At 39.2% G+C, this 144,179-nt stretch overlaps 3 protein-coding genes and 2 long non-coding RNA genes across 13 annotated transcripts; 4 read left to right on the top strand and 1 right to left on the bottom strand.

Moving 5' to 3' along the window:
• The first annotated feature begins 17,552 nt into the window (after positions 1-17,552).
• On the top strand, positions 17,553-38,146 carry LOC148870117 (ankyrin repeat-containing protein ITN1-like). Its single transcript, XM_088972553.1, has 4 exons — positions 17,553-17,799; positions 17,975-18,448; positions 25,727-26,136; positions 36,861-38,146. The coding sequence occupies exons 1-4, from the start codon at positions 17,781-17,783 to the stop codon at positions 37,686-37,688; spliced, it is 1,731 nt and encodes a 576-aa protein (XP_088828679.1). The 5' UTR covers positions 17,553-17,780; the 3' UTR covers positions 37,689-38,146.
• A 12,023-nt stretch (positions 38,147-50,169) lies between these two features.
• Positions 50,170-55,650, top strand: LOC148870116 (ankyrin repeat-containing protein At5g02620-like). 2 transcript variants are annotated; one of them, XM_088972142.1, is made up of 4 exons: positions 50,170-50,434; positions 50,918-51,451; positions 51,538-51,947; positions 54,622-55,650. In XM_088972142.1, the coding sequence occupies exons 2-4, from the start codon at positions 51,121-51,123 to the stop codon at positions 55,483-55,485; spliced, it is 1,605 nt and encodes a 534-aa protein (XP_088828268.1). In that variant the 5' UTR covers positions 50,170-50,434; positions 50,918-51,120; the 3' UTR covers positions 55,486-55,650. The 2 variants fall into 2 exon arrangements, with proteins under 2 accessions (XP_088828268.1, XP_088828266.1); XM_088972140.1 differs by having other exon boundaries at positions 50,206-50,434; positions 50,510-51,451.
• Positions 55,651-60,051: 4,401 nt separating this feature from the next.
• Positions 60,052-65,957, top strand: LOC148870115 (uncharacterized). The gene is made up of 4 exons (XR_016106919.1): positions 60,052-61,468; positions 61,564-61,693; positions 61,964-62,031; positions 65,389-65,957. It is a non-coding gene; the product is annotated as an uncharacterized LOC148870115 (long non-coding RNA).
• Positions 65,958-67,288: 1,331 nt separating this feature from the next.
• On the bottom strand, positions 67,289-141,451 carry LOC148870113 (uncharacterized). Of its 8 annotated transcripts, none has more exons than XM_088972513.1 (18): positions 140,985-141,451; positions 138,779-139,000; positions 137,121-137,216; positions 136,177-136,229; positions 134,588-134,684; positions 134,295-134,368; positions 127,762-127,879; positions 107,452-107,562; positions 106,716-106,792; positions 94,047-94,113; positions 80,413-80,478; positions 69,447-69,554; positions 69,218-69,348; positions 68,980-69,046; positions 68,804-68,871; positions 68,589-68,685; positions 68,172-68,242; positions 67,289-68,094 (listed from the first exon to the last, which is right to left on the bottom strand). In XM_088972513.1, the coding sequence occupies exons 1-18, from the start codon at positions 141,132-141,134 to the stop codon at positions 68,085-68,087; spliced, it is 1,683 nt and encodes a 560-aa protein (XP_088828639.1). In that variant the 5' UTR covers positions 141,135-141,451; the 3' UTR covers positions 67,289-68,084. The 8 variants fall into 8 exon arrangements, with proteins under 8 accessions (XP_088828639.1, XP_088828634.1, XP_088828637.1 ...); XM_088972508.1 differs by having other exon boundaries at positions 67,289-68,048; XM_088972511.1 differs by having other exon boundaries at positions 67,289-68,105; positions 68,589-68,682.
• LOC148870114 (uncharacterized) lies at positions 77,324-79,552 on the top strand. Its single transcript, XR_016107835.1, has 3 exons — positions 77,324-78,791; positions 78,872-78,947; positions 79,417-79,552. It is a non-coding gene; the product is annotated as an uncharacterized LOC148870114 (long non-coding RNA).
• Positions 141,452-144,179: the final 2,728 nt, after the last annotated feature.

Genomic DNA, 144,179 nt, shown 5'->3' with positions numbered 1-144,179 from the left:
AGTGCACGAAGTGGTTATAAAAGACCATTTCCCCCCCCAAGAATGGAGGTACGTGATAACTTTGCGCCATCTGGTTTTTATCTTGCCTTTGAGAAAATACTAACTTGAGCTTCGGAGCACTCTCACCGGGTTCCTCCCCGGAGACTACTCGCTTTCTTCCCCGTTTCAGGCACCTTTTGCTCCAGTCAGAGGCAAGACCGTTGACAAATAGGACCGACCGGGTTGCGCTCCTTCAGCCAAAAAGTTGAAACACGTTATGGGAGGCTCTGTTGGTCAAGCTTTTCTTCATCTCCCAAGTTGTGAGACCGAAAGGAAGTAATGAACAGCAGCGATATTGTACAAAGATGTGGTGATTGAACACATGGAGTGAAATGAAGAGTTTCAGCCTTTCAGGTGTTAATGCACCCATGCCCATATGGATATTTGTTTCAGATCATGAAAGAGGAACTGTGATTGGGCGTCCGAGTGATTTTTCTGAGTTGTAGATAGAATAAAGAGAACATGAAAATAAACCGCAAATTTTACCATTTTCCCTTTGTTGTATATTAGAAATAGAGTTTATTTTGAGAAATCAGGCAAATCATTTTTCTGAAAACCTTTAGGTTTTTTTTCTCGTTTTTGTTTTAATTTATTTTAATATTTAAAAAAACAAAAAAAATGGAAAATTGCCCAACATCCATTAACTGGTTTACACATCTAAAAGTTCAAATATATAATGCTGACCTGGCATAGGATGTACAGGAAATTTTATAAATTGATCTCAACACTTGCCCAAAATTTAGAATTCTATATAATTGATCATTATCATTATTATTTATTATTATTTTGGTCTCATATTATAGGTACTCTAGTCTCTCTAGTCTAAAGAAATGGTTGGAGAAATTATTGATCGAGCCAGCTGCCCCTACTTAGCAAGCAGCAAAACTGGTCAATAGCATCCTTTTTATTTATTTATTTTTCTTTTAATTTGTTGATTTAGGGTTTAATTAAGAAGGTCAGCAATATTAGGTTCAGTGTCATTTAGTGGTTGTTCGGTAACGTGGACATATCACGATATATCACGTTTTGAAATGTACTATACTAAATTAATGTGTTCGCTTATTCTGTGGTGTGGATTCATTCACCCTATCTCATGGATGAGTCTATACTATAATTCAATTTTTTATTTACATGTTTTTGTTGTCGATTAATTCATGACACCGTGGAATTTTTTATCAATAATAATCTTATGTATGTTTTATTCAATTTATCTTACATTTTTACTAATGTTTTTGAATTGCCGTTGATTTAGATGGTCGAACCGTTTTGCTTGGGAATTGTCTAAGCAATCGGTTCCGTTTTACCTCAAACTTGGGCCCTAACCAAAACCGTTGTATTGGTCAATGACCTGTTGACCCAAGCAATTAAATCGTCGACCCATTAGACCCATTCAATAGTTTTTACCTGTTATTATTATTTTAATTAGTTTTTTATAATTTAATTTTGTTGTTAGAACGGACCGTTCTTTCGAACTAGATAGTCGAACTGTCAACCTGGGAACTATTACCGGTTTGCTGACCAAATCAACGTTTTTGGCCAAAATCCGATTTTGGCGAAAAGCAAAACCATTCACCTGATCGGTTCCTGGTTTTTCTGGTCCGACCGTCTAATCAGGTCCGGCTTTGAAAACCATGGAAAAAGTAATAACATTTAATTGGATAAATGTATATTTTATTATTATTATTTTACAAGGTTTTTAAAACTGACCCGGAGAACGAACCGGTCAAGAGTCCGATTCCTGAGTCAAACGGTTAACCCATTTTGATAGAAAAAATAAAAAAAATAAAAAAAAAACAAAAATGATCAAAACCATTGAACAATTCGAACAATTCAACCACCCATGTCAGCGGTTTGTTGACCAAATCAACGTTTTTTGGCCAAAATCTAGTTTTGGGAAAAAACAAAACTGATCACCTAACTAGTTCTCGGTTTTTCTAGTTCAACCGTTCGATCAGGTCTATTTTTGAAAATAATGTTATTTTACATAAATAAATCGTAGTAATGTCAAATTGTCAATAACTTCATAAAACAATATTAGTAATATTTTTAATATTTTTTTATTAATTAATATGTTTTGAATATTATTTTTATGAATATTATTTTTATGAATATTATTAATCATTGTTAATTATTAGTAATTAGTAACAATATTATTAATTATTATCAAATATTATAAATATTATTATTATTATTATTATTGTTAATTATAGTTTAATGATCAATGGAAAATTGATCTGAGGTGTTTTGGAATTTTTCTCTCATGTTGTTTGGTTGTTCCGATGTAAAACTATCAACCTGGGAACCACCACCGAGCAATCACTGTCGAGCAATCGTACCACACTCTTCGAGTAATGCAAGCTACCTTCCTCGCAAATGACACAGAGGGGGGTCCCCCGCCCTTCTTTTATCGCCACCAGGAGCACAGACCGAGGAGAGATCAACTATACATATGAAGCACCTCTGACAACGCCTCTAAAGACCAATCGACGCGACTGATGATGCATGCGCAAAGCATCAGAAACCGAAGTGGCCTCGACATGCAACGGTTACGACCATTAATTGCGTGATTCGACCATCAGTACCGGTCCAACCATCGACGCGGATCCTTGGTGGGCCACCCAAGAATGCCAGCCCAACCAAAATGCTTAACACTGACCGGAACCGAGCCCCGACACCAGACAAGGCTACATGACTGCGCAATAGTTCGGCCGAGCATTCCCCCTCCTCGATAGCAGAACTGGAGGAGTGGTTCGGGAATCGAAACTTAGGTTCTTATTTAAGTTCTGCAGTCAACGATCGGAGGATTCCTCGGTAACAACCAACACTACGCGGACAACAAAAGAACCAAACAACAGCTCGAAAGTTCTTCAACCGAGCAATGAACCAAGAGAACCTCATCCCTCGACTTCAAAACTGGGGGAGTGGTGTTGGGGTCATGGTTGAGCTAGCCCTGAGAGACACATGGCCGCCCAGTCATTGCCCAGCCACGTCGGCTACACACCCCACAAATAAGCTCAACTACGGATAGGTGGGGAAGACAACTTTGCTGAAGAGTAGGACTCTACCTCGGTAACCTTGGCGGAGAGCTCCATCCCGATCTCCCCGGAAACCTAATCCGACTAAGAGACGAAACCTCGACTATAAAAATGTGCTCCATGCTCAAGGTAAGGGATTCAGACCTCTAGCACTCACATTGTTATCTGGCTCAGACTAGCAACCTCATTGCTCGGCCCGACCATTCATTGCCCTCTCACTGACTTGAGCGTCGGAGTGTCTACCCGGGGACAATTCCTCGGGCCTCTGACTCTTCTCTTGATCACAAGTTACATAGCGCGGCATTGTCCTTGTAAGCTCGGCACCACCTAGTCAGCAAGGATCATTTGGTTGCTCTGCTCAATTCGTGCACCACCTCGGATTGAGCAGCATCACCCATTACACACAAAGCATGTGCAATTACCATATTGAGGTGCGGAGGAAACTATTGAAATGCAAATGAGCACAAATATCGTCAGAATTCAAGCTTAAGGCCTAAACAACTCTGGCAAGGAGTAGAACCGTAGAACATGTTGATGAACATAAAACAACAAATGGCTAAGTAAGAACTTGGATTATGAAAATAACATTTCACATTTCATGCCAAAGAACAAAAAGATTATCATAGAAGAATATCCCTCTCATCAAAATGCAACTCCAAGAATTTGGAATAATGAAAAGTAGAGTCGATAGAAACAAATCACTGGAAAGGCCATAAGAGAAATGCCCAAACCCTACAAAGGAATATTTTACCCAATCCCCTAACAAAAACTAAGGACTTGTTCGTTTGCTCTGAAATCTAACATCTGAAAATGCAATAATTTCATTAAGAGGTACACTAGTATTAGTGAACTTTTCTTTCCTCTGAACTCTGAATGCAGAGAATGTTATTATGAATTTTGAATTCTGAATTCTAAAAATTATCAAATATCCAGTTTGACCCATATATGAGAGTTTTTGTTTGTCTTTTTGGTGCATAATTACACTCTAAGAAAAAAGAGATAAAAGGAAACAAACAGGCCCTAAGTTGGTAGAATATCCCTCATTCCATCCAAGATTCCGTATAGATAATTGCCCCATTATAGTATTCCCTCTATCTTTCTCCTCTTCCCTCCTCACCGCTACTACACAATAAAGAATCATAGAAGATGGTTGCCCATTTTATCGATGATTGTGATGGGGATCTCCTACAGTACAAAGGTACAATTACGGTCTGAGCGAATAAAGTGCCTGGAAGATTGCAAGATGAGTTTCTTAGCTTATCTTGCAAGAAATTTTTTGTGCCACTCCTAAGCGTCACAAAGTGAGACCTTAGTCTTTCTGTGCCTCTATGCTTTCTCAAATAGGGAGTAGAGAGAAGGTTAGATAATGCGTCGCTTCAATGTATTAACGATGGCTTGATGGAAAGTAAACCCTTAGCTTTTCCTACACACAGTAGCTGCCGCTTTGCGTTCTTGGCTCTTCCTACTCCTTTGCTCTGACCCTGATCGGAGAAAAGTAAACCCAATCTCTAATCTCTTGAACACCCAAAACCCCTTGAACATCCATAACCCCTTGGTGACCTGCGACCTTCCCGTTAGTGTTCCTAGGCTGGATTTTGGTCTGAATTTGCTTAATGCAGCAAGGAGAGCCAGAGCACGTTGACCCTTCGCTCTTGGACAACAATGGCGGCTAGGGGTTGCGACTAGGAAGTTGATGAGAGAGATGTTATAGGTGTAAATCTTGATTGAAGAAAAATAGAGACTCACCTCTTTCACACAGGGGAATGATACTTGATGGGTTGGGAATATCACCGGTGTCCAGAGTAGTTTTAGATGTAGTTTAGTAAGAGGGAGGGAGTGATGACCTAAAAAATGAACTAACACAGTGTGTTATAGAGAACGGTAAGTTGATGGATCTATGGAAAAGATAGGAGTGTTGGGTCGGAGGTGTAGAATGCAGTGACGTGTGACGTGGGCCACTAACATGCATAGTTGAGCCCACTAATATAGTTGTCTTTCGTAGGGGAGGGACGTGTGAAGTGTTCTAAATAGTTGTATTTCATTAACAGAGCCCACAAATATGCATAGTTGAGCTTCATAATGCAGTGACGTGTGAAGTGGGAAACTTCCACTCTCAATTTTTTCTTAATAAACCAAGAAAGTGGAAATTTGAGCAGATACTTAAGGAAATTGCTAACTCATAAAATAACAAACAAATGGCAAATTAATGCAATTGAAAATACCAAAATTTTTGCAGAGAGCTCTGCAACTGAAAGATATCTGAAACTTAGAGAACTTCATTAAACCTTAAAACCTTCATTTTGTTAGTACAGTAAACATTTAGTGGTAGTTTACCAAGTGAAGTTCGAATCTTTCTTCATATTACTCTTCAACTTCAGAGAACCTGCAACCGAATAGTGTCTGCAACTCATATAAGACTGCAATCTTAGAGAAACTGATTCTATCAGATTAGTTAAATTATCATCCTTGGTATTTTATTAATGTTAGAGCAATTAGTTGCTATTTTTTTTTGTTTGTTGTGTTTTAATTTATGTTCAGGAGTTAGAATTTAATCAATTATTTTTTAGATTTGTAGTTTGTTGTTAGTTACATGTTCATATTCTTTAAAAACCACCAGCAACCACGGAAGGTATACTGCTTTCTCCTCCGGTAGTAATACCAGCCTTTTATATATATATATATTTTATGGTGTACTATAATCTTCCCGACAATAGTACTTACAAATTACTCATAAAATGTTTTTTTTTTAATTTTTATTGTTCCATTTATTTTATCTTAAGTTTTTTTTTTATATATTTTTTACAAGTTTTTTTTTTTTTTTGTTGAAATGGGTGGTAAACTACCACTTTCTATGCTGTCAAAGTAGTTCTGTTTGTCTTGTGTGTTCGTTGCTCTAACGAGTGAACGAATTTGATTCCGGGTAAAGAAGGTGACCTTAAATGAGTTATCAGGTTGGGCATTTACTTAGTCCAAATTCGTTTAACTTAAAATACTATTGCGGACTAGTCCAAGAATTCAGTCAACCTGATTTAAGTAAATTCAAATCAAACTGGTTTAACTAAATAGGAACTTATTAATTCGATAATTACTGTTAATTATTAAATTAATAGAAATTAATGTTTTATAATTAATCAATTACATCTATTAATTACTAATAATAATTAATTGCTGAAAATAAAAAATATTGATAACTGAGTACCGGCCCGGTTTAATTCATTTAAAATCAAACCTGTTTCATTAAATAGGAAGTTATTAGTTCGACATACTAATTAATTACTGTTAATTACTAAACTATTACTAGTTAATGCTTTATAATTAATTATTTTCTTATATTAATTACTAATACTAATTAGTCACCGATAATAATTAATTATTGATAATTTTTCTTATAACAATTACTGCTAATACTTAATTGATGATATTAATTATTCACTGATAATATTGTTAATTATTATTTAGTAATGATAATTAATATCGATTTTCATAAAGGTACATAATAATTCATAAATAATCATTTTATATTTATATTAACTCATTTTATATATATTTAAAATAAATATTTAATGTTAATTATTATATTATCATTATTATCTGAAATTATAATTCAGACTTTTAGATGAAATAATTAAATATATTGTTATTATTATCACTAGTTTTAATTAATACTATTATATTAATTAATTAATATTATTATTATCAATAATGATAATTGATTATTATTACTAATAATGATTTGTGATTATAAATACTTACTGAGTACTTTAATAATTTTTATTATTATTTGGGATTTAATTTTTTAAATTTATATTAATTCATATAAATATAAATATAATTATATATTTAGTGTTAGTTATTTACAATATTATTATTATAAGTAATTATAATTTATAATATTATTTTTCTCCAATAATTATTTCATTTAGTGAAAGTTATATTATAAATATTTCAATTCTTCAATATTGTAAAACTAAAAGAAATATTACTGCAAATATTATTTCATGAATTAACTAAAATCTTATTTCTAACAAATTATTTACTTAATAATAATATTAATAATAATAATAAAATAATGATGATAATAATAGTATCATTAATAATTTATTAGTAAAATTTAATTTCTTAAAAATGTTTGTTGAAACTACCCGTTTTAATTCAAACAGATTATTAATTAATAATTTCAATTTCTTAAAATTATTATTTACTCACTATTTTTAATTACTCTTTGGTTAACGACCTTATTTTTGAATAATTTGTTTTTTATGTTCAATAAATATTTATCTTTTGCAAAAATCCAAATGATTTCTCATTTTCAATACAAACCATTTTATTTTTCTCTTATTCAGTTTTCCAAAATATAAAAAGAATAAATTAATGATATTTACATATTATTATCAAGCCCAATTAATCACTGAAAATAAATAATTACTAAAAATTGAGTATCAAACCTGGTTAAATTCATTTAAAATCAAACCGATTTCATTAAATAGGAAGTTATTAATTCGACATGCTAATTAATTACTTTTAATTATTAAACTATTACTAATTAATGCTTTCTAATTAATAATTTCCTTATATTAATCACTAATACTAATTACTCGTTGATAATAATTAATTACTAATATTTTTTTCTTACTGCTAATACTTAATTGTTGATATTAATTATTTACTGATAATATTATTATTTCGGAATGATAATTAATATCGATTTTCATAAAGGTACATATATATTCGTAAATAATGATTTTATATTTATATTAACTCAGTTTATATTTTTTTAAATAAATATTTATTGTTAATGATTTATATTATAATTATATTTAGACATTGATATGAAATAATTAATTGTATTATTATCACTAATTATAATTAATACTATTATAATAATTAATTGAATTATTTTATTATTATTACTAATAACAATTTGTGATTATAATTACTTACTAGTAATTAGTTTCTTATAATAATGATAATTATTACTTTGGAATGTTAATTAGTTAGTGATAATTAATAAGTATTTTAATAATTTTAATTATTATTTGGGATTTAATCATTTTAATTTTATAGTAATTCATATAAATATAAATATAATTATATATTTAGTGTGTGTTACTTATTTACATTATTATTATTATTATAAATAATTATAATTAATAATATTATTTTTCTTCAATAACTATTTCATTTAGTGAAAGTTAAATTATAAAATTTTCAATTCTTTAATATTGTTAAACTAAAAAAATTATTACAACAATTATTAAATCCCAAATAACAACAACAACAATAACAACAACAAATAATAATAATAATAATAATAATTGATGTAGCGCGATCCGGTCACTCATAGCTGGCACTAAGAGTGCAGATAGCGCGTTCTCACTATACTTTAGAGATTAAAGGTCTCAAGAAATCGTTTCTCTTCTGCCCTGAGGGCTTTTATAGGGACATTTACGTCAGGTCGGGCATAATCACCACTGGGCTCTTGCCACAACCGTTACCTGCCAGGGTTGCGCAGGCGGCCGTTGTGGCATACGTCTCGCCCGGGTGAATGACACGTCTCCGAAATGACAGGCATGCCCTTGCTTTCTATGAGACGTGGACGCAGACTGCCAAAAGGACTGAAAATGCGTCGTCAGTAAGGGATGGCGCAGTCTGACCAGTACGGTCTGTCAATCGAAAGCTTCTTGGGGCGTGCTTGTGCGGTTCATTCGCAAGCTATTCTATAGCAAACTTGGAACACTCCAGGGTTACCCTTAGTAGAATTGGCCCTGGGGATGGCTTGTCTGCTTGGGAGATCGGACGAGCTAATGACTTTAGCTCACGAGTTAAAATTGCCTCGGAGTATCTCTTCAAAGGTAGCTTGGGGAGCCCGGGGTTTGCGTCGCGGCGAACTCCTTTCGTGAGCTACAATGTAGCAAGTTGCGTTGTAGGCCTGTCACTTGGTCGTACCAAGCTACAACGCTGAGCTATCGCTTGTGCTGAGTCAGTGTCCATGTGTCGTCGTTTCATAGGTGGGGGGTCAAATCACCCTCCATCAATTGCCCCCCACTCCTTGGGCTAAGAGCACTGCCTTAGTGCGGGGAGTTAATGAAGCGCAATGAATTGATTTGATTGAAATTCAAACTTGATTGACTGCCCACATTAAATGCATTTGCGAGAATCAAGAGATTTTCTGACTTTTCGAATTCTGAAAACGTGTTGAGGTGGCTTTTAACCCCGAATGTCATGCAGCCGCAATTACCTTAATTACGGAAGACGTGCTGCCAATCAATCACCTTCGGTTTTCAGAAGGCGTGCGGTTGCCTTGATCCGGACCGTTGGATTTGCCTTGATCCGGACCGTCAACTTGGAAGGGTGGAGACTATAAATAGGGGGGCCCCTTGGGCCTCGCTTTCTCCCACACCATCTTGCTGTCTTCGAATTCTGAGGTCACGCACTTCATCTAGTCTACCCGAATTCCTCAGTTTGCTTCGCTTCGTCTCTTCTGGTGAGTCACAATCGCTGTCAGCCATGTCTGGGTACCCGTACCACACCTACCACAGGGGCGATAGCCAGGACGACGATGCTCCCTCGAGCTCGGGGGAGCCTGGGAGCAGATCCCGGAGGCTTGGGAGGCCTTCGGCGACATAGCATCTACTTCTAGGGGGAGGGAGCCTGACACCTTTGGCCCTTCCTTGATGACAGCGGAGAGACTCAGATCTCTAATCCGCTACTTTCGCCTCCCTGGGGACCTGGTTTACAGCCTCCCTACTGGCAACTTCCTTTGGGAGCATGGTCCCAATGACATAGTAATCTTCCAGGAACAACTCAAGGCTGGCTTGCGTCTCCCCCTACACCCCCTTGATAGTGGAGGTGTTAAATCATTTTAACGTCACCATTGACCAGCTTCATCCCAACACCATTCGAAACATGGTTGGGACTATATCTTTGTGTTATGAGTATTGTCTTCCTCTAGACCTTGATATTTTTGCCTCTATCCTCTATATAAAAAATGTTGCTCCTGGGGTTCCTCCGGAGAGGCGCTTTTACTACCTCTCTCCCCATCGTGGCTATAAGCTCTTGTACGAGCTATCGAACAAGATTCCTGCCTGGAAGCATGATTACTTTGTGGTCCGTAACTCTGAGGGGTGGCCCTTCCCAACTGCTTGGAGGGGCGCCATCCAGGACCCTGAAGTTCGGAAAATGATGCTGTCCTGGGCATCGGTAGGCTTTCTTTGCTCGGACTACTTGGCCGAGGAGAAGCTCTTGCAGGCCGGCCTGAGCCCGGGTAGGCTGTCTTTTTAGGTTGCATGGTTTCTGTAACGATGTGGTACTCACATTCACATGCATTTATTTCATTCTTGTCGGACTACATTGATGCTCTTCTTGGCAGCCATCATGTCCAGTGCCGATTCACGCCACCTTCTCTCGAGCAGCCAGAGGCACCATGCGAAGAGAACACACCTCGACCGGGCTCCCCCCTCAGGAGGTACTGAGTTTGGGCCTACCGAGCCGGTTTTATCCTCCCCTCTGCCCGAGATTCTGGCACCCCCACCCGAGGGAACTAGTGGGGTTGACTTTGGAGGGGACGAGCTTCCTCAGTAGGGGGAGGCTCCCTGTAACCCCCTCCAACCATGCCCTTACCCTCGGTTCCCAATGGGGAAATGGGAAGGGGTGAACAACTACCTCATGGCTTGCCGGAGGAGCCGGAAGGCGATTACTAACGATGAGGTCGCTCAGTGGGGGAATATGGAGCTCGGGGACCTCGCCGTGTTCGCCTCTACCCACTACATGGTGGTAAGTGACTCCTTTCCTTTTTCTTCTCTTGTTTTGCTTCTCTCCACTGTCCTCTGATCTTCTCTTCTGTCGACATGTGAATTCCGCCATCCATGCCATGGCTCTCCAAACGCGTGTCCATCGTGTCGATGTCCTCGACCAGCAGGCTGCTAACAAGAAGCTCTAGGGCGAGCTCGATCGGATCTGGGGCGAGCTCTATCACACTCGCAAGGGGAGCGAGTCTCAAGAGTTGCTCGTCCACGACCAAGAGGCTCAAATTGCCCGGCTTTTTGAGGAGAGCGCGCGTTACAGGGAGGAATCGTCGAGGATGGCGGTGGAGAGGGAGCTCCTCAGGTAGTAGGTGCGGGACTTGGAGTCCACTCTTCTAAATCGGACTCGAAACTTTGATAAGATGGTGGAGGCTGAACGAGAGAAAGTGGTCTGGGATTTTAAAGACTCCCAGGAATACCACGACGTCCAGACGGAATATGGTTCGAGTTCTACCGCTCTGGGTTTAAGCTTTGCCGGTGGTTGGTTCGAAAGAAGTTCTCTGGACTCAACCTTGACGGCATCAATATGAAGGGTCTGTCTCCTGAGACGGCGGACCAAGCGGAGGAAGAGGAGCCTAACTCCCCAAAGGATGAGGAGGCGGTGTTTCTTTGGACTTCTGGTGGCTCTCGGGTGCCATAAACCCGGTCTTTCAAGGGCCTTTGGTTGGACGGTTGTGCCCTATGATAGTTAGACTTTCCCGAGCTGTTTGGCTCGATTATCGCATTGTTATTTTTCTTTCTTCTTTGCATTTTTTTTTGAAATGACAATGAAAGTTCTCCCTTTTTTCTTCCAAGTATGATGTGCTCTCTTTATCTTTGCTAAGGCAATCTCAACACCCTAGCTATTAGAGCCACATGCCCGAAATAGGACTCCTCGATAATTGTTATCTCGAACTATTCTTTAAACCATTTAAGGCATCTTTATGGTGCACGACAAAGTGATTACCATGTGTGCCCGAACTATATGTTCGTTGGTTATTCTTTAGTTCGATCATCGTACTAGAACAAGTTATGCTTGGTGGGGTTTAAGCCCGAGCTGTTTACACTCCTCTCTTGAAGTTCGCGCATGTCATGAAGACAACTGTGTCTGATTGCGCTGAGATCGTGTTAGCTCGGCATTTTGGCCCTTAGGCTCTGGGAGTGATTTATAGTTCACTTTTGAAGTTCGTCCATGCCTCAAAGGTGACTGGGTCTTATTGCACTGAGATCGTGTTAGCTCGGCATTTTGGCCCTTAGGCTTTGGGAGTGGCTCGTGGCCTACTTTGTTGTTACAAATAGTATTGTCTTAAGTTGACAATATTCCATGCCCGAGGTACTTGCTTCCCTTCGAAGGTCTCGAGCTCATACGTTCCTTCCCTGAGTACTCGTTTCACTCGGTAAGGTCCTTCCCAGTTAGACCCAAGCTTTCCAACATCGGGCTCAGGTACCATAACCTTTCGAAGAACCAGATCGCCGATGCAGAGGTTCCGCTTCTTGACCCTGGCGTTATAGTACCGAGCTACTCTCTGTTGGTAGGTTACAGTCCTGATATACGCAAGGTCCCTTACTTCATCGAGTAGATCGAGGTTGGTACGGAGCTCGTCTTCATTCGTCTGATCACTGTATGCTTCTAGTCGCAGCGTAGGTACCTCGATCTTTGTGAGGATCACTGCTCCAGTGCTGTAGGTGAGATTGAAGGGTGTTTCTCCCATGGCGGTCTTCTCCATGGTCCGGTAAGCTTATAGGACGCTAGATAACTCATCTGCCCACAACCCTTTAGCCCCGGTCCAACCATGCTTTCAGTCCACGGAGGATGACTCTGTTCGTGACTTCTACTTGACCATTTGCTTGAGGGTGCGCGACTGAAGTAAAATTCTGTCGGATTCCCATGTCTCGGCACCAGTCTTGGAATTTGATGTCCTCGAACTGCTTGCCATTGTCAGAAATCAATACTCGAGGTAACCCGAAGCGGCACACGATGTTCTTCCAAAAGAAGTTTTGGATGTTCCGAGTTGTGATCGTTACAAGGGGTTCGGCTTCTACCCACTTGGTAAAGTCGTCCACTACTACTACTAAGAACTTCCTTCCACCCGTTACTGGCAGGAATGGCCCGAGTAGATCAATGCCCCACTGTGTAAAGGGCCACGAGCTGGTGAGATACTTGAGGTCGACAGCGGGTTGGTGGTGAATATTGGCATGATTCTGGCATTTGTCGCATTTTTTAACAAGCTCAATGGCGTTTGCCTTCATTGTTGGCCAATAATACCCTTTGTCGAAGTGCCTTCTGGGCGAGGGCCCTGCCCCCCAAGTGTTCGCCGCACAATCCCTCATGAGTGTCGCGGAGTACGAGCTCGACTTCGGTAGGTCGCAAGCAATGCAGATAGGGGAGTGTGTAAGATTTCCAGTATAGTCGTTCGTCTATCATGACATATTTGGCTGCCTGGCGCTGCACCCTTCTGGCTGCATTGCGATCTGCAGGGAGGGTCCCGTGTAGCAAGAAGCTCACGAGCGGGTCAGTCCAACTCTGCTCAGCTTGAATGACGGGAGCGGCCTCCTCTGCCCCCCCGAGAATGCTAGGCCGAGGCAAGTCCTCTATGTACACAGTTCTCATGGTGATGTCGCTGGCGCTGGCTAATCTGGACAGGGCATCAGCCTCAGTGTTCTCCGACCTTGGGATTTGCCTGACAAAGTGTGACTAGAAGTTGAGTAGGGCCTCTCTGACTTTGGCTAAGTAAGCTATCATGGTTGGCTCGCGAGCTTCGTACTCGCCAGTGACCTGGTTGACCACGAGTTGCAGATAACGATGTGCTTTGCTTTTACTTCTCTAGCTAGGGATAGTCCAACTATCAACGCCTTGTACTCCACTTCATTGTTAGACGCCTTGAACTCGAAGCGTAGCGCATACTCCAGTTTCATGCCACTTGGGCTGTGTAGAACTATTCCGGCTCTGCTGCCCTATTGGTTCGAGGAGCCATCTACGTGAAGGATCCAGAGCTCCTCATCCCAACTCGCAGTTGGCCGAACTAGGAGAGACGCCACACTGGCTGCTACCTCACGGGGTTCGGACTCGACCGGCCTGGGAGCTTTGGGCTCACCCGAGCTGGGAGCCTTGTGCTCAATCGGCCTGGGGACTTCGGATCTGAATGTGCATTCGACTATGAAATATGCTAAGGCTTGGCCTTCATGGTAGTTCGCGGCTTATACTGGAGGTCATACTCGTTGAGCTCAATGGCCCACTTCGTCAACCGACTAGAGACCTCAGGCCTAAGTAAGACTTGCCTCAGAGGCTTATTAGTGAGAACGATAACTGTGTGAGAATGGAAGTACAGGCGAAGCTTCCAGGCTGCAATTACCAATGCATAAGCCAACTTTTATATCTCTTGGTATCTCGTCTCTGCTCCCTGCAATACTTTACTAACATAATAGATGGGTCGTTGAACCCGATCTACTTCTTTTATTAGTACCGAACTGACCACTTTGTCGCTCGCCGAGAGGTACAGTTCTAAAATATCACCCTCCTCAGGCCGGGTTAAGATCGACACACTAGCGAGGTATTTGTTGAGCTCGTCAAATGCGAGCTGACAGTCTTGGGTCCATTCGAACCCTTTGCTTTTGATTTCCTTAAAGAACGGCAGACGACGGTCCGCCGATTTGGACATGAAGTGGCTCAGGGCGGCTATGCGGCCATTCAACCTCTGAACCTCCTTCAACTTCTGGGGTGGTCCCATATCTAAGATGGTCTTAATTTTGTCCAGGTTGGCCTCAACGCCGTGCCGGTTAACGATGTATCCTATAAACTTGCCTGAGGTCACATCGAATACACACTTATTTGGGTTCAGTCTCATATTAAACTTACGCAAAATTTCAAAAACAGAATGCAGGTCTTGTATTAATTCATGTGAGAATTGAGTTTTGATGACCATGTCGTCTACATAGAATTCTACTTTTCTGCCAATTAGTGGCGCAAACAACTTATTTACAAGCCTTTGAAAGGTTGCCCCTATGTTTTTCAACCCGAAGGGCATAACCTTGTAACAGTATAGACTGAACTCCGTGATGAAGGCAGTCTTTTCTTCATCCGCTGGGTCCATCTTGATTTGGTTATAGCCCGAATAGGCGTCCAAGAAACTTAGCAACTCATGCCCTGAGGTTGCGTCCACTAAGCGATCAATTCTGGGGAGCGAGAAGCAGTCTTTTGGGCAGGCCCGATTTAGGTTGGTGTAGTCGACACACATGCACCACTTGTTGTTGGCCTTCTTCACTAGGATGGGGTTGGCTACCCAACTAGGGTAGTGGACTTCTCTTATGAAGTCAGCAGCGAGGAGCTTCTCGACCTCCTCGTCAACCGCTTTCCACCGCTCTAGGGCTAGATTGCGTTTCTTCTGTCTAACGGACCTAATTACAGGATCAATATTCAGCTTGTGAGTTATGAGTTCGGGGTCTATACCGGGCATCTCTGTTGTGGACCATGCAAAAATATCTAAATTTTGAAGTAAGAAGCTTACCAGTTTGGATCGTAGAGGTTCCTGGGTGGAAGCACTGATCTGAAGCATCCGACTCAGCTGTTGAGGTCGGTACTGCGACTGTTTCTTCCATGGGCGCGGCTCGCTCCTCGCTTTGCTCTGTAGGCCGCTCCAGTTCGAGGTCGTCGGCCACCTTGGTCTTTCCCTTCAAAGCGGTGACATAACACTTACGGGACTCGAGCTGATCGCCCCGCGCTACCCCCACACCGAAGTCCGTTGGGAACTTCATAGCCAAATGGTAGGTGGAGACCACCGCCCGTAGGACATGGGTGATTGGTCGACCGATTATGGCATTGTAGGGGGAGAGGGTCGCGACCACCAGGAAGTCATGTTTGAATCTAACCACGCAAGGCCATGTGCTGACTTCCACAGGTACTGTTATTTTCCCAAGGGGCAGGACTTCTTCTCCGCTGAAGCCCACCAAAGGAGTGTCCATAGACTTCAGGTCGCTTCTTTGCAGCTGAAGTTTGTCGAACACAACTTTAAAGAGGATGTTGGCTGAACTGCCTTAGTCGACAAGTACGCGTTTGACCTTGAAGTCGTTGATGCTCAACTTTATCACAAGTGCGTCATCGTGGGGGTAGTTGATCCCTCGCGCGTCATCTTCTGTGAAGAAAATTGGCTCTTATGTCCTCGGCCGCTTTGGAGGGTTCTGCTCTTCTCGGGCGGCCTCATTAACTGACGTCTAAGCTGCTGCTGAAGTACAACCCACGACGATCGAACCTCCCACTATTATGTGGATGGTTCCCTGAACCGGCCTCTCTTCTAGAGGTTGCCTTTGTGGCTGTTCGGTGGAGTTATTCATCTCTGTGCTTCGTCCGATGTTGCTAGAGGAAGCCATGAGCGTTGAGTTTTTGGAGAGTAAAAAGATGTAAAAGTTTAGAGAGAGGATTTTCGAAGCGTTTCCCACAGACGGCGCCAAAATGATGTAGCGCGATCCGGTCACTCCTAGCTGGTGCTCACGTGGCTCCTGGAAGGTACCTGAGATGAGGAAGAAGAAGAATCCCCGGGGAGTTTACCCAGTGGGGATACTCCAATGCTTAAGTTAGTACTATGTAGGAGAAGCAAGAAGGAAACGAAGGCTAAGAGTGCATATAGCGCGTCCTCACTATACTTTAGAGATTAGAGGTCTCAAGAAGCCATTTCTCTTCTGCCTTGAGGGCTTTTATAGAGACATTTACGTCAGGTTGGGCATAACCGCCACTGGGCTCCTGCCACAGCCGTTACCTGCCAGGGTTGTGCAGGTGGCTGTTGTGGCGTATGTCTCGCTTGGGTGAATGACACGTCTCCGGAATGACAGGCACGCCCTTGCCTGCTGTGAGACGTGGACGCAGACTCCCGAAAGGACTGGGACTACGCCATCAGTAAGGGATATGGCACAGTCTGACCAGTACGGTCTGTCAGTTGGAAGCTTCCTGGGGCGTGCTTGTGCGGTTCATTCGCGAGCTATTCTGTAGCGAACTTGGAACACTCCAAGGTTACCCTTAGTAGAATTGGCCCTGGGGATGGCTTGTCTACTTGGGAGCTCAGACGAGCTAATAACTTTAGCTCACGAGCTAAAATTGCCTTGGAGTATCTCTTCAAAGGTAGCTTGGGGAGCCCGGGGTTTGCGTCGCGGTGAACTCCTTTCGCGAGCTACAATGTAGTGAGCTGCTTGGTGGGCCCGCCACTTGGTTGTACCAGGCTACAACGTTGAGCTGTCGCTCGTGCTTCGTCGTGTCCATGTGTCGTCGTTTCATAGGTGGGGTCAAATCACCTTCCATCAATAATAATAATAATAATAATAATAATAATAACAATAATAATAATACTAATAATACTAATACTACTACTACTACTAATAATAATGATGTGTTAATTTTATTATCATTTAATTTAATAATATAATTATAAAATATTAATAGCAAAATTTAATTACTTAAAATTATTTGCTGAAATTACCCTTTTTAATTCAGACCGATAATTAATTATATTTATATTTTCTTAAAATTATTATTTACTCAATATTTTTAATTTCTTTTTGATTAACAACCTTATTTTTCAATAATTGATTTTTTATGTTCAATAATTATTTATTTTTGCAAAAAAATCCAACTAATTTTTCATTTTCAATACCCGTACCTAGTACGGGTCATTCACTAGTAATAATAAGGGAAAGAAACGATAAGAGAATCATAAAAATATGATGGTAAGCCAGTTTTGTTTCTTTTTTTTTTTTTTTTTTTTTTTTTTGCGTCCTTTGAGCACCAGTTCCTTCTTCTCCGGTTCTTCTCTCCCTATCCTCGTCTCCGCCTCTCTGTCCCTGTCATTGTCTCTCCTACTTCACTCTACAAAACCCTAGAATTTGCAGCTCCTGTGTGTACTGGGGATGAAATTCTAAGGTTTTGGTTAGAGGAGCATAGATGGCGTTGAGAATTCATGGTACGTATGTCTTAAGCTTATTCCGTTCTTGTACGATTACTAACCCATTTATTATTATATTATTGTCTGGAACATCGGTTTAACACCAAATGTGTCAAATTTTGTCGATATCTTTATCGTAATGTTCTGCATTTATGCATCCAATGGCCTCTGCTATCCATGGTTGGTTGTGCAGTAAAGGAGAGGGATTTGGAGAAGGGACTCAACCCTAACCCTTTTGCTGAGCCATTGCCTTCGCCGTCCCCTACGCCGCGGGCTTTGGTTCTATCCAATTCCTGTAAGAGGTTCGATCGGGCAGGGAAGAAAAGATACGTCAAGCAGGTGACGGGTCGGCACAATGACACCGACCTGCATTTGGCTGCGCAGCGCGGCGATCTGGCGGCGGTTAAGCAGATTCTCGGTGAAATCGATGAACAGATGGTCGGTACGCTTACTGATGCGGATTTTGATGCTGAGGTGGCGAAAATAAGGTCGGCGGTTGTGAACGAGGTGAACGAGTTAGAAGAAACTGCTCTATTTACCGCAGCCGAAAAGGGACACCTTGATGTAGTGACGGAGCTGTTGAAATATTCAACTAAAGAAAGCACTTCAAGGAAAAATCGATCTGGCTTCAATCCGTTGCATATAGCTGCGAGTAATGGGCATCATGGTGAGGATTTTCGATCAGCCTTCTTTCTTCTTCCTTTAATAATTGATGGAATTCCATTTTTTATATGTTTTTGGTTCTAAATCCGTTCATAAGAATCAATAGGCTAGAAACAAGAGATTTAGTTGGGAGAACAGCCAAACAGGGGGATGGCTACAAGAGAAAGGTGGCTGGTATTGTGTTCAGTTAATACTGATTGGAAGTCACCGATGGATTAATGAGTGGATTTTGCTGATTGAACTAGGTTCTTGATCTTGGAGGCATTGCTATACTGGGTACTAACGATGCTTAGTATGGAACTCTATATGGGCTTCCATTTCTCTGTTGTGGGGGATTTAATGGCTCCATTTGTGGATACATTTGTTAATGTAGTGTAGACTTTTGGGCTCAAAAGTGTATCTGAGGTCTGTTTTCTTTCCTTCTGTATGAGGGTTTGTTTTGTTGTTCATCATCATCATTATCCTCCTCCTCATCATCATCCAAGCCTTGCCCCAACTATACGAGTCTGGCTACATGAATCCTGTTTTTCCATTTCCTTCTGTTTAATGCCATATTCATTGTTAAATTATCGACACTTAAATCATTTCTTACTTTTTCAACCCATGTCATTTTTGTCTACTACTCCTTCTAGCCCCTTCTACTATTTCAACTATAAATCACTTCTTATGGTGCTGTGTCAAAGGTCTTCTATGCACGTAAGCAGACCATCTTAATCTACTTTATCTCATTTTATTAACTTTTTTTTTTTTCATTCGTCCATCTCAGCATGCACATTCACATTTCTGCCATATGCATTTTTTGTCATGTTGTTTCTTGATTCTGCTTTATATAGTAGCTGGCCTTACAACTGTTTTATAGAATTTTCCTTTCAATCTGTGTGGTATTCACCTATCAAATAAGAAATTGGATGCACCCCTCCATTTTGTCCATCCTGTTCTAATTCTATGGGTGACCTCTTCAATCTCTCCCTTGTTATGAATTATCAAACCAAGGTACTAGAAAAGGTTGCATTGAATCATGCCTTTGTCTGCAATCCCAAGTGTACCTTCATTTGCACTATTATTATTAAATTACATATCATATATCCTGCATTTATGTTTGTCCTACTTATTTTAAAACCTCTTGTTTCTAAGGTATTTGTCTTTTGGTCGTGAACTTAATTTTGCATTTAATCCTTCATAAGTTTCATCAATTAAAATAATGCCATACAAACAACATGCACCATGGGACCTACTTTGAATATGTCTAGTCAGGTCTTTTTTTTTGAGAAATGTTAACTGATTTCATTGAAGAAAAAGAGAGGGGTACACAAGAAGGTGTACAAATACAAAACAGGGGTCAGACCCCTAAAGATTACAAAGGAGGAATTTTGTCACAATACAATGTCTCTAAAATAGCACCTAGTTTTGCTAATCCATCTGCAATGGCATTTAAATCCCTTGGAATCCAGAACAGAGATGCATTCTTAGAAGCCAATAAATGCCTTGCCTCTGCTAGGAAATGACTAAGTCTCCATGGTCCAACCTCCTGCTTTCCTAACCATTTTATGGTATTTTCTGAGTCACCGTCAATGTTGAGGTTCTAAATACCCAGTCTGTTGACTAAGAGGATCCCCGTAAGAGCGGTCAACACTTCTACCTTTGTAGAGTCGGCTATACCAATTGGTCCACTGTACACCCAGCCGATGTTCCCATTTTCATCTTTTAAAGCTTCGCTATGCCAGCAACTCCAGGGCTACCTGAGGCACTTTCATCAAAGCTTAGAGTCCAAGCTCCTTCTCTTCTTAGAGATGGAACCCTGGAGATGTGTGGGGAGGATGGGGAGGAGAACAGAAAGTTAACAACATTCCTGTTAAGATTGTTAACATTAATTCCTCTGAACACATCTGAGCTAGAAGCCCACAAATTGCAGTGGTAATTTATATGAGAGATCAACTCACTCTTGGAATTAGCCTTGTTTTCAAACAGATGATTGTTCCTTTCCTCCCAAATTCCCCAAAGCACAACATGTAACACTATTTGCCAATATACCTTACCTCTCCTACTCAAACCTTTTCCTTGCCACTGAAAAATCAGGTCCTGAAGATGATTTGGAGCTACCCAACTATACCCGGCTAGCTGCAAGAAGTAATTCCAAATTTTGTTGGTTTCCTGGCAATGTATTGAAAGGTGATCAACTGGCTCCCCCTCTCGAAAGCAGAGGATGCAGATGTAAGGAGAGATATAAAGTCTGCCAAGATTCTTCCTTTGCAGTAACTCACAGGTGTTTACTCGGTGCAGACAGGCTTCCCAAACGAAGAAACACACTCTTGAGGGTACGAACTTGCACCGGGCCTTCTTGAAAGGGAAAACACAGCCTCGTTTTCTTGCAACAAGAACCTCAAAGAAAGACTTGGAAGAGGACTCACTGACGGAGTGGGGTTTCTAGACATGGGTGTCATGGGAATTTGGGGAAATGTAGGCTTATTTGAGAGAGAGGAGGAGATCAGTTAGCTCACTGATCTCCGAGTCCCTTAAGGGTCTTCTAAGACTCAAATTTATGTCGCTTTAAATGGGAGAAGTGAGGAGACACTAGGAGATGGTTGCTTCTTTGTTTAGGGTGAGATTGAAGAGTCTAGGATAAGATTCTGCCAGAGTGGAATTGCCCCACCACAGGTCTGTCCAGAACTTTACTCTAGTGCCGTTACCCACTCTAAACTTATGGAAGAAAAAAAAGCTATTGTAAGTGGAAGTTATACCTTTCCAAGGATTTGAGGAAGCTAATCGGTTTGAATGGAGATTACAGTCCCAACTGTTTGCGTTTAACCCATACTAGTGATGGCGGCTGCCCAAAGAGAATTTGTTTCAATAGGGAATTTCCACAACCATTTTTCGAGGAGAGAATTGTTCTTCTCTTTTAGGTGTCCAATCCCCAACCCTCCAGCTTCTTTGGGCTTGTAGACCTGAATCCAATTTATTAGATGGCTATTTTTCTCACCTACACCTTCCCATAGGAAGTTTCTTTGAAGTTTACAATCTGTAATATGGTTTTGGTAGGGATTTGGAACATTAAGAGGAAGTAAGGGTAAGTCTACGCCCTTTGGAGAGATAATAACGCTTCCAAGAAGCTAACTTCTTTTCACATTTTTTCACTACTGGCTCCTAGAAGCTTGGGCTTTTTGGGTTCCCACCAAGAGGCAGCCCCAAATAAGAAAGGGGGAATTTTTCCACTTAGCAATTCAGAATTACCTTGAAGCTTTTCAAAAGGGTTTCTTCAACTAAGTTTATAGTGACTAGACTACTTTTTGAGTAATTTACCCTTAAACCAATGACTAATGCGAAGCAATGTAGTACCCTTTTCACATTAGTGATATTCTCCAAGTTAGCCTCTAGAAACAGGATAACATCGTCTGCAAATTGGAGATGGGGGACATAAAGAGTATCTCTTCCTACCTCAAAACCTTTGATTAAATTTAGGCTTTTGGCTTTTTCCACAAGCTAGCTAAAAACATCCATTACCAAAGTGAAAAGGAAAAGGGAGAGAGGACAGCCTTGTCGGAGTCCTCTACTTGCTTTAAAGTAACCTTTGGGCTCTCCGTTCAACATGACCGAGAACCAAGTCGAGCTAATGCAGCCTTTCATCCACTGCAACCATTTCGTGCCAAAGCCCCTCAATTTCAGAACTTGGAGAAGGCAGTCCCAATCTACTTTATTGTAAGCTTTCTCAAGGTCTAGTTTAACAAGGAGGCCCGACCTACCACTCTTCTTTCTTCAACAATTTCATTTGCTATTAGAATGCTGTCCACAATTTGTCTACCTTTCACAAAGGCAAACTGGTTTGGAGAAACCAGCTCTCTTAGGACTTCTTTAAGTCTTTTTGCCAACACTTTTGCCAAAATTTTGTACACACTCCCTTCTAAACTTATTGGTCTGAAGTCTTTCACTTCCAAGACACCATCTTTCTTTGGGATGAGGCAAATAAAGGTAGAATTGTTTCCTTTGTTTACAACAGCCGAGGAGTGGAAATCCTTGAAAACCTCCGAAAGATCATCCGTTACTAAATCCCAACAGATTTGGAAGAAGAAAATGGGGAAACCATTGGGCCCAGGGGCTCTATCTCTGTCCATATCAAAGACTACTTCCCTTATCTTGCTCCTCGAATTCTCTTTCAAGCCAAGACCTCTTATCTTCTGCTAGAGTCAGCCCATCCCAACTTCTTAAAGTAAACTTTCTAATACTTTCCTTAGAGTAGAACTCTTTGAAGTGATTAAGAAAAGCTTCTGTAATTTCATCTGCATCCTCCACCTCCCTTTGATCCACCTTGATTTTTGAGATGAAAATTTTCCTATGCCTGCCCGACGCGTAACTGTGGAAAAATTTTGAGTTATGTACAAATAAACAAGGACTAAGTGCTGGTGAAGACCCATTGAAACTGTAAAATCTGATATCTCTCCCATAGGTGTTCTAATATAGGTTGTTACACCTTCATACATATCCTTAATTAAGTCTATATACCTATTTCTATTTGGAACCTCTTTTTTCCAAGATCCACTATATTATCTCTCAAGGGACTCTATCATATGCTTTCTCTAGATCAATGAACATCATATGAAGATTTCTCCACTTCTCTCATAACTTTTCTATCAATTGTCTCAAAACAAAGATACATGGTTGATCTCTCTAGCATAAATCCAAATTGGTTTTCTAGTATACTTATTTCATGCCATAACCTTTGCTCAATTAGTGTCTTCCAAAGGTTCATGTCATTTGTTTTGATGTTATACTTTGTATTAATTTAACCAAATCTTCTTTGTATGTTACTGATCAATATATGCATGTAAGTAATAGGCATTCTTTTCCCTTAGCTGCCAGCTTATGAGGCATTGGGAGTGTCATATTCAAGAACTCATTCATGAACTGTAATTTTTAATGCATGCTCTTACTTTTATACAGTCTCAATATACTGTTCTTTGGTGTACATGGTACTGACTTTTTGTATTCACTTATTGGCATACTGCATAGCAGCAAGATGACATGTTTTTTTTTGACAATTAACAGGAATTTTTTTTATTAGAAATGGTAACTTTCATTAAAATTAGCAGTTAAACACATACACTATCAATCAAAATTTTAAAATGTGGAGGTGTGATGCAAGGCGTTCCACTACCTAGAGGTGTGAGCCGTAGTTCAAAACGCAAGAGGCGTAAGCCTCTTGAACACAAGGAGGAGAAAGGGGAGGAGGATGAAGAGGAAGGGGGGATCTCATTTTTTCTTTATTTTTAATAAAAATCTTTTATATTAAGAAGAACAAAGATGCATAACATAAATTGAAGGGGGGGGGGTCTTGTCACTTTCTTTCCCCTTATCTTTTCTTCCCTTCCCTTCCCTTTCCTTTCCTTTTCTTTTCTTTCCTTTTCTCTTTTTTTCTTCTCTTTCTTTTTCTTTCCCTTCCCTTTCTTTTCCTTTCCTTTCCTTTTTTTTTTTCTTTTTTCTTTTTTTTTTGTCTTTTTATATAAGATGTGCATGAGGTGTATGCCTCATGAAAAAAGCGCATGAGGCATACACCTCTTGCACCTGAGGCGTATGCCTCAGAGGTGTCAGCGCCTCTGGCATACGCCTCAGGGCGTTTCGGGAGCACCTCGCCTGGAGGCACCTCCCATGCCTTTTAAAACACTGCTATCAACCACTCAGAGCATGAGTGTTGACCCCAAACATTGGCTGACCTCCTTACCCACTTGAAGATTACTCCAGCTTCCCTTGCCAAGCAAAGTATTTCCCTCATTTGTTGTCTAAAAGTCTATACACCCAAGCTTTTTGTCTACAGCCATCCTATTAACAGTTTAGAATCTCCCTCTGCCTCAATGTTTTGAAATCCCCATTGCTTGCCAGCCTCAAACCTTGTAGTAGGGCCATAATTTCAGCCCTCCAAGAATCTCCTGCATCTATGTGGCAAGAGTAAAGTGCTATCAGCCTGCCCTCCCCATCTCTGACAACTCCCCCAATTCCAGAGGGCCCCGGTTACCCAATGAGTTTCCATCAAAGTTCAATTTTACCCTTTGTTGTGCTGCAGGTGTCTAATGAGGCTGAACCACAACCTGTGCAGTTGAAGAATTTCCCACTACCGACCATCCCCTAAGCATATCCTCAGCTGAAAAGTCTTTGAACAAGTCAGTTGCTTTCAGCCAGTGTATGACCTTAATGACTATGCAGTCAATGACTTGCCCTCTAGTTCTTTCTACCCCTTGGAAAATTCTGTTATTTCTCTCTTTCCATATTGATGAAAGGATAGCTGCTCTTGTTGCCCTCCACATTACTCTGCCCCTTTTCTTAGGTAGTGTGAAGAAACTTGGGTCAAAAAGGCTTGCCACATCTGGAGGAAGGGTCCACCTGCAACCAAAGAGTGAAGAAAACCAATTCCACACAAAAGAAGCAAGAAGACAAGATATTAATAGATGTGTAATTGTCTCACCACAGGCCAAGCAAAGAAAACAAACATGAGGGGAGAGGCAGGAATTTGGCCTTCTTCTTTGTTGCTTATCCAAAGTGTATTGACAGGAATTTCATTATGAAGTATGATTTAATGTACACTTTACAATCTGTATTTAGAGAGGCTGTCACCTCTCACAATCATTTATATTACAAACTGACAAGAATCCTTGATTCCTCAATGCCCCTTGCTTAGCAAGGGTATCAGCCATAAAGTTAGCTGATCGATGAACCCACTGTAGTCTGTACTTTTAATTCCATGTTGCTTGCCATCCATCTGATCTGTTTGATTTCATTTCTGTAGGTCCAAAGAGATTGTTCATAATTCTTCAACCATCCTATCACCGCTTTTGAACCCTCCTCCACTATTAGCCTTTGAAACCTCTTTTTCTTGTTCCACTACAGTCACCACTTCTTCCCTCAACGAGTCCCCAACTCCAATTGGCCCTGAATACATGGCAACAAAATGGCCATTTTCATCTCTAATCAAGAGGATATTATTTCCGAACTAACTCATAAAAAAGGATGCTATTCCTAGCTTTTACAGAAAGTCTAAAAGCATCTTTGTAAGGAATGATGTCAATCCTCTATTTTTTCATTGTGTTCTCGTTTTTTTTATCAATTTAGATTTCAGTCTTCGTGCTACAATTCTCATGTTTGTGTGAAACCTAGAAGGTTGATTGCAGGAAAGTAGAGATAATTTATTGAACATGTATATTTTAATTTTCTGTTTTCAAAGCTCCTCTTTCTGTTTGTAAATTTGGCATATTTGTACAATACCAGGTCAAGCACAGCTCTAGTGACTTTTTCTAAACAGCCATTGTTCAGGTGCTACTAGACCATGACCCAGAACTAATCAAAACAGTTGGTACATCAAACTCAACACCTCTTGCAACTGCAGCTTCAAGAGGGCATACGGCAGTAGTTAATGTATTGCTATCAAAAGATTCTAGCTTACTAGAGATTTCCCGGTCCAATGGGAAAAATGCATTGCATTTGTCTGCCCGACAAGGTTATGTTGACATTGTAAAAGCATTACTTGAAAAAGACCCACAATTGGCTCGTAGAACTGACAAGAAAGGGCAAACTGCATTGCATATGGCTGTTAAAGGGACTAGCAGTGAAGTGGTAAGGTTGCTCCTTGAAGCAGATGCAGCCATAGTGATGTTTCCAGACAGACATGGCAACACAGCATTACATGTGGCAACCAGGAAAAAGCGACCAGAGGTATTATCTGGGCTTTCTGCATTTTCACTAATATATCCACATACTTTTTCTAAATATCCATTGGCCTAATTCTGTAACAATATTTACCATTAATCCACTTTCAGAAATTTATACATTTGGATTCTATGGACAAGTGATATTTCAATTTCTTCCAAAGATTTTGTTTAACTTGAGCATGCTTGAAGTTGTGTTGATTCATTTTGTCTTATCCCATTCCTGATTCTAAGATTGATCCTTAGACTCCCACCCCCAAAAATAAATAAACAAAAAGTGAGCTCATCATCCCAAAGGACAAATTAAAACCCAAATTGGCTAAAAGAGAGTGCAGTTCCCAATGTGTGAATTCTGTTATAGCTTTCCTGCCCAGATCAGATCTGAGATCATTAATTCACATAAGCACCAATTTGAAGGAGAAATGGGACAGTCCTGATCTTAGAAGCATTCATGGTGAATATTTGGGGATTTTGCTGATTCATATCTTCCCTATTTACCTCAACCAACCAGACTCCGTCCACCATGGGGGTTTTTCCATATTGGTTGCAGAGAGCTTTATAGGAAAGCAATTCAAGGGACAATTCCTAAAGAATTGGGTAAATTGAAGAAGCTAATTAATAGTTTTTGGCTGTCAATTCATTCAGAGCGAGCCTTTGATTCTTTCCTTGCATCTTAAGGTTCACTTCCTTTTCTGCTTCCCATGATACATGCACCTCGTAATTCTTTTCTTTTCTTGTTTTCTTAGTATTGTGCTTATATCATTAGATCTTTAAATTAAATCCAAGAATACTTATTTCCCGTTATTTTCCCAGAAATTCATGTTTATAGATAGTTTATGTTGAAATTCAATGTTGACAAAGTGAAGAGATTGAAGCTTCCCATTGACTTTCATGTTTCCACTTTGCATGCTTTTAATTTCATTATGCACTCTGCAGATCATTTAAACAACTGTCTATAGAATTGTTCATAATCTCATTCTTGAACAGAGAGAAAGAAGGAAAACCACTAAAAGCAATTCAGGACAAACGAAATTCATTTAGAGTACGTCTCTGAAATTCATTATTCATAATATCATTTTCTTTTAACCTGCAGCAATTCTGAACAATTTTCCAAGAAATAGTATGTGGCCTTAGGCCATTTATATTATGTTTTTGGAGCTTCCCAAATCACCAAAAGCATTTTTTCTTTGCTCCACTTAATAGAACATGGCATTTCTTTTTCTGACTATCATTTCTAGTTTTTCTTTTACTTCAACTGCAGCCATTAGGAGATTCTCTAGAGTTTTCAGATCCGCTTTTGTAGCTGATGTCCTTGTTAAGTGCTTCACTGGAGGCGGCACTCTCCTTAGCCTTCTTTTGGTTCTCTTTATCAAGGTCAGAAGAAAAATCTTGAGTCTATCACCTCACTCTCTGCCTTTAATGTAATCAACAAAATTCTTTCTTTATCCTTCATAATTGGTTGCTTTTTCTGCCTTAAAGAATGTCTATCTATTCTGGCTCAATGGTAGAAATTTGTCTTGCGATGGTCTTGAGAGTGTTCTCTCTTTTTCTTTCTCTCTATGTTCTTTCAACAGGTGTCTCTGTTCTCCTCGTTTCAATGGCATGAATGCATATAATACATAATATGCCAGAGTATCCGTATCTGGAAATCTATTTTTCTGCTCTTCTGCATCTATGCATGTTAACCAAACTTCCCTGAGAACATAAACCTAAATTTAATAATATGAAAACAAAATGGGATTAAATTTTGAAGCACCATTTCAAGGAGCTGATAATCTCTTTTGGGTATTTATTATTCAGTTTTTCTGAATTGGTATCTTATGTGAGTTCTTTTGTTTTGAATTTAGGACTGAGTTTGGGAAGAATGCAAATACAAATATGTACAGTGCAAATGCAAGGTTTTGAAATACCACACACAAGGTTTTGCATTGTACATATTTGTATTTGGACTCTTCCCAAACTGAGCCTAGTCAAAACTCTGCTTCTTAGAGATGTATCATGTTCTTCAGTAGTTGCTTCTGCCCTCAGAAGAATGACTCACTTTCGCTGTTGGTGCTTTGTGGAGAAGAGGGCAAGAGAAGAAGAGGATGGTTTTGCATGTAAGGGCATACTAGTCCTTTTCACCCTTCTGTTACCTAACGGTGAAGATATCTGACAAGGGATGTCTTAGTCATTTCAGAAAAGAGAGGGGAGGTTTCTAGTATATGTCAGAAACCTCAGGGGAGGTTAAGTATTTTTCCCATAAAAACAGTAATGAAGAAAAAAATTCCAATTTAGGAGTTGAAATTGAGAAGGATCAGGGAAGTGGTTGTAGTTCTAAATTTCATTCTTCTATAAATGTACTATTCCTAGTAAACAATGAAATTAACATTTGTAGTAATTTTGGACTTATTATTTATAGTAAATCCCATTATTAGTATTTATAGTAAATTTGTGATTTAATGTTTTTAGTAATTTATGGTTTCTTTAGATGAGTAGCATTTCTTATTTTAAAAAGTTTGTGTGCGGTTTGATATTAAAATTTTCTTGGGATTGACCTTTTTTCCTTGGCTATTAAGTATTTGTGTTTGTTAAGGAAAGCCTTGGCCTGGTCTGCCTTAGAGTTTTATAAATCTATTTAAGGCTTCACTTATGAGATGGAATGAATATAAATTTGATTTAAAGTTCTGTCAGCTTCACTTATGGGATGGAATGAATATAAATTTGATTTAAAGTTCTGTCCTATATTGCCTTTTGAGGTACTTTATCCCCTCTCTCTTTTATCCGTTTTCAACTTGTGTGCTGTGACAGAAAACACTTCTTGCTTCTCCCTGCTGTATATCATAGCCTAAACAACTATTTTAGTTGCAGTTGGTGCTGCTAAAGGTTGCACATGCAGTTGGCTGTCTCCCCTACTTAATACCTTCAAAACTTCACCTTTTCTCCATCCTAAACCCCCCAATATTTTCCCTAAACATACCCAGTTATCATCATCTAAGCCTTATCCCAACTATATGGGGACTACTTGAATCCTGTTTTGTCATTCCTTTGTGCTTAGTGACACATCCATTGTTAAATTATTAGCACTTAAATCATTTCTTACTACTTCAACCCATGTCTTTTTGGTCTGCCCCTAGTCCTTCTAGCCCGTTCAACTTGCAATAGATCATTTATATATTGCCCTAAACATACTACCCAGCCTAAACTATTTCTTGAGCATTTACTAGCTCATCTCATCTGTAATCCATCCATACAATGTATTGCTTATTTTCTATTCAGCCCTAATGCAAGAACTTAGATGTCAAAACTAGGATTTTCTGAATTGTTATGTATTTATTGGATAGTAAGGTTATTGTCTTACTTCTTGAGGAGTTATACTAGCATGTCAGAGTTGTATTTACTAGGTTAGAGTCATAGTTACAAAGTAGGACTATAAGAGACCAATGAGATGCACAGGCTGGTGTTAAAAAGATGCGTATATTACATTTAATTTTTTTATCAATAACACATTTCATTAATCAACCGGAAATAATAATTACAAAGAAGGAGATAAACTTTCTTATCTCCCCCAACTGAGGCTTGAGCCCCCATAATAGGAATTAGAGTTACAACTGAGCCCAGAACATAGATCCCCTCTCCACCCCTTGCTTAGCTAACCCATTAGCAAACGAGTTAGCAGATCTCTTCACCCAGCTGATCTTGACTTCCATGTCTTTAACCAGTCACCTAAACTTTCTCTTTTCATTGCTGTAATTCCATAACCCAGTATTGTCTTTATTCAGCCACCCTACAACCACCTCTGAATCCTCTTCAATTACAAGTCTTCTTATATTCATTTCCTTTGCTCTGAGAGAATCACCCACCCCAATTGGACCTGAGAACAAGGCTGAAACATTGCCATTCTCATCTCTAAACACACCCCAACCCCTGAATGCCCAGGGTTCCCTCTACTACTACCATAAAAGTTCAGTTTCATAAAGCTAGAGGGGGGAGGGGTCCAAGACAAACTCAATCTCATTTTGACCTGGGTGCATTTAGCAATCTCTCCCCATTTCTTTAACAGATCATCCACTGTATAATCTGTAAACAGCTCTGATGATTCCGGCCATTGTACCGCCCCTTATATGAATCATATCTCTAAGGTTTTCAGCACTTCTCTCTATTTCGGAGAAGATCCTAGAGTTTCTTTATTCCCTTAAAGACCAACATACTGCAGTCCTTAGGCATCCCCACATAGTCCTACCCCTTTTCAGATGCCACCTGAAAAAGGAAGTAAAGCTATCCAAGTTCAATGGAGGGGTCCAACTACACCCAAAGAGGGAAGAAGCCCATTCCCAAATAGTCTTTGCAAACTGGCATGACACCAATAGGTAAAACCAGTCTCCCCACCGCAGCCCTTGGGTCTCTTCTTTTGAATCAGATCACTAATTTGGTTCTTTCTAGAAATGCTTCCCAACAAAAACTACCAACCCTAGGAGGAAATGGTTTGCACCAAATCTCTTTAATAGGGAAAGGAAGGCCTAGGGAGCTGGTTGGTTGAATTAAGACCTTGGAGAAAGAGACACAAGAAAGAGCTCGTAGGGGTGGGGGTCCAAATTCTAGTGTCTTCCTTTGTGGGGTCCAAGAAGATATTTTCAAGACAAGATGGTGTTTAGGTCTGTATCTCTAACAGCCCTCCTCAAGCCCAAATTCCACCCAAACCTAGCTCATTTTACAAGCCGGAGAGGGCGTATAAGGCCCAAATTCCCAAAATTTTATAAGGTTGCCTGAGTTTAAGTCATACTTGATAAGAGGGGAGAAAACTGGTAACAAGTCATGGATGGCTTTCCAAGGTGATGCAATTGTAGTCCTTGCTCGAATTCCAGGATCCCATCCGTTGTCCTCCAGCCCATGAATGCTAGCCACTATTTTAGCTCATAGTTTCTCCTTCTCTAAAGATAACCTCCATAACCATTTCCCCAGAAGAGCCACATTCCTTTTCCTAATATTCCCAAGCCCCAACCCACCCAAGTTTTTACTCCTAGTCACCACCTCCCAACTCACCCTATGGTCCTTCTTCTTCTCTCCTGGCTCCCATAGAAAGTCTCTCATCATCTTTTCCAATCTATTAGACACCTTTGCTGGGATTTTGAACACTAACAGGAAGTAAGTGGGTAAATTGGCTAAGGTAGCCCTAATTAGTGTAATCCTCCCACCAAGAGAAATGTAGTTATTTTTCCAAGAGGCAAGTCTCTTCTCAAATCTTTCCACCATTGGATTCCAAAAATTCTCTTTCTTGGGGTTGTCTCCCAAAGGCAATCCTAGATAATTCAAGGGCTAGCTTGAAGCTTCACATACCAATAACTTTGCACACTCCCTAACCTCCCCCTCCTCCATATTCACTCCCACTACACAACTTTTCTCAAAATTCACCTTAAGGTTGGACATTTGTTCAAAGAGTTGTATCACCAATTTCAAGTTTCTGATCCACCTCAGATTTCCACCTTCACTGAACAAAATTGTGTCATTTGCAAACTGTAAGTGGATTAGGGGGTTTCCTCCCTTCTTAGTTTCCACCCTCGTAGAAGATCCCTTGAATCTGCTCTATTAATCAATCTCCCCAAAACATCTGCAATCAATGTAAAGGGATAGAGTGGGTCCCCTTGTCTTATTCCCCTCATGGTTGGGAAGAAATCTACCACTATCCCATTTACCAACACAGAGTAATGGCAATTTCAAACAAACCCCATAATCCATTTACACCATCTTTCTCAGAACCCAAATTTAACCATAACTTTCTTCAGGAAAGACCAATCAACCAAGTCATAAGCCTTTTCCAAGTCCAGTTTGCAAACCACTCTCTTCTTTCTAACCTTTTTGAAAATTTCCATACTTTCATTGGCATTTAAGATTTGATCAATTATTTGTTTTCCACGCACAAAAGCTCCTTGATTTGGTGCAATGATAGATGGCAAGACTTGCTTTAGCCTCAACGACAACACCTTTGCGATTATCTTATACAAACTATTTACCAAATTGATTGGTTTGAAGCCCTTTGGTTTGGAGGCATCTTTCTTCTTTGGGATTAATGCAAGGAAGGTGGAATTCAATTCAGGATTAATTACTCCTCTCCTATGAAATTCCTTAAACGCTAGCATTAGATCTCTTTCTAAGATATCCCAACAATATTGGTAAAAGGCCATCGTAAAACCATTTGGGCCTGGAGCTTTTGTTTTGTCCATAGAAAACACAGCCTCCCTAATCTCCTCCAATTCAGACCAGGCCTTTCCATCAAGATTTAAAATGCCAATGTCGGTGGAAATGTTGATCATCCAAATATAAGAAACGTGTTGGAAATGTTGGAAATATCGTATGGAAATACTGTAAAAATTATAGACATGGTGGAAACATTTTAAAATATGTAAAATATAGAAAGATGTTTTATGAAATGATAAAAGAAGCATAGGCACACCTTTTTAAATTATTATCTTGTTGCAAATCATTAAACAAGGTTAAGAAACTAAGGTTATAAATAAAAGAATACATTCTGAAGTTGCCCTGTAAACTTTAAGATTCAGAGCTTCATGATAAAAGGAGTTAAAGCAAAATTTTAACTCAGAAAATGTAAATGATTGTAATAGATCAACCAAATAATCTATTACACAAACAAAAAACTAATATTTAACTTCATGTGTGAAATGAATATTGAGCTATCTCAAAGTGGTAATCATGTAAGTTAGGCGGACAATAAAATTGTTACTTAACATATTTACAATATTGTACCAACTTATGTTATAACACTATCTCTTGGACTCCATATAGTACTGGTAGTGTTTACTGGGACATATGTTGATTCTAGTAAAATTTCATGTCGCTACCCATGGAAGTGGAAATGGAAAATATGTTGTGGAAACTATTTGTTGTATTCCACATAGTGTTGGTAGTGTTCATTGGGGAAATGTCGATTCTGGTAAAATTTTGTGTCGCTACCCATGGAAATGGAAATATTAGGGAAATTAGGGACATTTTAAACCATGTGCCTGTTTGCTGCCCCTAATTCTGGCCATTCCAATCCTTCTAACGCCCCCCCCCCCTTAAAGGCCTTCTAAAGATGGAATTAGTGTGTTCTACAAAGGCTCCTGCTATCTCATCTTGTTGTGTTAGAATAGATCCTTCAACTTCCAATATGGAGATAAAGTTTCTCCTTCCATTTGCCACAAAATGAAAAAATCTAGTGTTTCTATCTCTCTTTTAACCACTTGCATCAGGATTTTTGTCTCCAACTTATTTCCTCCTTGTGCAGCCAATCCTCCAATTGTCTTCTCAAACCCCCTCTCTGTTCCTTGTCTCCCTCTTTAAATTCTCCCCTTTCTTCTTTCAAATCCAAAATCTCAATTTAGTCTATCAAAATTCTTTTTCTTTCTTCTAATCTACCAAACTCCAATTGCTTCCACTCCTTAATCTTTGCTTTCAGAAATTGGAGTTTCTTGTGAAACCTCATACCTTCCCATTCCACTAAGGGATTACACTCTTCCCACCACTCTCTTTCTTAGTAAACCCAGGATGAAGTAGCCACATATTGTCAAACCTAAAAGGGGCAGGTCCTCCACTCCTCCTTTCCTCCTTGCAAATCACTATAGGCCAATGTTCTGAAGTCAATCTAGGAAGTGCTCTAGATGTTAAGCTCCCCCAATGTTCTTCCCAATCTGTTTAAGATAGAAACCTATCCAACTTAGAATAGATGGGAATCGATTGGAAATTGGACCAAGTGAAGGTCTTGTGAGCTAATAGCTTAAAAGCATCCACAAATAGAAACCTATCCTCATGCTAGTTGTTACACTATGATTAGGATTATTAGTTTTTTTTGTAAACCTGACCACATTGAAGTCCCCACCCACACACCAAGGTCCTTCCCATAGGCCCCTGACATCACCCAGTTCCTCCCACAACTTCTCTCTCTCTCTCTCTAATCATTTGGTCCATATTACATTCGTTAGCACCCACACATAACCATCCTCTAATTGCTTAAATTTCATGGATACTGAGTATTTCCCAATCAATTCCTCCAATCCTTTGAGCACATCCCTCTTCCACGTTTTTTTTTTTTTTTTTTTTTTTTATAGATTCCCTCTTCCACACTGTTACTATCCCTCATGAGGCTCCATGATGGAGCAGCCGCCCAATTGATCCCCCTGGCTCTCCAAACACTCTTAGCCCATCTGCTGTCAAACTCAATTCTTTTGGACTCCTGGATTAGCACTATGTCTGGGTCAAACCTCTTGATCACTTCTTTAATTGTTGCTCTTTTCCTTGCGCTTCCTAAACCCCTCATATTCCATTTAAGAATCTTCATATTCACTTCTTACTTATCTCCCTCCTACACCTAACCTCTACTTCCCCCCTTTCCTTCTTTCTCCTTTTACACCAAACTTTTTGTCATCTTCCACATCTCTTTTCAACCTCTCGACTTCACTCAATTTCCTCTTCTTTATTTTGCACTCCTCCTTCCGTAGGGCAACTTTCAAATTATTCAGAATTTTCATTTTACACCTTAATTTTCCCACAAATTCTGCTATAGAGTCCTCTCTATTAGAGAATCCTCCACTTTCCTCTTCAATTCTTCCAGTCCACTCACCCTCTCATCCCTTACTCTCCCCTCGTCAGAATCTTTCCCTCTTTCCCATTTATATCCTTCATAACACATTTTGTTCAACTTCACTAGTTATTTTTTCAATGATTTTCCACACCTTCCTACTCCTATTCCTTTCTTCCACCAAATCCCCACTATATTACACTCAATTTCTTAACCGAATTGGTTGTGGGTGAGGTTAAATAGCCCTATATTTAATTTTTATTTAAAAATAAAAAAACACAAAATTCTAAAAGGGTTGGGAAGCAATATGAGGAGTCTGACGTGGATAACTGCATTTTAGTATAGTATAGATTTGTCTGCACTCAAACTCCTAGTATTTTGGTAATTAGGATATGCCTTGTTTCTAATTAGTGTATTAGTAGTGTTTATTAGTTGTTTTAGAGTAGGAAACAAGGGAAAATGGTGACTTCCCCCTCTTTGCTTATAAATAGAGTAGGAAACTGTAGTCCCACTTGGACCCCCCCTCCCACCGGATTCATAAAACTGAATTTTGATGGATGTAGCTTAAGGAATCCGGGGCCTTCTGGGATAGGGGGTGTTTTCAGGAATGAGGAGGGGTATATTACTGCCATGTTCTCTGGGCCATTTGGAGAGGGTGACTCTCTTAGGGCCGAAATTCTAGCAGTTCTCGAAGGAATCCAAAGAGCAAGAGAGTTAAGCATCAGATGCTTAGTGATTGAGGGGGACTCAAAGGTGGTGATTAGGTGGCTGAAAGGAGATATCAGTGGCTTGTGGAGCTACAGCAATGAGAAGAAAAAATTTAATTGGCTGTGTAAGGACTTAGAGGTGCAATACAGCTGGGTGAAGAGAAGTGCTAACTCAATGGCTGATGGGTTAGCTAAGCAAGGGGTGGCTAAGGATTCATTGTTTTGGGCACATTTTCAGTATTTTGTTGTCATTTTGATGTTGGGGAGTTAAGATAGTTTACCTCCCCATTTTCTGTAATTAATTTTCACAAGTATTACTCATTAATAAAGATTTCTGTTATCGATAATATATATATATATATATATATATATATATATAATCCCCCCTCATCTTGATACCAGATGATAAAGTTTAAGTTTTCTACTTCTAATGTTGGAGTAATTTTAATTTTCTTTATAGTGTTGATTCCCAGTGGTTCCTATCAGTGATAATTCCTAGAGGAGCCTATGTGCTAATTCCTGGGTTATTTTATTTTCTCTCTTTTCTTACAAGTCCCCCTTGCATCATATTGACATCAGAGAAGCTGATCCTGCATCAAGCCGATTTGTATGACTTTCTCCTATCTACTTCAATTTCATTAATAGAAAATCAATGATAGAAAAGAAGGTGAAGAGATTCACCATGAAAAGAAGAGGAAATACAATTACCAAAAATACAATAAGAACACTAATGAGTTCAGATATAAGATTGAGCAATAATAAAAAACTAACAGCAAAATATTTCAAATTCAGAATAAACTTAAAACCGATACACCATCATAGAATACATACCAGCAATAACTCTTCTACTACTATGACGTAACCTTTCATCTGTACCAGAGGTGAAAGTAATGTACTTAACCTAGACTTCAAATTTTTTCACCTTTATTTTTTGGGTTATTTCATATATACAGGACCTTCCACCATTGGGATTTAGGAGATTCTGCAACTGTTGTTTGTATGATAACTAGTATGCCATTGGTTATTCAGTTTTAATACCTCTGCATTTTTCTTCCTTTATATCTGTTCTTGTCTTCATTATATCATTCACAATAATTTTTACATATTTTTTTGATAGGTATTTACTATAATTTATATATTACTGATTAGAAAAGAAGAGATAGGAAGATGCAAAAATGGTAGTTAGGGGATTTCTCTATGTTTTCACACTTTTAGCTGCTGTCAGTTGGCTATGTTTCATTCTACTTATACCATTCTGTTGTTCTTATGTCATCATCATTGTTGTATTGAGTATTTGGCAACCCAACTATGATCTTACAATGTTTGACTTGGATGGTGTATTTCTCTGTACTGAAAGAAATGATAACTCCCTCTTGGAAAGCAAATCATGGACCTAACTTCTTTATTTTTTGACAAAGAAAGGTTCTTAAAAGGTACAAATTTAATGAGGCTTTTACCTATTTTCTTTTGCAGATAGTAGGTGAGCTATTGCTTCTTCATGACACTAATGTCAATGCACTGACCCGAGACCACAAAACAGCCTTTGACATAGTAGAAGGACTTCCTCTTTCTGAAGAGTCCTCAGAGATAAAGGAATTATTGGCCCGCTTTGGAGCAGTCAGGGCTGATGAACTTAACCTACCAAGGGATGAATTGAGGAAGACTGTGACGGAGATCAAGAAAGAAGTCCATTCCCAGCTTGAACAAGCGAGGAAAACCAACAAGAACGTCCACGGGATTGCTAAGGAGCTTCGGAGACTGCATAGGCAAGCGATTAACAATGCTACCAACTCTGTAACAGTAGTTGCTGTTCTCTTTGCTACAGTGGCTTTTGCAGCTATCTTCACTGTACCTGGTGGAAGCTATGATAGTGGGATGGCAGTGGTTGTGAGCCATACATCTTTCAAGATCTTCTTATTATTTAATGCTGTTGCACTTTTCACATCCCTGGCGGTGGTGGTTGTACAGATCACGGTAGTTAGAGGGGAGGCAAAAGCAGAGAGGCGGGTTGTGGAGGTGATCAACAAGCTGATGTGGTTGGCATCTGTGTGCACCTCTATTTCATTTATTGCTTCATCTTATATAGTAGTAGGCAGGCATAACCGGTGGGCATCCATTCTGGTTACAGCTATAGGAGGAGTCATAATGGTAGGAGTTCTTGGCACCATGACTTACTATGTAGTTAAGTCCAAACGGACTCGAAAAATCAGGAAGGAGAAGTCTTGCAGAAAGAGTGGGTCCTTCTCGTGGCATCATTCGGAGTTTTCTGATTCGGAAGTGAACCCTATTTATGCTATCTAGTGTGAGGAAGGAATGCCCAACGGCGCTGTATTTGCCCTTTTCGTACTTAACATCAACAACAACAAGAAAAAGTTTCTGTTGCACAGTTCACTGTATATATTAACTTTTATCTCTGGGGAATCAGGATGAAGTCATAAAGATATGAGCCTTGCCATGTAACTTTGTGGTAGAGGACATAGGAGGTAATTCTGCAATTCTGCATGAAGCCTTCAAGGGATTCCTGGAGTGGTAAACGTTTTCAGTTACCGAAGCAAATCATTCAATTGTTGTTTGACAGTTTTTTCTTGTCGTCTTTATTCTTTTTTTTTTTCTTTTCTTTTCTTCTCTTTTTCACCTCCGGGATGTGGTTGGTTAAATCCATTTCCCCTGTATATAAATTATAAAGCAATCGGAACCTTAGGGTTCCTTATTTCATTTTTTTTTTATAAAATTAGCATGAAGGTATAATTTTAATTCTCTATGTCCACGAAGGATAAACCAAGAAACTGTTTACATTAATTTTCCTTGTTTCTAAGGCTCGGTTTGGAAAGAGTACAAGTGTAAATATGTAGACGTAAATACATACATACAAAATATAAGGCTTTGCACTCTACATATTTGCGTTTGTACTCCTTCCAAACTGAGCCTTTACACTACAAATTTGCATTTGTACTCCTTCCAAACTGAGCCTAAGGCTCCATTTGGAAGGAGTACAAATACAAATATGTAGAGCACAAAATCTTTTATTTTACATTACATTATATGTATTTGTATAGTACATATTTGTATTTGTACTCCTTAAGACTACAAATATGTATAGTGCAAATACATGGAAAATAATACAAAATACAAGATTTTGCACTCTACATATTTGTATTTGTACTTCCAAACTGAGCCTAAATTTACATGTTAATACATATAATAAAATGACTTTTATTGAACTTAATGTTTAAATGCAAATAAAAAACAACATACATTTATTTTCAAAAACTTTAACTATAAATTGAAAAGAACAATATTCAAAATTAGTATTTTATAAATCAACGGAATAAATAGTTTATAAAATCCATATAAATATATATAAAAAATGAATTTTAATTTCAAAAATTTATACAAATAAAAATTTCATAATAGAATAATTATTTTAATATTTAAATTTTATAAATTTGCGTATAGTATATATATCTTAAATTTTTATTAATTATTAATTAATATTTTAATTTGCATTAAATAGCAATGCATTTATTATTTACAAAAATAAAAGTATTGTTTACAAAGTATTTGAAAATATAATATAAGTTGAATCTATCAAATCCACTAATCTACATTTTATATAAAAAAATAATTTTTAACTTTGAAATTTTATAAAAACAAGATATAATAATGGAATAGTTATTTTAGTAATTAAAATTTATGAATTTTCATGTGATATGCATTTTCAAAATTTTAATAGATTTGATATATTTTAAGCTAATATTATATATTTTTATAAATTATTAATTGGTATTTTAATTTACATTCTATAATAGCATATTTATTGTTTACAAAAATATAAATATTATTTATCAAAAATTTTTTGTTATATATTTTTAGTTGAATTTTTTGTTAATGTTAAAAAATAAAACTAGTAAAATAGAAAAATGATATAATAATCAAATATAATAGTTGCATATGCTTTATGCCTTACACTTTAATAGATAATAAAATAATATTGGTATTTTACATGTATTAATTTGTAAAAATCTATATAATATTTTCCTTGGAACCTTAGCTGAAGCATTATTAATAAAATTGTATAATATCTACATGTCCTGTTATATTAATTATAATATATTTCTTTATATATATATATATCATTTAAATATACAATTCCTATATATTTATATATTATTTATAGTTGTTTTGACATTATACTTAATGCTATTAATATATTTATGGAATTTGTGTGCATTTTCTTAGCGTATCCAAGCGTTTCCATGTTTTTCGTTTGTATCCATATGTTTCCCAAGCATATCAGTATCCGTATCCTAATTGTCTGATATGATACCCAATATCGATACTTTAATCTTTTAACAGTATCGGACATGGCATCGGTGGATAACTAGCTTTCTTTCTCCTCCTCTACCTTCATGCCAGTCTTCGATGTCCGACTCCTTCCACCAACACTTTTCTTCCACTATCAATTCATCCTTTTTCGATCAAAGTCCTTTCTCAGAAAATAGTACCGTATTATACTAGTGGATGTGGATCCCCACTCTCCAACCTTTCTTGTATAATTTGTATTGCGGAGGCACATAAGAAGATCTGGCAAGCCGTGAAATGCTACCAACACCAGTACTAGCAGAAGAACCAATAGCTGGCTTCTCTGTTGCAGATTCGACAACATCAGCCCATGAAGTTCGCATAGGAACAATCTGGGATAGGATTGCCTGAATAGGAACAAAAAGGAAGCGACTTCGGACAATTTCATGCCCATGCACCAAGCAGAGACCTCCACATCTTTGAATGTTTGACTGGTTTGGGTTGTCGCCCACGGTCTCTCTTGCTACAACTATTCAGCCTGGGGAGACAGAGATCATTGTTGTTAAGTCCGTTTAAGTCCGTCGAGCTCTTGCGGTCTGAGTTCTTGCAGAGGGAGTAGAAGATTCTTTCTTCTCTCAGGTGTTCTCGTATTGTTGGGTATAGAGGCTGTTCGCTATAGCAACATGTTGTTCTAGCTTGCTTCTTTGCCAAACAAGCAGCACCAACAGCACCTCTAGACTCCAGTCCTCAAGGGAGATGAGATGTTGAAGAACATCTTCTTGGAGGTTAAGAGGAAATTTGATGCAACCTTGGGTGTACTTTGGAAGGAGAAGATTAGAATAGATCCAGTTGAAGTTGTTCAATATGCAAAGGTCATGAAGACTGAAAGAAAAGGTAGACTTGTTCTCAGAGTCCCAACAGATTCAGTACACAATTCAGATACACACAAGGTATTCGAGATGCTCGAGTATATCTGTTGACATTGAAGGAAATACGAATCGCCTCACTGATGACTTGGTGCAGAGGCTCTAGAAGCTACTCCTGAGGTCTGACAAAAAGGGAATGGCTCTTCTTATGGGTTCACATCTCCGCCCCACAGCACATCCCCGCCGTGTATTGGGAACATCTCCCGATGATAGTACCAGTCCCGATGATGTGGGGCATTTGTGGGGCGGAGATGTGAACTCTCTTCTTATGGTCGAATTTGATAAAATCAATAAGAAGCTTGGCATTTGGAGGGAAGATTTGCTAAATTATGGCGAACAATTAGAACTTAAAATTGCCAAAACCTAGTTGGAGGAGTTAAAAAAAGATGCTCTTAAGCTATGGAAACTCAGAAGAAATGGGAGGAGTAAAAGGACGAGACAATACTTTTTTTTGATAAAACCAGAATGGGGCTACATAGAATGGGGGGTAGCACGTCCCCAGAAATCAAAACAAGCAATTACATTAAGAGGAATAGGAATGGAGTTCAGAGAAACTTTGTTGGTGTGTGCATATTTAGCTAGACATTCTGCAACAATATTTCCTTCTCTGCTGATGTGTTGATACTTAATCGTTCCCTCTACTCTTTCTCTTAGAGCGTTGCAATCTTCAATAATTGGCCGCACTCTCCATGGGGGACTGTAATTCCTTTTCAAACAATCAATAACTAGCTTTGAATTTCCTTTGGTGATGATGTACTATTAGAAAAGTTAAGACTAAGATTGTGGGCCTCCCACGCAGTCCACACTTCATCTACATTAACTATAGTTTTACTTAGTTTGTAGGCCTTGAGATCTAGAATATGACCGAGGTGGTCCTTGGCAATACAAGTAACTGAGCAATCCCCATTGATACACGAGGCATCAAAATTAATTTTAATAGCCTCGAAATCAAGGCTCTTTCATCTAATAGGGACAACATCTTTCTTACTCAAACAACTTTCATCTCCCTCCTTCACCCCTTGGATCTCCAAGAACGTATTAGATGCCTTTTCAGTGATAATATAGGGAGGAAAACTCCTATTATTGAAAGCACATTCATTATGATTTTTCCAAATTTGCTAGAGGAGGAGAACAAATTTCTCCTTGCTATAGGCACCACCTGGATCCATTCCGTTATTACTCGAGATGAAGTTCCACCATTCGCAAATATTATTGCATAAGTCAATGGGAATCCAGAATGAGTCTTTAGCAATATTCCATACTTGCTTATTAATAGGACAATTTATAAAAATGTGATCCGTGTCTTCTTCCTCTCCACACATCACACAGGATCCATCAATGTTCATCCCTCTCATAATTAGCATTTTCTTTGTTGACAGCTTTAGGTTGAGAAGTAAAAATAAAAAATATTTGTACTTTGGAGGGGTATTCATACCCCATATTTTTTTTTGAATCACTTCAAATTTTGAGGATATTGTCATTCATAATGCAAGCTTCATTGTAGGTTGATTTAATGGAAAAACTGCCCTTCGGGTTGGGTCTCCAAATTTGTTTGTCCCTAGCATCCCTAGTTGGCATAAAAATTGCCTTAATTTTATTCCAAGATGAAATAGGGACCAAACTGCAGATTTTTGTTTTATCCCATATGAGTCTTTCCTTGTCAATTACCTCACTAACTTCGAGATTAATATCAGTAATGGTATCTTTATTAACTTCATTAACAAGGGGACCCCCCTCAACCCAGTTATCCAACTAGAATATGGTAGTATTACCATCACCAATGGTAACACCAATACCACGTTTAATAAGGGCTCTAGCTGAAAGAATACCTTTCCAAGTCCAAGAATAACGTTTCTTGTTGTCTAGGTCCCAAAATTCCTTCTTAGGTATTTCTATCTTATAACTTAGACCCTAAGATTGTCCTCTTCATTCAAAATTCTCCAGCCAAGTTTGGCCAAGTTGGCTTGGTTTGTCCACCAAAGATTCTTTAGTCCCATACATCTCCATTGTTTTGAAGTGCAAACTCTGTTCTAGCTAATTAGATGAATAGGTTTCCTACCATTGTTATTTTTTCAAAGAAACTTTCTTTGCTTCCTATCCATCTCCTCTAAGGAATTTTTGGGGATTCTGAATGCCCTCATGATATATTGGGGGATCATACTTGTCAAAGACTTGAGGAGAGTGATCTTTCTTGCAAGGGACAAAGTGTTTCTTTTCCACCTAGCAAGTCTTTTCTCAATATTTTCATTAAGGAAATTAAAGGTTTTCTTACAATAGTTGTTAGAGAAGACAAGGGCTCCAAAATAAAGCTCATTCTTATTGCCAAGTGGGACTTTCAATATTCTAGGCAGGATTTTTTGTAACCTTGGATGAATATTCTTTGAAATGATGATGCTTGACTTAGAGAAGTTAGGAGCCTGGCCAGAGGCCTTTGCAAAATTATCCAAAATATCCTTGATAATCAGGCAAGTTTGAATGTTGGCTTTTGCAAAGATTAGGCAATCATCTGCAAATTGAATGATCGAGATGCACGACCCATGTCTTGAGGCTTTACACACAATAAGATCCCTTTGACTATGAGAAGCTTCCTGCAGCTTCCTAGTTAATGCTTCAATACAAAGCACAAAAAGATAAGGAGAGAAAGGGTCTCCTTGCCTAATACCACGAGAAGGAATGAGTTCCTTGGTGGAAACACCATTAATCAAGATTTGATACGAAGCCGACTTAAAACACTCCAACACCCAACCTATTCACTTAGGGTGGAAACCATATCTCCTAAGGATAGCCTCAATAAAACTCTAATCAAGTCTATTATAAGCTTTCTCCACATCAATCTTACAAGCCATAGCCCCGGTATGACCTTTCTTATTCTTCATACAATGGAGAATTTCATGGGCAATCAGAACATTGTCAATGATTTGTCTACCCAGGATGAAGGCACTCTGGAAAAGGGAAATGATGTCCTCTAAGAAGGGCTTAAATCTATTAACAATACTTCATCTGATACAGGAGGTGTATTCCAGTAAGACAGGAGAAACTTTAATGGCCGACATTCTTTCCGATAGGCATTAGGCATTATTGTTGATGCAAAAATAACTTTCGTCGGCGGTGTTGTCATTTTACTGGCTGCACTTTATCAGTTGGATTTTATTTTGTAATTTTGAAAAATAAGGAAGGACAAATTCAATATTTCACTTTTTTCGTTACTTCTTAAAGGGATGCCGGTTAGAAAATGGAGGGAAATTTAGCCTTGTAAATAAATAAGTAATGAGTAAATAAATAAAATAGGGTTAAAAATGAAAATAAAAGAAGGGAATTTTGGGAAAATTCCCGATCAGTACCCTGTACTTTGGCTTGGTGACAATTTGATCCTCGAACTTTAAGTGGCATTTGAAAAGTAAAAAAATGCCCCTCGAATGTGACAATCTATAGAAATTCCTTATTAGTACTTTGGTTTGTGTGACAATTTGACCCCCAAATTTTAAAATGCAATAATTCAATACCCGAACTTTCAAAATGTGACAATCTAGTACCCGAACTTTCAAAATGTGATAATCCAGTACCTGTTATTAATCAGCCGTTAAGTGACATTTGAAAATTCGAATGCCATCTAATTCTCTTTATCAACCATCCAAACGTTGACAAACAAATTGAAGAGTCCCAAATCCTAGCCTCTTCTATTCAAAATAGTTGGTGATTGTTTAGAAGAATTTAGAATCTGGGACTATTCATTTTATTGTCAATATTTGGATGATTGATAAAGAGAATTAGATGGCATTCTTAGGGCATTTTTAACTTTTCAAATGTCACTTAATGGCTGATTAATAACAAGTACTGGATTATCACATTTTGAAAGTTCGGATACTAGATTGTCACATTTTAAAAGTTCGGGTATTGAATTATTGCATTTTAAAATTTGGGGATCAAATTGTCACACAAACCAAAGTACTAATAAGGAATTTCTATAAAGTATAAACAAAAAAAAAAGGCTTATTTCGTAATCTGGCTTGAAAAAAGGCTATTGGTTGTCTAAAAACTACTTTTGAAGTAGTTAGGCATAGGTTGAATACAAAGAGGACCTAGTGATACAAAATTTCATGTTCTGCATTCTCTAATGGAAAGCATAAATCATTGATATGAATGCCACAATCCACACTGTACTAGGATGTGAAGCTGTCCTATTCCATGGCAATGGTATAGACCATAATGACTTAATGAGACTCTTATTGTAACGTCTGATATTGCTGTCTCGAATGAGGGAAAATTATTTAATATACTTCGATTTTTTAACAATTACTAAAACTTTTTGACTCTGGATCTCTTGTCCACAAGAATTTTATCCATGTCTACCCACAACACACTACCGAGTTCAGATCTCCTGCCCACGAGAACTCTATTCACGTATATTGCAGCCACACATGGAGAATATCTCATAGAAGATGTTTTCAATTCAGTATTGTAGGTAGGCGTGGGCAGAGTTCTCGTGGGGAGAAGATGCAGAGTCCACACTATCTCTAAGCATTGGGACATCTCCCGTGCAGGAGGATGAGATATTCTCCATGTGTGGCTGTGATGTTATGTGAACATGGGCAGAATTCTTGTGGGTAGGAGATCCGGACTCAAAACTTTCTACAGTACTATAACCTTACAAAATTGGACCAATTAAACTGTTATGTCAAACTACCATTTTTAATGTAACGGAAAATAATCATGTGATGATTTCCTCTGTCTCTGCTCTGAGAGAGGGTCTGTCGTCCTTCTTCCTCACTGGTCGATTTTGGGGTGACTCCCTTCGGGGAGTTACCCCTCTCCTCTGTCTTTTCTTCCCTCTCTTCTCCGTTCTTCTCCCCTTCTCCCTTTCCCTCACTCCTCTTTCTCCTCCGTTCCATTTCTCATTCTCTCACTTGTTCTTCTCCTTTCTTTCTTTTTTTTTTTTTTGTTCTTTTTGTAGGGATTTTGGTATTGACGGCTAACTCTTCCTGATGATTTTGGTGTTGGGCGGTGGCCACCATTGCTACTTTGGTTTCCACCTTGGTGGCTGTTTCCCAACTATATTTCACCAATGTTCACGGTTGCGGGTGGTTACAGTTCTGACGATTACCGTTACAGCGGTTACGGTTCTGGGTGATTCCAACTTCTTGGTGCCGGTAGCAGTTCCTTGGTGGCCGTTGCTTTTCGCCTCTCATGCCTTTTCGAACTCTCTGTGTTTACCTTTGCGAGGCGCTACCGTCTTTATCCCTCACTTTCGATGGTTGGAGATGCGTTCAATTGTTTCTTCTGTTGGTGATTCTGGCTCATCCTATGTTGGTTATAAAAATTCCTTTGTTTTTTTCTCCTTTATCCACTGTGTCTATTTCGTTCTTTCTAATTTCTTTGATACTGTTTTTACTTCTCTATTCATACAAGTTTCTTAAATTGAATGAAATTAGAAAAAAAAAAGAAAATAATCATGTGATTGTTTAAGTATTTAAAAAAAAAAAACTAATTTTTCCCGTGAATAATAAGACAACAAACAGAAGGACAATAATTATAGATTGGATCAGTTTGTAGATGGGGAAGGATAAAATAACCTTTCTCGGTAGTTTAGCAAAGAACTCATTAATTTTATCAGTCTCTCATGGTCATATCTCCTCCCACCACAAACAACCAAGTTGTTCCTTGTTGGGTTTTAGATGAAAAGTATGAAGCAACGCCCCATCTCAAACCGCAAAATGAGGAGGAAAAAGATACAGCTAGAGAGAGGAAAGTGCAGGTCAACCATTTCTTCAGATCCATTCAGAGTGGGATTCACTTTTTTGTGCAGGATATTGATGGATTTATGTCTTAAGGAATGTTTCCAAAAATTAAGAAGCATGGCATACAAAATTTTGGGAGCATTCTTCTTTGCATGAATATAATTCTCTCTGGTTTTAATTTGTAGTGAAGCGACTTCTATACTGGAGGAATATAGAACTCCTGGAGGAAAAGTGAAAAGCAACCAAACACGTTCAAGGCATTGAGGGTGCAGACTCTATATCACAGAGCTAAAGAATTATTGCTTAGACCTGTATTCGTAATAAAAAGAATATGACCTAGTTTTGTTTCAAAAGAACTAAGTGAGCAATTTGATTAGTTAATTAAGACATTTCTGTCATAATAGGGTTTTGTATACATCAGTCGTTTGAGTTGATTTAACATATGTGATATTGGCCATGGTTCCTCAACTTGCCAGATTGCAGAATGCAGTTTAGGTTGCAAATGCTTAGAATAATAGATATTTTCTAGGTTAGATCCAGTGTACCAGTATTGAGCCATGAGACAGATTCGTTAATTTTATACATGCATGCAGTCAAAATTGTCAGTGTATCCCTATCAAATCTAGAGGTTGTGTCTTCTCTCATGATTAAAAATTAAGATAAGACCAAGAGACGACTAGCTAGCCTTGTCTCCACTTGCCTGTTTTCAGATCCTTTGTCTCGTTACCATCTTTTTCGTTCACAGAATTGAGGGATTTATTGAAGTAGATTAGAAATGAAATTTGGGGTTGAGGGGTTCCCCAGGCCACTAGGTACCATCATTTTTGTTCTTCTTCAAATGTCTATATTTTGCAATTAATCAAAATTTCCTCTCAGTCTGTGATTAAAGCCTTATACTCAATGCTGCTTAGCATTAGAGGGAGAATGGCATGAAAATGGGGGTAAAGGAATGGAAGAACTACATAGGACAGGAGTAGATTATATTGAAGCTATCTCATTTTTTACTGTCTCCAGCTATCTATTGTTTTCCCCTTTGGCCCTTCCTCCCCTTTCTTCTTCCCATATTTTTGTATTTTTCTTCTGATTGTTGAAGCTTTCTGCAATAAAAACGTTCGTTCAAAGTTTTGGCACTGCATCTGCTCTCCTTGACTTTATTGAAAATTCAAATTTAAGACTGATTCTAATGTCACTTATTATAGAAAACTCTTCTTCTCTAGGGTAGAGTAGAATCTTGAGCAACTAAACTAAACAAATAATGGTGATCGGGATTTAGGAGGATAAGCACTCTTTCATTTGTAAAGTCAACAGTCGAAAAAAAAAAAAATCAAACTCCAACAATTCCAATTTCATGGTTAAAGCATTAATTAATAAAAGTGACAACCAATCATGTGGTACTTAGGGGAGGTTTTGATTGGTGAAAGCTCTTCTTAGGTATTTTGTCTTTCTGGGCATCATAGATTTTCCATTTTTCCTTACTAAAAAGGATAAATTGCTAAAACCTCCCATGAAGTTTATGATCATTGCTGAAATTTCGTTTGAAGTTTAGTAATCCCAATTACCTCCACCGAACTTTCTAGCACAGTTGATAGCATATCCCCTTTGTTAAAATCCTTTCACAAGAGGTACGGAAAATGTTCAAAATATCCTTTCAATTATTATTGAGGCTGATTTTTATAGAAAAAAATACACACTTTATAAATAATAAAAGAAAATAAGAGTTTAAAATTGCAGCTTTACTTTTAAATGACTGATATGTAGGGTAAATTTGAAAAATAAATCAATTTGAAAAAATAGATTGAAAAGGTCTGGAGACAGGATTGTTATGAAGGGTAAATTTGGAAAATAAACTAATTTAAAAAAAAAATTGAAAAGGCTTGGGGTAAGGGGACTTGTACGAAGTGAAAAAAAAAATTGAAAATTAGACATTTTGATCAAAAGTAGCTTGCGAATATTTTAAACATTTTCTGATTAGAGAAATGTAACAGAGGGATTTACTTACAACTGAGGAGAGGTAATTGCAATTATTAAAATTCAAGAATCGAGATAGATTTCAGCAACGATAATAAACTTCATATGAGAGGTTTTAACAATTTATTCAATTAAAAAACTTATGCCCTTAGGCCTTAACATATGCCTGTGCCATCCACTAGAGCAAGGACCAGCGGTGCACATTCTAACTTCTAAGACTGTTCTCCAAGGGTGAGAACGTGGGACCACTTATTTCGCATTTCCCGAAGCATTACACGTGGGCAGACGTGTGGTGGATGATTCCCGATATTGTCGTGGTAAGTCTGGTATTATTGATAATTGAAATCCCCTTTTAAGTTTTAACAATGCATCTTGGCTTATAAGTATTCTTTTTTAATTAAAACAGTTCATTAGAAAATACTAAGATTCAATCAAATATATTCCGTCCCCTTTTAACTTGTTTCTCTAATTCCATTCATCATTGTTCGTGAATCATCTCCATCATTTACAATTAATTCCATTGTCTCGTAATTTGTAAACTAAAGAGAATTCCGATGTTTCCAAATCACGCTCACGCATCCTCCTCATGAAGTCTTGATTGGATTGGCGACTCTTGAGGGCATTTTGGTAATAAACGATGAGTGAAAATGCCTTATCTGCTCTGTAACCTGTAGTCGCAGGAGCTGCTGTCTGAATTCCGATGAGAATGAGATGATGATATCGGCTATTATCAGGAGAGGGGGTCCCACTGTCCCAGGCGTCCCCACCCATCTGATGATCCATACTCCATACTGACGAGATCTTCGTCTGCTTGGCAGTTGGCACGGCACATAATGCATGCACGGCTTGCTCATTACATGCCGGACTTTAATTGGACAACCGGCAAATTATGGGTCCCACGCATGTCCACCTGTCCTTTAGTCCTGTGTCCGGATTAAAAATCATGGGTGGCCGTTTTTCAAAAAACCGGTGCCATAACGAATTTATATAGGCGTTTCAACAAGTGTTCATATATCTCATTGTTTGATTTAGTTGATTATTAAAAAATTGGGATTTCACGTTAAATTTGATGAATCATTTTCCTCAATGATTGACTGATATATACCCTATATAATGCCTATCATCAACATATATATGAGAAAGGGTGATAAAGTCATCTTATCAAACAATATAATGTTGCTCATTGTCTAGATAGTAAAAATGTATTTTTTCTTTTGTAAAAAACAAGTCTTGAAATCATAGACATTGTTTCTTGAAATCTATCCCAAAAAACGACCACACTTCCAAACACCATCTAATGCCGACCGCCCCGACCCTTTTTATTAAATCGGGCCCACGTATGCATCTTGGCCCCACGTTTGTCCCTGGGTCAACGGCATCCCCTTCACAAACACACCCATCCCCCACTTAAAGATCCTCTGAACTCTAAAAAAGTCGTCATTGATGGAAGAAGGAAAGGCATTTGGTGATGTCTGTCACGTTAGATATTGCTGGTGGGGTCACTACCAACCAACCGCCAGTAACTGTGACTCTGTGACTGTGAGTGAGCCCATCATCCGGATTAGCTGATGAGTGTGATTAAATTAATTTCCAACAGATCGATCAGATGGTCATCTCGAGCTGGGCCCTGAACGGCTGAACCTGAACCCTTCTTTCCAGACTGAGGCGCAATTGCTGGTGGATTGATGATCAGGTGTCTCAGAATAGTTAATCAGTACGCTTGTGGGCCAAGGGGCACTAAAATTAGAACTGTATCTACCTATCGCCTCATTTCAATTTTCTATTATTGTTATTGTTATTAATTGGATATCATCGACTGTATTTTATTGCTTGGAAGAGAAACGGCCTGTTGCTGTAAAATAGCCAACCATTCATCCCTGGTTTTGTTTTTCTTTTTAGTTTTTTACTGTTTTTTCTTTTCGTTTTCCTTTTTTCTTTATTTCTTATCTCTCAGGCTCAGCCAATGTCGTCGTCACCGGCTTTGCAAAAGGTTCTCCTTTATTGCATCTTTAAGAGCTCCGAGTATGGTTTACATTCACAACCAATATATAAACATCTTCATACATGTCTGTTTCATGCCTCGCTCTTCTCCTCAGCCCTGTTAAGTGAATGACAGGTAGAAAGTTGGATTTTCTTTTTTATTCTTTGAGTTGTATTTGGCTTTGGTTTGACGATCCCATTTTTTCTCTAGGACCTCCTGTTCTTATAAATCGTTTGTTCAGCTTTTAATGGGCATTGGCTAAGGACGGCAGAAGAAGGAGCTCTGTTCTTCAAAAGAACGGGTGCTATGATTGATTTTGTTATTTGCCTTCTTTCTTTTATTTTTCGCTATGTTCTATTTTTTTTTTCTTTTGATTTTTAATGGGTAGGACAAAAGCCAAATACCCATCTTCCTTTTTATGTTTATAGAATGGATGCTGGCATTTCAGTTTGGGAGCCATAGCTCTTTTTCAATGTAGTTGTGTCTTTTTTTTTGGTTGTGCTTGTATGATAATGATAATGGTGTGGTAATGATGATGGAGTTGGTGAAGATAATTGGAAGAAACCCAAGTGGGAATTTATTCCAAACAGTTAATATCCTGGGTGTTACTCTGAACAGGGCGTTGATTTGGGATGCAAGAGATGTCCGAATAAGACGATAAATATAGGAAACAGAATAAAACCAGAGGTTTCTCATGAGGTCACTTTTTAGTTGCTCCAGATTAGTAAAGAGTTCCTATTGATCTGGGACTACCCAGGAAGAATAGATTTTGGCTTATATATCAAGTTAGCAAAAGGAAGAGCTTTTCTGCAACTGGACACATGGAGTCTTCTAGCCAGACAACTGCTCGACGGAAGAAGATGACAAAGCAATTGACAGGGAAACGCAATGACACCCCGCTACACACTGCTACAAGAGGGGGACGACTAGAAGTGGCTAAAGAAATACTCTCTGGGGCCAAAGATGAAGAGTTGAAGGAATTATTGATAAAGCAGAATCAATCAGGAGAAACAGCCCTGTATGTTGCTGCCGAATATGGTTTTGTTGATGTAGTTGAGGAGATAATCAAATACTATGATATTGTATCTGCCAGCATCAAAGCAAAGAATGGCTATGATGCCTTCCACATTGCTGCCAGACAAGGGGACTTGGGTATGCCTCTAAATAACTCTCTGTTTCTACTTCTTGTATCGATTTCTGTCATTGGGTGTTAAACATGCTACTTCAACATGTTGCAGAGGTATTGAAGGTGCTGCTGAAGACCCTTCCAGAGTTATCTATGACAGTGGATCTATCAAATACTACAGCATTGCATACGGCCGCAGCACAAGGCCACATTGATGTGGTAAATTTCCTGTTAGAGCAGGGAAGCAGCTTGGCCACGATAGCTAGAAGCAATGGGAAAACAGCCCTGCATTCTGCAGCAAGAAATGGGCACTTGGAAGTTGTGAAGGCCATTCTAAGCAAAGAACCATTTGTGGTGACACGGAATGATAAGAAGGGGCAGACGGCACTCCACATGGCAGTGAAGGGACAGAAACTTGAGGTGGCGGAGGTGCTTATCAATTCAAATACGTCTTTGATCAACATGGTTGATACTAAAGGCAATACAGCATTACATACAGCAACCCGGAAGGGTCGAGATAAGGTGGATTACTTTCTCTTCATCTTCTTCTGTAGTTAAGCAAGAAGTAATTCCTTTTTGTATAAGATGAGAGACTATTGCTTGTTTGGAAGGTGATCCAATGATGGGTGCTTTCTAGATTTTGGAACAAGAAATAGAATAAAGAAAAGATGACAACAGTTTCTCAACAAAGAAAAAGATTCTAATAATAATGTGGATATTACAAAAGGTGGAGACCTGATTCAACAAGTCCGGATCTGCTGACCACAACACATTGCTGGCCCGTTCACCCAGCCACATATAAGGAAGATATTCTCAATGCGCGGCCTGGATGAGTGTGGCCAGCAGTGTGTTGTGGTCAGCAGATCCAAACTCTGTTTCAATCTATGCAACCTCTGAGGGTTGCATGAGGTTGAAATTCCTCTACCTGTAATTGAATTCTCTTCCAAATAATGCATGGATAAGGCCATTACTAGTGCTAGTCCTAGTTATCTTCAGTCTTGGAAGGAAAGGCCATTACTTGTAATATTCAGTTTGTTTTATTCTTACAACCATCCTTTAGTCAACTAGTGCATAAATTATCTGTAATGCTTCAAACTGCAAAATTTTCTTATCCATGTCACTGTCTTTTGCTTGGCTCTATGCTAGAGCTTTTACCCCGGTTGGAATCATGTTGTGCCAGTAATGAGATTGAGTGTTGACCATTCGAGAAGCTTCTACAATGACTATTATGATTGAGCTTATTGCAAGGAACATATAACAAATCTTGGTTAGTTCAATTAGAATTGCATTTATGTTCTAGGCCTATAATTCTGATCCTTGTGCAGATGAATCATGTCCATGGCATCATAAATAATTAAATAGAAAAGTGAATAGTTTTGTATTTAACATTGTTTCAAAAGGTAGGCATCTGTATTATGCTTTTTGACAATGATTAACATGAAGTATTTCCATATAAAAGAAGGGAATTCTCTTTTTTCTTACAATCTTTATCAAACTTACCAAGTCAATATTGGTTCTCTTGAGGCGTGTTATAACCAAGAAAATAAATTAGTTTTCTAATTAGTTGAACCCCTCATCTAGCTTATAACTTTCCACTCCAAGCCCAGCATGGATAGGCTATTATGCTTTTCAGAAAAAGATACATGTAACACTCTCTTATAAAGCTAAGATTGCAAATGCGAATAACATCCAATGTTGGTCCTCATTATCTGGGATCTTGGGAGGGGTTGACTGGATATGGACCTAACCTTTGGATTTTTCTTTTTCACAAAGTGGCCACTATCAGAATCAAATTCACATTCTCACTCTTTTCAGCCAAAAGTTTTACCATATGGATTATTTATTACTGTCTTATTACTGATAAGAACATTATTATTTTCACATCCTGGTATGAGTCAATCCAAAGCCAAAACTACCCTGTCTCTTATCTAAAGTGTTAGCTTTCTTCCTGCTTCATTCCACAATGGTTAAATGTGGTTTTGATCTCCAGTCTCCTCTTCATTTAAATGAGTTGTGTTCCACAAATTGTCAACTTCTGTAACACACAACAAGGTTGATTATTATTTGCATCAGAAATAGTTAATGTTTTTTCACATGCTATAAGGTTAGAATGCTTCAATTTCTCGATCCATATACAGCTTCTATTATGAAAAGAAGGGGCAACAAATTTGTCCTGTAAATGGGTCTGAAATTTTTTTCTATGCCCGGCTCATGGGTGGGGCTAAAAGGTACTAATGTAACTTCAAGAAGATGGATGGTTACTATTATGAACTTACTAATATGGATCCTAGCTCTGAAGTCACTGCGACATTTTTCTGTTATCAGTGTTTATACATACATTTAGCAAGTCATGCCATTGTTAGTTGATTTTGAATTGAGTATGTATACACAGAACTCTTTTCCTTGGTTGAAGGCCCTCTCTTGCTCTAGTCCCTTTACTCACGCTGAGGGGGTGGCAACCAGGTTTTTGGTTAATGTGTTGGGGAGAGAAGATGTGCTGAAAATACAGGTCAGTGATGTTCAGATTAGCAAAGTTTACCAAGCAAGCTGGTATCTAAAATCGGACAACTTGTCTCAGAGAAGCCCCTATTAATACCTCTGTACAGGGTTTGAAAAAAAAAATCTTAATGCATAAAAGGAAACACACAAGGGAGGGAAGTATCTAGGCTGGGAAGAAGGTTTTCTTCCTGCTTTGCTCTTCTACATGTGAACATGTTCGTACAGTTAGAATTTTCCTAAGCCAGGGAAAAGCAACACAGACAAAAGAAAACTCAATCTAATGAACCGTAATTGTTCATCCTATTCAGCTCAGCTTTGTGGCAGAAACTGCATGTGCTTAATGATGATTTACTAGAAAAGAATCACAAATTTGATGGTTACAATATACCCATATGATCTGGTCAGTTTTAGGTATAACTAATTTCCTTGGTTGGTCTTGGATGGATATACTTGATAGGTCCTCCGTCTTATTTTCCTTGGTTGAGTAAGCGCCTAGAACTTCCACCATTCTGGCACCCTAACATGAGGCACAAAAGTTATATAATATTCAAACATGCCATTTTGAATGTGAAGCTCTTGTGTGTGTATGTTGAAGCCGTGATTTTTTAAGCTTGCACTAAATTAAAACATATTCCATCTTAGATGCTGAAAGAAGAGAATAGCTCATGACTAATGTTTACTCCTACTGTTTGTGCAGATTGTAAAGAAGCTTCTAGATCATAAGGGTATTGATACCAAAGTCATTAACAGGTCAGGTGAAACTGCCTTGGACATAGCTGAAAAGATCGCCAACTCTGAACTGGTCACCCTCCTCAAGGAGTATGGTGTCCTGAGTGCAAAGGCCATCAAACCAGAGACAACGAACCCAGCACGAGAACTGAAGCAAACAGTGAGTGACCTGAAGCATGAGGTTCATGACCAGCTGGAGCACACCCGCCAGACAAGGAAGCGGGTGCAAGGGATTGCCAGGCGGCTGAACAAGATGCATGAAGATGGTCTCAACAATGCAATAAATTCCACAACAGTGGTTGCTGTTCTCATCGCTACAGTTGCTTTTGCTGCCATCTTTACTGTCCCCGGACAATATGTTGATGACCCTGAAAATATTCCCCCTGGTCTCTCCCTTGGGGAAGCAAATATTTCTCAAAGGACACCATTCATGATCTTCTTTCTCTTTGACTCTGTTGCGCTCTTCATATCTTTGGCTGTTGTAGTGGTGCAGACTTCAGTTGTAGTCATAGAGAGTAAAGCAAAGAAGCAAATGATGGCAATTATCAACAAGCTAATGTGGTTGGCGTGCGTCCTTGTCTCAGTTGCATTTTTGGCATTAACATTTATAGTGGTTGGAGAACATGAGAGATGGTTGGCAATTGGGGTGACAATCATAGGGACAACAATTCTGGCTACAACCTTGGGAACAATGTCCTTTTGGGTTGTGATGCACCGCATTAAGGCCTCAAACCAAAGGAACATTCGGAGGTCGTCGCTCGGCAGGTCACAGTCCTGGTCCATGTCTTTGCTGTCAGAAACAGACCATGATACTAAGATGTATGCAATTTGAGAACATGCTACGCCTACGCCATGTGTTTGTTTTTTTCCCCTTGCTTGGTGTATATATAATATTTCTCTTCTTCTTCTTCTTCTTTTTAATGTATATATATTCTTTTTGATAGTGACTTCGTTGTATATATTCCTTTGATTCCAAATGAACCAGTATCTGATTCCTGCTCTAGCATGCTAAGGATGAAACTTTAACCAGTTAATGGTCAAGAACATGATGAGTTCTTTATTCTTACAATGAACACTACACCAAAACCCCCACTTATTAATAATCTACTATTACTGGTGCCTTAAAGACTCATTTTCCATACACTACCAAAAGAAAAAAAAAATATTAATGCCATTGCCACTTTTGGGGGTATGCATGATGCATCCTTCTTTCACATGCACCATTAATGTACAGGTGGAATTAGAAATTTAGAATGCAACCCCCCGTGCAGACAAATCCTTCTCTGCCACCCTAAGCCTAAGAAGGCTAGGACAAGATCCAGCGGCAGCCAGCTGCTTTGGGTGTTCATAGGGGAAGGCTCCTACCTGGTTAGGAATCGAAAGGATTTAAGCTTTAGATGTGAAAATCAATAGGTGGTCGACCATGGTAGGAACCAATCAAGTATGCCCAGAAGAGGGTTGGTGAAGGGAATATTCGGTTGGAAGGGGAGATAAGGAAGGGAAAATAGTAGGAAAGAGGGCTTATCGTAATTGAGGACTATTTATTTTAAAAAATTAGAAAAAAAAAAGAAAATAGAATGAAAATTTTTCTGAACAGTACCCTCAACTTTTGGGGTTGTGTCAAGTCGGTCCCCGAACTTTAAAATGTGTCTTTACTGTACCCTAAACTTTCAAATTGTCTAATAGATCCCTACCATTAGTTAACTGTCAGTTAACACCGCCATGTGGCATCATGTATGCATTAAATAATTTCAAAATGGAAAAAATACCCTTTATGATATTTTTCTGACTATTTTACCCATTCCGTATGAGTGTTAAAAGAAGGAAAGGGGAAAAAGGGTTATGAAACCGAATAGATGATCGTCCAATTACAGTTGGTCTTTGAACGAGGGAGGTTGAATAGGGGAGTGGGAGCTTCAACAATTGATTGGTGTCTGATTTTATAACCCTTCTTCAAAATTCAGTAAAAGGAAAGCTGTTTCCTTTTTTTCTAGTAAAAGGAAACAACTTCTATTCCATGTCTTGATCCTATTCTTTATTTTTATTTCGACCATTTTTTTTCTCTCTTTACTAGAGCTAATCAAAACATATTAATTGTTTTGGAAAAATGTGAAAATGTAACAATAGATATCTTTATATGCTGAGTGTCAAAAATGAAATTAGCAAGGGGCAAATCATTAAGTTACCAAATATTTTTGGGTAAATTACATATAAATACCCTATACTTTGGGGGTAATGTTAGATAGGTACCTTGAACTTTTAATTGCAACACTTGAGTATTCTGAACTCTCAAAAATAGACATTTGGGTCCATCTATTAGTATTCTGTCAGTTAAACATTATATAATGTCAAAAATACCCTTATATATTTTTTAGATCATTCTATGAAGTAAAATATTCACCAAAAAATGCCATCGTGGAAAAATTTGAATCCATTATTTGATGTTCATGTGAGAATGTCGTGGGGAGACGAGAAGAATAGTTTTGACATTATGTAATGTTTAACTGACGCTAATGGATTAGAGTTCAAGATATTCAAGTGTTGCAATTGAAAGTACAGGATACCTATATATTAATACCCCAAAGTACATGTACCAATTTGTAATTTACCCAATTTTTTTTTTTTTATTTAAGAAGTAAAATTATAGTCTTGTACTGGGGTTTTTCTACAATTAATCCACAAGATGGTCTAGTCACAGTACATGGAAGACTTGAATTGGACTTGACTGCATTAGATTAAAGCATAACCATAAAATCTTAAACCAATCAACTGTCTACACTTGTCTTCCTAACTCTCTCTCTCTCCAATCATCATCCAGTCACAGAGTCCCAAGTTCACAGAGTCACCGTTCTAACACCGTTCACAGAGTCGCTGATGAACCTTCTCACGTCAGTAGAGCACCCGAAGTACTTTTTTGGGTTAAGATGCCTACTGATAATCCTGCAAGACTAGGAGGGAGAGATATTGCAGGAGTGAAAAGGGGTGGGGATGGTGGTGGAGAATGGAGTGGTTGAGAAGGATTGAGATATCACATAACCTTCTTATGTGATCTACTACTGTAATCTTAAAATCTCTCTCCCTTTCTCTAGTTGTGAAGCTTATGGGAATCTGAGGTCTGTGATTGAGAAGGATTGAGCATACTTCAAAGTGGGGGGAATAGATGGTGCCAAATCAGAAAAACAAAAACAAAAAAAATAAAATAAAGAAAATGACGATTAGGGATTTTCAGTGGATTGGGGACTAGGGAATATTGAATGCTTCCAAGGAAGTTCAGAAACTTGTGGTAAATTATTCCATTGGGCCACCCTTGATCCTTAAATTTCTTTTCATCTTAAACCGTGTGGTTCATCTGTCCCAACTTCTCCTTATTTGCTTCCATCCAACTATGCATTAATATATAGCTATCTAAATTTAGAAGTTGAATGTGAAAACCTAACAATATATTCATGCAAGAACCAAATATTTTTCTTTTATTGATTGTAAGGTCGACCGGTATTGGGTTACATCTATTTAAAGGTGGGTCCTGATCATCTTGGATATGATTCAGGAACCTTTCTATGGTATACAGACTTTACCCCAAGGTTATGGTTCTTAATAACTTTCCCTCAACTTACTTCCTACGTCTTTTTATCAAATCCAACATCATAGTAAAAAAAAAAAATCGCTCCTACCTACAAAATGAACAAGCCTTCTTTTTGTTCTTTTTCTCCTCTACAATGCTGACATTAAAGAAGCGCGAGCTTTCATAGCTGGACTCCAAATGGTGAAGATCTCTCTCATATTCACATCGAAGGAGATGCTCAAAATATAAAAGATATCCTGTTGGATGCCTCTGGAGATGTTTCTTGACGTTTTCACACAATTATTGCTGATTGCAAGAATCTTTGCAAGAATTTCATTATATTTTAATCTCCTTATCTCTGATACAAGCAATACAAGCAATAGAGTTGTCCATGTAATTGCAAAAGTTGATTGTCCTTTTGGGTTTCCATGTTTTCTTTCTTTGTTCGTTCTTGTCTAATAAAATTATTTAGGGTGAGCTTCATTTAACTTGATATGAAAGAACAAAATCCCTTCTTTATCAACGTTGAAGGGTATTCGAGGTAGGGGTGCTCAACCGAACCGTGGGTTTTTTTTTTTTTTTTAACTAAACCGACTTGATCAATTTTTTAAAATTTTAAATCGAAACCGAACCGATGTAATCGGTTAACCGCGAATCGATTTTTCGATTTTTTTTGCACTCAAAATTAAGAAGAAATTTGACGCCTGTGTTCTTGTGAAATACTCTACAGACGACCCATTCATCCTGCAAACACAGAGAGAACAACCAGAGTTTTTCTTATATATATTCTTCTTAGAAGTGGGCAGACGGCCAGAGAGAGAGAGGGCATGTAGAATATCATGCGACAGAAAAAGAAAGATGATGAACTTTTGAATTAGGATAAAAGGGGGGAAAAGAAAAAGGAGAAAGGAACCTACCTTTGCAGATTTAGGGAGGTTATAATAAGAGAATTTTCCTTCCAATCTGTATTCATGCATGACCGTTGGTTTTATCCCCCTTGGGCGCTCTCCCTCTGTATAAAACAAGGGTCTTCTTCATCCCAACAAGACAAACTTTACCCCTCTAAATCTCTTTATCCTTTCCAGTAGCCTTCTAGTACCCAGGTTTAGTTGCTATATTGGTTCTCATGCTCGTTGGGTACTTCCTATCTCTAGCAAAGAAGTATCATTCCTTCTCTCCCATCTTCACCTTCTCTATACAATAATCAAATCATATAAACTAATAAAAACAAAAAAATAAGGAAATCCTGTAACAGAAGAATCAAATGAAGCACCGAAAAGGTTATAATAATCAAATCATTAAAGAGCCTTGAAGACCTGCTTACACGCTATTGGATTAAAGAGCCTTGAAAAGGCCACCGAACAGAGTGACAAACACGTGCCAGGTAAGGTTTAATGGCTTATTCGATTTTAAAACATAAAATATAAATATATACAGGTTCGGTTCGGTTAACGGTCGATTTTTGTATGAGATTAACCGAAACCGAACTGAATTTTTCGATTTTTTTAAGAATATCAAACCGATTGATTCAGTTAACTAATTTTTCGGTTCAATTGCAGTCGATTCGGTTTTTGGTTTTTTTGCTCACCCCTAATTCGAGCACCATCATCCAGGTTTGGGGTTCGTGGTTTGAGAATTGGCTACACCAATGTAAACTGTAAAGGAATAGAGATATTATTGGCTTATTTTCTAAATTTACATTTGAAATATTATTTGCCCAAGTAGTAAAGAACATGTCATCCGACTTTAAATTGTGGCATTGAGAGATCCATCCAGCTGTAACCCACCAACACCATATTATTCTATTTCTGTAACTCGGTCAGAGACTGCCGGCATAAAAAACTCACAATATTGAAAGGGAGGAGAGAAAGAGAGAAGCATTCCATCTCAGAGCTCTAGGTTGGCAAATATGCACCACTGCTTCCTCTAACTAGATATTTTGAGTTATCTAGTTAGGAGGAGATGACAATTCCATAGACTTCTTTACAGTTTGAAGTTCCCACTGAAAAAGCGTCCACCCACGAGGAAGTATAAAGCACATTAAGTAGGCAACCAACTCATCGATTCCAGCAACGTGATGCTTCAAGGAGATGAAGCTATGGCACCGGCACCACAGATTGAAACATAGTAACAACGGGACGATGACGTAAATCAGTATTATTATGGGTTAGAAAACCCATAATACCAGTTCAAAATTCAACCTCTATCTCTCAGTGTGCAAGCCAGATGTTAATCCTCTGCTTCGTGTAGGACATGACATGTGCAATTAGTGCATGCAAGCGGCTGAACGTAACAGGGAGTATCTCTAACTCAATCGTTTCTTTCATAGTTAGATAGTTCTTTAAGTTAAATATCAGCGATTGTTATATTGTTTCTTCATTCTCTCGTAACTTTCTAAATAGGTAGTTAGCTTTTAGTCAATTTGAAACTGAAAGAGTAATTACTTAATATTCATTTATAGTGGTGTGGGTTTTTTGTCTTATTAGGTTTATTACGGCCTGGTGTTTATTTTAGCTATAGTAATTACTGTCGTCTTCCTCCTTTCCCTCTTCTACAACTTTTTTCCTTTTCTCTTCGCACTTAGCTTTAGATCTTCCTTTTCCTTCTCTCACCCTTTTCTCTCTTCCTCAGTGATGGATAATATCAACGCTTTAAATGAAGCTTTCCAACAAATGTTTGTATGAGTTTTGGAACCTTGATTCTAACAGCTTACTCTTGGATCCCTTTCATAGGGGTCACTTTCGTCTCAACTTTAGATATCTAGAGGACTATGATAGAATCCGTAACAATGGTCCTTGGACTTCGAACGACCATTGGATTCTTATGCAGCAGTAGGTTCCTGGTCGCCCTCAATATGATTGGAACTTAGAACAAATTGAGGTCTGGGTTCATATCCATGATCCTCCTTTTGAGACCCTCCCCTCTCTCTTCGAACGTATAGGTCCTATTAGATTCATCTCTGTTAACCAAAACTTCATCAGAGTGAAGGTTACCCTCTCTGTAATGCAACCTCTGAGAACCAGTTGTTTTGTCAGTATTACCAACTGGATAACTTATCGGTATGAAGACCTGCCTTGGACCTGTTACATCTGCGGCAAGATAGGCCATCTGTTCCGATGCTGTTCCCAGCCTTTACCTCAAACAGGGGGTAGATCGTTTGACCAATACTTACGCCATCGTTCAATGAACAATCCAAGTCAGTGGCTTCGAGCTGAGCTAGCTATGAGGCGTTCCTAGAAAAGACCTTCGTTCGGTGAGTTTGTTCATCTTCCGGTTCAAGCACCACCGCCCCCTTCTAATCTTAACAATGAAGTAAATCCCACTCATGTCGTCCCAATTCAACCTCAGGATCCTATTCACACTCCTGTTACCTCGATTCCTTCAATCTAACGTCGTTGGTATCAGTGGAAGAGCGTTCCATCCCTATTGACTGTCAACTTCCAAAGCACTTGTCAGGGAGTCAGAAGATAATGATTCGGTAAGCTTTTTATTCCCTATTATTTCTATGTTCCTTTCCTTTCTTTACTACGGGTGGAGGTAGCTGGCCCTTATCAGCCCCACCCGGCTCAAAGTTTTAAATTGGAACTTCGCCAGACGTCCCAACGTCCCAAGGCAGTTCACGGACTCGGGGATTTTGTCCATCGGTTTAACCCAGATTTTCTCTTCTTCTGTGAGACAAAAATCCCTAACAATAAAGTCTATAGTATCTCAAATTTTTTACGTTATCCTAATTATCACATTGTTACAGGGCGAACAGGAGGACTAGCAGTTTTCGAGATCGGGGTTTTCTGTTTCTGTAATTAACTGGACAGATAAGTATGTGTTTCTTAACATTAATACTACCTCTGCTTCCTGGATGTTAGGATTTATTTATGGTCTCTCAATTAAGCACCATAGAAATAATTTTTGGAGGAATCTAAATACTTGGATCCAATCGTTATCTATGCCTTTATTATTAATAGGAGATTTTAATGAGGCTGCCTATTGTAATGTTGTTGATTACTTGTTCTCTAGTGTTAATTCAAGTTTAACCTCTACTGAATAGAGAAAGTTTATTTATGACTTCAATCTTTTGGAATTAAATATTCAAGGAGGAGGAATTTCTTGGTCCACTAAAAGGAGTAAAGGCTTCATTATTCGAACCTTAGATAGAGCAGTAATGTCTCCAGAATTATTTGAATTATTCCCAAATGCTGCTCTTTCCCTAGGCAAAAAAATGGAGTTCTGATCATCACCCTCTATTATTAAACTTGGATACACCCACTCAGAATTTGCCTAAACCCTTTAGGTTCTTTGAAATGTGCCTCTCAGATCAATCCTGCCACCAGCTTATTGAAGAATCTTGGAAAACCAATAATAATGGTTATGCAACCTTTAAGCTTTCCAAAAAATTAGATGCCTTGAAGAAAGATTTAATTCATTGGAAGAAAAACATATTTATGGAGGAAATTGGAGGATTAAATTTTAAATGCGGAACAAATGAACTCCTACCAAAATCTGAAAGAGCTTTATCTAGAGTATGAGAAAACAAATTGCCAATTGGAAAGCTATTGGAGACAAAATTCAAGACAAACTTGGCTGCAGTTAGGGGATAGAAATACCAACTTTTTTCAGAAAAGTACTCTTTTTAGAAAAAATATAAATTTTATTGAGGGTATAAAAAATGGTCAGAAGATTTGGCAAACTTTGCATGCAGACATTACAAATACCTTCCTAGATTACTTCAAATCCCTCTATACTTCTCAACATCCAAATGAATTGGAAGAGCTTTCCCAGGTTATTTCCCCTGTCATTACTGACCAAGAAAATTTAATGCTCCTTCACCCTTCATCTCCTAAAGAAGTTAAATCAGCCCTTTTTTCAATAGGAAACCTCAAATCCCCAGGTCCTAATGGGATGCCTGCCCTGGTGTTTAAACAATTATGGGAGTTTATGGGACCGGGTATAATTTCAGTAGTTTAGGAGTTCTTTCAAAATAAGAAACTCGTTAAGAGACTGAATCACACATTCGTCTGTCTCATCCCTAAAAAGGTCGATTGTACAAAAGTACAAGACTACAGACCCATCAGTCTTTGTAACATAATTTATAAAGTGATAGCTAAGCTGATAACTAATCGGCTTTGCTCCATCCTGGATAAGTGTATAGCTCCCAACCAAGTTGCTTTTGTCCCAGGGTGTCAAATGTCAGATGACTCTATCTTAACTCAGGAAATGTTTCTTTTTCTGAAACACAAAAAAAGAGGAACAGGTTATCTAGCTATCAAACTAGATACGTCCAAAGCCTATGATAGATTAGAATGGAATTTTCTCCTCAAAGTTATGTCTCTTCTAGGCTTCTCTGACTCTTTTTGTGATCTCATCAATTAATGTATTTCCACCGTTTCCTATTCCTTACTTGTAAATGGTACTTCTGAGGGTCATTTTTATCCTTCCCGAGGCCTTCGTTAAGGAGATCCTCTCTCTCCTTACCTGTTTATTTTAGCCATGGAAGCTCTTTCGAGACTTCTGTATAACAAGATGGGAAAATCCAAGGATTCCCCATTACTTCCTCAACACCCAAAATTTCCCATCTCTTTTTTGCTGATGATGTGATGCTCTTTCTAAGAGCCCACAGGGATGAATTTGATAATCTCGGGCAACTACTGGAAACATTTCAGGATGCCTCTGGTCAAGTCATCAATTTTGAAAAATCTAGAATCTATTGCAGTAAAAATATTCATCCTAGACTTCAACACATGACCAGTAGGCAAATAAAAATTAGGCCCTTGAATCGACACTCTAAGTATCTAGGTCTCCCTCTTTTTTGGTTTAAAAATAAACATGCCAACCTGAGTTGTATTCTAGAAAATCTTCAAGCTAAATTAAGCAGATGGAAAGCTTCCGCCATCAGCCAAGCAGGGAAGGCAGTCCTTATTCAATCAGTCCTACAGTCAGTCCCTCTTCATGCGATGTCTTTAATTAAGTTTCCCCAAAAAACCATTGATAGTATTGAAAAGACCATCCGAAGCTTCTAGTGGGGTGTCTCAAATACTAATAAACATCCCTATAGATGGTGTTCCTGGAATACCCTCTCTTTACCTAAATCTCATGGAGGACTTGGCTTTAAAATACTCAAAATAGTTAATCAAAGTTTACTGAGAAAAGTGGCATGGAGATTTCTTAATGAAAAAAATAAATTATGGACACAAATTTGGAAAACAAAATATCTCAAAAATACTGTGTCTTTCCCCTACTCTTTCCCTTCTTCAGGTTCCATTTATTGGAAAGCTATTGGTCCCCAATTAATCGATTTAGCCTCTGAATGTGGACAATTGGTAAATGAAAACTCCTCTTTCCCACTCTCTGAGTCCTTGGATTCAATCTGAGAGTCAATTCTTTTGGATCTCTCAGCCTTTACCCCGCCACCTCAGCAATGCAAATATCACAAATCTTATATAAGCAGGGAACTGGAACACTGATCTTATTCAGTCTTCTTTTTCTATAACTGAAGCCTCCAGAATCCTCAAAGCCCACATCTACCCTTCCCTTAATACTTTATCTTGGATTTGGGTCCACCATAATTCTGAAAGGTATTCAGTCAAAGCCAACTATTAAAAAGAATTGCAAGCATCCTTGCCAAATGTCAATCCAGATTTGAAATTGTGTCTTGCAAATGTGTAGAAGTTATCTGTGCCCCCCCAGTTTCAAATGTTCTTAGGACGTGTATTAAATAATTTTATCCCAGTAAAAGAACTGTTAAGCCTCGAAGAATCTCAGAAAATTTGTGTATTTTGTAAAATTGAGGAGGAATCTTTATCTCACTTATTCCTTCACTACCAATTTTCCCAAACAGTTTTTATTCACAAATCCTTGGAATCTCCATTTTCATAATATGCTCCAAAACTCTTGAGCGTCGGACATTAAAAGATTGCATAATCTAATAAATGACCATGTTCTTTTTTTGCAAATTCTCAGCTGGCTTGCTATTGCTTGGTACTTTATTTGGCATGCTAGAAATGAACAACTATTCCAAAATAATTCTATTGCTCCTTCCTCAATTGCTAAAACTGTGAATCAACTTTTTCATCTTTCTATAAATTTTAATGATGATTCTCGAGCTTTTTTTAAATCCTCCTTTGAATAATCATTTAACTCTCTGCTTGTCTCAACTAATAGATTATTTTATATTTACAGATGCAGGAAGGATTTCGAGCTCTCTATATACATTTGGAATCATTATCGTCTCCAGAAATTTACCTTGTTTAAAAATCATTGGAGGTCGCACTTCTTTAGTTAATTCAGTTCTTCAAGCTGAGCTATTTGCTGTTTTGCAGGCATTAAAAGAACTTCAAAGCTGGAGATTTGAGGAAGTTTGTATATGTTCTGACTCTCAACAACTGATAAGCTCCTTGAAAGATCGGAAAGAATACCCTTGGTCATGCCACTGGCTTTTTTTTGAAATCAGAATTGTTATTAAGGAGCCTGAACTCAGTAAAGTTTTTGTATATAAATAGGAAGTTTAACTTATTAGCCCATGAGGTATCCCAAATGGCCAAAACTCACTTGTCTCCTTTTTTTTTTTTTTTTTTGTTAGTTGTAATTATTTACAAGGGATACCCAGGGTTGAAGACTGTATTTTCCTCTCCTTTTGCTAATATATCTTTTACCTTTAAAAAAAAAATAAAACAGTGTGGCATTGACATAGATGCGCTGCGATTATGCCAGATTGCCAGCGAAACTCGATGTTGTTTCTTTTTTGATAAGTCAGATGTTTGTTTCTGCATTCCTTTTTACCTGTCTCGATCAGGTAGGTACACATTACGAGTATATTGAGTAAGCAATTGAAAGCTTTTTTTGACACCTATTCCTTAAAATACCCCTGACCTACCTTGAAAAAGATTAAAATCAATTTTTGATACAGGTATCATTGTGCTTACAATGCTGTGCCTATTAGATTGGGACTCCCTTTTTATTACCTATCTTTTATCCTCTGTGGAATTTTAGTAAAGAGTGAGTTCTATGCAACTCTTAGTCTTGCAGATTAGGTGGGCCCTGAATGAAGGAGAGGATGGGATTTTGTGAGTAAACCTGTTCATGAGCTGAGCTTTGAGCTAGCCTATAAACATTTATACAACTTCCCAGGCCTGGTCCATTCAAATCTTAGAAAAAGCTAAGCCGGAGCCTAGCCCATAAACAGAACAGGTTTATTTGTGAGAAGGGAATAAGAGCTCGGAACTCCTATTCACATACTCTTCCCACAATCCTACCCATATGCTACTATAACCCCGGATCAGAAACATCTCCCTTGTGGGCAGCGATGTATCAATGTGCCCAGAATGCCGATGGCCCAGTCGTAGAGACGGTGTCTTTGACGTCATTGTGGAAACTGTCTTTTGATGAGATTTTGGTTTGGGGGAGTATAGTCTTGCACCCTTGTGCTGAAAGATCAAAATGGACTGAGAGTGGTGGACAACATGAAAGAGTACTTTTGTATATTGTCATTGATGTGGAGATGTTTCCTATGTGTAGCTGCAGTGTCATGTGCATAGCGTATTCATAGCATTTGCAAACGGCAATCTGATTCCATTACGCAGCTATTCCCATTTGGAACAAAATGTCGACACAACCAGCAAAGGTTCAGCTAGTACAGGCTGTATTTTCAATCTCTAATCCGCTATATTACAAAAAACCATTTAACAGAGCTGACCAGATTACTCGGTATTCGTTTTCTATATTATTTTAATATTTTCAATTTTTTATGATGACATCACAGGTTGATTCATTGACCCAGATGATCAAATCGTTCTCATTAACCCAGAGGAAAAGTGGTTCAACCTCTGGGCCGTGTTTTAAAACACTGAGGGCCTTAAAGATGCTATTTTGGCTGATGGGAACACTGGCTCGGGAGTTGGGACTCGGGACCCTTCTCTAATACGACTAGTTGCTTGCAACTCAACCGATAATGAAAGATCAAAATGGACTCAATCTAGTGTTCTAGACAATTCGGGCATGCTGAAATTATTAATTATTCAAATGTCGTGACACGGAGCAAGAGCAAGATAGCAAGATTGGCAACCTTAATGCAAAAACCCAGTTTGCAGAATTTGCAGTGATTGTAATAACATTGACTGCCCTCCAGCTGGACCTGGAGAGAGAGATGTTTACATCCAAAAGCTAATGTATTCAAAACAAGGAGATTACATTGCTTCAAGCAATCCATGTGATCATGTTACATCATCACATGTTTGCAAATTTGTATAAGATTCAATGTTATATGATCATCTAGATTCACATTAAAAATAAATAAACCCATCCAAAATGCATCCTCTTCAGCTGGCGTACCCAGACATCAACAGTTGCATACAACTTGCATCTTCTCTACTTGATACACACATACAACTCATGTCTTCTGTATACAAATGTTCTCCCTGGTAATTATATACCACAAGGGTGCTCATAGCAGCAAAGTAGATCCAATCTATTTGTTTGTTACTGAAGCACCTGTTCTCAACTCCTCAATATCATCAAACTCCCACTCACTAATCTCCTCATTTGAGTAACCCTTACTTATCTTCCCAAACTCTGACTCCAACTTTTCCAGTTGTGCTTTAGGGTCCAATGACTGTTCTGCCTTAGCTGACGGTGATTCCAGTGAATCATCATTCTTAGGTAACATTGTCGCAATGGTCTTTGTGGGAGGAGGAGATGAACTCTTCTGTTGTACATTGTCAGATAGTGTCTCTGTATTTGGTGTTGGAGTCTCCATATCCAGTGTTGGTCTCTCAATGGATTGAAATTCTTCTTTTATTTGTTCAATAGCCTCAAATAGTTCTTTCGCCCTTGGTTCATCTTTCCTGTATGATTAGGGACCTTCTTTCATTTTCAAGAGATCAGGTACACCTAAAACCCATCTGAGAACTATATTCATATGCCCATTCACAACAAAAGCAAGCAGCAACAGAATACCATAATCTTACCTTGAAACTTTCCCCTTTTTACGATAAAAGTACTCTTTCATGTTGTCCACCACACTCAAGGCAGTTATGATCTGAGAAAAATGAGAAGAGATAGTATCAACAAAAGTGATAATGGAAAGTCAATGTGTCCTTAAAAATAATCCATTGTTCTGAATCATCTGATAACATGACTCATGATCAAAACGACAATATTCATTTAAAATAACAAGCAAATATAAAGATTTGATTGCTATAAAACTAAAAAAAAAAACTCTTTAAAGAACAATGAAGATTCAACTAAATTCAAACTTTCCATCTGAATCATAAATTTTAATCAATTTTGAAACTGAGCTGAAAATAAAGAAACACAAGAAAGTAAGCAGACTCAGAGAGGAAAAGGACAAACAGTAAAATATAAGAACTCAAGTAGATTCATACCTTTGCTTCAGAATCCAGATATTCTTCCTCAAGATTATTTCTTGAGTTTAATGCTTTCGAATCATCAGTATCTACACCAGAAACCATCTCTTGCCTGCTTTGTGAAATAAAGAAAGCAATAAAAGGTTTCTTCTGGGGGTATTAGTAAAATACTTAATTGTAGTCCAGTAGAAGTGACAAGTGACAACCTCTTCAGTTCAAGAAAACTGCTTTACCTGTCATCTAGATTTTTCAAGTTTTCTGCAAATTTCCTGATATGGATGATAGAAGGACCCAATGCTCTCTGTGCAAGTGATACAAGTTGGGAAAGAATATCATCTATATCATTCAGTGGTAAGTGGGTAGGATAATATTTTTTCAATACATACTGATTTGTTGATTGAACCAATACCTTATAAGCAGAAAGATGATGGATAACCAAGTCCACAAAATCTTGCTCGTGTTTCTCCAGCTCATCACTTGAACATATATGAAAAATAGAAAGTAAGAAAATGGATATTCCATCTGATGATACAATGCTAATCAGAATATGAACACATAAATCTCAGAAAGATGTCAGGCATTCACCCCCTTCAAGAGGAAAATGTTTGCATAAGATTTCATATGCCAAATAACATAGACATGCATACCTTGCCTGTTTTTCCTTCTGCTCTGTGTATGAGGTCTGGAGAACCCACATATCTTGAAGGAAATTGACCCACATATTGACAACATCTGCTTCTACTCTACATGAATAAATGGATCTTGACAGATCCTCTTCCTATTATTTAAATAAATGTTAGGCAAGCAGATATAATCACATTGAATGATGAAAAGAAGATACCAAAGTACAATATATTAATTCCAAACAAATCAGACCTTTGTTTGCAGGTGTGCAACAATCTGATTGCTTGCCTCTTCAAAGTGCTCCCTTTCTTCTCTGGTATTTTGAAGGCGTGCACGAGAAGCTACCAAAGATAAGTTAACCTACAATAAACGCCCCAATAAAAAAGTATTATTCTTTCCATAGCTATCAAGGCTATTCCAAGGCAACAAGGCATTTTCTGGGTGTACCTTTATACTATGCCATATTTGAATACTTAGACACCCTTCTTGGGCAAGGAAGGGCAAAGTTTGCACCTTACCATATGTGTTTGTGTGTATATATTATTATGCTATCCATTACATATTTGCTTCAATTCTTGGTGCTGTCGCTTAACTTTTTCGAATCAATTCAATATGTTGTAATACTCATTACTTGGATTAACTATGTTATTGACTTGTTGCTTTACTTTTTGGTTTGAATTCTTGATATATGAAAATCCATGATTATAAACATGCCTTGATACCTTTCTGAATGGAATTCATGACATAGCAGTCTGAATCTCTCTCATAATTCAGATCATTAATTCCCCATCTTTACCCACCACATTCAACCTAGGACTTTTCTCCTTTTTGTCATCAGTTTGGTACTACTAGAACAAAACCCATAGGTATCAAAGAAAGAAAAAAGAGAAATATATCTGGCTACAACCACAATTGACCAAATCAAACTTTTTATCGAATCAATTCTTCTAATTTCAACTACAAGGACTCTACACAGATTCAAGACGAAAATAGAAAACTGAGTCATAGTTGTCAAGGCCTCATCTAAGCACCAATCTAGGCAACAAGATAACCTTGTTTGAGTGCCACATCCGAACATCACAGCTTATATTAAAAAAAGAGCCTGTCTAGGTGACAAAAATCACTAGGTGGGTGCTTTATTTCAAGATTACTAAGGATATTACTATTTGTGATGATACCTATCATATATTACATATATTGTTTATGATTTATTTGAATCTTTTAACATTACAATACAAAAGATCCAATGCTTTAAGAAAAGGAAAAAAAAACAAAGAATAGAAAGCTAAAGAATTTTTCCTCTCTCTCACACACACACTAAATGGAAAAAGGCTCTGCCCATTAATCTTTTCCTTTCAATTATTCTCTAAAAAATTTAGTATAAAATAATATCCTTCTTTAGTTGATAATAATTTTTTAACATGTAGTTACTGTATCAAATGCTTACTATGCCATAGTGTTATGTTTTAATGTTGAAGTTAACTTATTTAAGATGCTATTGTTTTTAGATACAATGGTTTTCTATGATTTGAGAGGAAAATTAATATTATTAGCAATGAGCATTGCTATTTTTTTAATTCATATGCATAATGATTAATATGTAAAATTAGGCAATTAACCTATGATCAAAGTTTTGGTTCTCCACTGTCACCCAAAATCACCTATACACTTTTAAGAACCATGAAACTAACACAAAACAACTATTAAATAATTTAGAACCAAGGCAAAGCTATAGTATATGGGTAACTCATAGGGACACTAAACTAAAGTCCAACTCTTAAAACAACCTTAATGCAAGCCCTTTTTTTTAGTTTTTTTTTTTTTTCAACAATAGGTCAGGGGGTAGGTCTTTGGAATATCCACACCCTGAAATGGGTCAAAAGGCCAAAAGGCCTGTATTTCATGTTTCAGACACCCATGGATACGATATGGTAACGACCAATACGGGGAATATCATATTGAAATTTTGAACCTTGTTCAATTGCAGTCACCTGTTGAGGTACCATCCCTCATCCCTCAATTTAAGATCCAAATTCCTCTTCCCTTTGAGAGGATAATTTATGTGGAGAAAGTGGTTTAAAGGTGTGGTAGGTGCCTCTGGGCGAAGCACTCCCAAAATTCCTGGGTGTGCATAGAGCTCCGAAAATGTGCATATTAGAAGCATTGAAACCTGTGAGGCGTATGCCTCTTATATAAAGGTGCACGAGGCATGTACATTTTAATGCTGCATACTCAAAGTGTACGCCTCACATGCCTCATTTTAAAATAAAACACTCCAAATTACCGTATTATTTCTAACTTGTAATTAAATTGGTGGACATGGAAATGTTGTGGTCCATGCCATATGCTATCATAAATTTACAAAGGGGGAAATAACCCTCCATTCGACTTTTTTGCAACGAGAAGAAAAACCCAAACCAGGGCTTGAGTTGCTCAGATGCTGCAAGCCTGCACCTGCCTCCAACTTTTTTTTTTTTGATCGGTAACAGTGAAATTTTATTAATGATAAAAACAAGATTACAACGGGATGAAGCTAAAAGGTCTTAACTCCAGTTACCCAAGAACTTTCTGATCTTGTAGTGATTACAAAACAGCCCAGAATAATGTCTCTATTTACCCTTTGCCTAGCTAGACCATCAGCCAATGCATTTGCACTTCTCTTTATCCAATTACATTGAATTTCCATGTCCCTGGTTAACCATTTGTATTTCCACTTTTCATTGCTGTATTTCCACATCATAGCACTGTCCTCTGTTAGCCATTTCACCACCATTGCAGAACCACCTTCTATAACCACCTTTTTGATCTTCATTTCCTTGACCCTTTGAATTCCTTCAATAGCTCCAAGAATCTCAGCCCTCAATGAATCTCCCACCCCAATCGGCCTAGAGTACATGGCTAACACGTTCCCTGTTCCATCCCTTATCACACCTCCAATTCCCGAAGGCCCTGGGTTGCCTATGCTGCTACCATCAAAATTCAGTTTGGTGAATCCAATAGGTGGAGGACTCCAGCAAGCTTTTAATAACTTTCTACATAGGCCTGAATCTGCAATCTCCTTCCGATTCCTTAACAACTCATCAACTGAAAACACTTTGAACAGCTCCAGTGTTCTCAACCATTGTGACATTCTAATGTGAATGCTCTCTATAATTTCTTCCATACCTCTCTCTTTACTTGAGAAGATCCTTGAGTTCCTCTCCCCCCACACTGTCCAACATACTGCAGCTCTACCACACCTCCACATGATTTTAGCCCTTTTAGTTGGCCAATTAGGCATCCAAACAAAGAAGTAAACCATACCCAAATAGCTTTAACAAACCGACAAGAAATTAGCAAATGATATTCAGACTCACCGTCAGACTTACAGAGAACACACCAATGAGGAGACAAACAGCTGTTGGGTCTTTTCCTTTGGAGTAGATCCCCTACATTAACTCTTCCTAGGAAGGCTTCCCAACAAAAACTCCCAATCTTAGGAGGTATAGGTCAACACCACACTTCTTTAACAGGAAAAGAAAAGCCAGCGGGATGAGAGGGTAATAGTGCTTTGAAAAAGGAGGCACAAGTATAAGAGCCCGAGGGAGTGAGTGTCCAGATTCTGCAATCTGCTTTAGATGGATCAATAAAGACCCCTTCAAGGATAGAAAGTAAGGCTATGGTACAGGCAATCTCTGTGTCCCTAACACCTCTTCTCAAGCTTAGGTTCCAACCAAACCTAGAGGTGAATTAGGAGCAATAAAGGAAGAAATTGGTTCATTCTTGAGAGAGGACAAAGCAAAAAGGCTTGGAAATTGATCTTTTAGAGGGAAGTCCCCAACCCAGACTTGTTCCCAGAATTTGATAAGGGTACCAGAATGCAAGTCATACCTGATCCATGGAGAGAATAAAGGCAAGATCGCTTGAATGGCTCTCCAAGGGGAAGCTCTTGTGGCCCTTGCTAGAATTCTTGAATCCCAACCATTATCTGCCAGTCCATGTATACTTCCCACTACCTTAACTCACAACCTATCTTTCTCCAATGAGAATCTCCATAACCATTTTCCTAATAGTGCCAGGTTCCTAGTCCTAATATTACCAATACCCAACCCCCCCTCCACTTTAGCTCTACAAACCACCTCCCATTTGACCCTATGGTCCCTCTTCTCCTCCCTCATCTCCCGCAAAAATCCCTCATTAGCTTTTCCAACCTACTAGCCACCTTCACCCGTATCCTAAAAACTGACAAAAAATATACAGGAAGGTTAGCCAATGTAGACCTAATTAGGGTGATTCTCCCTCCAAGGGACAAATAATTTCTTTTCCAGTTGGCCAACCTCTTTTCAAATCTCTCCACAACAGGGGCCTAGAAATCATCTCTCTGAGGATTATCTCCCAAAGGTAGGCCCAGGTAGTTTAACGGCCAATTAGACACTGCACATCCCAAAATATCTGCAAACTCCCCCATCTCCCCTTCCCCCATATTGACTCCAACTATACAACTCTTTTCAAAATTCACCCTAAGATTTGACATCTGTTCAAAGAGCTGTATAGAGTCAAATTTTTAATCCAATTGACATCCCCACCTTCGCAAAAACATAATCGTATCATCTGCAAATTGTAGATGTGTAAGTGGTACATTATCCCTTCCAACTCTCCACCCTCTTATAAGCTCCCTGGAGTCTGCTTTAGATATCAAACCCCCCAGCACTTCAGCTACCAATGTGAACAAAAGGGGGGATAGAGGATCTCCTTGTTTGATCCCCCTCAAAGTTGGGAAATAGTTGACCACTGTCCCATTCACCAAGATAGAATAGTGACAATCCTTGATGCATTCCATCACCCAATTGCACCAGATATCTCCAAACCCAAAATTCATCATCACCTCCAATAGAAAGGACCAATCAACCATATCATAAGCCTTTTCTAGATCTAGTTTGCAGACCACTCCTCTTCTTCTGGATCTCTTGTAATCCTCTAAACTCTCATTTGCTACCAGTATTTGATCTGTTATTTGTCTCCCCTTCACAAAAGCTACTTGATTATTCGAGATGATAGATGGTAGCACCTTTCTGATTCTAATTGACAGCACCTTCGTGATGATCTTATAAAGGTTGTTAAGTAGACTAATCGGCATGTAGTCCTTTGGGTGGCTTGCCTCACTTTTCTTGGGAACTAAAGCAATGAATGTGGAGTTTAGTCCCGGGTTAATCACTCCTCTGGTATGGAATTCATCAAATACCAACAGTATGTCCTCCTTTAAGATCTCCCAGCAATCCTAATAGAAAGCCATCGTAAAACCATCTGGGCCCGGTGCCTTTGATCTATCCATCGAAAATACTGCCTCTTTTATTTCTTCCAACTCAAATTTCTTCTCCAACTAATCCCTCTCTTCTCTCTTCAGTGTTGGCCAATCCAAGCCCTTCGACCATACCCTATTATTCAGTGGCCTTCTATATATGCTCCTAAAATGATCTGCAAATGCTCCCGTTATTTCTCTCTAGCTTGTGATGTTGTTCCCTTCAATTTCCAATCTAGTAATAGAATTCTTCTTCCTTCTGCCACAAGCCAAGGCATGAAAGAATTTAGTGTTCCTGTCCCCCTCTGTTAACCACTTGCATCCTGACTTCTACCTCCAACTTATTTCCTCCTGAAGCATATAATCTTCTAATTGTTTCCTCAAGCTCCACCTATGCTCCTTGTCCTCTTCAGTTAGGCCTTCCCTCCCTTCTTTATTGTCCAGGTCCACAATTTGTGTGATCGCATTCTGTTTCCTTTCCTCCAATCTCCCAAATTCTAGTAGATTCCATTCCTTGATTCTCCCTTTCAAATACTGGAGCTTCTTATGAAACCTCATTCCATACCACACCCCTGCTGGATTGCTCTCTACCCACAACTCTTCAACCTTCCTAATGAACCCCAGATGCTCTAACCACATGTTCTCAAATCTAAATGGAGTTGGGCCCGCACTACACACCTCCTCCTTACAAAGTACAATAGACCAATGTCAGACGTCACCCTTGGGAGTGCTCTAGAGTTCAGATTCCCCCAATGTTCTTCCAGGTCGTTTGTAAATAGGAATATGTCCAACTTAGAGCAAATTGGATTGGTTTGGAGATTGGACCAAGTATAGCACCTCTGTGACAATGGAATTTCTTTTAATTCAAAGGCTTCTATGAATTGGTTAAACCTCCTCATACTTGTGGTGCTCCTCTGCCTAGAACTATTTGTTTCTCCTAGGAATCTTATTACATTAAAGTCACCTCCTAGGCACCATGGACCTTCCCACAAACCCCTTATGTCTGTCAACTCCTCCCATAATAATCTTCTTTCTCTGTAGTCATTTGGCCCGTACACATTGGTTAATACCGATTCAAAACCATCTTCCACTTGCCTACATTTCAATGAGACTGTGAATTGTCCTACCAATTCCTCTAGGCCTTCCACTACCTCATTTTTCCACAAAGTCACCACCCCCCTTGCTGATCCCCAAGATGGTGGGACCACCCAACTAATCCCCCTACTCCTCCACACACTCTTTGCCCATTTGGTATCAAATTCTGCTCTTTTCAATTCCTGTAATAGTACCACATTGGGGTCCATTTTCCAGATGACTCCTTTTGTTACTGCTCTTTTCCTTGCACTACCCAGTCCTCTCACATTCCAACTTATAATTTTCATTACTCTTTTTATGTCCACCCCTCGCCCCTTTTCCCTCACCTACTTCCTCCCCTCCTAGCCCCTCTAGTTCTAATGCCTTTGTCACTTGCCCCTTCCTTCACCTTGCTTCCAGCCTCATTCTCCTCCTCTCGGCCTTGACTTCTTCTCTCTTTTTCTCCAGGAATGCTTTAAGCTTATTTGGGTCCTTCAGTTTACACCCCAGTTTCTGTACAAATAATGCCACAGAATCCTCACTTGCCAACTCTTCTTTCTCCGATTCTTTCATTTTATCTCCCTGGCCCGTGTCCCCATCTGTGCCTTCTTCCTCCTTGTTGTACCCTAACCTAGTCTCAGTATCCCTTCCTTTCAACCATTCATTCTCCTCCCCCTCAGGTAACATATTCTCAGTCTCCTAAGGACCTGAGGCTACTGTTTACTTCCTTCTCTCTTTCGACCTCCCACTCTAACTCCTCTCTACCTCTACAACTAATACCCGGCCCCCCTTCTCCTACACAGACTGCAGCCTCTGAAATGGGAATGGAATCTGGCACACAGGACACAGAGCAACCATTAGTACCAATAACTGAAAAGACACTGTTACCTTGGTTTAGCTGGAGCGGACTGGAGGCATTGGAGTTAGAAGCTATCGGATCCTGGAAGGTGTGGTTGTCGGAAAGCTCCTTGGTTCGGATCTGTGGAGTGAACCTTCCTGTCTCTTTCGTTTTACAGTGGTCCCTCTCTGCACCCAGCTGTTCGTCCCTCCTTGCTATGTTCCTGCTTTGCTTCAGAGGAGACATGGATAGTTCCTTACTAAACTCTCGCCCATTGTCAAGCTTTGGTTCAAGAACCTCTAAGTCCAGATCGTCGTTGCCTTCCCCACCCTTGTTCTCCTGGTGTATAAGCCGATCCAGTCTATATCCTTCCCCTGTGTCTTCTGAAAACAATGTACTAAGTTGCAGGGTTGCAGCCAAGTCCGCCTCTGAAAGTTGGTCTACCTCCGTACTGCCTATGCTGGACTGGTCGTCCGAGTCCTCTTCCAGTTGGTAGTTGACCCAGCCCTCATCAACCCCTTCCTTTTCCGCGCCACCCTCTCTTACATATCTGGGATTCGGTCGGTCTTTCACTGAGCTGCTTCCTTTTGAATGCTCAGACACCGATCTAGGGACCCATTGCAGAGGTTTCGTTTTCCGCCAAGCCAGAATAGGGTCTCCTGCGCAGGTCTTCTTCGAGAAGGAAGAAAATAGACTCTTTTTTTTGTCTATAGTCCCCTTCAGTTTGTCCTGGGCCACGTGCTCACTTAAACAATCACGTGGCCCCAGGACCGAACCTAGAACCAGCCCGGGGCGGCCCCTCCTTCAATCGGTTCAGACCCTCCAGCCCGCGATAAGCCATTACGTGGTCCAACCCTCTTCTTGACCACGTCAGCAAAGGATGCTCGAGCCTCCCCACTCCGAGACACTTCAAAAGATTTTAATTTTTTTTCTTGAAATGGCTTTCTTGTCTCTTGGTTTTCCAGCTGCCGCTTTTCAGTTACCTCCTTAGGCCACTGTCATTCCACCTTCAGGTCCGCCAACACCTGTCTGCCACGTGGGATCGACCCCGCCACATCCCCTTCGTCTTCTACCTCGGTTCTTCTTCCCCAAAGCTCCACCTCCAGCTCCGAGACCAACCATACTCTGTACCAGACATTGTCAACAAGTATTTCAAACGTCTTTAGAATCGATTCTGGTGCCACCCCTTTAACTTTCACCTCCACTGCTCGAAGATCCTGTAGATTGCAATCTTCCAACACTCCCCCCAACATTTTTACCAGGTTTTCTATGACTAATCTATTCCAAAGATGAAACGGGAGTCCGAACATTCTCAGCGTGAAGCTCCCTCTGAACGGCTCCACCTCATTACACAAGGGTTTCCATTTCTGGACATGGATCAACCCCTCTTCCCACTCGAAAGCTGCAAATCCCGTCAACTCCATCTCCGACGCTTAGTATTGCCTTCTTATTTGCAAATGGCTCCAAGGTTACCTCCGAATCTATCTGCAAGTATACACTACCACTCTCAGTAGCTTCCTCCAGTCTTGAACATCCTTACTGGCGGAAACCACCATTTTCTTCTCCCAATCCTCCAGTTCAGCCTCAACCCACACTTTCAGTCCCCTGTTTGGAAACATTACTGCCTTGCCGTAACTGGTTGATTTTTGTTTCAATGCCTGGAACGATGACTCAGTGGTACCCATCTTGTTGCTCTGTTCTTGTTCTTGTTCCACTTGCAGGTGATTAGCCGCAGCCAGGAACTTCTGCAACTCCATCGCAAATGACTTCCATCCTTGACCTTGTTTCCCTTCCGGTATACATACCATTTGCTTTCGGTCACCGAAATGTTGTATGATGGTAATGAACCACCGTTTTTTATTCCATCTGAGTTCCACTTCATATTTTTTCTTTTCCAACTCCAGTACATTCCTCCACCCTACGGTTTTCGTGGACTGAAGTGCTCCATCGATGAAGCCTTTCAACCAGTGAACAGCTTCCTCAAGAAGGATTAATGTCACCCTTCTACCTTCTCTTACCTTCAGCAAATTCTTACTTTACGATTTTCCGCCTTCCATAAGGAACCTTTTCGCTTCGATATCCAACCCAGCCCTCCATCTATTCACCACCTGAAACTCCTTTTCGTTTTCTCCTCCCATTTGAAGAGGACACACGAAAGCCAAATATTATCCTCCACTGGGTTCCTAGAGATTTAGGTGTTCAGTATCTTGGTTACTGTGTTCCAATGGGTTCTGGAAGACACCAAAGGTAATATCACAATATGCATTCCTTTCGGCATAAGAGAACCAAAATCTCCCTCTGCTGCATTAATGCATCTCAGAGGTTTCTGGATTTCATAACCTCAGCTACATTAATGCCTCCAACTTCAAGCTTCAACTTTCTACTCTCTTCTTCAAGCTACTTACAGGTACATATATTTATTATTTATTTTTCTTCTTTCCCCTCTAACTTTGACAACAAAACAGGGGTTTGCCCATTCTTCTTCAGACTCTCTTTTATTTCGGAATACCGTACACGGATCTGCTTTCTGTGAAATCCAACGGCACAAAACCTGCAGCTACAGGTACGTGCTTTGATGCTTAATGCTGACCACTAACTACTAGCTTCTTTTTTATCTGTTTTTTGACAATATATATATATATATATATATATAACTTCAATGGTTCATTATCAATTTTATTTAAAATTTAAACAGAAAATAAAAATTAAAAATAGATGGATTAAAGAAAGACTTACATGTGGATAATTCTTGAAGTTGGATTATTAATTACTTAATTTTTTAGTGTTTTCACTGCTTTTTGTCTTATATTGGAAAGAAGCAAAGATCTTTTTAACTTGCAAGTTGCAAATTTCAATCTATTATTTTAGTGCTTGTTGAATTATTAATTTGACAATTGAAATAAGTTTTATTTATTTATGATGCTTACAATATCTGCTTTTATTTGAATATGATGGTTTATTATTAGAAGTTTCAACTTAACTTGCGTTTGCATTCTGAACTACACATCAACTTGTCTTGTGTTTGCATTCAGATACAAGCAAGCTGCAAAATTGTGGAGCATATTTGATTGGTATGTGCAAACATTGTTCAAGGACCCAAAGGTTGACAAGTCAGACATTTCTATTAGAACTATGATTCTTGTATTCCTCCAAGGACTCAAGTTGATGATTTTCTTGGGCTCTGACAGTAGTGATGGAAGGTGAAGAAGCCTCCAGCTGTTCCCTGGGCTTTTCATCATTATGTTGGAGAATTTAGATCTTTGATTTCCATGATGAACATCTTATTTAGACGCATCCCAGAATCAACCAACTTCACAGTAGATTCCCCAGCTAAGGGAGGGATTGGGAGGAGAGATCTATATGGGGGAACTATCTATCTGGATGCTATTGTTATTTGGTCTGGCTTTGCAAGGATTTTTTATCCTTCCTTTATTTCCTTCAATTTACTCATGTCAGACATTTACACTCTCCTCTTTCTGCTTTTTAATACAGTTTTCTGCTATGGATCAGAAATTAGGAGACAATAGTGTTAGAAAAAAGTGATCCTGGGGGCCAATGATATAAAGTTATACCATGGAGGATTATGGTGATGAATCCACGACTATTAACTACAAATCCATGCAAGGTATGAAGAGTCATGAGTCCAGATGTATTTCATATGCTGGAAAAGTTAACTAGCCAATACACAGATGTAATTGTGTCATAAATTCAAATTTATTCAGTCAACGACTGTTTAGCAAGTTGTCCTTCTCTTCCAAGTTATTTAAAAAGTAGTGCTGTATATTCTTACTTTTTATTATCAATGAAATTCACTGTTAATGATCAAAATAAACGTGACCATATTCAGAATAGTGGAATTTTCAAGGACTGGAAAACAACCATCATGATTGAAATGAAAACAAGGCAAAATACAATGGAAAATCACTATTTATTTGTAACGAGTTGGGCAATAAAAGTTGATTTTCTTTTTTGAAAATTGAGTATTGAACATCCAAATCTTCCAAAAGTGTATGTATGGGAAAATTTACCTTTTGTAACTCAGCTTCAAGTTCATCCTTTTGCCTCTCTAGAGCTAAAATCTCAGCAGCTATTTCCTGGAAAATGGACAAGAAAATAAAGGCTTACCAACATTTTCCTTACATGGTGGAAAGAAAGAAAAAGGACCTAGTCTCGATCATATAAAAAAAACAGAAAAAAAAAAACCTATTAAAATACATATAAGGGCCCATTTGGGACAGCTAATGAGCTAAAGGGTGAGGGTGGTAGCAATCCACTTAAACCTAGATTATGCAAAAATCAGCTGTACACTGAAGCTCTTGGGATGCTTGTTCTGACAATCCACTTCTTGGCTTAAAGGCAGCTGCACCCTTGACAGCTCAGAAAACCACCCCAAATAGCTATATTCTACAAACATTTAGGACTGCTAGATGCAGGGTCTCTTATTTTCATGAGAATCTAGATATGATTCAAAATTCTCTAACTAAAGCACTATTACATACATACATATGAAGAGGGAATCACAATTACTTTCTTGGAGAAAAAAATGAAGCCACACTGGAGTTGAATATCTTTGTAGCAGGGAAGTATGCACATGATGATGCACGTTAGGACCTCTTGATCTTATAGAGCATAAACCTTGTGGCAAAATGATGCAGGATGAAATGGGGGTACAGCCATTATTGGAGAATAGAGATCAAAGCCTTGGATTAATCAATCTAACCAATACTTATATTAACAGCCCTATAATAATTATCCAATCTAATGTAGAAACAGTGTGACTTGTAATGGCATAACATTGAAAGAAAGAAAGCCATAATGCAATGGCACATTGGACTAATATTGGCTGTTCTGAAAACCTGTTCATTTTTTAAAGAGACAGCATACTCGAGTAGTAGTTTTGGATATAATTTTGAGTCTTAAATGGTCAATGCACAAGGGATCAAGACATCACATCTTAAAATAATTTCTAAATTCATATTATTGATTCACCACCAACAAATTGTGGAATGTTTACAATCTCATAGTAGCAAACTTCCTACTTTTAGCTTAAGCCCAAGAAAGCAACAATTTGCACACCTAACTAAATTTGTAAGTGCACCCAGGTTCTAAATAAGGAAATGAAACACTTACCACACATCTAAACCCCCTATTAACTAAAGAATCCAAAAATAGTAAAAGAAGGCAAGGGAGAAGAGAAGAGAACAAGAGAGTGGAAAGAATTAGCTGAATTAGACTCTCCCATCTTTTTCCTTTATATAGAGCACTCTCTTGATCTAATTAGAAGTTGATCCAAATCAAATTTGGATCATGAGTTTATCTTTAATTGATAAGCATTATCTTCTTAAGAGGATAAGTGCTCCATACCCATATCCATGCCCATTTTCAACCCAAGTCAAGTTGTCATGTGATCACTTAACTAATCATATTAGTAATGGGCCCTAGGCCCATTTTCTCTAATGGTTCACGCCCCAAGGTGTTTCATGGCCACTTTGGCCCTGAATATTGTATGGCATGGGACCCACAAAGGTCTCACACAAGTCCATAAGGGTTCGGCCCCACCTCTAGTAGAGGTTAGGCCGAATTCACTACTCAGGGGTAGTGGACCCCTGACCCAATCAGCTTGGGTTCAGTTTGGGCCCAACAGTTACACCTAAATGATCCTTGGATTCAGCGACCCTATGAAGACCCAAGGATAATGGGCTTATGTAAGATGAAGTCCATCAGGTAATCAGCCATGTAATGGCCTCTTATAGCTAACCTCTCGGTCCATAATCATTAGAACACTGGCCACATGGAAGGACTTCTTCCCTGACTACAAAATGCAATGTCACACTCTCTTGAATGGATACCAGGATTAAAACCTTTTTCATAAAATAATAATATAGCATATAAATATATTTTGCAAATCAGATTTCAAATACAGTTGAAATCCACTGCCGGAAGTTTAAATTTCCATTAGAGAGAGTGTAAAGCATGATATTTGCTTTATTTGACAAAGGGGTCGATCCTATCACTATGATCACCCAGTCAAGTAATTTCCCAAACTGTCGTAACATGCTTAAGTATTTGACCCTTGATGGATCTCATTAGTTGGCACATCAAAGGCAGCTCAATCCAATACCTAGTATTAGGGTTGTTCACGGGTCAGGTTGGGAAGGTTTAATAGATTTTTTTCAACCGACCCGACCTGGTTGGGTTACTTAAAGAGCAAACCAAAACCGACCTACCATTAAACAAAATCGACCCAAACATGAAGGGTCATTTTGGCATTGTTTGTGAACAGCCCTATATTTGGTGTAAAATTTCCTACTCAAAAAATGTAAACAATCCTAAAGACAAAAGTAATTATAAGCAATGTTTAATTGTTCTTTAATGTTAAAAATAAGTAACTAACTAGAAAGAAGAAACTAGGATAGGGATTTACCTAGCTAGCGAAAGACTAGGAAATCAGAAACTAACTCGGTTCAGTTTTGGTTTTCACACATGAAAATCGAACCCAAACCAAATTATCGGCTTATCCCTCTTCACAACCCGAACCTGACCGGTGGTGAAGAAAAACCGACCAAATCGGGTTGGGTCAGGCCGGTTTGGTCGGTTTGGCATTGTTTGTGAACAACCCTACCTAGTATAGTATCATAATCAAGTTTGGGGTTAAGAGCAACTTTCTGGTTTTTTCCCATCTACTTCCAAGGTCCAGGGCATAATTGGAAATTGGTCCAGGTTTAGTGTTTCTTCTAAACACCCACCGGTTGTGCTTCAGGTCTAACCCCAACAGTTGAGACAAGTTGCTCCACCAGTTCGGCAGTACACCAGTGTCGGCCTTATCAGAATAAACTCCCTAAGTCCATCCAACGGCTGAGAACATTCTAAACTAAAACAAGTCTCATATGTGTCCAATTTAAGGAATAATTCACAAAAACACAACAATAAGAACATGAAACAATAATGTACTTTATTCATTTACGAATAAATGTTTATGTACATCAGTCTAATTGGAGCTAAGGGCATACACTATCTAACAACCAATGATTTCATGGTCTATTAAGTCAAGGTTCCTCTTGAATCACATTGAGTTGTATTACTAAGGTATTTGAGTTTCTTGCATGTTTGAACTTGGAGTATGAAATAACTCATTCAGATTATGGGCAAAGGAAAAACACTAGTCTTAGCTATATGCATTTCTAAAGGGTGCAAAGTGAAGGATGGTCATGCTGCCTTCCGTTGCGCATTCGGATATAGTATCTTGCTTAGTAATAAAGCCAACAATGAAAAATCTGACCAGGCAGGAGATCATAAGGATGATGTTAACCTTAAATATTATAAGAAACCATGATATACCGAGGCTTTCTAGAGACTACATGGATGGCCAGATTCGAAATGGTGGAAGGAATGCAAGAGTGGATAGTTCACAGTTATAATGCTTTGCTTAGGAATCAGATGGAGCCCAATGCAATAAAAGGTGTTTGGGAGAAACCATTTCCTCCAAGAGTGGAGGTTTTTGCTTGGCTGGTTTCAAATTTTCAATGGGCAAGTATTCTCACTCAAGATAAGTTGAAAAAAAGAGGCCTTCAGTTCCCAAACAGAAGTGTGCTATTTATGGTTGAGGAAAAATATTCTGCACTTGATGTTCCAATGCAGCGTTGTGAGAGGAATTTGGGCCTACTTAAAACTGTTGAGCATGGCTGGTTGGGCACCCAATGGTTATACTGAGATCTTTGGAAGCTGACCAAGAATCGTGGGGAATGCTAAAGAAAAAATTATTTGGAGTTGCATCCCCTTTCCAGTGTGCTGGGAGGTTTGTAAGGAAAGAAATAGAAGAATTTCTGAAGGGAATTTGAAAAGCAACGGAGAATTAGGGGCGTTAGTCAATTAAAAGATAATTGGATGATACTTCCAGAATTCAAAGGCCTCAGCAAAGAAGACTTTGGAGTGGATTTTGGAGTACCTTGAATGTTTGTCTTTTCTTGTATTTTGACTTGGTGATCTGATTTGTGATATGTTTTATGTCCTTTTTATTTTCAGTTTTGCTTGATGAGTGGTGACTCCTTGTCACTTAGAAGTTGTATCTTGCTATATTTTTCAATAAATTTTCTTCTTTATTTATCTTCAAAAGAACTACATGAATGGAAGTGTTGTTTCATCCATATACTGTTGTTAATCCAATGGAAATGTTGTTTCATCCACAGAAAATTCTGATTCATCTCATGCTCCTCTTCCCTGGGAGACCTAATAACCCTAGTTACAAACTTACTGTTGTGAGACCTAGTTTGTAGTCCTGGGCCTTAGTAGTCAACTACTATTAGTATACTATCCTTAGTAGTCGACTTCTATCAATATTCGGTTGTTAATAGTTGACTACTATCATTATACTGTTCCTAGTAGTCAACTACTTGACAAAGAGACTTCATAATAGTCAACTACTAGGACACTGTTGTAAATTCTGCCACACTAATTTTCTGGACAAGTTCCTTGACTGCCCAGCACTTTGCTTCATACAACATAGCTGGCCATACAATTATTTCATAGAATTTTCCTTTTAATCTATGTGGTATTAGCCTATCATTTAAACTCCAGAAATTTTCTTTTAATTCTATAGGCAACATCCTCCTCAATCTCTCCCCTGCTAGAATGAAATTAGTACTTAATAACATATTATATACAAAGCACATAAAAGGCCAACTCCTTTTCATGCACTAATTGAAGGGTTAAAAAAACTGAACCACCAAGAGGCATCTTCAGGCCCTCCAACAGGCTTAGAAATTTTCCTTGAACCTCCACCAAGTAGGGGTGTAATGGGTTCAGGTTTGTGACCTAGACACCAACTCTAAATGCAGTTATTTCACCATTATGATGCAGGGGATTTTAGGCTCATCACTCCAAATAATAAGTAAAAATATGGTATATGAAAACCAACATTTTATGGAGAACAGTACACATTTTTTCATGCATGTAACAAAAAAAGAAGGCAATAAATGAACTTAATCGGTTCCCTTCCATAAATATAAAGGACCATGTTGTTAGTTTTAATTATGTTGTTACCATGCTGTCAGCTAAGACTGCTGGCAGCATGTTCTTTTCTTTTGTTTAGGGTGTGCCACCAGGGGCCTATGAGAAATTTCTTGTAACTGTTATAATACAAGTTTAAATAAAAGAGAAGCTGGGCACCTCCAGCTCTCATCTTTTGACTCTCTCATCTTTCTCTTCTTCTCCTCTCCTCTCTTCTCTCTTCTCTCTTATTCCTCTTCCTTGTACGATCACATGGTATCAGAGCAACAATGATTCTGGACAATATTTTTTTTCTCTTTTCGCTAAGGAGTATTCACTCAACCCAGGCGTCAGTTTTTTGTTTTGGACTGTGAAGACAAAAAACTTCAAATCGGACTGATCAGAAACATCTCTTGTTACTTCTTCTGGGTTCTTCCTTGGTCGTAGCACCAAGGTAACCCTCACTGGTGGAAGCCAATGCTGTGAAGTTTCCTTGTCCTCTTCGACTGATGCTGTGAAGATCCAAAATACCTCTTTTTTGACCCTCGGCTGATCCTGTGACCTTTGGCTGGTGCTGTGAAGGCTTGGCTCCATCGACTGATGCCGTGAAGCCCAAAAAACTTCCTTTTTTGACCTTCGGCTGATGCTGTAAAGGTCTGGTTATGTTTTTGCACCTTCATACAGGTGCTGTACAGGGGTGTGTAATCCCCTGTGTCCAGTTATGTGCTAAAATCAGTGTGTGAAGTGTGGAATTTACAGCAGTTTTCTTCTCTTCCTGGACTGTTTATGTGCTGCAGAAGTGTGTATATGCTTTCGGAAGTAGGGTGTGGTGTTTATGCCTTAACTGTGACTATTAGAAGTAGTACTGGTGCGAGTACTGGTCTTGTGCACCTGCAGTGTTTTGTCCTGGCTTGTAGACCTACCTTTGAAAATGGCGAATGATGATTCTGCATCATCTGGGGTTACATCAACCTGTGGTACAGCAAGTATGGGGACTGAAAGCATGATGTTCCCTATGCCGATCACTCCTTTGAATGGTCTGAACTACCTAGAGTGGGCCAAAGGTGTAAAACTTTATGTAACAGCAAGGGGAAAAACTGATTACATAAATGGAAGGGTGAAAGAACCCAAGAGTGGGACTGCTGAACATGATCGATGGGACCAAGAAAACAGTATGGTGATGTCCTAGCTTCTTGCAACCATGGAATCTGATGTGAAAAAGAATTTTATGTGGGCAGATACTGCAAATGAAATATGGGAACAAGCCAAAACAACCTATTCAAAGCAAAGGCACTTTGCTAAGATCTACCAGTTACAAGCTGAATCCTCAACCTGTAAACGGGGAAACCGCAACCTATCAGCCTATTATTCAGCTCTTACCTCAGTGTGGAAAGAATTGGACCACTATCAAGCTATAGAATGGAAACATGAGGATGATGTTGGAGCCTATAAGAAGCTGGTTTCTCAGCAGCGGGTTTTTGCCTTCTTGTTGGGGCTAAACCCCATATATGAACCCCTTAAGAGTTCAGATTTTAGGAAGTAAAGAGTTACCCTCAGTCCAAGAGGTGTATGCCCTTGTTTAGTCTAAGAAAAGTAGGAGTGTGATGGTTACAACTGAGGAGGAGCAACCGGTAGCATTAGTTGCAATGGGTGGAAATAATATAGGAAAGAAAAATGATTCCAAGAAAACCAATGATAAGGATAAGTTATTCTGCACTCACTGCCATCGTTCAAGACATACTCGTGACACATGTTGGGAGCTCCATGGGAGACCAAAGTGGGCTGTAAAGAACCAAGAGCAGGATAAGGTACAAAGTCAGAGGAAGCCTAATACAACTCACAACACAGCAAATGTAGTAACCCAAGAAACTCAGTCTGTTGGGGTGCCAACTGATACTGCTCGAGAACACTTCATTGGTTCTGACCCCAAGGAAGACATTATGAACTCCTTCTGTAGTCACTTGGAATCATATGGTAGGGTCTTTCGCCAGATGGATAGATCAGCCATTGATAACCCTTCTACTTCATTCGCGTTTACATCAGGTAATGCAGCTTTTTCCTTCCATGTCTCCACAGCCACAAATTCCCCCTAGATCATTGACTCAAGGGCTTCTAATCACATGACTGGTAAGTCAAACCTATTCAATTCTTATAACCTTTTGTCAAGAAGGGATAAAGTGAGACTTGCAGATGGCTCTTTTTCTTCCATTGTAGGTCAGGGATCAATATTCCTCCCTCAAGGACTTAACCTGAACAGTGTTTTGCATGTCCCTCATCTTCCTATCAACCTTCTTTCTATTAGTAGTATCACAAATTCATTAAACTGTAGTGTAACCTTTTTCCCCGATTCATGTATTTTTCAGGACCTAACTTTTGGGAGGAAGATTGGTAAAGGAAGCTTAGTGGATGGTCTCTACACTCTCGACAGCAAAGCTGGTTTCTCGGTGTCATCTTTAAAGTCTCATAGTCGGTCAAATAAGGGTCAAATTGTTTTGTGGCATAATCGGTTAGGTCACGTGTCCATTGAAATAATAAAGTCTTTGTTTCTGTTTTTATTTAAGTCCTATTCAGTGTCAGATTTCCATTATCAAACGTGTCAATTGAGCAAGCAGTGTAGAACAATATTTTCTTCAAGTAATAAAAGATTAAGTTTCCCTTTCCATATTGTTTATTCTATTGTGTGGGGGCCTACTACCATAACTTCGAAGGGCGGGTATAAGTACTTTATCACATTGATTGACGATTTCTCCCATTATACATGGGTTTTTTTCCCATGCGTAGCAGAGATAAAGTCCCAAAGATCGTAAGAAATTTCCAAATTGATGGTGTTTACACAATTCCATGTGAAAGTTCATACTTTCAATCCGATAATGCGAAGGAATATTTCCATGGTGAGCTAAATAAGTTCTTTGCTTCCCATGGATCGATTCATAGAAGCTCATGTGCAAGAACACCACAACAAAACGGTGTTGAAGAAAGAAAAAACAGATACCTCCTTGAGGTAGCCCCCGAGGGATGATGTTACATATGAATGTTCCCGAACGATTTTGGGTTGATGTTGTACTTGCTGCTGCTTATGTCATAAACCGCATGCCCTCTAGAGTGTTAAACTACAAGGCCCCTCATCAGTTATTGTTTCCTCAGTCTCCTCTATTTTCAATTCCCATGAGGGTGTTTGGTTGTCGTGCCTTTGTTCATGACTTGTCCCCGTCCCATGGTAAGTTGGATCCTCGGTCTATTCCATGTGTCTTTCTGGGGTATCCCTCTTCACAAAAGGGTTACCGATGCTTTAATCCCGTTGGCCATAAGTTCTTTGTCTCCATGGATGTCTCTTCTTTTGAGTCTGAACCGTTTTTCCCTGCTTCTCCTCAGGGGGGAGAGTAATGTGGAAGAGGAGAAGCAGGCCCAAGTGCATCAAGTCTCCCTTCCTTCTATTCCGGATCTCGCTCCTTTTCATGTCTTGCAACGTCAACGCTGTAGAGATCAGCAATGTGACAAGGATGTGGAGCCACCAAACATTGAGCAACCAACACTATCTGATTCCCAGGAGGTAAGTCCAACACCTATTGATCCCATAGCCGCGTTTCAGTTGTGGGTGACCTTGACATTCCTATTGCTCATAGAAAAGGGGTCAGGTCATGCACTACCAAATGCCCCATTACCCATTGTGTGTCCTATGACCACATTTCTCCCTCTCATTGTGCCTTCCTATCTACAGTTGATAGTATCCCCATACCTAGAAACGTGACAGAAGCTTTAAAATACCTTGAATGGATAGATGCTATTAAGGAGGAGATCAATGCCCTCCACAAGAATCAAACATGGGAGTTGGTGGATCTTCCAACAGGGAAAGACCCAGTGGGGTGTAAGTAGGTGTTTATAGTGAAACACAAGGAAGATGCGACAGTTGAAAGGTACAAAGCAAGGCTGGTAACTAAAGGGTACACCCAAGTTTATTGTGTTGACTATGATGAGATATTTGCCCCAATAGCCAAGATGAACTCAATAAGGGTTCTTCTATCATTGGTTGCAAACCTTGACTGGAAATTGCATCAACTAGATATTAAGAATGCCTTTTTAAATGGAGATTTAGAGGAGGAGGTGCACATGGTTCAACCCCCTGGTTTTTGTGCGAAATGAAGTGAAAGTAAGGTGTGAAAATTAAGAAAGTCGCTCTATGGCCTAAAACAATCTCCTCGAGCATGGTTTAGTAAATTTCATATGGTAGTTCAACAAGTGGGGGTTTAAATAATGTCAGTCTGATCACACTCTTTTTGTGAAGAGATATCAAGAACAAGTGGTTGTGTTAATAGTGTACGTAGACGATATCATCATTACAGGAAACTGGAGCACAGAAATACAAAAGTTGAAGGAATTCCTAGCCTCTCAAATTGAAGTGAAAGATCTGGGTCCCCTAAAGTACTTTCTTGGAATTGAAGTTGCCCGTTCAAAAAGGGGCATCTTCATCTCTCAAAGGAAGTATATCCTAGATCTGTTACAGGATACAGGCAAGTTAGGTGCAAAACCAGTCAATACCCCTATGGATGTTGACCACAAACCGGGAAATTGTGATGGTGAACCACTAAAAGATGTGAAACAGTTTCAAAGACTAGTGGGGAGGTTGCTTTATTTGTCCATGACTCGCCCTGACATTGCTTACTTAGTTGGGGTCCTAAGCCAATTCATGCATTCCCCTAAAAGACAATACATGGAGGCAGCAGAGAGGATTCTTAGGTACTTGAAGAAGTATCCAGGAACAGGGTTACTATTCAGCAAACATAATCATTTGAAGGTGGAAGTCTACACAGATGCTGACTGGGCAGGCACTGTGGATGACAAAAAATCCATAAGTGGGTATTGTACCTTTGTAGGAGGAAATCTAGTGACATGGAGAAATAAGAAGCAAGGTGTAGTGGCAAAGTCAAGTTTTGAAGCAGAGTATAGAGCTATGGCACATGGGGTGGCTGAAGTTATTTGGCTGAAGAACCTTTTAGGAGAACTTGGGGTTATGATCCACAATCTTATGTCCCTCTACAGTGACAATAAGGCAGCCATTAACATTGCTAGTAATCCAATCCTACATGATAGGACCAAGCACATTGAGGTGGACAAGCATTTCATAAGAGAAAAGTTGGAAAAGGGAGAAATTTGAACCCCTTATGTCAAATCCAAGGAGCAACTTGCAAATGTTCTCACAAAAGGGCTTCCACACCTGCAGCACAATGAGCTATGTGACAAGTTGGGCATGATAGATATATTCAACCCAACTTGAGGGGGAGTGTTGTTAGTTTTAATTATGTTGTTACCATGCTGTCAGCTAAGACTGTTGGCAGCATGTTCTTTTCTTTTGTTTAGGGTGTGCCACCAGGGACCTATGAGCAATTTCTTGTAATTGTTATAATACAAGTTTAAACAAAAGAGAGGCTAGGCACCGCCAGCTCTCATCTTTCTCTTCTTCTTCTTCTCCTCTCCTCTCTTCTCTCTTCTCTCTTATTCCTCTTCCTTGAACGATCACAAACCACATACTCAATACTCACATATGTATATTGTTTATCTACCAACCATGTCCAGAATAAATGGATCTTTAAAGTATGGGCCATAATTGTAATTGATTATGATTGAGCGTAATATCTATGGACCAATAGTTTTTAAAAGTGCAAGGTGCAAAAAAGCACAAGCGAGGCATGCACATTTTTTAAGCAAGATGCAAAAAAAATGCAAGAAAAAAGCCAAAAATTCACAAATTAAAAAATATTAAACATAATATTTATTAAAAGTATAAACTTAAATTTTAAAATAAATGTTTAAGAATAAACCTATCATCTCAAATTAAAATACATGAGCATAACATGTAAAACATATTAAAAATCATAAAGGATATTTTTAAAAGACAATTCAAATTATAAAATCATTTTTTTGTACGGATTAAGAATTTAAGACCCTAACATGGACTTGTTTGGGCTTAACTCAAGGGGCTTGGTCAGGGATCCAGGGGCGGAGCTTGGATTGAAGTGCAAGGTGCATCAAGTGCATGCCTTTTGAAAGTGCTGCTCCTGGGGCCTAGGTGAGGAGCATACTGTAAAATGTGCCTCACTTGTGTTCCTAAGCATGCCTTTTAAATCCCAAACCCTAGTAATCAAGGAAAGTATGGAAGGCATACGGATAATTCACCCTTAAAGGAATAATTCCCCTCTCTTTATGCCCTTTCCAATCATAGGGATGAGTCTGAAATAAGTAGTGTTTTGACTTTGCTCCAAGGTCTTGAAGGGGAGTTCTTGGATCCTTCAAAAAGGGATAGCTAGATTTAGACTCTTTCCTCCTCTGGTTCCCTTACTTGTACCTCATTATTTTTGTCCTTAATATATTCAGGTCCCCTTGGAGTACCTTTTCCTATAAAGGAGGTTTGGAGCAAGCCTATTCCGCCTAGGGTAGGAGGTTTCTACTCGGAAGTGTTTCTAGAAAGAATTAACACCTACAATTTACTTCAAAGAAAAAGACCTAATGGGTGCTCATCCCCCCACTAGTGTTCTCTTTGTAAGAACAATGGAGAGACTTGCTATCACTTATTAATCTCCTAACCCCTTGCATCTTCAATTTGGGAGTGGTTTCTTTCTTTGTTTGGGTGCAAGTGGAAACCCCCACCAAATGTACAGTGCATGTTTGCCTCTACCTTTGTTAGCTAGATGAATAAGAGGGGAAAAACTTTATGGAGGTGTACAAGGGTGGCTGTTTGTTGGACAATTTGGGAAGAAAAGAATCAAGGAACATTTTTACAAAAGGTGAGGAGTAGGGATTCCCTTATTGAAGCCATTACTATTAGAGTAGTGCATTGGGTGAAGTCCTTGAAACTCTTTGAGGACATTCCAGTTGGTGACTTGATGAAAAAGTGGAAGTAGCTGACTCAGCTCCCCTCAAGGCCTTCATTAGGCCCATCTTGATCCCCACCTTCTGGTGGATTCATAAAGCTGAATTTTGGTGGAAGTAGTGAAGGAAATTTGGGTCCTTCAGGCATTCGAGGAGTCTTCAAAAATGATGAAGGAAGAATTATTGCTCTTTATTTAGGTCCAATTGGTGTGGGTGATTCTTGGAGGGCTGAAATAATGGCTATCGTGGAAGGAATTCAAAAGGCTAAGGAGCTGCAAATCCGCAAACTGACAACTGAAGGGGATTTAAAGCTAGTATATTATTAGAAAGAATCAACACTTGTGAAAGAGGCCTAAAAGTTGTTTTTCTCTTCATTGGTGTGTTCTATGCAAAGCTGAAGGTGAGATGTTTATCATTTATTAATCTCCTGCAATTTTGCTAAATGTATTTGGGAATGATTCTTTTCTTTGTTTCGGTGTAGGTGGACTCCCCGCCAAATGTGCAATGTCTGTTTGCTCCAACGTTTTTTAGATGGCACAATGAAAAGAGGGAGAATTATGCGAAGTGTAAGGGTTGTGGTTTGCTGAACTTTATGGGAAGAAAGGAACTTAAGAATCTTTTCAGATAAAGAAAGAGGGCTACAATCTGCCTTGGAGATGATTCACATCTGAGTGGAGTGGTGCACTAGCTGTATTGTTTAATGACCTCTCAATTGATGATTTGCTAAGGAATCAAAAGGAGGTTGCAAGATCAGCTCCTGTGGTGGTGCCTTCTTTACATGCTTGGGCTCCTCCTCCTAGTCCTAGTGGATTTACCAAGTTGAATTTGATGGAACTTTTGTTGGGAATCCAAGGCCTTCGGGCATTGGGGGAGTTCTAAAGAATGAGGAAGGAAACATAATTGCTCTTTTTTCTGGTCCAGTAGGAGTGGGTGATTCTCTTCGGGCTGAGATCATGGCAGCCTTGGAAGGTGTACAAAGAGCCAAGGATTTGAATATTACTAAACTGGTTACAGGAGATTCCAAGTTGGTGGTGGGCTGGCTAAAGGAAGGGATAACTGGTTTTTGGAACTGTAGCAATGAAAAGAGGAAATTTAAGTGGATGGCAAACGATATTGAGATTAAGCTCAATTGGGTTAAAAGAAGTGCCAACTCTTTTGTTGATGAGCTAGCTAAGCAAGGGGTGAATAGGGATGCTTTGCTTTTGATTCTTTTGGTTGGGGAGTTAAGAGAGTTTATCTCCCCTTTCCTTTCCACTTAATATTATTCTTAATGAAAGTTATTTGTTATTGATCAAAAAAATGCTAGTTATAAGTTGGCTTCAAAAGGAGGAGGATGCCAGTTGGTGGGGCTACATTAACAAAAAAAGGAAGATCAAGTGGCTATCACAAGGAATGGAGGTTAATCTACAATGGGTGAAAAGAGATGCTAATTCCTTTGCTGATGCATTGGCTAAACAAGGGGTGGGAGGGAACCAACTTTTTTGGGCTTTGTTGTAAACATGGGTTTTTTTTTTATTAAGGGAGAGCTAAGAGAGTTTATCTCTCCCCTTCTCATTGTATTTCTTCATTTTAAAATGAATGATTCTGTTTCATTTATTGATAAAAAAACCTGGGTAATTGGTTACCCCATTGACACCTTTAAAGCCAAAGCTTAAGTTTGACTTGCTTTTTTAAAAATTAAAGAACTACTATAGATACCCAAATTCAACATCTTAATCTAGCTCTGCAAATCAACATATTAATTGTCTAATTTCCAATGGCTCTCAAACAATTCTCTAACAAGAAAAATCAGAAACTCCTACAAGCATCATACCTTCTCAGTTTCTCCAACCTCAGCGGATTTAGTAATACGGAAGTTCAGGGCTTCTTCCTTTTGTTGCCTGCTTAGAATGCAGAAGAAAAAACTTAGGAAATATTACAGTAACTTTCTGGCCCATGGATGGAGACAGGTCAATTTTGAAGCAGAAGCAACTTATGTAATGCATCCAAAATAAAATTGGATTTATATTTCTTCTATTTATTTTCATTTCAACTAATCAATTGTATTCACCAAAAAAATTCCAGTACATTAAGAGTAATAATAAATTAATTAAAAACTAAAAAGTGTCAATACATGGATGAAAAACTTGTATGAGGTATAGGCATATCATGAAAGTTTAACACATGGTTAGCATATATTTTCTGTTTAGAAAGTTGATGGTAGATAAATATCATTTTTTATAACTGTAAATATTTATTATTTGTTTCAAAACAATTCTATGTGCATAGTCTTATTCAGAAACACCCCTCATCATTTGGGCTAGTTCTACTAGACACCCAACACATGCATTTTGTACAAGTCCCTTATTGGATATATTTTCTGTTTAGAAAGTTGATGGTAGATAAATCTCATTTTTTATAACTGTAAATATTTATTATTTGTTTCAAAACAATTCTATGTGCATAGTCTTATTCAGAAACACCCCTCATCATTTGGGCTAGTTCTACTAGACACCCAACACATGCATTTTGTACAAGTCCCTTATTGGACCAAACCCCAAAAAGCTTGTTCCCTGTTTAGTTAATCCATATGCCAACCTGTTGGCAACCCTTTGTCTCCACTTGTAGAAGATTCTTAACTCTGCTGTCAGTTGTTTTATCTCCCTTAAAATGCTTCTACAGATCCATAGACCAGTCTCCCTTTCTCTTAGCCATCCTACATTTTTTTATTGGAAACAGCATAGGCATCCTACAATTGTTTGGGAGTCAATTCCACTAACTCAGCTCTTGTGAGTTTCCATAGCCAATTAGTTCTGGGTATAGGTCTATTATTTTACCTCCATAATCTCTAAAATCAGTAATATACTTCCATGTCAAATAATAAATGAGTAAAAACTAAATCAAGTATAATCAAAATCCTGAATCATCTTTAAGCCAATTAAGAAAACATAAAATTTCTAATATTGTTTTTTGATATTTACTTGGGACCTTTTTGATAACAAAGAATTTGTATTAATGGAAAAAAGTACAGAAAGGTGAGTGTAGAGATGTTGTGACTAGTGGCTGAGATAATGGTGCTGAATTCCCAACTTCACTCTCCAACTGAGTCAGAGCAGCTCGGACAGTAGCTAAGGTGTCTAGGGATGTGGCTCTTGTGCTAGATGAGGGTGCACCATCAGTAGTAACAGCCACATTGGCATTTCCCCTTTTGTTTATGAGCTTTGCTGGAACTAGATGTGGATGTAACTTCCAACAGGTGTCTTTTAGTATGCCTTGGTTTCTTGCAATATTCACATACTAGCTCCCTCTTATCTTCCTTCTTCATATCCCTCTCCTTGTCACCCCCAAACTTTGGTTTCACTGTTGCTAAGGCTGATTCCAATGGCTGATGCTGCAACGTAACCTTTCTCCTACTTTCTTCACTATGCACTAAAGAGTAGGCTTGTGACAAGGTCACACTTTCTCAGGTGAGGAGTTGTTGTCTCACAATATCATATTCAGAATTCAGACCGGCTAGGAATTCTAACACCTATTGGTTTCAACTTGTTTTCTGTAAGTTTGGGCATCCCTCTGACTTTCCCACTCAATTGTCTCTAGGTGGTCAATTTCATGCCACAAGGATTTCAAAGTGGAGAAATAAACTGAGACTGGTTTCTCTCCTTGCTTAAGGCTGTTTACTTCACATTCCAGCTCATAGGCCCTAGCAACATTAAGTGGTTGGGAGTAGGTTTCTTTCATGATTCCCCAAATCTCTTTAACAGTTTTTGCCCACAAGTAGTTTTGGCTGATGTGAGGCTGCATGGAGTTGCACAGCAAGTCATAACCAAATAGTTATCTTGAACCCATTTGGCATAGGTTGGGTCCTCCTTAGTTGGTTCCTTCACATCCCCCAACAAATAGTTCAGTTTTCCTCTACCCCCAACAGCCATCTTGGCTGACTGGGCCCATTCCAAGTAATTTGATCCGTCAAATTTGACTGTGGTGATCTGAAATGCGTTCTCAGTCATGTTACCAGAACCACCAGCCCCCAAAACACTTTCCCCTTTATTCTTAAACTCCATTCCTGCCAGTCCTTTCAAGAGACTGATCAAAAAAGCCCCTTTTAGTGCTGAAAAAGGTGTAATTGCACCAAGAACTTGCTAACAACCGACCTAGAAGGATGAAATAGGTTCGGCAACCACCCAGAAATACTGGAACAGGTCTAATAGTTTTCCAGAAAACAATATTACTCAATCTGAAATACTGTAACAGGTCTAACTGTTACCCAAGAATTGGCAACAGTCATAAACTTAGGGTTTTAAACTGAGAACTGGGCGTAGGTCAAGAGAAAATCCTAAAAAATCATGAGAAAAATAGAAAACTCCCGGCCGCACCTTCCAGATTATTCAAAAAAGGTTTTGATTGAGGTCAATCTCAAGAACAAACACAAACTCACTCAAAAGTCTGGCCACCACCTCCAAACCACAGTCTGAACCCTAATCTTAAAGTTTCTTCCCTTCTTCCGATTCTTCCTGATCACTGGACACCCTCCAAGGCTCTATGATCCCTTGGGCATCTGCTGCGCTCTGCTAGCAATCTCCAAGAATCAGTCGATTGACTTATCTCTGTTGAAACTTCCAACCCTAGGAAGTTCTCATGTAGTCGGCCAGATTAGACTCACATGAGCAGACCTAGGTTGGCTCTGATACCAAGTTGTCTACTAGGACTGCAATCAGTCCCAGTCATAATGTACAACAAACAAGAAAGAAAGTTTGAGAATAAGAGAAGAAGAATAAAGAGGAGAAGAGAAGGAGAAGATGAAGAGAAGAAAGTCAAAAAGAGTGTGGGTCATAACTTAGATTGTTGCCCCACTCAGATATTTATATTAATAGTTTAAATAGGGTAAAAAACCAGAATTACCCCTACTGCTTAACATAAGCCAAGAAATAATAGAAAACAGAAAATAATTAACAACTACCACTAAGTAACATAAATTGACTAACAGTAGTGGGGACCACATTAATGTTCTACATCTCTACAGAAAAGACACAAGTACAAGACTGATGCACAATATAACACTGCTCCCACCCCCACTTACCCTCACAATTCACCCATGTGATTGATGTTTTAAGCTATCTAGTGCCCAAAGTCAATAGAAAAGGGCATTTAATATGTTTCAAGGTGGGGAAGGTGGGGTAAGAGGAAGAGTGGTATCCCATCTTTTTATGGTAAATAGAAAGAAATTTTAATAGAAATAAGTACAATGTTAATAGGGTGATGAGCTAGCACCCTTACAATACAGCATCAAAACAAATTAACAATTACATCATTGACCATTCAATTATTCCCCAACACCTAGCACCAAACAAAGGGTTATACAATACCAGGGGGTAGTGCATCCCCAGAAATCATAAAAACAAATAAAACTCAAAGACCAAGGAGTCAAGGACAACTCAACAAAACAACAAACTCAGAAACATGACCAAAATTACGGGTGCAACTTGGGCAGGTTGGATCGGGATGAAGGTCAACCTTAGCCCAACCATAAATGTGCAAACCTCAGGCTTGGACCTGGTCCAACTAGAGCTTAACCCAACACAACTCGGGCTGGGCTCAGACTTGAGTTGGGTTGGGCCAAGCTTGGGTGGGTTGGTCAGGTTTGAAAAAAATTTATGAACATATTTTTGTATAGTCATCTTTTATTAAGCTTTATGGCCCAATTTAAGAGTAGAATTGATTGAAAATATCTGCATGTCTCATTTACAAATGTATGTATACACATTCTATGAATATACATATGTATATATAACTAGTAAGTGTGCACGTGCTTTGCACATGGAAATTTTTAATAATGATGGTGATGATAATAAATAATATGTTTTCAAAATTTTCTACAATTTTTTTATATTTCTATGCTTGTACAAATTATCCTTATTTGTCACACTTATTCTTATTTAATATAATGAATATATGATATTAGAGATGTGCCCAAATGATTGCTACAAATTTTTTTGTATTCTTTATACTTTTGTATGTTTTCATCATTTTTAATTCTTATTACTATTAAATTATGACATCAAGGGTTGACACATTTGACCCAAAAGGTTGAACTGTTGACTCACCACCAAGTGGGAAAATAACTCTGTTTCCGGGTAGTTACCAAAAAAGCTCCATTTTGGGGTTGGTTTTAAACTTGTATATCAACTAATGGGTGGCTCAATGGGTACATTGGCTAGCTCACTCCAACAGAGACTTGGGATTGATTCCAATCAATGGTCACCAAGGTTGGGGGTAATGGGTATGAGGATGGATTGCCCCTTGTTGTGTAGCTCAATGAACCAAAGAAAAAAAATTATGTTTTATTTCTATCACCAATAAAAACAATTATTCTTTGTCACGCTTATTTTTCTTTAATATGGTTAATTAATACAGGATTCAATGAAAGAATGAGGGTTAATACCCTAAATATAAGATATAATGAGAGGGAATTGAATGAAGAGAAATGTAGTAGTTCAAATTACATTTTGTGCCCTTACAATTAGAGAGAGACCAAATTCAAAAATAGGGGTGTTCTAATCAAGAATAGGATTCAATGAATGTTGATGGGAAATAATATCTTAAATATAAAACTTAATGAGAGGGATTTGAATGAGGAGAAAAGTGGTTGTTCAAATTATATTTTTGTCCTTACAATTAGAGAGGGACCAAATTAAAAAATTAGGGAATTTTAGTCAAACAAAAGTTTCACTCTCATTCACACTTTTAATAGTAGTATAGATTAGAAAATTATATTTTATATAAATAAAATGCATATATGTATGTATTTGTTCAGATGGGCTCAGGTTGGGTCGGGCCTAGGTTAGATTGGGCCAGGCTCAAGCTACCTAAGGCCTCAACCCAAACCCAACCTAATTTTAGGTCAAGTTCAAGTTTTCTGGCCCAGAACCATCCCACAGCCCCAAAATCAAGACCCAAAAGTCTATACAAAAAGCTTGGGTTGGACCGGGTTGGGCTCAGATTCTGCTTGCCCAGTTACAGCCTTAACCAAAATTTACTGGCCAACCAGCGGCCTGATTGGCTTCTTTGTACATGTGAGAGTAGACAACATTCAGCTTGAACTCTCCATGCAATTGGAAGCATTCTTTGATGATGTTCTTGATTCTTCATGGAACTTCAATATTACTCTTTAAACAATCTATGAGTAGTCTGGAATCCCCTTCCATCTGAATTAGCTTCTCTTTGAATTTGATGGCTAGCTTATCAGCAGTAAGAGCTGCCCATGCCTCTGCTATGTTAACTGTGGCAAGGCCGATTTTCTTAGCTTTAACTTTAAGAGTATTTCCCGTCCAATCTCTAACAATACAGCAATTGAGCAAACCCCGCTAGTTTTCCTAGAGGCATCAAAATTAATTTTAATGCAATCAAACTTTATGGGTTTCCATTTAACATGGATCCATTGTTTCAGATGGATCTGAGTGTCCTGACTATTTTCACTTCCAAATGATTATTAATATATTCCATCATTGACTCTCTAGCTCTATCGATGATCACGGGGGGATAGACTTATTTAAAAAAAATACCAATTCTGTTCTTCCAAATTTTCCATTTAAGCACTGCTATCTTTTCCCAATACCAATCCTGGTTATGACCGCTCTCCCTTTCACCTAACCTCTTCCACCAGTTCATGATTGCTCTCCAAAGAAAATTGGCACCTTGCATGGGATGAATAAGTGTCTAACATCTTCCTCATTATCAAGACACAAGTAGCATATACTTGCCAATTGAAAGCCATTACTTTTCAATGATCTGTTTTTTTACCAGTAATGAAATTTTATTAAGACTAAATAAAGTATTACAATACAAACAACCCAACAAAGGAATGAGATGTCGCTCCCAATAAAAACATAATTACAATTGAGCCAGAAAAGTTCAGACTTATGCACCCCCAGTTTTACAAAATAATCAGCCATCCCATTTGCTGATTGTCTTTCCCATTGGACAATAATTGTCATGTCTCTAAACAGCAATTTAAATCTTCCATTGATTCCCCTGTATTTCCACATCATGTTTCCAGTTCCTTCAGCCCCCCTACTGTCAATTTTGAGTCACCTTCAATTAACAATCTGTCATAGTTTATATCTTTAGCAATCTGTACTTGCAAGACTGCTTGGAACTCAGCAAACACTGAATCCCCTACTCCAACAGGACCTGAAAACATAGCAACAATGTGTCCATTATTTCTGAACTCCTATACCAGATGTACCTAGGTTCCTTAGACTGCTGCCATCAAAATTCAGTTTGATAAAAACCTTCCTCCCGAGGTTTCCAAGCTACAACTGGTTTGTCCTTCACAATAGAAATTCATGCTACAGCTTCCCAATTTAACCACATATCATCTAAAGGAGAAGTCTGAAAAAATGTCCTAAGATTTAACCCAATGTATAGCTCTATTTATTAAACAGTCCCACACTGCCTCCTCATTCCTTTCCTTCCCATTGAAGATCTGATTCTTCCTCTCTTCCCACATCATCCAAATCAAGGCAGCCCAAGCACACGTCCACATGATTTTACCCCTCCTCTTCATCCAAATAAAAGTTGTAGAGTCAAAGAAGCTTCCAATCTGCAGAGGCACATTCCACCTGTTACCAAAAAGACAAAAAATCTTTTCCCAAAAACCTACAACAAAAGGGCAGGAGATTAGAAGGTGGTAACAGCTTTCTCCATTTTCTTTGCAAAGGGTACACCAATTCAAGAAAAGACACAAAAAATTTCTTTTTTGCAAACATCCAAAGCGTTAATTTTTACATGAAACACTTCCAACACAATGCCCCAACCTTGGGAGGAATGGATTTGGACCAAATTTCTTTTATATGGCATGACTGAGAGTTAGGGGTTGAACACAAAGAAGAGAAGGAGGAGGCACAGGAGAACACTCTCTTTTGATGCAGAGTCCAATACGACCATCTGGCTTAGAGTAATCCAGAAAAACAGAATTCAGAACTTGTAAAAGCAAGGCTGCCCTTTCAAACTCATGGTATCTCAATTTACTTCTTAGGCCCAAATTCCAACTGAACCCAGTCAAAGAGGAGGACACTAAGCAATGGATAGATTCTTTTCGAGTAAAGAAAGGGAACAAGGAAGGAAAAAGATCTTTAAGGGTTGAGTTGCCAAACCAAAGGTCTTCCGAAAAAAGAACTTGAGATACAATACAGCTGGGTGAAAAGGACTGCTAACTCTTTTGCAGATGGGTTGGCCAAGCAAGGGGTGAATAGGGAGGCTATTTTTTGGGCTATTTTTTAATCTTCTTTCATTGTAATTTTCTGATGGGGAGATAAGACTCTTTATCTCCCCCTTTTTTGTACTTAAAGCTTCTTAATTCTTAATAAAGTTTCTGTTATTGATCAAAAAAAAAAAAGAAAGAACTTGATCTCTAGAGCAAACACCATACCTGGTTAGGCTTAGAAACTGAGGGAGCACTCCACAAATGGATTTCCAAGGAAGAGACATAGTATCCCTTGAAGATACCCCAGCACCCCAACCATTTCCTACACATCCATGAATATTGCCAAGCACCTCTTGCCACAGTCTCCCCCTCAACAAAGGCCATCTCCAAAGCCATTTACCTAGCAAAGACAAATTCTTCTATCCTAAGTTACCTATACCTAAACTCCCAAGTGGTTAAAAATGTCCCTTTCACGACATATTTCCATTTCCATGGGTAGGAACACGAAATTTTACCGGAATTGACACAATCCCCAATGAGCACTACTAGCGCATAGTTTTCAAGGCGCCAAGGTGAGGCTGGGCATTAGGGGGGCGCCTTGTCGCCTAGGCGGGTGATGAAAAGAAAATTCAAAAAAAATAGGGGCTGAACCCTTATTTTTGTTATAAGAAAAGAAGATAAGAAAAAGTAGTAGCAGTTCTTCCTTACTTATTGGTTCAGGTTTTAAAGTCTTTGAGGGTTCAATACAACATTTAGCAATGTTTGTATTGATTAAATCCTAACAAATAAGAAAATAATAAAAACAAATTAGTATATAAACACACAAAATGAATATTTTAGCTTAATAGTGCCTATTTTATAATTATAATGTCAAAAAATAAAGAATAAAAAAGTATTTTACAATACATAGTACAAAACTGTTTGGCGATTAGGCGAGGCAAGCCTCAAAGGGTGCCTTGTCGCCTAGGCGTCACCTTGACAACTATGTACTAGCGCTATGTGGAGTACAAGAGATAGCTTCAACAACATATTTCTATCTCCACTTCCATGGGTAGCAACATGAAATTTTACCGAAATCGACATATCCCCTAGTGAACACTACCAGCACTATGCCATCTATGCAGAGTACAAGAGATAGTATTGTAACATAAGTTGGTGACAATATTGTACATATGTGGAGCAACAATGTTATTGCCCACCTAACTTACATTATTACCACTTTGAGCTAGCTCAATATTTCTTTTAAACATTAAACGTGAAGTTAAATATTAGTCTTTGTTTGTGTAACAGATTATTTGATTGATCTATCATAACCATTTACATTTTCTATGAGTTCAAATTTTGCTTTAACTCATTCTACCATGAAGCTTTGAATCTTAAGGTTTATAGGACAACTTCATAACGCATTCTTTTGTCTATAACCTTAGTTTCTTAGTTTTGTATAATGATTAGGAACAAGATAATAATTTAAAAAGGTGGGCCTATACTTCTTTTATCATTTTATAAATATCATTCTATATTTTTGCATATTTTACAATATTTCTACCATGTCTATAATTTTTACAGCATTTTTGGCATTTCTGACATGTTTCCTATATTTGGATGACCAACATTTCCACCAACATCGATATTTTAAACCTTGCAGTGTTCTTTGCTCTTACACACTAAATCCCAGTTGATCAAGTGATCCTTCCTTCCCCAAACTCCCATAAGAATCCATCATCAGTTTTTCTAATTTTTGCACTTCCCTTCATGGACCATGGCATCCTAAAGATCAACATGTAATAAACTAGCAAGTTTGATAAGGTGGTGTAGTTTTGCCTCCAAGAGAAATATAATTTTTCTTCCAAGGTGCCAATCTCTTAGTACAACTCTCTACTATTGGATTCCAGAACCTGCTTTCCTTCAGATCATCTCCCAGAGGCAATCCTAGGTATCTCATTGGCCAACAAGCAATAGAACAGCCTACAAACTCTACTACAGTCAACTCCTGCTCCAAATTTATCCCTGACACGCAACTCTTCTCAAAGTCAATTTTCAACTTAAAAATATATTCAAACAACTTTATTACCTTCTTTAACTACCTTGCCTTCCTAGGATCCCTACCCTCACAGAAAATGATTGTATCATCTGCAAACTGCAAGTGTGTTACTACAGTATTATTCATTGCCTACTCTTCAACCTCTAAATAAGTCCAACATATCTGCCCTCAAGAAAAGTCTACTAAACACATCCACTACTGGGGTAAAGAGGAACGGGGCAAGAGGGTCCCCTTGTCTAAAACCCTTAGTAGCTAGAAAAGCATCCCTTACCACACCATTCACCAAAACCAAGTAATCACAAGTTTTCAAACACCCTTCAGTCTAGACACACCATCTTTCCTCAAAGCCAACACCACCAGACATGCAAAAGCATCCAGTCTTTGAGGAATAGGATCCAGCCAAATTACTTTGATATTAAAATTCTCAACCTAAATTCTGATGATCATATTATGATATCATTTTTACTGAGAATCTCCCTTGCTGCACTTTTTACACCACCTTTCACCTCTATCCATAGGTGGAAACAATTCGGTCTCAAGTTTGGTTAACAATAAAATGCATTCTTACACCTCCCTTTACATAGGCAGTATCCCATTTAGAGTTCACTGATGAATTACCGTTCTTTTTGAGAATCAAGGAATAGGTTGGTCAGAGAAATTGGAAGATTTAATTAGATGCTTCTCAATATTTTTTTCATCAGCAAGGGGATATATTACAAAGGTTGGGTGTTCATGCAACACTGATTGTATTTCATGGTCATTTGTTTTTGAAATGTAAGGAATAGTGATTTATTAAATTGTGATAAAATAATGAGATACAAAATTTGAATTTGTGCCAAGCACCCCTTTTGACATGTTAGCACCTGCTACTTAACCCACTTTATCACTCATAATGAATAATACAATCAAATTCCTTGAGAGACAATCCCCATTTTGATGCTATCTCATGATCATTTTTCGAATTCGTCTTTCTTTAGAGGTCTTTATTCCACTATTTTTTTCTCTCCTGCTTTTCCATTGTATGGCCACATATCACCAAAAATAATTGATAAAAAAAATATCACCACAAAAAGGGATTCTTTGTTTGGAGGTTATTCACTTTTTGTGTACTTCTAGACTTGGGTAGAAATGCTACCTCTACTTTTCTTTTTCATTTTTTTAACCAGCAGGCCTTTTTGATTATGAGAAGATTATCTACAATGCAGTATACCATCAATTTGGTCTAGCACAAATAGCCAATCCCTATGGTTTTACATCACTGTGGTTCCTTTCCACAAAACAAGAGTGTCCTACTTGCCCCTTGTTTTTCCATTGAATCTGCCAAATTGTTGGCAGTTCTCTCTATCCAAGTGAATGTGAACTCAAGCTCCAGAGATAATGTTATCTCCACTCAGTGGATTGTTTTTGTGTATTCCAAGGCTATTCAAGGGTGGATGGAAAGGCAGACTCCCATGTAATAAACTGGTAATAGAGTGGATTTCAGATGGAGCAGAAAGGTCCTAGGTTGCTCCAGCACTTCATCAGAGATGCTATCCCTTTCACTACTAGAGTGAATATCTGGTTCTACTAGGTCCAAATATAAGTCAATGAGATAGTGTACATTTTTATTGGTGGACATAGATGTCTGAGTTGTACCAGGGCTTAGCCCTGCTATATTAGCTTACTGGGTGTGTTGGAATAGCTGCATAGCCGGTTGGGTAGCCTGTTTCTGCTACTCCTGTTCTGGGCAGCTCTGATCTTATTGCACTTATTGTCTTTTTACTTTTCTAACGGGATAACTTTGGATGTTGGGGGCCAACAGCCTAGGCTGTTGAGAGGGTTCACCCATTCATGCCCATGTCTTTGTTTTTGGTCAAAATAAAATAGGGGGCAATTACTAATATACCCACTTTCATGGTAACGTGGCATTCTCAAAATTGCTTTCAACAGACTATGCTGTTGGGCCCCAACAGCCAAAGTTTTTCCATTTTCTAATAGACCGCTTTGATTTCATTATTGATTGACAAGGGAACAATTCAGAAAGCAACGATTGTAGGTTGTTGCAAGTTCTTCAACTCGGAGAGAAAATTGCACAGTTGGCTATCTAGATCTTTACTACAAAGATGGTTAGGTAGCAAATGGTGTTGCATGCGATCATAGATAAAGCCTACAGTTTCTTCTTTTTTGAACATACATTTTTAACAGGTCCTTAAAAAAAATCCTACAGTTCCCTATTCATCCAAGGGCAGAGGGATTTACAAGCTAAAGTGGTAATTCAAGCTTGCTGCAAGTATGTAATCTGCAAGAGAATGATAGTAAGAACTTTTTATAGTGTCAAATGGCTGTTAGGGATTTTTTCCTCTTCATCTTCAGGATAGATTAGGAAAAGTCCTATGGGACTACAGGAAAAATCCAATGGAACTTTTTATAGTGTCAAATGGCTATTAATCTGTAGAGAAGATGGGCCGAATGGCCCATAGGCTGTTACTGTATGTTATCTCTATGTTCTTCTCTGTAATGGGCCTTATTCTGGGCCCATACTCTTTTATGTTCCTCTTTTTGTAATTTCTTGTCCAACTAAGGACCTCTCTTGTAATTACTAAAAGATTAACTTAATAAAAGTGTATTAGAGAGTTAGAGGGAGGTTATGTTCGAAACTCTCATCCTCTAACTCTCCTTGCCGCAGCTCTCTCTTCTTCTCTAATCTCTCTTGCTAGTCTCCTTTGTTTCAAACACAGTCCCTACTTCTAGGACTGTTTTTCAACTTAATCCTTTTAGGGACTATAGGAAAAATCCTATGGAAGGTCACTGAATTTGCAGTTTCTCTATTTCGGAAGAACAAAAAGGAAAAACTTCTCAACACAAACCAAGACCACTCCTAAAGAATGTCAAAGATGATTGCACGTTATGGATAGGGTTCTATCTTGAATTATTTTTTAGGGCACAAGTTGATAGACTTTGATAGAAACTAGAATGAGATTGTGAATCATAAATCTTCCATTTTCTTTTGTACTTTTTGTCTATTCTTGTAATGACAATGATGTAATAGTAAAGCATTCCAATACACCCTATAAATATATTTTAACAAAGTACTACATAACTGATCCTCAAAAATAGGTCATACACACTGGAAATCTCAGCCATACATGTGGGGTACCAAGCAAATCCCAGCATGTGGGTAGTGTACTAGCATGGAAGATCTTTCTCCTCACACCAGTAAATGAAGGCCATCCAAAGGTGGAAAGATAATCAATTAGTTATAAAAAAATACTATTTCTAACCTGTGATCTGAAATACGCTTTTCAGCTTTCAAGGTGGAGTTGGCAAGAGACTCTGACAAGATTTTCAACTTATCAACCTGGATATCAATTAAACAGATCAAATTCAAATAAATCTAGTGAAAACAAAGCAGCATGTTGTAATTCTGATGCTTTGCAGATATAGCAGAAAGCAAGATGTCATTATGAAGCCATAGAGAAGACCATAAAATCCTTTCATCTAAAGAGACATAACCCAACTACAAACATAACCAGCTCAGTTAAAATGGAAAGAGCTTCACAGTCCAAGGCCTATCTGTGGCAATGCAATCATGAAAATGTGTTCACCCTACAGTCTAAAAGTGATAAGAAATTCCATGTCCACTTCAGTAGTGGGGGTCCCAGACTGCACTGCAGTATCAAGCCATAGCATTATACTGAAGAAAGGTTCAAGTGCAGCAAGTTATGGGCATAGAGTCACATTGACTCACAACTCTGTGCATGTATCTCCAGATCAAAAAGCACACTTGTGGATGCATAGGCACCCAAACAACAAGATAATAACGTCATCACATTATGTTGCACTTCATATAAAGCCCACAACAACTGATAACAAGGGTATGTACAAGCATAACTATTATCCGTTCATGGTTCAAAACCTAAAAGTACAGAATGAACAATAAGAAACCCAATCAAATAAAGACATGCATCCACAGGCATGAAAACAACAACAAGAATAATAACAAAGATTAAAGCTTGCCTTTTGAGAATGGATCTCTGGTGTATCTCCATTGTTTAGTAATTTCTTCTTTAGTAAGAGATCTCCCAATCTGGAAAAAAGCCGAACTTCGGTGAATGCTTCTTTTAGAGCCTGCATATTTCAACATTAGTGAGCATATACAATGTATAGTAAGAAGCATCAATGCAGTGAGAGAGAAAAGTTGAGGAAGATTGGTAAGAAGATGTAAGATGAACTAAATACTGGAAGAGAAAAGGTAAATATCACCTGAAACCTACAATTTCTTTCTCTGAGGAAGATTGAGAACAGTATTGCATACTTTAATCTAATAAGAAAGTTTAATTTTGATATCTTTAATTCGCCAAATCTGAAATTATGTTTTAGCTAGCCCCATGTTCTTCACAGGGTTGAAGGGTCACATGTTGAAAGTTTAAAGTCTTTAGTTGGGGTACTTCCACATGTTGGATTGAGCTGAAATTCTATAATATTGGAGTGCTGTAAGTGCACTTTAATTCCACCAAATTTCAGCTAAATCAAATAAGGATTCACTGGTCAAACAGTAACTTTTTTCCAACTGACAATGCATTTTGAAATTATACCATTTGGCTTTTTTCTTCAATTTCTTTCTTTGAGACTTGATTAAAATTTTCTTATAACCACTTGCATCAATAAGACACCTTGAAATTCAGAAAGGCGAACTCCCTTATTAACTGAGAATCCAGTGAATTATGGCCAAAGCACTTCCAACTATTGGTGGAAGGAGACTCAAGGATGGTAGAACGGCTGAAGAACAAGATGGAAGGAATATGGAAATACAGATATGTAATGAGGGAAATTACGAACTAGCTAAAGGGAGGGTGGTAGGTTTCAAATGGGTTCACAGATCAGCTAATAATGGGTTGGCCAATGGTCTAGCCAATAAAGGGGTTAATAGGGCAAAACTTTATTGGGTTCAGTTGTAATCTCATTTGTTTAAAACAGAGAACATGGGTTACAGGGGTGGTCATTTCCAGCCCAGAAATTTCTGGGCTGGGGCTTAGGTTTTGATGTTCAGGCCTGGGCCGGCCTGCAATATATTATTGATATATTAAATACATACTTATATATCCATGTCTTGTATCATATAATATATTACATACTGGTAAAATCTGAGGCTCACAAGTGTGACTACATGAGTTGTCTGAAACAGGAACGTTCAGACCTGTCTAGTAAAGAAAAATAAACCAGAAAATGAAGAGGAGAAAGGGAAGAGAAGAGAAGAGGATGAGAAGAGAGGAGAAGAGAGGAGAAGAGAAGAAGAGAAAGAGAGAATAGAAAAGAATGTGATGGTTCGGCTAGCTTAGTCTGCCGCCCCAAATGATGTTTAAAATATAAGGTTTTCACATTAAGTGTACAAGGACAGGCATGCCCCTGTCACTAGAAAGAACAGAAAAAAATATTCTAACAGTCTTCTAACAGCACCATAGACAAAAAACATATGAGCAGGAGGGGACCACAAGCTGGTCAACCATTTTTTCTACACTCCCCCTCAAGTTGGGAAAAGATATTGACCATTCCCAACTTGCTTAAATCTGACTCGAGCTTGATTTTGTTGACGGCCTTGGTGAACACATCGGCAAGCTGCATATTAGTGGCAACATAAGGAAGGCACACTTCTTGAGAGGCAACTTTCTCTCAGATGAAATGTCTGTCAACTTCAATGTGTTTGGTTCTTTCATGCTGTATTGGGTTATGAGCAATGTTAATGGCCGCCTGATTATCACAATGCAGCATCAATGGTCTTTCAAACTCAATTCCCAATTCTGCAAGGAGAGACTTCAGCCATAATATCTCAACAACACCATTAGCCATAGACCTGTATTCAGCTTCAGCACTGAACTGAGCAACAACATTTTGTTTCTTGCTCCTCCATAACTAAATTTCCTCCAACGAAGGCACAATACGCGGAAGTAGATCTCCTATCATCAATACAACCTGCCCAATCTACATCAGTGTATACTTCAATCTTCATATGGCCATTATTTTTAAAAAGTATACCTCAACCTGGACATCTCTTCAAGTAGGCTAAAATTCTCTCAACAACAAGGAGGTGTGAGGTCTCGGGAGAGTGCACATACTGACTAACAACACTGGCAGCATAAGAAATGTCGGGATGAGTCAGACATAGGTAGAGAAGTCATCCTACAAGCCGTTGATAGATACCTTTATCTTCCAAAGGCTCACCATCCTCTGTATTAATCTTATGATTTTTCTCAATGGGAGTATCAGCAAGCTTAGCTCCCAGTTTTCATGTCTCTTCCAAGAGATCAAGAACATACTTCCTCTGGGAAACAAAAATGCCATGCTTGGACCTTGCCACTTCAATCCCAAGGAAATACCTCAACTCACCCAGGTCCTTTACTTCAAATTCTTGATTCAGTAGTTGCTTAAGAGAGTAATCTCATCAATATCACTTCCTATCACCACAATGTCATCCACATACACTGCTAGGAGAGTCAAAGTAGATTCTTTCTTCTTAAAAAACAGAGCGTGGTCAAATTTGGATTGAACATAGTCAAATCTTTCCAAAGCAAGTCTAAATCTATCAGACCATGCCCTTGGAGATTGTTTTAGACCATGCAAAGCTTTGTTCAACTGGCAAACTTTCTTACCAATCCCTACATCATAAAAACCAGAAGGTAACTCCATATACACCTCCTCCAGCAAGTCACCATTTAGAAATTTTTAACATCCATCTGAAACAGAGGCCAAGAGAAGTTAGCAGCAAGAGAGTAAAACCCTTATGGTATTCATTTTTGCAACTGGTGCAAAGGTCTCCAAGTAATCAATACCATGAGTTTAAGTGTATCCCTTAACCACCAGTCTAGCTTTATATCTTTCAACTGTATCATCAATGTTAGAATAATGTTAAAATAACTTAGTTGCATATGTTAGGGCCTGTTTGGCTAATTAAAGTGTTTTTTTATTTCGTTTTTTATTTTTCTGTTATTGTACTCAGGGGCACAAGGGTCTTTTCCCTTGTTATTTCTGCCGCCCTATATATAGTAAAATAAAGACTGACGCCGCCAGTACTGTTACATTGCAAAACCTTCTCTCTTCTCTCCTCTCTTCTCTTCTCTTCTCTTCTCCTCTCCCTCTTATCTCTGTCTGGCCACACTGTCAAGATTGTATCAAAGCGGGAATGCTGACTAAAAGAATGCAGATCGATCAACCCTACTGTCAAGAGAAGATCAATCAACCCAAAGAACAAATCGAACAGACTAGCAGAACAGAAATCAGATTTTGGACTACAAAATAGCTACAACTGGTACAGTTCTCCCTATTTTTTTCTTCTTTACCCTCCTTGGTCATGTGCCGAGTGAAAACCCTATAAATCTGGGGCAGCTGAATGCTATCGAACCTGTGTAACCCTAGTTTTTCTTGGATCGTGTGATCCTGTTCATGTGTTAAGACAAGTGTAGGTCAAGGATGACCTGTCTTCTCAATGGTTTGAGTTGACCACAAGTAAGAAGGATCTCTCCTGCTGCTTAGTGGCTGTTAGACATTCTGGAATTCTGGTAGGTGGGGACTGTTAAAACCATACAGGTCTGAAATCTGCCGAATATTACCTCAGTTTTTTGTCTGGAATTTGGTACTGTTTGTGCTCAACCTAGTTGGTAAACCCAAGTGTGTGGGTGTGAACTGAGTGGAGCATTGTTTTGTGGAGTAAGGAGGGGTCCTAAGTCCGGTGTTTGGGACTGATTAACTGCTTGACCATGTCGACTGAGAATTCTGCTACTTCAGAGATCTCAGAGAGCCACAATGGAGTGAGTGGGGGAATAGATATGAGTTTTCCCAGGGCTGTTATTCCCTTTGATGGTCTGAATTACCTTGAGTGGTCTAGGGGAATAAAACTCTACATCACTGCTAGGGGGAGAATAGGATACATCAATGGGAGAGTAAAGGAACCGAAGTATGGAAGTGCTGAGAATGATAGGTGGAACCAAGAGAACAGTATGGTGATGTCTTGGCTCTTGGTTTCAATGCTGCCACAAGTAAAGAAGACTTTTATGTGGGCTGAAACTGCTTGTGAGATATGGGAACAAGCGAAGTCCACTTATTCAGAACAGAGACACTATGCCAAGATATATCAACTACAAGCTGAATCTTCTACTTGCAAGCAGAGGGAGAGGAATCTCTCGATGTACTATTCTGATTTGACATCAATATGGAAAGAACTTGATCACTACCAGAATGTGAATTGGAAGTGTGATGAAGATGCAAAGGCCTATAAGTCACTTGCATCACAGCAACGAGTGTTTGCCTTCCTCCTAGGGCTGAATCCGTCATATGAGTCCATCAGGGTACAGATCTTGGGTAGTAAAGACTTGCCATCAGTCCAGGAAGTGTATGCCTTGGTGTAGTCAGAAGAAAGCAGAAGTAGTGTGATGAATGGTGTAGAAGGGGAGTTAGTTGCCCTGGCTGTCCGGGGAAATTCAGATACAAATGTCGGAGGTGGCTTTAAAAGGGGTGACACTCAGAAAAATCAGAAAATAAAAGCAAGCTTTGGTGCACTCACTGCCAGAAGACACGACACACGAAAGATACATGCTGGGATCTTCATGGAAAACCTAAATGGGCACAGGATTTGGGTAAGAAGTCAGCACCGGATCAGGGCAAAAAACCAGGCCAGCAAAATCAAAAAAGGTATAACTCAGCTAATATGGCATCGACAGAGACTAGTCCTTCCGTAAGTCGGGAAAGTCATCCCGGTTCTGACCCTAAGGAAGATATTATCAACTCCTTCCGTGAACATTTGGAATTGTATGGTAGGACTCTCCACCAGGTGGATTCTGGGCCTACTCCTTCTACCTCATTTGCGTCTACATTAGGTAATGCCACAGCCTTCCATGTGTCATCTCATACTACTGATTCTCCTTGGATTATTGACTCCAGAGCCTCAAATCACATGATCGGTAAGTCAAATTTGTTTCAGACGTATACCTTCTCTCTGGGAGAGATAAGGTAAGACTGGCTGATGGTTCTTTTTCTACCATAGCTGGCCGAGGCACCATACCTCTCCCACTTGGCCTTACTCTTCCTAATGTCCTGTACGTTCCAAAATTACCTATTAATTTGTTGTCCATTAGTAGTCTTACTCACTCTTTGTGCTCAATCACTTTTTTTCCGTCTTCATGTGTGTTTCAGGATTTGACCTCGGGGAAGACGATTGGTAGAGGAAGCATGGTGGATGGTCTCTACGTGTTGGAGAACAATGCTGGTCTAGTGGCGACTGAGTCCACAAGTTCGTCAAGTGAGAGTCGGGCCTATTTATGGCATAGTCGTTTAGGTCATCTTTCTTTTGAGTCGTTAAAAGTTATGTTCCCAAAGTTGTTTGAGTCCTTGCCAGTGAGTCAATTACAGTGTCAAACTTGTCAGTTGAGTAAGCATTGTATAAGCTCTTTACCTTTACGAAATAAAAGATCTGAATTTCCATTTCATATTGTTTATTCTGATGTTTGGGGTCCTGTTACTCTACCTACTGCGGCTGGCTATAAGTATTTTGTTACCTTGATTGATGATTATTCTCGATACACTTGGGTTTACCCTATGCGATCTCGAGATGAAGTGCCACAAATTGTGAAAGATTCTCAACGCATGGTGTTCACTCAGTTCCAAACGGAAATTCATATCTTCCAGTCGAACAATGCAAAGGAATATTTCCATAGTGATCTCACTAAGTTCCTTGCTTCGAGTGGGTCACTTCAGCGAAGCTCTTGTGCCAGGACACCCCAACAAAATGGTGTGGCTGAACGAAAAAACCGTCATGTTCTCGAAGTTGCTCGTGGCTTGCTGATTCATATGAACGTGCCAAAACAGTTCTGGATGGATGCAGTAATGTGTGCGACATATATCATCAATCGCATGCCCTCCCGGCTACTAGAGTATAAGGCCCCACATCAGCTCTTGTTCCCTACAGCCCCGTTGTCCACCATTCCGATGCGTGTTTTTGGGTGTCGTTGTTTTGTCCACAACCTGTCACCTACTTGTGGTAAACTTGACCCTCGAGCTATTCCTTGTGTTTTTCTTGGTTACCCTTCATCTCAAAAGGGGTATCATTGCTATGATCCCATTGCCCGCAAGTACTATGTTTCCATTGATGTCTCATTCTTTGAGAGTCAACCGTTCTTCTCGGTTTCTCCTCAAGGGGAGAGTAGAGTTGTGGAGAAACAGGCGACGACTTATATTCAACTACCTCCTTTACCCGACCCTCCTCCGTTCCGGGTTTTTCATCGTCGCCATAAGAGCTAGCAGAGTTCAAGAGCCGTGGAGCCGGACACTATGCAACCAAAATCATCGGATTCACCCGAGGAAGATCCGTCTCCTCAGCCAGGTACACTTGCTCCCATTGCTCCTTTAAATGTTGATTCTCCTGTCACCAATGATCTTAATATTCCTATTGCTAAGAGAAAGGGCGTTAGATCTTGTACCACTAATCATCCAATCTCTAATTTTGTGTCCTATGAGCATGTTTCACCTTCGTACCATGCCTTTCTCTCTTCTGTGGATAGTGTCCCCGTTCCTAAGACCGTGGCAGAAGCTTTGTCAAAACCTGAATGGACAGATGCAATGCAGGAAGAAATTGATGCCTTACACAAAAATGGTACTTGGGAGTTGGTAGATCTTCCTGAAGAGAAGGAACCAGTGGGGTGCAAGTGGGTGTTCACAGTGAAACACAAAACTGATGGAACTGTTGAAAGGCACAAGGCTAGACTAGTAGCAAGAGGCTTCACACAGGCATATGGAGTGGACTATGCAGAGACTTTTGCTCCAGTAGCGAAGATGAACTCTATCCGGATTCTCCTTTCCTTGGCAGCAAATCTTGACTGGGATCTTCACCAATTGGACATCAAGAATGCCTTCTTGAATGGTGACTTGGAAGAGGAAGTGTACATGACCCAACCCCTAGGGTTCTGTGCCAAAGGCAGTGAACAAAAGGTGTGCAGGTTAAAAAAATCCCTATATGGGTTGAAACAATCACTTCGGGCTTGGTTTAGTAAGTTCCATTTAGCAATTCAACAGATGGGATTCAAACAATGCCAGTCAGATCATACCCTGTTTGTGAAAAGAGGTGAAGGTAAAATTGCAGCTCTGATTGTGTATGTGGATGACATAGTGATCACAGGAGATTGGGAAGCTGAAATCCAAAGACTAAAAAAATTCTTAGCCACTTAATTTGAGGTGAAGGATCTAGGCCCCTTACGATACTTTCTTGGAATTGAAGTTGCCAGCTCTCACAAGGGCATCTTTATTTCCCAACGGAAGTATGTACTAGATCTTCTAGAAGATACAGGCAAGTTGGGGGTAAAACCATCTGATTCACCTATTGAACCTAATCACCATCTGGGAGACAGTCAGGGAGAGTTTTTGAAAGATGTAAAGATGTTCCGGAGACTCGTGGGGAGACTTTTGTATTTGTCTATGACTAGGCCTGATATTGCCTATGCAGTGGGTGTCCTTAGTCAATTCATGCACAGCCCGAGGACAACTCACTTTGAGGCTGTAGAGAGGATCTTGAGATATCTCAAGAAGTTTCCTGGAGCTGGTTTGTTGTTCCAGAAACACAGTCACTTAAAAGTGGAGGTATATACTAATGCAGATTGGGTAGGAGTAGTCAATGACCGAAAGTCTACCAGTGGGTATTGTGCCTTTGTAGGAGGAAACCATGTCACATGGGGAAGCAAAAAACAAAGTGTGGTGGCTAGATCCAGTGTTGAAGCAGAGTATAGAGCGATGGCTCATGGGGTTGCGGAAATCATGTGGATAAGAAATCTGTTAGGTGAACTGGGTTTCGCAGTAAGCAATCCTATGTCACTCTACTGTGACAATAAAGTTGCCATCAATATTGTTGCTAATCCAGTTCTGCATGACAGGACGAAACACATTGAAGTGGACAAGCATTTTATCAGAGAGAAACTTGAAAGTGGAGAAGTGCGTACACCATATGTCAGCTCGGAAGAGCAACTTGCAGATATCTTCACCAAAGGTCTTCATCATGTGCGGCACCAAGATTTGTGTGACAAGTTGGGCATGATTGACATCTATGCTCCAACTTGAAAGGGAGTGTTAGAATAATGTTAAAATAACTTAGTTGCAGATGTTAGGGCCTGTTTGGCTAATTAAAGTGTTTTTTATTTATGTTATGTCTATTATTGTACTCAGGGGCACAAGGGTCGTTTCCCTTGTTATTTCTGCCGCCCTATATATAGTAAAATAAAGACTGGCGCCGCCAATACTGTTACATTGCAAAACCTTCTCTCTTCTCTCCTCTCTTCTCTTCTCTTCTCTTCTCTTCTCTTCCTCTTATCTCTGGCCGGCCACACTGTCAAGAATCAGCATTATACTTCACTGTGAATATCCACCTACATCCAATAGGCTTCTTCTCTCTTAATTGATCAACCAGTTCCCAAGTAGCATTCTTTACAAGGGCATCCATCTCATCCTTCATCGCTTCCTTCAACTCAGGGACAACAAGGGCCTCTTGAACTGTTCTAGGAATGGGAATGGCAGCAATGGAGGCTACAAAGGACTTATGTGATGATGAAATGTGATCATAAGAAAGGAAATGAGCGATACTATGGGCAAAGGATGAGGTACATTGACATTTCCCCTTACGTGCTGCAATCGAAAGGTCAAGGTCATTTGCGGATGGCCGAGGCACAGTAATGGAAGAGGAGGGTATGTCATCAGTAGTAGGAGTGGGTATGTCATCAGTAGTAGGAGGGGGTAAGGAGGATCCAATACCTGAATCTGGTGCCGCAAAAGAGATAGGAACTGGCCTGAACTGATCATTACTAGAACCAACTTGCTGCCACCATCTTTTGTGAAACACCCTCAATTCTTTACACTTTTGACAACTCCCTTCAATATACTCCTCACCACTTGTAGGAATGGGCAAAGGAACATCTCGAGCAAACACACCCTTTTCACCACTCTCCCCTTAAGGTGGAACCCTAGGGTAATAAGGAACATCTTCAAACAAGGTGATATCCGTGGATACAAATCTGGTTCTTGAGACAGGGTCATAGCAACAATAGCCCTTTTGATTTTGTGCATACCCTAGGAAAATACATTTGGCAACCTTAGGATCAAATTTTGAACGAGTAGGCCCAAGGATTTGGACAAAACAAGTGCAACCAAAGGTTTCTGGAAGAACAGAGAACTGCTCCTTATCAAGATACAACAAGTTAAAAGGAGCTTTCTTGTCCCAGACCCATGAAGGAATCCTGCTAATCAGATAAATAGCAATAAGAATGGCATCCCCCAGAAACGAATAGGAACATTAGTATTCAGCATGATACTTCTTGCAACTTTTTTTTATCAATAACTGTGGGTTGAATTAATATTAAAAATATGAAAAAATTACAGACCAAGGGGACTAAACAATCTTAGCTCCCAAGAACAACCATTAAACATCAAAAGAACAAAAATTACAAGACAGCCCAAAAAATAGAATGTTTGTTCACCCCTTGTCTAGCTAGACCATCTGCCAAAGAGTTCGCACTTCTTTTTACCCATTTGTATCGGATTTCCATTTCCTTAGTCAGCCACTTGAATTTCCTCTTTTCATTACTATAATTCCAAAGTCTAAGACTATCCTCTTTTAGTCAGTTTACCACCACTTTAGAATCTCCTTCTATGATCAGCTTGTTAGTATGCATATCCTTGATTCTTTGTACCCCTTCAAGAGCTGCAAGAATCTTAGCTCTCAAAGAATCTCCCACCTCAATTGGTCCAAAATACATAGCTAACAGATTCCCTTGTTCATCTCTTATTACTCCTATTCTGGATAACGCTGGATTGCCCAAGCTGCTGCCATCAAAGTTCAGTTTAACAAAGTCATGGGGTGGGGGGATCCAACAAACATTTGAGGCCTTCCTCATTGGAGAAAGTTCTGCCATCTCCTTCCACTTTCTTTGCAACTCATCAACTGAGAATTCTACGAATAGAGCCAAGCTTTTCAGCCAGTGTATAACCCTAATGTGGATGACCTCCAGCATTGCTTCCAAACTTCTCTCATTATCTGTAAATATTCGTGAATTTCTCTCCTCCCAAATAGTCCAACAGACTGCAGCCCTCATACACCTCCACATAAACTTGGCCCTTTTTGTTGGCCGAAACGGCATAAATGTGAATAGGCTTTGCACATTTGAAGAGGGGGTCCACTTGCACCCAAACAAAGAAGTACACCACTGCCAAATGATGTTAGTGAACCGACAGGAAATTAGTAAGTGATCCAGACTCACCATCAGCTTTACGGAGGGCACACCAGTGAGGACAAAAACAACTATTGGGTCTTTTTCTTTTAAGTAAATCTACTGTGTTAACTCTTCCCAAAAAGGCTTCCCAACAGAAACTCCCAACCTTAGGAGGTATAGGATGACACCTCACCTCTTTAACAGGGAAAGACAAGCCAGAAGAAGAAAAATGTGTGAGAGCACTAAAGAAAGAGGCACAAGTGAAAGAACCAGAGGGGGTGAGAGTCCAAATTCTACTATCTACCTTTGTTGGCTCTAGGAACACCCCTTCAAGAATGGATAACAGTGATGAGATACCACCAAGTTCTGTCCCTAATATCTCTTCGCAGGGCCAAGTTCCAGCCGACCCCAGAAATAGAATTAAAAGGAACAATGAATGAAGACACTGGTTCATTTTTAAAAGTAGAAAGGGAAAAAAGGCTTGGGAATTGGTCTTTTAGGGTGGAGTCCCCAATCCAAACATGTTCCCAAAAATTAATGAGATTGCCCGAGTACAAATCATACCTGATCCATGGAGAAAACAAAGGTAGAATAGCTTTCCAAGGAGATGCTCTTGTACTCCTTGCCAGAATCCCAGAGTCCCATCCATTTGTTGCAACCCCATGAATACTTCCCACTATCTTCACCTAAAGTTTGTCCTTCTCCAATGAGAACCTCCAAAGCCATTTCCCCAGAAAAGCCAAGTTCCTATTCCTTATGTTCCCGATACCCAAACCTCCCTCCCTCTTACTCCTACAAACCATCTCCCACCCCACCCTATAGTCCTTCTTCTCCTCCCCTGGCTCCCAGAGAAAGTCTCTCATTAGTTTTTCTAATCTACTAGCCACCTTTATCGGAATCTTGAAGATTGACAAAAAGTAAACAGGAAGGTTAGCTAAAGTATACCTAATTAGAGTGGTTCTCCCTCCAAGAGACAAATAATTTTTCTTCCAAATTACTAATTTCTTTTCAAACCTCTCCACAACCGGAACCCAAAACTCACCTTTCTAAGGGTTATCACCCAATGGCAAACCGAGGTAATTAAGGGGCCAATTTTCTATTGCACATTCTAAGGTGTTTGCAGCCTCATAGATCTCCCCCTCACCCATATTTACCCCAACTATACAACTCTTCTCAAAATTCACCTTAAGGTTTGACATTTGCTCAAAGTTGTATAGTGAGCTTCAAATTTCTAATCCTGTTAGGGTCCCCTGCTTCACAAAAGAGTATGGTGTCATTTGCAAATTGCAAATGTGTGAGTGGCACAAGCTCCCTCCCAACTCTCCAACCTCTGATTAAGCCCCTAGAATCTGCTCTATAAATTAGTCTCCCCAGAACTTCAGCTACCAAAGTAAATAAAAAGGGAGAGGGGGTCTCCTTGCCTAATCCCTCTCAAGGCTAGGAAGAAATCGACCATTGTCCCATTTACCAATATGGAGTAATGGCAGTTCCTGATACAACCCAAGACCCATCTGCACCAATTATCCCCAAAACCAAAATGGGTCATCACCTCCATCAAGAAAGATCAATCCACCAAATCATAAGCCTTTTCCAAATCCAGTTTACAAATCACCCCTTTTTTCTTGGATCTCTTAAACTCCTCCAAGCTCTCATTTGCTATCAGAATTCGATCTGTTATCTGTCCCCCCTTCACAAAAGCTCCTTGATAATTTGCTATACTTCTTGCAACTTCAAGGATGTGTCTATTTTTCCTCTCAGCTACACCATTTTGTTGTGGTGTATGAGGACAAGTGCTCTGATGAATCACTCCATGTTCAAGAAGATAAGAGGATAGGGGTTTTGCAAAATATTCTTTGGCATTATTAGATCTGAGATTTTTTATTTTAACCCCAAAATGAGTCATGATCATTTGATGAAAAATGCGGGTCAAAGTGGGAACCTCATCCCGAGAGCGCATGAGGCCCACCCATAGCAAGAATATGATAAGGTCCCCAAACATCAGTATGCACAATTTCAAAAAGAGCATAACTTTTATTACTTTGTGAATAAGTTGATCTACAATGCTTTGCCAATTCACAGCACTCACACTTCAGACTGGACACTTGGATTAACTCAAACAAATTAGGAAAAAGACTCCTTAAAGATCCAAAAGAAAGATGCCCCAATCGATTATGCCAAAGTATAATCTAACTCACAGATTATGACACAAAAGACTTATCATCTTCTTTCCTCTTCTCAGGTGGATGTTCAAGCAAGTAAATCCCATTCGTCTCACAGCCAATCCCAATCACCTTCCTTGTAGCCAAATCCTAGAAAACACAATGATCAGGGAAAAAGGTTATTGAACAGTTCTATTGTTTAGTGATACTACTAAAAGAAAGCAGATTAGTGCTTAGTTTAGGAACATGCAGAACTGAGGATAAGGAAATAGCATCAGAGACATTGGTCTCCCTTGCCTAAAATAGGGACAAGAGAGCCATCAGCAATAGACACTTTGTCTTTGCCAAAGGACAAGCAATGGGTGTGAAATAATGAAGATAAACTAGTCATATGATCAGATGCACCTGGGGTAGAGGAATGATAGGCAAAGGCCCTAGTACCTGATTGGGCAAAAGCAGAGGTGGACGTAGTATGAGATTGTCCAGAGCCACCAACTTCACTCTCCAACTGAGATAAAGCAGCCCTAACAGCAGCCAATACATCAAGAGAACTGGATCTAGTGTTGGGAGTGGAAGGAGCTCCTGTGGTCACAACTGTGGATGAAGCTCCTGTGGTTATAGCTGCATTAGCATTTTCCTTTTTGTTCCTAAGTCTTTCTGGGATTAGCTGATGATGAAGCTTCCAACAAGTGTCATTAGTATGTTTTGGCTTCTTACAGTAGTCACAAAACACATCTCTTTCCATCCTTCTTTACCTCCCTCTCCTTATCACCTCCAGTCTTTGGTTTTATAGCTGCTAAAGCTAATTCCACATATGGGATCTGCAACATAACCTTCCTTCTACTCTCCTCACTGTGTACCAGAGAGTAGGCTTGAGATAAAGAGTCACAGTCTCTAGTGAGAAGATGCTGTCTTACAATGTCATAGTCAGAGTTCAGCCCTGCCAGGAATTCAAACACTTTTTCTCAACCAATTTCCTATATGTAGCAGCATCATTTTGGCTCTCCCACTCAATAGTCTCAAGATGATCAATCTCATACCACAATGATTTCAAGGTGGAGAAATAGACTGACACAAGTTTCTCCCCCTATTTAAGGTTCTTCACCTCCATTTTCAGTTCAAAGGTTCTAGCACCATTAAGGGGCTGAGAATAGGTTTCCTTCATATTGTCCCAAATCTTCTTAGTTGTCTTTGCCCAAAGATAGTTTCTACTAATATGAGATTGAATGGAATTGCATAACAAAGTCATAACCATATAGTTTTCTTGAACCCATTTAGCAAGGGAAGGGTCCTCCTGTGTTGTCCCTCATTAAGTATGGGACACTGTTATAGATGCATTCGTGGGAAAGACTTACCGCCGCCGGCATCAGCAATAAGGAGGGGCCCACACGACAGCTCATCAGGGGTCCACACTTATCTTGCCACGACAGCTCTTCTTGCCAACTCGCCGCTTGCTTACCTTATCCCTTATCCCATCTATCCTTATCTTATCCTCTGTTCTTAGTAGAGAGTTTTGTTTACCATTAGACGTAGGAGTTTGATTTAAAGTTGGATTATCCTAGCCTAGTCGAATACAATAAGGACTTCCCTCTTGTAATCTCCTATTTAAGGAGCTGTGAATTGGAATAAAGGCATTCAGTTTCCCAGTTAAGAGAAGAGTGAGGAGAGTTTGGGTGGTCTCTTGGACAAATCACCCATTTGGTTGCCACAATAGGGTCTACACGCAAGGGAAGGCACAAGGGGAAGCAAGAGACTCATCCCGTGGACCGACCCGTGACGAGATCCTATGCCCGAACCCATAACATTCTGGTATCAGAGCCTACCGTCATGGGGGAACAGGAGCCGCTGTCATCCAGGGTCCACGAACTGAAACATTGGCTCGCAGAGACCAGCATGGAGGTTCGTGAAGTCAAGGATGATGTCAGGGAACTACGACGCCTGCTGGAAGCGTTCCTCTCCAACAAAGAAAGAAGTTCCGAAGGAACCGCCACCACCAACAGTCGCCGGCCAAACTGGGCAGAGATGACCGACAGACATCAGATCACCGCCCCAACAGCCGTTGTTATTCCCAAGTACAGTCGGCTAGAATTTCCGTCCTACAACGGGACCGGAGACCCATTGGGATGGTTATATCGCTGCGAACAATTCTTCCGAAACCAGTGCACTGATTACAGAGACAAAGTCAGTCTGGCCGCCTTCCACCTAACAAAAGAAGCACAGCTCTGGTTCTACCATCTGGAACAGGAAGAACCCAGGCTCAGCTGGGAACAATTTAAATCCTATTGCCTCCTCAGGTTCGGGCCCCCGCTGACAAGCAACCCGCTAGGCGAGTTAATTAACCTCAAGCAAACCGGAACCGTGGCAAAATATCAACGCCAGTTCCAAACCCTTCTCGCCAGGGCAGCCTCGGTATGCCTAGACCAGCAAGTCGATATGTTTACAGCAGGGTTAGTAGAACCCCTATGAGTGGATGTAGAGATGCAACCCCCTCCTAACCTGGTCACAGCAATGAACCTCACCCATGCCTTCGAACGGAAGATGTAGCTCTCCCACGGAAACCTCAATATAGGTCGGCCGGCAACGACCTAGGCACCTTCGAAGACAGCAGGAGTGTCTCATTCTTCAACCGCAGCAGGGAACAAAGGCCCCCTGCTGGTAACCCTTCCAGATCGGCATCAAGTATAGAGAGTAGCAGGACAGCACCCCCCCCCATTAGACGACTGTCCCGAGCCAAGATGGGAGAACGGTGCACAAGAGGGCAGTGCTTCAACTGCGATGATCTGTACTCCTCTCGGCACAGGTGCAAGAAACTATTCTGTCTGCTGGTAGATGAACTCGAAGAAGACGAGGATGAACCTGCAGCATCTGAACCAGAGATCTCCCTCCACGCCATCACAGGGATCAAAACATCACAAACCATGCAACTAACGGCACTGGTAGCAAGGCAACCAGTTTGCATTCTCGTAGACTCCGGAAGCACCCAAAACTTCGTCAGTGAACAGGCTGCCCGTCAGTTAGCGATGGAAATCAAGCCGCAGTTACAGGTAGTCGTGGCCAACAGGGAAAGAGTTCACAGTCCCGGTATCTAAAGGGCACCAAGATTCAGGTCGGATCAGAATCCTTCCGTGCTGATTTATTCGTACTCTCCTTGGATGAATTCGACATCGTCCTAGGAGACAAGTGGCTGATCACTCTAGGGCCCATCCTATGGGATTTCAGCGCCCTAACAATGACTTTCCACCTGGATGGGAAACCGGTTACATGGCAGGGAACCAGAATAAGAACAAAAACACAGCTACATACACTCCAAGGTGAGAACTCGCACGCAACAGATATGGAGAGGCTCCTCACGGATTTCTCTACAGTATTCAAAGAACTCAAGGGGCTCCCACCTTCCAGAGCCTGCGATCATCGGATCACTCTGATAGCCGGATTGGATCCCGTTGTCGTCCGACCCTATCGCTACCCACACCGACAGAAGAATGAAATAGAAAGACAGTGCGCGGACATGTTACAGCAAGGGATCATCCATCCCAGCCGCTCCTCCTTCTCATCTCCGGTTCTGTTGGTACCCAAGCAAGATGGAACTTGGAGATTTTGTGTGGATTACAGAGAACTTAACAGCCGAACGGTCAAGGATAAATTTCCTATTCCTGTCGTAGATGAGCTATTGGATGATCTCCATGGCGCACAGTACTTCTCAAAATTAGACCTTCGGTCGGGTTACTTCTAGGTCCGAATGACTTCCAAAGATGTAGAGAAAACAGCCTTCAGAACACACCATGGCCATTTTGAATTCCTGGTTATGCCATTCGGTCTCAGCAACGCTCCCTCCACATTCCAGGCCCTGATGAACGAGGTGTTCCACTCCCACCTCCGCAGATTCGTCTTGGTATTCTTTGACGACATCCTAGTCTATAGCAAGTCGTGGGTAGAACACATGCAACATCTACGGGTCGTTCTTGAACTCCTGCAGCAACACCAACTCGTCCTTAAGCGATCCAAATGCTCCTTTGGGGAACACCAGGTCCTTTACTTAGGATATGTGATCAGCGGACAAGGGGTCACTGTGGATGACTCCAAGATTCAGGCGATCAAAGAATGGCCCAGACCACAATCCGCCAAGGCTCTCCACGAGTTTCTAGGGCTGACAGGTTACTACCGCAAGTTCGTACAAAATTATGGACTTTTGGCAGCCCCACTAACCAATCTACTCAAGAAAAATGCCTTCCACTGGCATAGTACAGCCGACGAGGCCTTTGTAAATTTAAGAGAAGCCCTCTCCTCCACGCCGGTTCTACAATTACCAAACTTTGATCTCGAGTTCACAGTAGAATGCGATGCATCCGGCACCGACATCGGCGCCATACTACAGCAACAAGGGCATCCGGTAGCCTTCTTCAGCCGCAAACTGGCCGACCGCCACACTAAGTTACTCGCCTATGAACGTGAACTGATTGGGTTGGCAAAGGCAGTGCAGCACTGGAGGTCGTACCTATGGGGAAGGTCCTTCGTGGTCAAGACAGACCATTACAGCCTCAAATATTTGTTGGAACAACGGCTTACCACCTCGCCACAACAGCATTGGGTCAGCAAACTTCTTGGCTTTGATTTCCGGGTGGACTACAAGGCGGGAACCTTGAACCGTGCCGCAGATGCCTTGTCTCGCCGAGAGGAAGACAATATGCTCCTCCATGCGATCTCACAGCCCCAAACCACCCTACTAAAAGACATTCGAAACATATTGCCACAATCACCAGAGTGGAACGAGCTTGTCCAGAAAATACAAGCGGAACAACCAACCCAAACTGGTCCATGCACGACGAGGTGGCACTATACAAGGGACGAATTTATCTCCCAACCGACTGTCCCTTAATCCCCTCCGTCATCTCCAGCATACACAACTCTACGCATGAAGGTGTCCAGAAGACTTTGCACCGCATCCACGCTGATTTCCACTGGCAGGGTATGAAGGCTGCGGTGCGATACTTCATTCAGAACTGCTCTATGTGCCAATAGCAAAAGTGGGAAAACTTGCACCCAACTGGCCTTCTCCAACCACTTTCACTTCCAACTCAGATCTGGGCAGATTTTTCCATGGACTTCATCGAGGGCCAACCCAAGGTTGGCGAAAAGTCAGTCTTATTTGTGGTAGTGGACCATTTTTCCAAATATGCTCATTTCCTTCCCTACCCCCCTTGAAGGACAGCAGATCCATTCACCAACCTCGGGCACTTGTCCAGTCTCGCATCAATCGGGGTACCTTAGAAGTCCTCGTGGAGTGGAACGGACTACAATCAACTAAGGCAACCTGGATTCCCTGGTCTGATCTTCACAACGCCTATCCAGATCTCGAGCTTGGGGTCAAGCTCGTTGCCCAGGAGGGGTGTGATGTTATGGATGCATTCGTGGGAAAGACTTACCGCCACCGGCAGCAGCAATAAGGAGGGGCCCACACGACAGCTCATCAGGGGTCCACACTTATCTTGCCACGACAGCTCTTCTTGCCAACTTGCCGCCTACTTACCTTATTCCTTATCCCATCTATCCTTATCTTATCCTCTGTTCTTAGTAGAGAGTTTTGTTTGCCATTAGACGTAGGAGTTTGATTTAAAGTTGGATTATCCTAGCCTAGTCGAATACAATAAGGACTTCCCTCTTGTAATCTCCTATTTAAGGAGCTGTGAATTGAAATAAAGGCATTCAGTTTCCCAGTTAAGAGAAGAGTGAGGAGAGTTCGGGTGGTCTCTTGGACAAATCACCCATTTGGTTGCCACAATAGGGTCTGCACGCAAGGGAAGGCGCAAGGGGAAGCAAGAGGTTCTCCCCGTGGACCGACCAGTGACGAGATCCTATGCCCGGGCCCATAACAGACACATAACTTTAACTTAAACAAAACAGACTATTCACTCTCAACTAGATAGACAAATGACCAAAATACCCTTGTATTGTCGACTCTTACACCTACGAAGACCAAAGTTGTCAAACCTGCCTCTTTAGACTCCTTAGAAATAGCGTCCCTTGACTCACTAACCACGTCCTGGTTCAGAACCCTGCTGCTGAAATCAAAGGAGATAGTCATATTCCTGTACTGTCGACTCTAACACCTACGAAGACCAAAGTTGTCAAACCTGCCTCTTTAGACTCCTTAGAAATTGCGTCCCTTGACTCAATAACCACGTCCTGGTTCAGAACCCTGCTGCTGAAATCAAAGGAGATAGTCATATTCTTCGAGGCAATGAAACACATATCCTCTCTAGTATTTTCTTCCTTACCAAAATTTTCTTCCATTTCGATTCTTTCCGACATTCCATCACCAGGATCAACCCCATTTGATATTCCTCCAACATCTTTCTTACTATGAACAGCTAAGTCCTCAACCATAGCTCTTTCTTGTGGACCGCCTCTTCAATATCCCATGGTAAAGCATGGGGAGCTATCTTCTCTGAACATGCTTCAACCTTCTGACCATTAGAATGATTCAAATCTTCCAAACTCATGAACTTCGTAATCACCCACTCCCAAGACGACTCCTTCCTCTTGCCATGGCCACCAAAGATTCTTAAATCTTTATGTTTAAAAGCTGTTACCTTTTTTGCCCCCAAAACCATGGCTTTATCTTTCCTCGTCATTCTGCCTCCCTTGACCTGTCAGCCCTGAGAGAATTTCTTTTCTGATCTGCCGTGGATTAGACGAGAGACACTATCAGTCTTCAAAGGGGAAGAGGACCAGAATCATTGTCCATTAAACTTGACTCCTTAGGGGTCACGTGCAAAGGAGGCTGTTTGATTACATTAATTGCTCTTAGCTTTTCTCCTTTTGGGCCAACCAACCTGAATCTACAACCCAATGAATAACACCCGCCCCACCCATCTACTCGCAGCACTGCCTCTCCATCTTCCTCATAACTGCTTTGGAGAAGACGAGACTCATTCACAAACTTCCAACGTTCAGTGTCGGTCCCAGTCCCCTGTTCTCGAGCTCCCCCCACTTCCTCTCCTCTTCTTTCACCTAGGTGCCGACTTGCCACGTCATCATCTTCCTCAGGCTCCTTGTCACTCCTCCAAAGCAACGCTTTAGTTTCTGCCACAATTCAAACCCTGTGCCAAAGTCCACCCACCTGCAACTCCATGGCTCTAGGGATAGCTTCAGGATGCACCCCCGAGATTCTAATTCTTGCAGCACAAAGATCCTGAATATCCTAACTGCTTTTTAGGAAGTATAGAATTTTCATTAAATATGAGGAAGTTGTACAACTAGAAGCTGTAAAATGGGAAACCATACAAAAATGTCAGAAAACTGCCAGAATGCACTAAAAAAACAGCCCTTGGCTGTTTACAAAAAGAGTTCAAACAACAAAAATGAAGTGTAGCTCATTCCTTTAAACAAATTGTAGCTTTCGATACAAGAGTGAAGCTTTCCTACTATTTCCTGAAAAACAGAGTCAGCTGAACTAGCCTTATTTTGGAAGACCTGAGCATTCTCTCTTGCCATAACCCCAAAACACAGCTGCAGGCACCATATTCCAAAACAGGTTTGGGGAAACAACTCCTCACTGCAAACACACCATATATCCTGACTGCAGTTTTGTAATAGATGTTTGGGAGGAGAAACACTAGAAAACATAATTGACACGAAATTTTCAGAGTCAGTCAAAAAAAATCTTCAATTTCCATCCAGAATGCAACCACTACAAGACAACCTGTTACAAACCAAGCACATTTTATTTTATGCTCGAGCACAAAAAATAATCTAAAGACACAACTATGTCAAAAATCTTCCTAGCATTGGTGCTTGACACTGTATGAGGAAGCAAACCAAATATTATATCTCATAAAGACCATGTCATCTTTTTTTTTTTTTCTGATAAATGATTGATAAGACCATGTCATCTTGAATGTAATATTTATTTGGATTGATGAAATACACCTCACCTCTAGAGTTGCAAGAGCTGTTTTTTCAGATTCCTTCACTTGAGCTTCGGTTGAAGTCAAACGGGATGCCCTCCTTTCTTCAAACTTTTGTTGCAGGCTTGAGGTTTCAGCATCTATTCTGTAACCAGAAAATAAAGTCTCAAAATAGTGGAGAAGATGAGTTTTTTACAATAATACAAGATTTTATGAGAAGCAAAGGAATAAAATACAAACAGAAAATGGACATCTTAGCCAAATAAATGATACTGTTGGAGGTTTTAGGGGTACATTTGTAGTGTTGATAAACTTTTGGTGACTTAATATGTACTGATGGTAGGAAAATGGGCCTATATGTAACTTTGATATAATTGGATCTTTTCTTATTTAAGCCATTGGTTGTATTGGATTTAGAGCTGTCAATCAGTTGGGTCTGGTTCAGGACATGGTGGACCCGTTCTGAAGCAATAAGAATATTGTGTAGACCCAGTCCCAAACTAGACCCTATAGGGTCTATAATACCAGACCCAGAATTGACCAATTATCAATTGGGTTAATCAGGTCTGGCCCGATAAGAACCAATTATGTTTGAAATCTATAATTACCTGCAAACATAAACAAGCAAAATCAGAGACAAAACACCAAGAAGGAAGATCTATAGACCTTGTTTCCATGGGATGATCTACAGGATACCCAAAGGAATTCTATGCAAAGATAAAAGTCATCAAAAGCATTCACCACATCAGCAAGCTGCATATAAGTGGCAACACAAGAAAGGCACACTTCTTGAGAGGCAACTTTCTCTCGATGAAATGTCTATCAACTTCAATATGTTTGGTTCTATCATACTGTATTGGGTTGTGAGCAATGTTAATGGCCGCTTGATTATCACAATACAGCATCAAGGGTCCTACAGACTCAATTCCCAGTTCTGTAAGGAGAGACTTCAGTCATAATATTTCAGCAACACCATTAGCCATAGACCTGTATTCAGCTTCAGCACTGAACCGAGCAACAACATTTTGTTTCTTGCTCCTCCATGAAACTAAATTTCCTCCAATGAAGGCACAATACCCAGAAGTAGATCTCCTATCATCAATACAACATGCCCAATCTACATCAGTGTATACTTCAATCTTCATATGGCCATTATTTTTAAAAAGTATACCCCGGCCTGGACATCTCTTCAAATAGGCTAAAAATCTCTCAACAGCAAGGAGGTGTGAGGTCTTGGGAGAGTACATGTACTGACTAACAACACTGGCAGCATAAGAAATGTCGGGGTGAGTTAGACATAGGTAGAGAAGTCATCCTACAAGCCATTGATAGATACTTTATCTTCCAAAGGCTCACCATGCTCTGTATTAATCTTATGATTTTTCTCAATGGGAGTATCAGCAAGCTTAGCTCCCAGTTTTCCTATCTCTTCCAAGAGATCAAAAACATACTTCCTCTAGGAAACAAAAATGCCATGCTTGGACCTTGCAACTTCAATCCCAAGGAAATACCTCAACTCACCTTTCTTCTTAAAGAATAGAACGTGGTCAAATTTGGATTGAACATAGCCAAATCTTTCCAAAGCAAGTCTATATCTATCAAACCATGCCCTTAGAGATTGTTTTAGACCATGCAAAGCTTTCTTCAACTTGCAAACTTTCTTATCAATCCCTACATCATAAAAACCAGGAGGTAACTCCATATACACCTCCTCCTGCAAGTCACCATTTAGAAATTTTTAACATCCATCTGAAACAGAGGCCAAGAGAAGTTAGCAGCAAGAGACAGTAAAACCCTGATGGTATTCATTTTTGCAACTGGTGCAAAGGTCTCCAAGTATTCAATACCATAAGTTTAAGCGTATCCCTTAGCCACCATTCTAGCTTTATATCTTTCAACTGTACCATCAACATTATACTTCACTGTGAATATCCACCTACACCCAACAAGCTTCTTCTCTCTTAGTTGATCAACCAGTTCCCAAGTAGCATTCTTTACAAGGGCATCCATCTCATCCTTCATTGCTTCCTTCCACTCAGGGACAACAAGGGCCTCTTGAACTGTTCTAGGAATGGGAATGGCAGTAATGGAGGCTAAAAAGGACTTATATGATGATGAAATGTGATCATAAGAAAGGAAATGAGCAATACAATGGGCAGAGAATGAGGTACATTAACGTTTCCCCTTATGTACTGCAATCGGAAGGTCAAGGTCATCTGCGGATGGCTAAGGCAAGGTAGTGGAAAAGGGTATGTCATCAGTAGTAGGAGTTGGCATGTCATCAGTAGTAGGAGGGGGTAAGGAGGAGGCAATACCTAAATCTGGTGCTGCAGAAGAGATAGGAATTGGTCTGAACTGATCATTACTAGAACCAACTTGTTGCCACCATCTTCTGTGAAACACCCTCAATTCTTTACATTTTTTGACAACTCCCTTCAATTCACTCCTCTCCACTTGCAGGAATAGGCAAAGGAACATCTTGAGCAAACACACCCTGCTCACTACTCTCCCCCTGAGGTGAAACCCTAGTGTAATAGGGGACATCTTCAAAGAAGGTGACATCCATAGATACAAATCTGGTTCTCGAGACAACGTTCATAGCAACAATACCCTTTTTTATTTTGTGCATACCCTAGGAAAATACATTTGGCAGCATTAGGATCAAGTTTTGAACAAGCAGGCCCAAGGATTTGGACAAAACAAGTGCAACCAAAGGTTTTGAGAAGAACAAAGAATTGCTCATTATTAGGATACAACAAGTTAAAAGGAGCTTTCATGTCCAAGACTCGTGAAGGAATCCTGTTAATGAGATAAACAGCAGTAAGAATGGCATCCCCCCCCCCCCAGAAACGAATAGGAACATTAGTATTTAGCATGATGTTGCTTGCAACTTCAAGGATGTGCCTAGTTTTCCTCTCAGCTACACCATTCTGCTGAGGTGTATGTGGACAAGTGCTCTGATGAATCACTCCATGTTCAAGGAGATAAGAATATAGGGTTTTGCAAAATATTCTTTGGCATTATCAGATCTGAGATTTTTTATTTTAACCCCAAAATGAGTCAGGATCATTTGATGAAAAATGCTGGCCAAAGTGGGAACCTCATCCCGAGAGCGCATGAGGTAAACCCATGAAAACAGAGTGGTCATCAACAAACAATAGAAAGTATTTGTACCCACCCATAGCAGGAATATGATAAGGCCCCCAAACATCAGTATACACAATTTCAAAAAGAACAGAACTTCTTTTATTACTTTGTGAATAAGGTGATCTACAATGCTTTGCCAACTCACAGCTCTCACACTTCGAACTGGACACTTGGATTGACTCAAACAAATTAGGAAAAAGACTCTTTAAAGACCCAAAAGAAAGATGACCCAATTGATTATGCCAAAGCATAATCTGATTCACAGACTATGACACAAAAGACTTCCCATCTTCTTTCCTCTTCCCAGGTGGATGTTCAAGCAAGTAGATCCCAATCGTCTCACGGTCACGACCAGTCACAATCACCTTCCTTGTAGCCAAGTCCTAGAAAACACAATGATCGGGGAAAAAGATCATTGAACAGTTCTGGTGTTTAGTGATACTACTGATAGAAAGCATATTAGTACTTAGTTTAGGAACGTGTAGAACTAAGGATAAGGAAATGGCATCAGAGACATTGATGTCTCCCTTGCCTGAAATAGGGACAAGAGAGCCATCAGCAATAAACACTTGTCTCTGCCAGAGGACAAGCAATAGGTGTGAAATAATGAAGATAAACTGGTCATATGATCAGATGCACCTGAATCAATAATCCAACAATGGCTAGTGTTACCTAGGGTAGAGGAATGATAGGCAGTGGCCCTTGTACCTGATTGAGCAAAAGCAGAGGTAAGAGTAGAATGAAATTGTCCAAAGTAGCCAACTTCACTCTCCAGGTGAGATAAAGCAACCCTAACAGCAGCCAATGCATCAAGAGAACTGGATCTAGTGTTGGAAGAGGATGGAGCTCTCTGGAATTAGTTGAGGATGAAACTTCCAACAAATGTCCTTAGTATGTTTTGGCTTCTTACAGTAGTCACAAAACACATCCCTCTCCTTATCACCTCCAGTCTTTGGTTTTATAGCTGCTAAAGCTGATTCCATAGATGAGATTTATAACATAACTTTCCTTCTACTTTCCTCACTATGTACCAGAGAGTAGGCTTGAGATAAAGAGACACTATCTCTAGTGAGAAGTTGTTGTCTTACAATGTCATAGTCAGAGTTTAGCCCAGCCAGGAATTCAAACACTATTTTTCTCAACCAATTTCCTGAATGTGGCAACATCCTTCTGTCTCTCCCACTCAATAGTCTCAAGATGATCAATTTCATACCACAATGATTTCAAGGTGGAGAAATAGACTGACACAGGTTTCTCCCCCTGTTTAAGATTATTCACCTCAATTTTCAATTCATAGGCTCTAGCAACATTAAGGGGCTGAAAATAGGTTTCTTTCATATTGTCCCAAATCTCCATAGCTGTCTTTGCCCAAGGATAGTTTCTATTTACATGAGGCTGCATGGAGTTGCATAACCAAGTCATAACCAAATAAGTTTCTTGAACCCGTTTAGCAAGGGAAGGGTCCTCCTGTGTTGGTTTCTTTGTGTCTCCCATCACATACCCCATCTTTCCCCTCCCCCCAATGGCCATCACGGCTGATTGGGCCCATTCCAAATATTTGTTCCATCAAACTTGACTGTAGTAATCTGAAATAAACTGTTATAAGTAGAGTTTACAGCTCCTACAAGTCCTCCATTTGGTTTGTTCTCATTTCCGGCCATTTCCATGCTGAAATGACAGAGTAATCACTGAATGGATAGTACAGCACTGTCCAAACTCCTTTTCTAAACAGAAATTCCAGGTACTGCCCAAATAGCACCCAAAGGAAGAAGAAAACTTCAGAGGCCTTTTTACAAATACAAGGTGAGCAGTAGAGGAAACCAACACTGTCAAAAATAGTACAGCCCAGAAAAACAGTCCGTACAAAAGACCTAAAACAGTCCAAGAGAATAGAAAAACAATCCAGAAAGTATGAAAAACAACCCAGAAATTTCTGGGCTAAAACAGTCTAAGAGAACAGCCGAACAGCTGTACTAGTTCCAGAGAAATTTCAAACACTTAACAGTCCAAAAAATATGAAAAACAACCCAGAAATTACTGGGCACCACTCTTAATATCTTATTTAAGCTCTAAATCAGAAAGCAACCTGTTTTCTCCGATTCTTCCTGGTCATCAAATAGCTCTCCAAGATATTTGAACCTTGGGCACCTTCTTCGATCTCCAATGACCTCCAAGAACCAGGCGACTCAAGCTGAAACTTCCAGCCCTAGAACTACTCTCATGTAGTCAGATGGACAACACCTACATGAGAACCCAAGCCAGGTTTAGGCCTGCTCTGATACCAAGTTGTCTGAAACCAAGAAGGTTCAGACCTGATTAGTAAGCAAAAGAAAACCAGAAATGAAGAGAAGAGAAGAGGAGAAGAGGAAGAGAGAATAGAAGAGAAAGAGGGGTTCAGCCAGCTTAGTCTGCCGGCCCAAATGATATTTAAAAATAGGCCTTCAACAATAAGTGGTACAATGACAGGAATGCCCCTGTCACTAGAAACAACAGAAAAAAGGTTCTAACAGTATTCTAACGGCACTATAGACAAGAAAAAAAACATATGATCAGATGGGGACCACAAGCTGGTCAACCATTTTCTCTACACCAAACACAACCTAAAGGAATGAAAATTCTGCACCCCTGGAGAAGTAAAAGCATTACTCTTGAGATATGCATCTAAATCCCCAGCAGCCACCCTGGAGGTCACTTTTTCACCTGATAACACTCCAAAAGTGCCCCATACACAGTAACCGACTCAATACCTAAAGGAATCAAAACTGCACAGTCCTATAGAAGAACTAAAAGCACTACTCTTGAAGAATGACATCTCTTATGGAGCCTAAATGGGCCAACCGGAAGACCAACATGTAAAGATAATGGGAAGGTCTCCTAAGTAGTCCTTTATCTAATTGGCCTTTTAACTATCTAAGCATCCCTTTAGGTGGCAACCTAGGTCAAATGCTTTTCAGAACCCAGTTTTAGATAGGTTAAGAAAAAAGCTGCAGACTAGAAGAAAAACTATCTCTCTCTTAGAGGTTGTATTACTCTGATTAGGCCCACCTTCTCCGATCTGCCTATTTACTTCTTTTCGGTATTTAAGGCTCCAATGTCACTCATTAAGTAATTAGAGAAGATCATTATGGACTTTCTTTGGGAACCGAACTCAGAGAGAAAAGTTTAGAGGTAATGCTACCAATTAGGAAACAATATGTAAAGATTCTGTCTCCATTAAATTTGACAAGGTTAGAACTTTAATGATCAGCAACAGAAAAGTTCCAAGAAAAAGGTAAGCTACCAAATGCAATCATCACATGCTCAAAAGGAAAAGGTGAGCATTTGCATGGATTTATTACATGGAGAAGAGCTTAAGACAAAGTTTGAGAATTAAATGCCTATGACAATCAAAAAAAGGACAGCTTATTAGCCACCTTGAAAGATCAGCATTTATTTTCAACCCTGAAATTGCACCTTGTGCATATTGGAGCAATTCCGCCCGCTTTACCTAGGAAAAAAAAAGTGTTTAAATGTTAAAAACTTACAAATCTTCATCTGCTACATCATTTTTTCTGCTTTTACATTAAAACTACTTGCTGAATCAAATATCTCATCTCATTGACAATAAGATGCATAAGATGTTGATAAACGAACCAGGAAAATTTAATAAAGCATCAGCAGAATTATCAAATTTTCCATGGCTATAAATGAAATCTTAGTTATTTACCAAAACTTCATCTTGGTAGTTTGAGAACACTTTTTCCAAATCCTGTATGCTGCTCACTATTGCATTGTGTACTTCCCTTTCCCCTGTAAGGCAGAGGCTGAAAAAATAAAAAATAAATAAAGAAGTTTAGACAAAATTCATATTAATCCCAGGTCTTATATCTTTCAGGATTTATAAAAAAATGACACTACTATTGAAATTTTATAAAAAAATGGCACCACATAAGCTCTTTCATATTACCAATTTACCACTTGCAAATTTTTGCTTCTTAAATACAGAGAAAAAATACCTAAATAAATAAATAAAGATAAAATAAAAAGAAAATAATTGATAACAGACTTGCCAAGGGATCAGCCCACTGACCATGTGAAAAGTTACACGAAGACCATGCTTTACCAGCTTTACCAATGCTGTGTCAAGGTGCAATTACCACATGGCTTGTGCTTCTTGCACAGAATGGAACACCCAGAAGGGCCACATATGGTTACAAGGTTTTCTCATGTGAAGCCTGACTCCAGACTGGAGCAATTACAATTTGTCTTTTAGCTCCTTATTACTCATGGACTTTGTAACTGCTTTCTGTTGGATTGGTTTGGAAACATATTGTACAAAGTATAGGAATAAGGCTTCAGAATCCCATAATGTAGGGAGATTTCCTACTCAATCTACTCTATTTTAGCCACATCAAGGAATCCTGTGGCCAAAACAAATGGTTCATCAGATAGGGAACTCTCTTAATTTGCAATTTGTTGAATTCTGCAGTCCATATCAGCCTTGTTCCAACCTTGGATTGGAGTTTTGTTCAACTAATGATAACCTGTAGCTTTCAATTTTCTAACTCAAAAGTAACCCATGAAATAGAGCATTTCTAAAACATGTTGCAAGATCTTTTAGACCAAAACTTTTTCCATGAATCTAGGATGATGAGGGAGGCTCCTTTGAAACTCCAGATTAACTGCCACATTGCGGTTTTCTATGTCTTTAGACTCTTCCACTAGAAGACCCAACTTGCAAACCCACTTATGAATGTAAAAGTTATCAGATCAGATCTTGATCAGATCAAATTGCAGTGGATCTAGAATTGATCCAGAAAAATAAACAGATATATTTTGAGTGGTATCCATCTAATCAGAATTTTGGATCAGATCAGGATCAAGGTCCAATTTATTGGCAACACAAATTGGTCGTCTTTTCTGCAATCAGACAGTGGCACTCTTTGAGATCTTCATGGTTCCTTTTTCAAGTAGATGCCATTGTCATTCTTACATGTAGCATCTTATATTTATTTTATCAAAATTACCCTCCATATCCCCCCCAATATTTGAGTTTTTGCTTAAGTTAATGCTACCTAATCATCAGACACTATTGTACTGTGATTCTGTGAAGTGTGAAAGAAGGCAAAAGTGGATCAAACAACTGTCTTATATGTACTACTAAAGGAATTTCACGTCAAGTGCAGAAAAAATCAATGAACAACATATTGTCTTGCAGTTCCACCTAGAAACTATATGAGAAGTTGCAAAAGCCAAAAGGACATTGAAAAGCAGATAACAGCAATCAGACAAATACAAAAGAGCAAAGAGACTCACCAAAATATCTCCAAAAGCAGAGAAGCTTCCTCCTCATTTGGTGCTTCAAGAATCTGAGTCATAGAAAAGAGTCAACCTGCGGTTAATTTCCATGATCAGCAAGTAGAAGTCTGATTCTAGATATAATTAGAATCATGCCAAAATTAGATGAAAACTCTCCATCTCAAGATGAAATGTCTATAACAGTAAATTCAAAATTTTCAAATGCAGTACAGGATTTTCAATTGTCTAGCTGATATCCTATAAAAAACAGAGCTGACAGGACAGAATTTTCTAAGGGGAATTCTAGGGCGGGGAAGTGATTTGTAAAGTTTCTTTTTTATATGTAAGTTTGTTGCCAAGCTGCTGGCTGCTTGCAGTTCTTCCTTGCTATCATTCTAAGTCAAGACCCATAATACAACTCTGGCCAAATTGGTTCTCAAGTTTGAGATCTTGTAAAACACTCCATCAAGAGTTGAAAATTCCTAGCCCTTGTGTCAGGCTGTCAGCCAAGTCTTACCAAAACACTGTCAATGTTTTCTTGGAACTCCCATACCAAGAGGGATGTCCGATTTGCAGCAATCACTGTGGTGGGAAGTGATAACCATTATTGATGGATTCAATAGATGGGATAAGTTATTGAAATTGATCTTTAAAGGAATAATCAAATAACTACGTGTGGAGCCCCCTTCCCAAGTTTTTCACAATATACAAAAACTAAACAAGTTCACAAGGTAAGCAAACTTGGGGTTATGTAGCAACAATGCGAACAAAAGAAGAAGATAGCACTCTTTCTTCCTTTAATTTTACATATCAATGGCTGTTAACCTCATTGACATACAGCATATAAATTCTGCAAATCCGTCTTTTAAAAATATACATGGTAAAAGTCAAAGCACACACAGTAATAGAGCACTAAAATTCATCCATCAAATGAACAGATAGATAAAACTTATTTAACTCACCATGGACAATGTTATGCCTTCTAAAGCTCGACTGTGAAGGAACACATCACGGAAATTCATTGGCTCACTCCCCAAATCAGAGTCATAATACAGAACCTATACACAAGTAAAGAGCACATAAGATGAGAAACCAAAACAAAAGAATGAAAAGCATTCATAATAATTCTTTTAAACTTCAGACCCATTCTAACCAACATAGACATTAACATACAAATCATACACACCATATAAAATACAAATTACTCAAAAACAGAAAATTTTGCTTTATGTCCAAGACAAGGAAAAAAATTTATATTATTATCTGAGAAAATATCTCATTCAATAAAGTACTAAAGAATATAAAAATAAATAAAATTGGCTATGTGGAACCATTGGTCCTTGTGGCAGCACTATCTCAATCTGGACCTTCTAAAAGTTCAGTCAGGATGTGGAAGACCCAGTTTAAATCTTGTCCAAGTATAAAAAGATTAGAGTTATGCCGAACCGGAAAAGAATGCAAGGTGGTCAACATCATATGATTCCTCTTGAAGTACGAAGTGTTATAACAAGATGAATTTTACTAGATGATATCCATTAAAATTTGCTTCATCAACAAGGGAGACACCTCATTGTGGACCAAAGAAAATTATTGATGAATTTAGAACAACTAACTAATCTGTTAAAAATGCAGACAACAATGCAAAACTTAATAGTTTCATATAAAACCTTAACTCTGATTAGCATTTGAGCATTTTGTGCCCCTCAAAATGAAATAATATCACAATAACTATAATTTTTCAAAGTGAGACACAACTAAAAGGCCGAGCAAAAAAAGAAGCACAACTACAAAGTCTGAACTTCTACTAGCCCTCCTCTTAAGTTCACCATCTTCTAGGACAAAATAGAGAACCAGTTTGCATAAACCTTAGTAAGCAATAGGCTGAACTACTGTTGCTTATTTTAAGTTTTAACAGAAGTAACTTATTGCATATCAAAGCAGTTTAGAACAACTGCACTACTGCATGAACAAAGCATGAGAAGAACCATTACGAAAGTCATAGAACATCATGAAATGTGATTTCCACATAAAAAGCTTCCAATAATAAATGATGAAGTGGGTCAATTCCGGCCCAAGTAGCCTTCAAATTGTTGCCTCAAGAAGCCCTTATATTGCTATTAGACCCATGACCAAGGGTTTAATTATCCAAAGGAACTTTTATACCTTAGCTGGAATTAAGTTCAAGCATACTTCTACTCCGCACTTTATGCACTTAGACAAAGACACTCATACTCTGATTGATTTCTTAGAATAAATTGCTGAGAGTGTTAATCCTTAATAGGTAAATAGTTGTGCACTTCATAATGTAAATGAAGTATGAATGCAGTGAAAAAAAAAAAAGTTTGTAGATAGAAAAATGGCCATTACCCAATGTTGGCCCCAGCCACTTTCGGGGTCTTGGGAGGAGTGCATTGGATACAGGCCTAACCTTTGGCATTTTTTGGCACAAAGTGGGCACTCTCAAATTTGAATCACATTCTCATGTTTGTTAGCCTGTGATTTTACCATTACACCAAGCAATGGCCCCTAGAACAAAGTTTTGCAATCTTATAGGAAAATCACTTGGTTGTAGAAATTTAAAATGTGGCCAGAAATTTGAATAACAAAACAGTTCACTCACCAAAGAAGGATTTGCTGGTGACTCTTTGGACACATCAGAAGCATGATGTTGGTCAAGAACCTTTTCTTTATCATCAATAGAACTCCCAGACAACTTTTCAGTTTCTTTCAATTGAATCAACCACCTTCTCAATAATTGAGTTCTTTCTAGCCCCCTACAAGAAACAGCAACCTCTTCCAATCTTTTCATGGTGTCATTAGAGCTTTTCGAATTGCTTCCCCCCTGAATATTTTGAAAGGGGCATAGCACAAAAGAAATTAACCAACAAAAGATTATAGTGATTTATAGAACATAGATTGTGCAAAAACACTGATTAAGAAAGGGAAGTGATTAATTTGAATTTCAGACAATCACAAAAATTGAGATATATATATAATGCATAACATTTTAATTATAATAAGATAGTTATGTGAAAAGGAAAAGAAAAAGATACCAAAAAAAAAAAATCCTAGCTCAATAGATCAGCAAGAGATTTTACCAAGTATGCAACTATATGCTATGTTTTTCCAATAAGTTATGTGATTCAAAAGCAATGTCACAATGCTTATCATGTAACTACTTTTTTTTTACTGGTCAGTACGTACTGCTAAGCAGACCAAAGTGATGAATGCTGTCACAAGACCCTTTTTCTTTACTTTTTACACAGGCTCCATGGTATGTCCAAATTCTTGATTGTACATTATAACATAGCCCCCAAAAAAAGCTGATGCCTATTAATTCCCACCTTGACCAAGGCTTCAGCAAGGCCATTTTCTGATCTGTGAACCCATGAATATGTGATGTTTAAGTTTATCGTCATTACTTTGATCTCTTTTATGATGCTTCTATAGTTCCAGGCTCCCATACTTTCATTCCTCATCCAGCCCACCCTTACCCTTGAATTCCCTTCTATATTCAATGCAGTGATATTCAGTGATCTGCTTAATCTTAAACCATGCAGGAGTGCTACCATTTCTGCTCTCATATAATTTTCCATATCCAATTAGACCCAAGAAAATATCTTTGACATGGCCATAAAAGTTTCTAGTGACCCTCGAATACCTGAGGGCCTAATTACCCTTTCTGTATCCATTTATAAGCATCATGGTACTAAGGTGGGATTCAATTTGCTCCTATGATGCAGCTGTATTATTTGCATCCATCAATTTATCCCTTACCTAAAGAGCTGGTGACATTAATGTTGTGTCAGGATGATGCAGCTATATAATTTGCTTCTAGGATATCCAGTGTACAAGAGTGTCGTTACTTCAATTTTTAGTTTGAATTACATACCCAATACCATGTCCTGGCCATATCCAGGTAATATAGATTTTCTCCCCTTACCAGTGCTAGGATTTCGAAATAGCAGTACAATCACTTCATTTGCCATTGAGGAAGACTCAACTAACAGGATTCAGTGGAGTCCATGTTGGGAAGTGGTCAAAGTATACTACCTTAATGAAATTAGAGAAGTCTTAGGGGCTATTTGATAACATCTGAATTGGTTGAATCAAATGACTTGCTTTGACATTTGGTAAGTTATTAAAAAGGTTGTGAGTTCCTTAATGGCTGAAGCTGGAGTTGGGTTGGTTATTATAGCTGCAAATATTTTATCATATAATTATCTTATCCACTGAAAGACAAAGATACAAGTCATTCAATTCAGTCACTTCATCCCTTGTGAGCTTGCTATAACCGAGTCGGAAAGGTATTTTCTTATAGTGATGTCAGCATTATTCATGATGTGGATGTTGAGGTTAAGAACATTTTTCTTTTTGGTGTTCTGCAGCATTTGTCTTCAGAATTAAATTGAACAAAGATACTAGGAATATCATCCACTTGCTTTAAAAGTATGAAATGAAGGGGGTGGAATTAATGAACCTTGGAGAAATAATTTACGTTTAAAAAAAATGGTGATAATTAATGCATTCAAAAAAAAAACGATGATGACGATGATGATAATTTAAAGTAAAAATGTAAGAAGTATCATGAAGAAATTATAATATGAGACATTAAATAACGAAAGACATTGAAAACTAACAGCACGAAATAGAATAAGTGAAGCTGACTTCCGCATGCACATCCAACGAACTATCAAAATAATATTGAACGTAGCGACTTCGGAAATATAATAATTAACAAATCAAACCAAGAGAAATGAGTAATGGAGCAAAAATAAAATGGAATGAGAAGCAAAAGAGTACACTTAGAGAATATAAGAAATTACAATGCGATCCTGCGGAAGCTTGGAACCCTCGGCAACGGCATGACCGGCTTGTTGGACGACGGAGTCAGCGTAGCTCCTGACGGTGTGACTGAGGCTGTTCTTGCCTCTGGCCACCATAACTTTGGTCACTGCGGATCTAAACCACGACATCGTCGTCCCTTATTCTTGTAACTTTGGCAATTTTAGAGAGATAGAGTGCGTTGTATCTATATGGCCGCTGAATAATGTTTGATGATCAGCGTGTCTGTTGATTGATTTATTATTTGCTGCAGAGGAAGACGACTGAGATGACACAAAGGGAGAGAAGGAGATTGTATGATAGATGGGAGAGGAGTTGCATCTCCTTCTTCGACCATCGGAGAGAGAGAGAGAGAGAGAGAGAGAAAGAGAGAGAGAAAGGGTCAGCATCTGGGTATCCCGGTATCTTTTGAACGTTTTGGCAGTTTCAGTCTTCGGCCCTTCGCCATGTATTTCGGTTCGGGCACTCCCCTACCTATTATAGCGCACTCGAGATCTGCTGCTCGCACACTGTGTGTAGATGGGTACGTAACCAATGACGATTGAGCACGTCATTGTTCCGAACACATGGAGCTACAAATGAATACTGGCGTGTCCACTCGTGATTGAATTTGTAGCATTTTACATACAACGTCCAAGCAGCAGATCCGGGCTTATAATATCGAGCATTTTGTGAACTTCATTATTAAGATGTCAGTGAGAATTGGGATTTGCTCTTAGCGCACCAACATCCACCGGGAACATATTTGATGAATAACATTGATATTTGGTACATTTCTTAATAAGAAAATTGTAATTATAAGTAATTAATTCTGAAATTCGACTTAAAAGAGATTATTATGTGCTTAGTTTTTAAATATTGTTTCAATAAAGCATCGCATCGCATGTAAAAAAACACGATCATACACTGATAGTTTTGAGTTCTATTTTATATATAGTTGTCATTTGTTTTACATCAAAAACTCCTAGCTGATAGGACCATTTAGCCTGGGAACCATCTAGTCAACCGGTTCTATTTTACCCCAAACCCCGTTCATGGCAAAAAATCATTGAATCGGCCAACAACCCGTTGATCCGGATGGTCGACCTGTTTAACCCGTTAAGTAGTTTTTGGCCATTTTATTTTTAATTATTTTTATTTTTTTATTTTTGTTGTCAAAATAGGTCGTTCGTTCGAATTGGGTAGCTAAACCATCGACCTGGAAACTGGTGGCCATAACGGTTTTGTTTTTCCGGGTTGTTTTTTCTAGATGTCAATAATTAGACAAAATAATTTTGTAGTCATAATCATGGGAAGGGTGGACATTGCGAGGGATTTCAAAGCCTTGAAAGAATGATAAATCCAATGTGACTTTAAACACAATAAAAAAATGGTGGTAAATCCACCAAATTGGAAAAACCATGGAAAATATCAGAAAATCGAGTCTAAAGTTCTGATTTGAGATGGAGTTAGACACACATGCAAACAAAGAAAGAGACAGAGCATATCGCCTTATAAGAAAATTTAAAAAAAAAATTGCACAATAAAACTCAAAGAAAAAAACAAAAGGGAAGAAATGAAATTGTGGTAAACCCTAAACCGTTTTAAAGGATCTTGAAGAAGAAGAATACAAAAAAACAAAGCAGAAAATGAAAAAAAAAAAAAAGAAACCTTTGTCAAACCGCACATGCTCGAATAAATCCCACAGCAAAAGAGACCTTTGAATAGTGAAAATCCAAAAGCATAAAAACCATGGTTTTTGAATCGCAATTGACATGGATGGTTGGATCGTTTAGCTCGGGAACCATCTAGGCAACTGGTTCCGTTTTACCCCAATACCAGTCCCTAGCCAAAAACCATTGAATCGGTCAACAACCCATTAACCCGGGTGGTCGAACTGTTGACTCGTCAACCCGTTCAACGGTTTTTGGCCATTTTTTCTTTTTTTATTTTTGTTGTTAGGACAAACCATCCGTTCAAACCGGATGATTGAACTGTCGACCCATAAACCGATGGCCAAAACGGTTATGTTTTCGGGTTGTTTTTAAAAACCATGTAAAAAACCCTAAAAAGGTTTAAAAAAAGGGAGAAGAACATAAAGATGGGGATGAGACAGAACTTTGCCAAAACAAAGACGTAGAGAGAGAGAAAGAGAGAGGTTAATGTGATAACTGCTGAGATGTTCTTGATACATGGTGCTATGAGACTATGTCAGTGGTTTAAGTGGCACATGTTTGAGGATATATTAAAGCGTAAAAGACTTAAATGTACCTTGAGTTTTCATTAATTTACTTAAATATACCCTACATTATTTTGAAAAAGGGTAAAATATAAAAACATCCCCTAAACTTTCTAGAAACTCGACAAAAACCTCCTTTCTGTTACCATCTCAGACGAAAAATGTTAGAATGATGCACCAACTTTTTCCAAATACCCATTATACCATTTTATAAATTATTTTACATACAAAATTATTGAAGTAATCCCATTTTAACTCAATAAAAACACATATTTTAGTAAATTTATATGTAAAATTACTGAGATGATCATTAAAGGAGGTTTTTGTTAAGTTAAAATGGGTTATTTCAATGCCCTATTTGCTTTTCGGTAAGTTACTTACCTGGGTAAATGCACTTACTCTAGTAATTGTTTCATTACCTTAGTAAGTGCATTTACCCATGTTCTTTTATTCTTAGCTAAATAAGACAATGACCATTTTAACCATAATAATTCATTATTAAAAGGGGCATTTTTGTCCCATTCAAGTGTTAGTGACTTCCCCCAAGGTGGGAAGTTATTTACCCACCTAGGAGGTGACCTAGGTAAGTGATACCCAGGAAAATAAACTTTCCCTGGTCCCCACATAAATTTGAAAAAAGAACATGGGTTTCATGGTCAATGGGAATCAAGAATCCTATTGACCAACTTTCCCTTCTCTCAAAATCCAAAAAAAAAAAGAACGCCCCCCTTGATGTTTGAGGAGATATCAGAGAAGGAGAAGGATTTTATGAAGAGATGTTTTGTGAGGATGAACGACTAACAACCATTGCTTTACCCCTTGTGCAAAAAAGGTATCAAGCACTTTAGAAGAAGTCGGTATAGAAGTTCAAGGAAGAATAATTAGAAGTGTAAGGAAATTGGCAAGGGATTTGGCAGCTTAGAAGTGGGGAACAAAAAGAACGAATTGCAAAGAAACA

Source organism: Nelumbo lutea, chromosome 2 (assembly GCF_056320005.1).
Source record: "Nelumbo lutea isolate HS-2025 chromosome 2, American lotus-T2T, whole genome shotgun sequence".
Lineage (NCBI taxonomy): Eukaryota > Viridiplantae > Streptophyta > Magnoliopsida > Proteales > Nelumbonaceae > Nelumbo > Nelumbo lutea.
The sequence above is the reverse complement of the archived record's forward strand: the minus strand, read 5'-3'. Positions and strand labels throughout refer to the sequence as shown.

What these genes read in the sequence shown, in the direction of transcription:
- LOC148870117 (XM_088972553.1), top strand. An exon ending in TGCGAGTAATGGGCATCATG is followed by an intron (nt 18,449 to 25,726) that starts GTGAGGATTTTC and finishes TTTTCTAAACAG; the next exon opens with CCATTGTTCAGGTGCTACTA. An exon ending in CCAGGAAAAAGCGACCAGAG is followed by an intron (nt 26,137 to 36,860) that starts GTATTATCTGGG and finishes TTTCTTTTGCAG; the next exon opens with ATAGTAGGTGAGCTATTGCT.
- LOC148870113 (XM_088972508.1), bottom strand. Translation starts at nt 141,134, where the DNA reads ATGTCGTGGTTTAGATCCGCAGTGACCAAAGTTATGGTGGCCAGAGGC. An exon ending in CTGCTTTTGGAGATATTTTG is followed by an intron (nt 134,685 to 136,176) that starts GTGAGTCTCTTT and finishes TTATTTTTTCAG; the next exon opens with CCTCTGCCTTACAGGGGAAA. An exon ending in CAGCTCTTGCAACTCTAGAG is followed by an intron (nt 107,563 to 127,761) that starts GTGAGGTGTATT and finishes TGAAATATGCAG; the next exon opens with GCTCTAAAAGAAGCATTCAC.
- LOC148870116 (XM_088972142.1), top strand. Translation starts at nt 51,121, where the DNA reads ATGGAGTCTTCTAGCCAGACAACTGCTCGACGGAAGAAGATGACAAAG. An exon ending in TGCCAGACAAGGGGACTTGG is followed by an intron (nt 51,452 to 51,537) that starts GTATGCCTCTAA and finishes AACATGTTGCAG; the next exon opens with AGGTATTGAAGGTGCTGCTG. An exon ending in CCCGGAAGGGTCGAGATAAG is followed by an intron (nt 51,948 to 54,621) that starts GTGGATTACTTT and finishes CTGTTTGTGCAG; the next exon opens with ATTGTAAAGAAGCTTCTAGA.